Source organism: Uranotaenia lowii, chromosome 3 (assembly GCF_029784155.1).
Source record: "Uranotaenia lowii strain MFRU-FL chromosome 3, ASM2978415v1, whole genome shotgun sequence".
In the NCBI taxonomy this organism is placed as follows: Eukaryota; Metazoa; Arthropoda; class Insecta; order Diptera; family Culicidae; genus Uranotaenia; species Uranotaenia lowii.
In genome coordinates this window covers 329,931,801-330,075,979 of record NC_073693.1, presented here as the reverse complement: position 1 = coordinate 330,075,979, position 144,179 = coordinate 329,931,801, and the positions used below count along the sequence as shown (strand labels likewise).

The following is a 144,179-nucleotide window of genomic DNA, read 5'->3' as shown; positions in this document are numbered from 1 at the left end:
GAAGCTTGAAAAATGAACCGAATAGAGGTCAACAAAACAATCATGAAACTTTTAAAAAAGCAGCTGGTATCCCGTCCGGGCCCGTAGAAAAGGAATTTTTGAGCTTCGCTGCTGCTTTAGAGATGACTGCCTCCTCGATCTCAATACCATTTATTGGAAAGCCCAATGACGAAACGTTCCTGACAGCACTAGCTTAATGTTCTGGGGATGTTGAAGCTGAAGTGAAGATACTGGAAAATTTTTGGGCGAAAAGATCGCAGATTCCACGATTAGAGTTCGCCGTAATGCCGTTCAGAAACATGTTTCAAGGTATACCAGGTTCTTTCCGCTGACTATTTACGTGTTTCCGAAACGATTTAGGGCAAGACTTGAGGTTACGTTGTACGCGACGAAGTTAGTTATGGTAACAACGTTCACTGGCATTTTTTAAACGGAGCTAAGTTCACGATATATATCCTTAGTGTAGGATGATTTTTGCTTCTTGTAGTTTCGAAGAGCACATCTTTTTGCCGTCTTCAGTTATCGCAGTTCAGTCGTGATCCAGGGGATTCGCATATTTCCGCCGCTAGAGCGTTTTGGAACGTGGCAATCGATGACATAATTCAGGATGTGTGAGAAGGTATCATCGGCAGCTTTGGGATTTGATAGATCAAGCTCAGATACCCAGTCGATAGTGGCCAGAATGTGAGAGATGTCTTCGAAGTTAGCGTCCTTAAAGTCGAGGTAGAAGGTCGCTGGTTTTTCAACTGTACACAGATAAAAAAATGTAATCCTACATTACAAGTAATTTTACATTTTTGTATCATCGCGCTGAAAAATTTGAAAAAGAGTATAGCATCTTCGCTTCTGCGGTTCGGCTCCGTTAGGGTAAGTTAAAAATTTTAGTGTTCAGCTACTCTGGAGTTAACCAATAGTTTTGAATAACAGTGGTGATGGTTGATTGAATGATTTGTTCATTTATATTTTACAGGAATTTAGCAGCTGTGATTGGGTGTCATCCTGCAGTATCCTGAGGCAAATCAAACTTACTTGAAATTGGAAGCTAAAAATTCCTACTCACATTAACGAATAGCGTTACTTCAATTGTGCGGCTGCCAATTCTCAGCTGACAACAGACGATTCTACAGGCAGGAAAATGTGATTGTGATTATGCGAATAACGTGTGTGAAATTATGTGTTTGTTATCCCATATTAAGGCTATGATCATTTAGTATCCGGGCAGTTACAAACGTGTGTATTTTAAAAACTATTCATTTGATCGAAAAACTTTCTATGGAGGAAATGAAGGTGTTAATATGACATTTAATGTAAAAATATAAAAAAAATGTTTATCGATGATTTCAAGAAATACTCTAACTTTTTCATAAAATCTCTTTTTGATCTTTGCACACTTTTTTCAGTCATGTATTGATTTATTTTTTTTACCACAGATGCAAAACCTTTGCAAAATAATGATATTTTACACAAACTCACCTAGATAAAGCAATTGGAATCTGGTTGGAACCTTTTCATGAGTAGGCATCTCGAAGAATTTGATATCTTAAATCCGGTTTTAACACAAATTTTTTTGTCCATCAGAACACATCTGTCATATTGCGTAAAAACCGGATGCACAGATCGCGATCTTTGGAACTGATCATTATGAGTTATTTACTTGGTGTCTACTAGTCAGGAAACACGTTTTGCCCGCCGGAAATGGATTTTTTGCATTATTTAAGGAGTCTGCATTCAGTTATCCCCAATAACCATAGACTTCTTACCATATTTAAGATCAAGGGTTGCACTCCGATGGTTGCTTTGAACTTCGTATGGTTTCTAGAGTGGCTCCTTATACTTCTTAACCATTTGGTCCGAAAAAAAATCAGAAAAAATTAACAGTTCATGAGCTTTTAAGTCAACAATGAATTTTCGAGGCGCAAAATGCGTAAAAGGAGCAAATTTGTGCAAAATTATTTGTACCATGTCTTTTTGCATCGTAAATATCTCAAACACAAGTTAATTTAAAAATCTATCAAAAATAGGCAAGATAGTCTTTTTCATAACCAACACAACGCTTCTAAAGTTTTGCATGTCAGAGCTCTATTAACGTAGCTATCACCGAAATAAAGTGCCCGGATACTAAATGATCATAGCCTTATTAAACAGGTTCTCAGATGAAGTGTAGTTAGATAATTGAATTTAATAAAAGATCTTTGTTAAAAAAAATATTTGTGTTTTTATATTGATTTTTGAAAATTTCTTGCATGAGAGTATTATGAAACGAGGCTGAAAATGTAAATCTACAGTAAACAATCTACTCGAATGGGGCCGGATATTTACATGCCAAGACCAGTATTCATACATGTAAATACCCGATTCCCTTCTACCCATGCTCTTGCAAGTAAAATTCCGTGAATATTTTTAAGTGTGTAGCGTTCAGCCTAGTTACTTCAAGTTATGCCAATAGAGCAGGGTTATGTGGGACCACTTTAACATGCGGTGCAGGAGCGAATTCGATGATCGGTAAAAGAGATCCACCATTGGCAGAGGCCCAGCGTACGACCGTATTCGTTCACCAAGCCGTTAATCTGGCGCGAGGTGGCTGCACTCAGGGAGTCCAATATGATGTTTGAAGGCGCCGAAAAAGTAGACCGTGCTGGGTCCGGCTACAGAAAGCTGCCATGATTGGAGTACCACTTCAAACCGGGCATATTGAAATCGCCAATGAAAAGTAAGTCTGGAGCGCAGAAGGAACTAACTTCGAAGATGCAACGAGAAAACGACCCAGCGAGGGTAACATATCTTGAGCGATCGGGTGGCAGGTACAGTACACATACGTACAATTTTCGGTCTACAAGATCAATGCGGATGCTGTGGGTGCGTAGGATGCTCCACCTCCGGGGAGTATCCGAATACTTCCCGGCCTTCTTCGCAGTGGAAATCGTTGGTAAAGGGTTATTCCACGTTCGGGGGATACCCACGGGTAGAGTGGCTCTCGACGCCGGGTGAGCCATTCGAGTCGGAGTAGGATGACTTCTTCGTCGGGAATCATCCGAGTCGTTGCGTTAAGTCCCGCGCGTGTGCCGTGACAGGCGCGAGTCTACGATAAGCTGCTCTCGATCAGGCACACGACGGGCAAGGTGGCAAACCTCGAACCCTGAAGATAAGAGGTCGGGCCTCGAGTCGTTAGAGGAGAGGCCAGGCCTCAAACCTTCAGGCGGAGAGGTTTGTGTGGACAACCCCGAGTCTTTATGATAAGGAGTCGGGTCCCGAGTCGTAAGAGGAGGGATCTGGCCCCTTATCAACAAGAGGAGGGGTACAAGTGGTCACGTCGAGTCATTACGAGGAGAGGTCAGATTTCGAGTCGTTAGAGGAGAGATCGGGCCTTGAATCGTGCAGAGGAGATGTAAACCTCGAGTCGATGCGAGGAGAGATCAGGCCTCAAGTCGCGAAGAGGAGAGGTTTGTGTTGGAATCTCGAGTCATTGCGAGGAGATGTCGGTTCTCAAGTCGTTAGAGGAGAGTTCAGGCGTCGAGTCGTAAGAATGAGAGGTTTTGCTGAAAGTGGTCTCGTTAATGAGTATTGCCTTGGAGCGCTTTAGCGCGAATAGACCTCCCACTATTGAAGCATAGAGTACTAAACAGTTCGAGGTGGGAACCAGGTCTGCGGCCCCAGGTGGACTTTATGGCGTAGGGGTACTTAGTATCATGAGTCGTCCAATTGCACCCATGGACCCAAAGTAGCATATTGGGGGGACTCGGTCGCTCGCCGTGCCTTGGAATGCAATCCATAAAAAGGATTTACCACCTGGATGATCAACTAAAAAAAAAGATCAAAGCGAATCCATAAAAGTTCCAGATCGCACCAGAAATTATTGTCGATGAGCTGCGCTGGGAGATTCGTCTTCACGGTAAGTAGCATACCCCCGACATTCTGGTAGTAAAGGATTATGGAATCTAAAGGCCCCGGAGCGGATCTGAAGAGGCCTGCATTGGAAAGTAGAACATCATCAGACACAGGAATGCAATCAGGGGTACCATACTTGCCTGAATTCACAGGCTGGAGAACCCCTTCGCCGCAGACGAACTCAAGGCCGGGACGGCTGATGACGCAGGCTGGAATCAGCGCGACTGAATAGAAGGGCTCAGGGTCTCCAAAGTGCCTAGCTCGTTGCGTCCCGATGCAGAAACCCCAGAATAGTTGTAGATGTTCTCTTTGGGCGAGTGGTTGCCGAAGTAATACTGGCTGAAGTCAGCGCTATTGGTATGATTGGAAATCGAAAAAGCGTCACGCGGTGGGAAAGTTCTAAAGACAACTTATACTTGTCTGTCGATGCAAGCTGGAGGAACTCGTCGACGCAATCGAACTCAGGGCCGGGACGACCGATGCCGCTGGCTGGAAACAGCGCGACTGAATCGATGTTGAGTTAACTCGAAGATCAAGTAAGGCTCAACTGCCCCAGTCCGTCGAGCACTATCTTAACGCTTCCTTCATCTGGTGCTTCAGAGCACTCGGGCTCTGTTGCTGCTATCTACTCTAAGCTATCTCGTTTAAATTTTCCTCTTCTGGCCCCCGTTCTGTTTTAGTTTTTGTTTCCGGGTCAGCCTTAAAACTCAGCTTAAAAACCCATAAAAATACATATCGTTGAACTACCTGCAGATTGATTTGTAGATATCATTTCTTAGCGAAATATATGAAAAGACCTGTTTAATTCGGCAAACCCTGCAATTCAGCTTCTATTGATTCAAGAGTGTTTTAGTTTTGATTTTACTGTTGCAGAGATCTATTATATATCTATTATATAAAATTCTCTTGTAACGGTGTTTGTAGTACTACTCCTCCGAAAGGACCGAAACGATTCGAATGAAATTATTTTTAGAATATTCTGTAGCCATGCGAATCGGTTTATATCGAATAAAAACAACAAAAAGTCGCATCAATTGTCCGTAATCATTAAATTTGTAATAAAATGAATCAAATTAAAGTCATGGCCTTCAATTTTTTCGAGATTTTCTTTACTTTGGGCGCCGGGCGGGCGGTTTGTTTTTCGTCTCTATGGTCAAGGCGTCGCAAGCAAACGTCGTAGGAGGTTAGTAACTATGGCATAGCATACTGTTTAGTGAGAAATTTTGGGCGCGCATTTCTCAACCAAGCATAATTTCGATGCATGTGGTGACCACATGAAGCCTAGATGTGTTTTTTCTTCTTGATTCCTAGATCATTTGTACAGCACATTATGTAGTAATGAATGACGCCCATATGTGACCCAGATTAATATTTTGCCGATCAAATCAAAACCATTCAAACTATTTGAAAAAATTAAAACTTCAATTCGTGTTATTTCAAGAAAGAATTGTTGTCTAAATAATATGAATTTAGTACTGATACGTATGAAATAATGGTATGACTCTTTGTGGACATTTGAAAAAAGAAAAGTGGAAAGACTTGGTTTATAATCCAAAACGCTAGAAATATTTTTCAAACATGTACAAATGTGCTTCACAGAAGTTGTATCATGCGCCATTAAATTTATAAAACAACCACAAAATCCGTTGCAAATGAACAGACACATGAATTGAACAAGAGCCTGTCCTTTAAAATGGATTATATAAGATTGATGTTCATTTGAAGGCCGAATGCAATGAAGTGAGAACGTTCAACATTTACAAAAAATGTATACATGATTTCTAAGTTTATAAATGGTTGGGCCCAAATAAACAATCTGACTAAATAAACTTAACTTTTTTTTTAAATCGTTTACCAAAAAACTGTTTACAGGTTCCCTATTTGTTTACACAGAATTCAAAAACGTACTTTACATAAATGTGTGTTTAACATATTTTGATTACGTAGGTGAGACTTTAGATCCGATTTTTTGTTGACATTTTTTTTGTGATTGATATTCCAGAAGCATAATTATTTTGATAGCAGAAGCTGAATTTGTTTTTTTATAAGTTTTTGTTATGATCTAAAAGTGTTGAAAATAAAATTAACTCCTGTCATTTCGCACGGTGAAACAAGTGGCAATGCGCCTTTAAGTCATGAAACATATTCCAATTTTTCTCTAAAATAGTCAGATAGGGTATCCCGAGTGTTAAATCTGAACGGATATTTAAAATTTTTAAATGTCGAGGTAAATTTACATGAAAATTTCCAGAAAAAAAGAATGAACTCATGAAATCATCGTGGCCTTGAAAGATTAGTTTTTTTTTATGTATTAAATTTTTTAAAACCTGCGTTCCAATTTAATCTTATTGAATCTTGAAAATATCACATAATCTTAAACAGAATAGCAAATCACCTTTAACACTGTTTAGGAAAATTTTAAATCAGACAACAATGGTTTATATTGGCAGGTATGTATTAAAGGATGAAAAAGAAGATAAAAATGCTTTAATTCGGTTGAATAACAAAAAATTTAATCATATCTTTTCTCCTTTCAAAACCAAATAAAATTTCTTTGAATATTAACCCAATAAATCAAGACTTCTTGATTTAATTAGCATTTTTTGCTAAAAAAAATGGGCGAACCCTTTTTTTGGACATGATTTTGATGAAAATATGGGTATAAATAACCACTGCTTCCAAATGTGAGGAAAGTGAAGCTGCTTGAAAATGGTTTGAAAAAAATCATCTCTAATGTTTTTATTTCTTCAGTTCTAAAAAATATACCATCAAAAGCTACTCGGGAGCTAAAAGTGCTGCGCTAGGCAGAATATTGAGCAAACACTCCAAAAATTGTCCTGATATTCAAAATTCTTCTTCCATAAAGTTTCATATGCAATAAATTCCAATAAATGAGAAATTTTTGATTTCGATTTAAACCTTAAAGTGAACTCGAGCAAAGCGGAGTCAATCAACTAAATTGTATACAATAAATGAAACATAGATAATCAACATATGTTATTTATGGAACAAGTTATAAAGAGTGGATTTTTTTAGCATGAGATTTACCAAGTTTGATGGTAACGTTGAGTGCTGAAAAAATTGAATTTTCAACGGGAAGCTGATACCTGATATCATTCGGCAATATTCAAAGCATCCGAATCAAAGAAATGTAAATTAAAAGGATTCATGTAAGATGTATGTAAAATTGATTGGAGATATTTTTTGAATAATCAGTTAAAAGACCCGTAGAATTGAGTTAAAATTCCTAGATTTGATTCCGATATAATTGAGCAGGCCAATTCTAGCAAACGGAAAAGATTGATACGTTGAAAAACTAGGACATGTTCAAGAAAGCGAGACGATTAACAACTCAAGATTTGATGCTTTTTTTAAGTCAAACAGCGAAAAAAAAATGAAATAGACGCCAAGTTTAAAATGGTAAGACGAAGTTTACCGGGTCTGCTAGTTATATTATATATATATATAAAACAGGGAGAGAGACAGACCATACAGAAATGTGCGAACACGCAAAACTCTTCACTGGATCATCCGATTTGCATGCGATTTTTTTTGTTGTGTTCGTCTTCACGCGAAGAATAACACAACGGAGAGATAATTTCGAAAATGTTTTTGTGGAATTTGAAAATTAATTTTTAGTTTTTATTCGTATCAAATAAAAGTCATGGCACCCAATTTCCATTTTTTTCGTTCGAATCACCCAGAGTAGGAAGGCGCCAAAAGCAATCAAGGCTTACTAATGTTCATCCATCTCTCTATAGGAAGTTTTGGCGCCCATTTTCGTTGCAAGTGTGCTTTTCACGTGGCACCAGTAAAATGGATACTTGGATGTAATTGTTAACCTTCCGTATGGGGTGAAAAAAAAAAGAACGCAATAAGCCGACATGGAGTATACCTATTTTCGAAAATTGTCATTTTTGCTTCAGCATCAAGGCAACTTTAACATTTTTTAAGCTAATTTACCCAAAGCTAACCGGATTGCCCGGTTTTACCCGGACTTGACCGGGTAATTGACTAAACAAAATTTAAAGGGCCCGGTGAAGTCGTCCAGCCCGGTTGTCCGAATTTTGATAAAAAAAACCTGAATTTTCCGGATTTAGTCATTTCATTTTCCAAATAATAAAAAAATCTCTTATTAAGTTTATTTTTTTTTAATTTTGCGTACTAAAACGAAATTTTTTTTAACAATTTTTGACATAATAATCATGCACGGTTCCTGGATGCTTAAAATACGATTCAAATTTTCTGATGTGTTTCGAAGAAAAAAATAATTATTAAAGTGCTTTTCGTTTTAATTTTTGTTTTGAGTAGTTTCTAAATTTAGCCCAAATTTGCTTGGTATTGCCCGGATTTTGGATTGACAATTTTGAAATCAAATGCCCGGATATTGTTAGGTTTTTAGATAGAATAAATTTGCCTGACCAGGATACGCGCGGGAAAAATTCTGATCTCTTTTATTTACTCCGTTATTTTGTTTTGTTTATTTTCCGGTTAAATGAAAGACTGTCATATTATTCAAGAAAAATAATATTCTACGTATGACTGTGGAAGTTTTGAAATATCCAAAACAACTGAACAGATAACAATGAAATATTCCATTACAGAATCTTCTGTTCATATTTATGGTATAACACAAAGAGAACGTCTAATTTTTAATTAATAAAATAAGACGATCATAAATTGATTTACTTGGTTTTTGTGAACGTCAAGAATGTAATGAGTTAGTTTGAGAATAGAATGATATTAACTTTGTAATTCTATGTGAATTTCATCAGAATACCAAGGAAATGTTAGATACTATACACTTCTTCCTTTCATATTAAGGTGACAAAAAAACTAAACAAAATTAAGGATATAAATAGGGTTGACTTTGTAAAAATAAAATTCATAATTTGATCCAAGACTCTGTATCAGAAATCAAGAACAGATAACAGACAATAACATCTTCAAATACAAGAAGCTTGGAAAATAAAAATTTTAGTCTCGACGAAAATATCATTCAAGATCCAAAACAGAGATAATGAAAACTGAATTAGATTTGCAAAGACTTTTTTGAATTTCATTTCTGATTTTGAATTCAAGATCTCAAAGTAAAAAAAAAATATCATAACCGTTTGATTTGAAATTGCTGTGAATAAAAATTCCATGTACAATAGACTGAGTCGATTTGGGGTCATTTTGGAATTTCTCAAACCCTGGGGTCTTAAAAGCTTCGTCTTGGCCCAAAACTCATCCATGATTTTTTGCAGAATTTTTAAGTAACGTTTACATGAGTAAATTTGAACTTTTAGGTTTGTATGGGAAAATTGAATATTTTGTACTGAAAAATCAACATCATTTTGTTTTCGTCTGTGGAACCGAGCCAGCTGATGATTTTTGTGCCAATTTATAAAATTCCTCAACGAAATTTTTCGCTGAGCAACTTTGTCCAAGACCATAACTTCGTATCTTATTAGGAAAAAAAAGTTATTAGCTGATTAACAGGGGTATGTCTTTTCGCATTGATTAACAATAAATTCAATTGACATCCCTGCAGGGTGCCTAGCGAGGTATTGCGTAACTACTTTCCATGCATCACTTCGCGAGGCTCAAGCAGTGATGTGAATTGAATTTATTGTTAATCAATGTTCTAATTTTCTTTGTTCAGTGCTTAAGCATGCATTTCTCAATAAATATGATAAAGTTAAAGTCGATATAAAAAAGATGATTTTAAAAATTAAGAGGAGATTATCTAATACAGAGAACATATCAAATGCATGATAGATAACGAAAAACAGAATGGTATATGAAAATTTGTTGATATTTATATATTTGCAGCATAAAAAAAGCAAAATTTCATACCATGAAAAGTGTTGTGCCATTTCTACAAATTTGGTACCTATACGATAAAGAAAATTTCAAACATGGTTTTGGCTAAAAGGGAAAGACAGTTGATCAAAACTGCTTAAAATGACGACACATTTCAACAAAAAACTTTTTGGCACTTATCTTGGGGTTAATAGAAATTGAACATATCGGTGTCAAGGATCCTCTGTAAATGAAAAAAAAAAATGTAAAACGGAAGAAAATAGATTTTTAACTTTATACCAGAAGATATTCGCTTTCCAGTTTTGTTGGAAGTCAATCTTCTTCGAAAATTTTTGCCCCTGGAGGTAGGCACTACCATAATATGACAGAAATATTACGAAAATAGTAAAAAAAACTGTGTCGATTCACTCCGTTTGAAGGTAACAATCCAGTTTCATGAGCGTAAATAATTATTTACATATTTTTTTGCGTATTTACATGTTCAGTATTTTTGCGAAATTCAAAGGCTGAAAGAAGTTTGCCGGGTCAGCTAGTAGTCTATATTTCTATAGATTACTGCAATAAGCAAGCGAAAACCAGTTGAAAATGTCACCTTAATCTTTAGTTTTATTCTTCTCAATATCATCATATATGTACATACATTGAATTTACAAAAAATTAAAAAAAAATATGTATGTTTATTTCTTAATTCACAGTTGCATCCCCTTATAAATGACAGGCTCCCCGATCAAAATGGAGCAGGATTCGGACCAAGAGCAGCAACTGCTCCGGCAACAGTACCATCAACCTGCCGGCGGAAACATTCCAAACGGAGTCCACGAGCTCACTGCCAGTTCCGACGTGTCGGTATTGAGGGACGAAAATTGTAGGCTCTTGACCACACTGCTCGAATACAAGAAAATGTTGGAAAACACCAAACTTCGCTACGGCACTATGAAGCGAGAGTTCTACGCCGCCAAGAAGCGCATGAAACGAATGGCCAACAAGCTTCAGCTGACGGGAGGAGGATCTGGGACAGTGAACAGTCGAGATGGGAGCGATAGCGGTGATAGTAACTTGAACCCGGCCAATTCGGGCGCGGGTGGTGCACAGGTCGATGACGAAATTAGGAAAAAGTGGAAAGAACCGAATCTCAAGGCTGCCGTCAAACTGAAGGCAGCCGTGGGAATGCAGGCGTATAGGTATCTGATACGGGACGGAGAGCTCCAACTGCCCAGCTTGAGGACCATTTCCCGCTATGTGGATGCGCTGAAGAAGGTCGGGATGAAACCGAACTATGATTTCAATGTACGGGACGATGACTCGGTGGGGGGTACCATTTTCGAAGAACTCAACGAGGATAGTGCCGATGTGGATCATAACCGGAATCAGCACCATCCGAACAGCGGTTCCGGGAAATCGAACTCGCAGCAAACGTCCCGGGATGTTTCGGACTCAGAGGAACCGGTCAATTTTACTGGTGAGTTTGATAGACATTTACTTTTTTTTTTTTTTTATTTGAAGGAAATGAAGTTTAGAGAACTACGGAACTACGCACTATTGAGAATTTCCGGAATATTTGAAAATCTGAATCTGAAATCTGAATCTGAAATCCAAATCTTATTAGGATCATTAAATCGTTAAGATTTTTAGATTTACACTCACCTAACTATTTTAGATGTAAGTGCAGGTCATAAGCTTTCTAATAAGCCCAACCTATCTGCAATAACTTGTAAGGCAAAAAGGTTATGGTCAAAACAAATTTGCATGCTTTTTAACGGTCGGACTATTTGGTGAAAATCTTCAGAGAATGATCAAACTTTAGCTGAAGGTTCAATGAAGTTAGTCTTCAAAATATTTCAACAAAATATCCATAAAGCAAGCTCAATTTATTAGCTTCCAAATCAGCATACGTTGTTTGTATGATAACGGAGAGATACCGCAAAATTAAACAAATTTGTTTTGATAAGTATAAAAAAAAAAAATTCGAATGCAACTCGAATTTGGAAATTTGTTGCACACCACCCTGAGATGATCGGGGTTGAATGTTAAGTGCAATTTTTGGAAAATGTCCCAACTTTTAGCTAAATGTAAGTCATATAAACTCAACATTATCATTTCGTCAAAAACATACGAAGAAGGCTTTACTCACGATCTCTTGAATGAGATCAAAAAAATTTCAATGTGGCATTAGATGGCTGAGATATGGCCGATCAAAATTTTCATATTTTTGAGAGGGTGATCAGCAAAAATTAAACCTTAATGATATCTTGTTTTGTTAGCTTGGAAAAAATAAAACCGAATAATGCTTTCGTTTTGGTATCAATGCCTTATTTAGGTATTGATTTGGCAATATATTTTGTCATATTGATGTTTTAATGAAACCTAATTTTGCCATCGGGAAAAATGCGATACTTAATTATGCTATTAGTTTGGCATTGATTGCTGATTTTGGTTACTGTTTGCTATCGATTCAGGCATCAAAGTCTGCTCGGGTAGTGTTTGGAATAAACGATTCGGGTCACATTGATCCGAACAGCTTTTGAAGATTAAATATAAATCCGAATTTGAAGAAATTGATGTTTTAATTCCATTGAACGCGAGTCAGAGCTAATTGAGTAAGATTTTGATCGAAATCAAAATGGTTTTCAAATAATTTAGCAGTGGTTCGTTTTATGAACGACTTACCTATATCTAATTTATAAACGTTGTGATCACGGCCATAAACGACGGCAACGCTTGGGATCGGTTCGGTCTTGTCGGACCGGATCGATGCGTCATCGCCTCGTTGTTGCCACGCTGCCGTCGTCTGTCCTCTTTGTGAAACCCTGCAGGCCCTGAGCCAAAGCAACCTACGCCGTCCGTCGTTTCTAGAGGCCGCGCTGCTCAAATGGTCGGCGAAACATTGAGGAAACAAGGAGGGGTGTGCCGTAGAGTAGAAAAAATGAAACCGTCCTCCATCTGTCCGCACAGACCTCACTGGTAAAGCAGAAACCGAACCGGACCGGACCGGATGGCCAATGTAATACCCCGTCGTCGTCGTCGTCATCATCATCACCATCATCGGCAATATGGCAAAGTTGAGGCGTCGTCGGTTGCAAGGTACCATACCATGCTTCGGTGGCCGGCCTGAGGATAGAGGAGAAGAGTAAGACTGGTAACAAGAATCTCCGGCCAGTCTCCAGCGAGCGCAGTGGCAAGGGCCTCGAACCGCGAAGTACAACGCCGTTCGGAGACCGTAGAGAAAGGCGTTCAGTTGAAAAAGGCCAAGGCAGCAGCGGCCAATCCGCCGTCGAGTGGAAGAAGGAGATTGGATGATTGCGTCGAGGTGCGGGTGAAGGAAACCAAAAAAAAACGAAAAAAAAATACTAAAGAAGACTGCCGCCGATGGCTGAGAGGTTTCGGTCCCTCGGCGGTGAGTCTCAAGTCTCTGGGTTGCCTTCACGGAGGACCAAACAACGAAAAACGGACGACCGCTGCTGGGGCCGGAGAAGAGAGCAAAAAAAAAGCAAAAAGGGACACATGATGCGCCTTGCCTTTCAAGAGGAGGGTTTCTTAGAATGTCGAAAAAATCTCCTTTCTTTCCTGTTTATCCTGTGTGCGCCTTCCTTGTGTCTGTGTCTGTGTTTGTGGCTGTATTCGGTACCAGTTTGAGCCGTGTCCCGTTGGAATCCGGTAGATCCCAAGTTTGATGGAGCCAAACCAAACCAAGCCTAGCCCTGGCCACACATCGAGGGCAACGGCGTAGAGGAAGGCTGACGGCAACAGGGACGATGGGGGAGAAAACGATGCCGTCAACATCAATTTCATCCTGATAATGATGACGATGATCCTACTGATGACGATGATGATGATTGTGACGCTTGGTCCCGGCCAAAGGCTCTGCTGGGCTGGCATCGCTGGAACCAGGCGGCACCCCATCATGGAAATAAAGGAACACGAATGAAACCAGGTCGACGGGGGCGGCGGCAAAGGGGGAAACTTTTCCCATCCGGAACAGCAGCAAAACCCGTTTCAGCTTCCCTTTCTGGTCCCGGGTCGCCCTGCCCCGGTTTGGGGCGCACCAGGAATGTTATCGATTTTTGTGTGTTTCCGAGCCGCGGCCAGTTTCGGGGATTGCTAGCCCCGAAACGATGTGGGTCGATTTGGTTGGTTCCATCAAGACCAAAAAAAACCTTCGGTGTTGCGGTTCGAATTTCTCGGGTTAAGCAGGCGGCCATTTTCTGTGGTCCGAAATGAAAAGCTTTTTTTCAAGATTATACAATCCATCTGAAATTTAAATTTTTCAAAATCTTGGTATTGAATTTATAAAAATTAGATGAATATCTGGAAAAACACCTCAATTTTACTTATCGAAACATGTCAGTCAGGACGTTCTGTACAGAAAAGGTAAAATATAGAAAAACATCTCATTTTCGTTCCATACAAACGTCTTGCACAATAATAATGTTTATTATTACGTTAACTTTCCTAGTAATGGTTACTACACTAAAATAGCAGCTAATTTCGCCAAAATTGGCTCACAGTGCTATAAGAGAATAAAGAAGCTTTATGATAAACATTTCAGAATTTTACGCAGAATTTTGGGCAGTATCCGGGTTAATACCGGCCCAAGTAACCAAAAGTCGCATAGATACTTAATTTTGTGCATCAAAAGTTCACATTTGGCTGGATAAAAGGTACTCGAGAGAAATGAAAATAAGTGCTGGTTTTGGGATTCTGAACGAACATAAAAAGTCTAAACAAGTAGTATAGAACATTTTTGTGCGTTGCAAGTACCTTAAAAAATCCAGGATTTAATTTGGCTTAGCGTGCTTCGTTACGAACTTTTAACGAATTTTTTGGTTCTATACTGAACTTCTTACGAACTTTTTGGTTCCATGCAGAACTTGATACGAACTTTTTGGTTCCATGAGGAACTTCTATAGAACTTCAATGCAAACGTTAGCGTTAAGGGTTTTCCAAGAGTGAATTACAAAATATCAGAGCTACGAATATACGAACAACGAATTAAACCCTCAAATAAATCCACTGTTGAAATCAAAATGGATAGACGGCATAAATCTAACATATATTTCACTTTTATTTTATTTTCACAATATTCATATCTAACAAACTGAAAAAATCAGCTGAAGCTGGAAAACCTCCAGCACCTAGAGCAAATTCATTACTAGCTAGTATCGACGGTAGCTTTTCGCAGCTGTTAGCAATATATTCTTCAAAAGGATGAACTTGACTCTAACTTTCTCTATTCCTTTTCTATATTTTAAACAGTTCCTCAAATCTTGATTGTCATGATTGGGAAAAACCTTGATGAGAAATCACATGAAAGCGCTCTCCATTTTTAAACTAAAATTGGAAACAGATAGTTAGAAAAAAAATAAAAAAAAATTAAAAAATAAAATTACTTACGTTTAATTTCGATTACTCCTAGTTTGTTTTGGAAAAAATTGATACATCCTTTGGTGAATAGATACGAATGTTTACATTTTTTAATATCGCCTGCTTTGAAAAAGCGATTATTCTAAGTTTCTCTTATATTGATGTTTAAAATAACAGCAATCTAAGTATTGGCCATGGTACAGAGGTAGCGTGTTCAGTTCTCACCTCGTTGGTTCAGGTTCAAATCTTCAAGCAGGCAAATTTTTCAAGTAAGTATAAAACTCATTCACAGTTACAGCAACATTAAATTAGAATAAATAGGTAAAACAATCCAAAGCAAGGAAAAGTATGATTCTTTTTTTATTAGTTTTTATTTTTCGAGGTCTCGTGTGAAGGCTGAATAGCCTTCTACTCAGCTTCAACTATGGACCTTGAAAGTATCGATAAGAACTTAAATTTAAGGCTGAGTAGAATGCTATTCATTCGTTAAACAAAGCTGAGTAAGCTTCTAAGAGCCTGTTTTATGGAACTTTTGGTTACTTGGGGGGTATTATTATAACTTTTCAATTTTCAATAATTTTTATTGAAATATTTGTTGGTTTCTAAACTTTAAAACCTTTTCCCTCCCTTCTTATGAAAATAAAATCTATAAAAAACTGTAGTTGTTTGAATTGGACCAATCGGCAGTACTGAGTTTCTTTATGGAATTTCCATCCAAATTTCTGTCTTACGCTTGAAATTCGTTTTTAAACATGTTCAACTGATTTAACCAAAATTATATCATCTACTGAAGTAAATATCCTGAATTCAGCATGTCATTTTCCAAATGATCATTCTCAATTTTTTTATTCTTGCTTCGACCATATGCTTTCAGATAGTTTTGAAAAAGCTAATAAAGCTTTTATTCAACATACGGTTTTAGTTGCTTTGAAAGAGTTATGAATGCTCTGTTCAAACTATAATAAAACACAAACTTAGAAGTTTGCTGCAAGCTTTCTAATAATAGCCCTCAGTGCTTGATTATTAAACCGCCATAAACTTAGTGGCAGTTCTCGATAAAGATGTCAAAAACGGGACACGCTAGCACATATTTGAATTGGAACTCCCATTTTTACACATTTTTGATAAGTTATGTGTGTTGGTTTTGAGTTTAAATAAAAAATATTTATATATGTGTATTAAAATTTTTGAAAACTTCAAATTTCCGAAAGTGGTATGAATATCTCTATAATATGAGTATTGAGTGAAAGGGCTCAAATAGAAGGAAAATTATTTGTTGCTTGACGCCTCCATGAATCCAAGATAGCGGCTTCCGCGTTTATTTTAAAAGCTGTAAATTACTGAAAATATCATGAAACCTTTACAAAATGGTTATAAGGTGAAAGTAATAAACGAAAGTCGAATTTCACTGTGGCCAAGATGGCGGCAACCACTCAACTTGAAAATACTGTAAATGACTGAAAATCGCATAAAACCCTTGCAATATTGGTATTGTGTGAAAAGGCTAAACGAGTAGAAGTCGAATTTCACTATCTGTCGCCATCTTAAAATCCAAGATGGCGGCTTTCGATTAACTTTAAAAATGCTATAAATCATTGAATATCGCATGAAATCCCTAAAATATGGGTACAAGTTAATAGGGATAAGCTAGAAAAAGTTGATTTTCGCTTTCTGACGCCATCTTGAAATCCAAGATGGCGGCTTTGGCTGAACATTTAAATGATGTAAATGATTGAAAATAGCATGAGACCCCCAAAATATGGGTATTGGGTGAAAGGGCTAAACGAGTAGAAATCGAATTTCTCTTTTCGCTTTACTCTGAAATGCTGTAAGTGACTGAAAATCGCATAAAACAACCACAATACAGTCCCTGTTCCTTTTTGGCAACATTGAATTTTGGCAACATCCGATTTTGGAATATGTGCCTAAATCAAACGCTTAACAGAAACAACATTATCTTATAGTTTTCGCTAGAATAGGACAATTCAGACATATAAGCATGATAGACATAATATAATGATATAAACAGCAAATATGGCAAACAAAAAATTTAAACAAAACTGGAAAACCAAAATGGAAAACCAAAATTGTTTATCAATTTTAAAACATCTTTTCAAGTATATTCTAATGATGATGCAAACTGAAAATCAAGAATCCTAAACTAGATACCTTATGCGAAATATGAAAACAGTAATACAGTTTAGACTTTTATAATAGGGACTCTGAACCCTTAAATGAGTTCAATCTATTAACATTTACTATTCAAAGTGTATCATCAAGTGAGAAAGTTTTTGAAAACTGTAGCAGAATTCTGAACCTGGGATTAGTTTTCGAGGTTTTGGTATCAGTTCTGAGTAAAGATTGTTCAGCTTGAATAACCTTACCCAATCATCAAATTTGATTCAGAAATTAAAAATTTGAGTGTAGAGTAGAACATCTGGTTTGCTTTTCCCGGATCCTCATGGGGGGGGGGGGGGGGTGGTTTAATACCCAAACCCCCCCTTCCCCCCGTTCCTACGGCCATGCCAGGGTGGCCAACGAACCGGGAAAAAACCGGGAATTTAAAATGGGACCGGGAAAAAACCTGGAATTTCAAATCAAAACCGGGAAAATTATGTTTATGGATTTTTTCTCCATATATAAACCTGTCAAATCCTCAAATTCATTGCATCATGACGAAACATTTTCTCAGAACATTTCATAAGAATCGTCGTAGAAAAAAATTTCGATGATTAACTTTTTCTTAGCGCACGCATATTGTGCGCTAAGTGCTGCAGTGAATGTAGAAAAAGTTTTCAAATTAAATAAACTTTTCACAAGTATGAAGTTTCAATACGTTAAGTCGTGATAGTTAACTTTTATAGCGTTAAATAATTAAAGATTTGGTATCGTTGTGCACTTTCTATACGAATATCTGAAAAATAGACCTTGAAACCTGAATTAAGTGAAAGGAATGTTTAAAAAAATCTAAATGCTGCGACTTTTAAGTTCTGATGTGAATTCATACGTAGAAATCAGTCAGTTTTCGATTGAAACCGCATCTCGAAAACTAAGATTTAAGTTTCACATCTATATTTTAACTGGAACTGGATTTTTTTTCCTTCCTACTGGTTTATTTAAGTGAAAATTGTATACAAGAATCACACAATTTACATCAAAATTCTAAAATAATCATAACCATACTCCATGTTTTCATTTGATTGAAAAAATATCTAAAGCAAAAATTTGAAATAAAAAATCATAATCAAAAATGTCTTTGTTTGTGTAATATATACTAACTGATACACTACAAATTGTCAAAAACTACAAAAACATAAGTTCAAAAATCGAATATCAAATTTCTGACAAACGACATAACCTCGAAGAATTTATCTTTATTTGATTATTATAACCTTTTGAGGATCGGCAATTGTCCCATTCCGGGAAATTGCCGGAGCTAAAATAACAAAATAAGATGCCACCATTTTATTTGATTAACTAGCTGACCCGGTGTGCTTTGCTACACCTTTCAAATCATATGGTATTTTCAAAAATTATTAAAATTTTTATTATTTTATTGGCATTATTCAAAATAAAACTATAACATAATTCATAAGCAACCGCTATAAAACGAATTGCAACACAAAGATAACTTGAAGTAGGTAATATTTTGAATCTTGCATTTGTGTTAAAGATCTGATAATTTTAATCAGTCTTGAGGGTCTCAAATTAATCGTACGCAAACCATCTAAATTATAAAAAAGGGTTGTTTTTGCTTGATATGCTCTGGATTTATGCTAAACTGTTAAAAGAGCCCCCCTGTCTTTCCCTTCATCCCTTGCTGAATGGAGGTCGTGATCTTTAATAATCATACCCATTTTTTTCGTTCCCAAAAATCCTCTTATATCAAATATAGTTCCATTGGTCAATAAGTTTTTAAGCTTTATAAAAAAAAAATTATATGGAGCGCCCTCCTTTCTTCTCCTCTCTACACTGTAAAGCGTAAGCGTCTATAACAATCGTAGAAACATATCTCGTAACCAAGTACCTTTCCATGCCATATTTGTTTCCATTTGTTGGCTTCGTTAGCATGAATTGAGAACTTATGCTAACAAAATTGTATTGAGCTCACCTCCCTTCTCCCATGTACCTACTCACTGAAAGGAGGATAGTGTGTCAGATAATCATAGAATCATACCAAAATCTCTTCCCTTCCTATACATCCAATTTTATCACCCTTCTGCAAGAAAGTTATTGATTCACATAGAAAAAGTATTTTCGTACTCAAATACTTTTTGATGCCAAATTTGGTTTCATTTGCTCGATTAATTCTCGGGTAATGCAAAAAAATTGTATGGAAGCCCCCCTTTCCTCCTTTATGTCTTTCCGCTGAAAAAATGTGGGGCTTCAATTTATAATAGAAACATTTTTCGTATCCAAATACCCTCACATGCCAAATATAGTTCCATCAGTTCTCCAGTTATACTGAAAATTGTAAGGGAGACCTCTCCTCCCCCTTTTCATCCACCTCTTTGAAGGAGTGAGGAATACCAAATATTCACAGAAGCATTTCTCGTACCCAAATATCGATCCATGCCAAATTTGCTGTTGTAGTTCTTGAGACATACAGTAAAAATTGAATGAAATTCCCCTCTCTCTTTCCTTTCTCCCCGCTGGAAGAAGGAAGGGGTCTCAAACAATCATTAGAACATGTCACGTTCCCAAATTCCGCCCATGCCAAGTTCGGTTCCATTTGCTTAATTAGTTTTTGAGTTATGTAAAAATATATAAAAGAGCCCCCCCCCCCCCTTTCAAATCTCCCTAGTGGAATGCGGGAGGGGTCACAAATAATCATAGAAATATTTTTCGTATCCAAATACCCTTCTATGAAAAATTTGATTCCATTTGCTTTATTAGTTTTTTAATTGTGTAAAAAAAATTAAAGAGGCCCCCTCCCCCTTTTTAATGGAAAGATGGGGGAGCCTCAAATAATCATCGAAATTTTTTTCGTATTGAAATACCTCCTCATGCCAAATTTGGTTCCAATATTTTGATTAGTTTTCGAGTTATATGAAAAAATGTAAGGGAGCCCCCCTCCCCCTTCCTATCACCCCACTGAGAGGAGGGAGGGGTAACTTATATTCATAGAAATATTCCTCGTTCTCAAATACCACCACATGCCAAATTTGATACCATTTGCTTGATTGGTTCTCGAGTTATGCGAAAAATTGTCTTTTGTTTGGGAGGCCCCTCCCCCCCTTCATGAGAGAGGGAGGGGTCTCAAACCACAATAGGAACCTTACCCTGCCTCCAATACCCCCACCTGCCAAGTTTCACGCAAATCGGTTCAGTAGTTTCCGAGTCTATAGGGAACAGACAGACAGACAGACAGAAATCCATTTATATATATATAGATTGATAAACGCACAGAAGGCAGAATGTGTAACAAGATATCATGTGTTTGTGTGATTCTTGTATACATTTTTAACTTAAACCAGTAGGATTTCAAATTGAAAAAACGAATAAAAACATGCATTTTTGAGATAGGATTGAAAATTTAGACTTAGATTTTAGGTATATTTACCAGAATTTAGGTAAATAGATTCAGGCATCAAGAACTCAGCGTATTCAAAAGTTTTTTAAAGGTATCAAATAAAAAACATCATTCAATATTCAATATGAGAAACGACATAAAGTTTCAGATTGCTTAACATGAATAAGATTCATCAGGAATCTGTTTTAAGAACTTTGGAAGAAATATATTCTAAATATCAGTGCCAAGCATAAAGAACCCAAACTTGAAGTAATGTTGATTTATGGATCGGTTATTCAATACGAAATTCTTCGCGCACTATTATTTTTCAAATTTCAGAATTCAGAAGCAAGATTTCAATAATAAAATTCCATATTTCAACTAGAAATTTTAAACGCATTATGTATATAAATGGAATCATATAAAAACTATAATTTATCTCATGCAAATAATAAAAATAAAGCATTTTCCTTCATAATAAGCGGAGATGATGTGAAAGACTGATAAGAAAGTAACAATTTTCGGTAAAGGTTAGGACAATTAGAATTATTTTCTTATCGTATTCTGAGTAACCTTTGAGATTTCAGTTTACATAAACTAAAAAAAATCAAATCCTCTCACACTTTAACGTTCAACTTGAATAAACATATTTTCATTTTTGGTCAAAAAACCTGATAAACATATTAACTTGCGTATTTTGAAACAGGAAAAACCATAAAATCTCAATCGGGAAAACCGGGAAAAAACCGGGAATTTGAAAATGAAAACTCCTTGATGCCATGCACCTACAGTTCTCCTAAAATCTTAACTGGCAGCAGAAAAGATGCTCATAATATGGTTAAAACATTGGTGTTTTGGATTTTAATTTTACCAGATCATATCTCAATAATGCAATTATCATTCATCAACCATTATGGTTGATGAAAAAAAACTCAGAGAACTAACAGAATCGAAAAATACAAAAATTGCTAACATGTTTAATAATAGCTTTAAAAAAGCTTTCTTGACCAAAGCATAACGATTTTATCGAGGTTCAAAAAATTGATCATGACGACGTTTCGAGATTTATTTGAGTTCTGGTGATGATATAGAATGCGCTTTAGCTTTTTATGAAGATTAATGCTAAAGTCCTAACGAAGTTTTGCTGACCATAATAAAGCTAGTATTGTTACTTGGGATGCGCGCGCGATTCTGAGACTTTTTAAAAAGTTCGCGTTTTTTGAGACGGTGAATGAAAAATTTCTCGTCTTTTTTAATTTTACCCGCGAAGAACGTTAGTTTTACTAAGTGTCAGTGCTTTTCTTTTCAAAATCTCACAAAAAAAAAATGAATAATAGCTTAAATTGTTCATTGGTGCAGGCACAGAATTTGACGAAAATTTCAAAACTTCATGAAAACAGCCGATTTTTTTTTTCCTAAAATATTCATAAAAACTTAACGAAAACATATTTTAACCAATTTTGTACGTTATTTCCTCATGGAGAAATCGACCCGATTCTAAGTGGTACAAGCCTTAAGTAAAATGATGGCGGAAATTTGTCTTGGTTATTAACTTTTGTCACCGATTGTAAACATTGATAAGTCAACGAATTTTAATATTTGGTTCAATCTAATCGTGGGTGCCTCAAGAGACAAAGCTCAATGGATAAACCTTACATTGGGTGGTATGAAAAAAACTTAGTAATTGCTTTTGCTAAACTGAATCGAGCAGTCGAGCAGTCGCTTAAAGCAATTGCTTCGGTTGTTATGAATAAAGTTTTTTTTGACAACTGTTTTCTCAGTCAGGAGCTTTTACTTTTAGAACAAGCTAGTTTGGTATGAATAAAGCTCAAATCTGAAGCAATTGCTCGACAAATCTCATAGCAATTGCTTTATTTTCTAAGCATGCTCGGTAGCAGACTTTTCCAATAAAAAATTCTTTAATAACGTCACGAACTTATCAAATTAGCAATATTTCACTTCAAAACAATTCAAAATGCTATTTTCAACATGGATAAAGAAAAGTCGAAGTGATAACCCAACTTTTTTCATATTCCTGTCGTTGTATAAAATCATTCGTCTAAGATGACAATAAACAAATCAATTAGTAAATATTTCAAATTAAAAAAAATCCGGTTATAGTAGAAGAAGTCCCAATTGGCTCAAAGTAAGAAATAAATTGTAATAATTTAAAACATTATACAGATCTCTCATTTTTATATAATTTTTTATAATCCTAAAAATTAAAAAAAAATCTAAATTAAAATGCGCGCCTATTGCCTATTTTTTTTATACATCGGATTATTCCGGTCCGAATACATGTGGGAGAGCTTATGATAAATATTGAAGTTAGGCCATTTTTTGTTTGGCAATATTCGAATATGTATTCATTTTTCTTTAAACATCAACATACGAGCAAGCATTAACAAAAAATTCCGGTCGTTCTTACACCCACCACCCGCTTCGTTGACTTCAAGGCTCTTTAGCCGTACTTTTCAATTTTCTGATCGTCTTCTTTCATTTTACTTTAGAAAACTTCAGATTCTGCTGGTTGGATAGCTCTATTTTTCGAAGCAAAAGCTATGTTCTAAGACTTTAGTACACATCCGCTAAGCAAATGTTTATTCATACTAAACTAAGCAAATGCTTTGGACTTTTGCTTTGATTGATTTCGAGCTAAGTAAAAGCTACCGAAGCAATTGCTAAACCTTATTCATACCACTAATTCTTGCTATCTTTCCTTAAAAACAGATTTACTAAAATTGTCTTCCAATCCTTGTAATCCTTCTGATTACGTAAATGATGCAACAAGACGTGGCCCGATTCTCGGTAAATCGAAGAAAGAAGACCCCCAGCTATAGGAAAGGGAACGGTGGCAGTTTTCGGAATCAGCAGGGTATGGCGATGTCAAGTCACCTCAGAAGAACGATTACTAGAGATACAGAGAGCGTGCTTCTCAGATAAGGAAAGCGCGACCGCAGCACATATGTACAAACGTATGACATCACCGACATCACACGCGGGACGCTTGTATGGTAAAGGGCTTGCGTGTCCATTCCTTGAAACGGAACTGGTGGCGGACACTATTGGGGACACTTGTTATTTTTGGTTTCATCACCCGAAAATGTACACTGCCTCCTGGTATCATTATCATTGACGAATGTGGCCACCTGCCTGTCACCGGACGACTAATGGATTGACTAGTAGTTAGTAGACGTCTGCCTGGTGGAATAAAACTGGAACTACATCCATGGCCGCCATGTGCAAGTTGGAAAAGCTCCAGGTGTCTCGAACGCCCCTTTCCGGAGTAGAGTTTCGCTGTTTCAACATCAGCAGCAGCGCAAGTGGCCGGCCAACTTTTCGAGGAGACGCAGCTGCTGCCGTCATCATCGTTGCCATCATTGACAGCAGATCGACGACGAGGTTGCCTGCTGCCTGCCTGGCCGTGTGATGATAGTTGTTTGTATTTTTTTTTGCCTCACACAGTTCCAGCCGCCGCGCGCTGCCGACGTCGTCGTCATCGTGTCCGCCACATTCTAGCGTGGCCCTGAGGGAGGAATGGAGCGCACCATACGCTTCACCATCATCGCCCAGTGTGGCTCTGTTGCGGCCTTTACGGAACTTGAACGCCGCCGCCAGCCAGTCACGGCAATTTGCAGCAGCAGAGAATGTTCCGCGCTTCTGGGAAGCACACCGACCACTACTGACTGGACGGGGTGTCTGTGGCTGTATGTATGCATAAGTTTGTGGCTGCCCACGAGGGGTTGCACACTTGCGTATACACAGTGAATCTGACTGATGGGTGCCTGCTGGTGGCCACATCGGGGGCTTGATGGCCAATGATGGCCGCGCTTTCGGGGCCCCAATGACGTTAATGCCCACTGACGATGACGATGTTTACGCTTTTAAATATTATTCACTGATGGAATCAGTGATATCGCTGCTGCCGATGATGATGCTGATGACGGCGATGTTTCTATAGAGCATGATGACGTAAATAGCCTCGCAGCTTAACGGCAGGGCTACGGCTGCTGATGGCATCAAAACGGCGCGGTCATCAAACATCCATGGCCATCGCGGTGCGCTCGTGGGTGCCATGACGTTAATGCCCACTGACGATGACGATGTTTACGCTTTTAAATATTATTCACTGATGGAATCAGTGATATCGCTGCTGCCGATGATGATGCTGATGACGGCGATGTTTCTATAGAGCATGATGACGTAAATAGCCTCGCAGCTTAACGGCAGGGCTACGGCTGCTGATGGCATCAAAACGGCGCGGTCATCAAACATCCATGGCCATCGCGGTGCGCTCGTGGGTGCCATCGAGAGGAAGGAAGTGTCTCAGGTTCAGTTGCCTTTTGTCCCAGTCGCAGGACCGCTAAGGTGATTCATACCTTAAAACAGGCCAGAAAGAACTTAAAAATTGAGCAAAAAAACTTAGGTCAACTATGTTGTTCACCAAAAGGTCAAAGGGATAAACGGTGCGAACCTTGATCTTTCCAATAAATTTAGACACTCAGTGGTTGAAGCACCCTAGAGAATTAAGTTTGGCGTAGAATTCAGCAGAGGTCTAAAGAAGGTGGCGGTAGTATTGGGAAGGGGATGTTAGCTGAATATGAGCTATGGCGGAACCAAATGCTCCTCAAAACGTTGTCCCAGAGCGACCCAAATGTTTTTCGATGTGCATAAGCGAATTGATGGAATTATGTATGTGTTTTTTTTTGGATTGTAAGTGTGCGTAAGGGGGAGGGTGGGGGGGGGGGGGGGGGGGGTAGTGGGTCAGTCACACTTCAAGGTGACGATTGGGGAGCCACACGATTTGCACGTTGCCTTCCAGTGAGGCGGTTGTCTAAAAATGATAACGGGCACTACCTAGTCCATACATATTTTGCGCACAAGATATTTTTATTCTGTTGCAAACTGTTGTCGATTTCATCAACCTATATTGAAACCAGTTCGCTTAGAATTTAGGCGTAGATATTAATGGTTTATTATTGTTGGTGCTCAACACAGCAATGCTGGTTTAAAACAACCAGTTTTTTATCCTGAAAGGTCCATGTTTCTGTTCATAAACCGAATCCAGTAACCAGCAAGAACGTAACGTTCTGTTCCCTTGAAAGATTCAACCATATATACAGTACCGTTCATAATTGTATAGAAATTGGAAGCAAGCGCACTGTCACTTCGGATTTGAACTTCCATAACTTTTTGCTCTGATGATATTTTTTGATCAAATTTTTTGCGTTAGATAGATCAACTATCATACTATTATATCAGAAAGTTTGAGCTTTCTGGAGGTTGTGTGGCCTGAGAAACAGTAATTCTACGAAAATCGGACTTTTTGGACTTTTCTCAATCAAACTGCAATATTTCTGAAACTACGCAACATTTTTTAATGAAAATTTGCACAGTGATTGTTGAGGTATGAAGCTAGCATGTCTGAATTTTTTGAAAGGTTCTATCGATGAGATCAAAAGTTCCGCGAGGTGCAATATTTCAGGCATGAACCTTGAAATTCGATTTCTGTAGAATTTTGGACTTTTTTTTCATATGAAATCACAAATGATAAAATCAAAAATGATAAAGAAAAAAGCAATGAAAAACAAAATACTATAAAAGAGAAAAGAAAAAAGAAGAACCAGCAAAAATATAAAAAAAAACAAAAGTAACTTCAAAAATTTTTTAAATTTGTACCTAAACAATAAAAAATTGAAAAAGTATTTTTTTTTTTAATTTGGAATAAAAACAATCAAACAACGGTTTTTGTTTTTTTTTAATCAGAATCAGAATGAGAATCAGAGAGAGATAGATGCCAAAATCATCTATATAATTTTTTAAAAGAAAACTAAAAATGTTTAAAATTAAAAAAAAAATCAGTAATGAAAAATTTTTGAAAATTAACTTAAGTAAATAGAATGGAATATACAAATGTTATGAGAAAAAGTGAGCCATAGAAAAGAAAATTAAAACCATTGAAAGAAGCAATTTTGCAGCTATTAAAACAGTGAATATTAAAAATCTAATACAAAAAAAAAATAACTAAAAAACTTAAATAAAGTAAAAAACCTGAATTAAAAAAATACCAATACATATGTAGTAAAATTCAATTAAAAATAATTAAAAGGAAATAGAGATGACACTAACAAAATAAAAAAAAAACAATAAAAATATATAGGAACCAAAAAAGGCAAATAAAAAAGAAAAAAATTAGAAAAGACAAAACAAAATTAAAACAACAAAACTCAACTAAAAACAACAAAAATAATTAAAAAATACAAAAAACACAAAAAAATTATTAAAACATAAAAAACAGAAGAGACAAAAAAAAAGAAAGGAATTATTATCGGAACATATACAATAGAAAAGAATAAATTTAAAAACGAAGAATTGAAAACGGAAAAAGGAAACAAAATAAGAGGTAAAATAACACAAACTAGAAACAGAAGAAGAAACAAAAAATATTTAAAAAAGCAAAACAAAAATAAAAAAAAATACAAAGAGCAAAATAAAAAAAACTAGGAAAATAGAACAAAACCAAAAAAATCCAAAAACAAAATAGAAACAATAAACTAATGAAACAATAAAAAAATTTGAAAAAGACAAAAAAATAAAAAAGCAAAAAAAATAATAAAAAGCCAAAAAATTAGAAAAGAAGTCAAAAAACTGAAAAAATAAAACAAAAAAAAAAGAAAGAAATAAAAAAAGAAAAAGAACAAAAAAATAGAAAAGACAAAAAAAAGTTAAGCCAGAAAAGGAGACAAAAAAATTAAAATGACAAAAAAATTAATAAAAAAGACGAGAAAAGTAATAAAAAAAGACGAGAAAAGTAATAAAAAAAACGAGAAAAGCAATAAAAAAAAGACGAGAAAAGTAATATAAAAAGACGAGAAAAGTAATTAAAAAAGACGAGAAAAGTAATACAAAAAGACGAGAAAAGTAATAAAAAAAGGCGAGAAAAGTAATAAAAAAAGACGAGAAAAGTAATAAAAGAGACGAGAAAAGTAATAAAAAAGACAAGAAAAGTAATACAAAATACAAGAAAAGTAATACAAAAGACAAGAAAAGTAATACAAAAGACAAGAAAAGTAATTCAAAAGACAAAAAAAGTAATACAAAAGAAAAAAAATAAAGAGACAAAAAAAATAAAAAAAGACAAAAAAATAAAAAAGACAAAAAAAAATAATTTTTTTTTAAAAGATGAAAAAAGGCCATTTTTTTAAAGAAAATTAAATAAAAATTTAACAAAAAAATAAAAAAAAATAAAAAAAAATAAAAAAAAATAAAAAAAAATAAAAAAAAATAAAAAAAAATAAAAAAAAATAAAAAAAAATAAAAAAAAATAAAAAAAAATAAAAAAAAATAAAAAAAATATAAAAAAAAGAAAATAAAAAAAATAAAATAAAATAAAATAAAATAAAAAAAATTAAAAAAAAATAAACAAAAAAATAGAAAAGACAAAAAAACCAAATGAAATAAAAATGCTAAAAAAATAAAAAAGACGAGAAAAGTAATACAAAAAGACGAGAAAAGTAATAAAAAAAGGCGAGAAAAGTAATAAAAAAAGACGAGAAAAGTAATAAAAGAGACGAGAAAAGTAATAAAAAAGACAAGAAAAGTAATACAAAATACAAGAAAAGTAATACAAAAGACAAGAAAAGTAATTCAAAAGACAAAAAACGTAATACAAAAGAAAAAAAATAAAGAGACAAAAAAAATAAAAAAAGACAAAAAAATAAAAAAGACAAAAAAAAATAATTTTTTTTTAAAAGATGAAAAAAGGCCATTTTTTTAAAGAAAATTAAATAAAAATTTAACAAAAAAATAAAAAAAAATAAAAAAAAATAAAAAAAAATAAAAAAAAATAAAAAAAAATAAAAAAAAATAAAAAAAAATAAAAAAAAATAAAAAAAAATAAAAAAAAATAAAAAAAAATAAAAAAAAATAAAAAAAAATAAAAAAAATATAAAAAAAAAGAAAATAAAAAAAATAAAATAAAATAAAAAAAATTAAAAAAAAATAAACAAAAAAATAGAAAAGACAAAAAAACCAAATGAAATAAAAATGCTAAAAAAATAAAAAAGACAAAAAAAAACTAAAAAATAAAAAAGACAAAAAAAACAAAAAAAATAAAAAAGACAAAAAAAAAACAAAAAAATAAAAAAGACAAAAAAAAAACAAAAAAAAAGACAAAAAAAAACAAAAAATAAAAAAGACAAAAAAAAAGACAAACAAAAAAAAAAGACAAACAAAGTTTAAAAGACAAAAAAATTAAAAAGAAAAAAAAAATGACAAAAAAAAATAAAAAAGGCAAAAAAAAATAAAAAAGGTAAAAAAATCAAAAAAGAAAAAAAATTTTAAATGGCAAAAAGGCAAAAAAAATGAAAAAGTAATTAAATTTAAATTAAAAAAAAAAATTTGAAAAAAATTGAAAAAAAAATAAAAATAAAAAATTAAATTAAAAAAAAAACAAAAATAAAAAAAAAATACAATAAAAAGGCCAAAAATTAAAAAAAAGACAAAAAACATAAAAAATACAAAAAAAATAAAAAAATACAAAAAAAAAAGAAAAATAAATGAAAAAAAAAGACAAAAAACAATTAACATAGGCAGCAGAAAAAATTAAAAACACAAAATTAAAAAAAAAACATAAAATACACTTACAAGATATATAAAAAACAAAAAATATATAAAAGAAAAAAAAGAAAAACACAAAAAAAAATTAAAAATAATAGAAAATACAAAATAAAAAAGACAAACCAAAAAATAACGTAACATAAGAAATAAAAAAAAATTGTTAAAAAATTCTAAACAAAATTACAATTAAAGAAAAAATACAAAAAATAATAAAAAATACAAAAAAGATGATAAAAAAATACAAAAAATAATAAAAAATACAAAATATGTATTTTTAAAAATAATAAAACACAAAAGAAATAAAAATTAAATCAAATTGTTTTAAAAAAACAAGAAAAATAAAAATTTAAAAAACAAAAAAGAAAAAACTTTGAGCATTGTAACAATAATAAAAATAAATTTAAAAAATCAAAACATACAAAAACAAAACATAAGAAAAAAATAACAATAAAAAAATATCGAAACATTGAAAATCCAAACAAGAGAATAAAAAATAACAAAACAAAAGAATTATTATCAGAAGATTTGAAAAAATGCAAAACAAAAGAATTAAAATAAAAACAAAATATCGTAAAAGGAAACAAAAAAAGAGACAAAAAAACAGAAACAAGAAACAAAAAAAAAATACCATAATGCAAAATTAAAAACAAAAAAATACGATATGCAAAACAAAAAAAAAAATACAAAAATGCAAATTTAAAACCAAAAGAAATACAAAAAAGCAAAATAAAAACCGTAAAAATAGGAAAAGGTAAATAAAAAACAATAACAATACAACAGAAATTAAAAAAAAATCAAAACATATCAAAAACATAACAAAACAATAAACGTATCAAAAGATAAAAGATACAATAAAAAATATATCAAAAAAAAAAAAAAAAAAAAACGATACAATGCTTAAGAAAAACATTACGAAATAAGTAAATCAATTCATAGAAATATGAATCATAATAGTTAAAAAAAAGTTCATAAATGAAGAGGAAAAAAATAAAAAAATAAAATAGGCAAAAATAAAAATATATCAAAAGACAAAAAATTAATTTAATACGTTCATTGACACGTGCGGCGAGATGAAACGCTAGGTAGAAGAATTCGTAAAGGCATGAAGAATAGGCGGATAGGCAAGCATCAGATGAGCTTCGTAGGATAAAGTTTGGATAGGTGTTGAAACTGTAAGTCTAGGGCATTTTTATTGGAAAGCATGAAAGTGTGGTGGTACGCCTTTGCCGTACAACAGACTACTCTGTATAGGAAGCGTGATCGACTTTTGATCAACACATTCCTAAACACAGCAGGCGTGTCAATGAACATATTAAATTAATAAATTTATCGGCGATTAAAACTTATCATCAAAAGACAAAAAAACTTTTACGTTTTTTAAATTTGGACCTAAACAATAAAAAATTTAAAAACCAAAAACCAAAAAAAAAAACAAATATTTTGAAAAAAACCCTCAAACAATGGTTTTTGTTTTCAAAAAAAAAAAAAAAAAAAAAAAAAAAAAAAAAAAAAAAAAAAAAAAAAAAAAAAAAAAAAAAACAATTGAGGCAAAAAAAAAAAACAATTGAGGCCCATTAGGTATATGCAAAATCGACTACCTTGACAACTTTGAAGCGCGTTTTCTCGCGAAACTATCATTTGGGCACTTATCTCCTTTGATTTTTCTTTTCGAAATACAGACCCCGTTCGTTTTGGTAACATTCGATTTAGGCAACATCCGATTTTGGCACATGTGCCAAAATCGAACTGTTTTTTGGAACAACATTGCCATATTATTTTCGCTTTACCAGAACCAAAATTTTTTAGGCAAACACCATAAAAACATACGTTTTAACTGATAACATAAAACAACAATAACAAAAAATTATAAAGCACTCAAAAATGACGAATAACAAAAAAAAAATTAAAAAAACTCAAAAACAAATACAAACGAAAGAATAAAATTGACAAAAAACATCTAAAAAACGATGCAAAAATAACAAATATGATAAAAATAACAAACATTCTAAACATAACAAAAAGATTTATAAAGGTATCTAAAACATGATAAAAATAATAAAAAAAATGACTAAAACTTATTAAAAAATGATGAAAAATTGAGTTAATGATAATAACAATGGTTTATTATTGTTCATAGGTAAAAAAAAGTTTATGAAAAATCCGTTCGATTTTGGCTACACAAAATTCTCGAGCGTGTTGCCAAAAACGAAAAGGCCTGTACGGCCCAATTAGAATAAATAAAAATATAAATAAATTTTTTTAATGTACAAGAAGATTTAAAGAACGCAGTTATGAAAATTGGAAAAATAATAATAACAAAGTGTTTAAGAATACCACAAAATCAAAAATTAAAAAAGTAACAAACCTAATGCTCAATATAAAGAAAGGTGCTAACTGTGACTAAAACATTACTAGAAATGATAAAAAATTGCTTAAAATTGACGCAAAATGACAATAACAATAACTTAGACGACCCTGGCACAGGAGAGAATAGTGTTCAAATTTGGTATGCCTTGTAAGATGCTAGCTATCACATCCTCGAAATATGAAAGCTTAGAGTAGGTTAAGGAAACATCAAGTTTCATTTAGATCCTTTGTATTCTCGTGTTCGTTAAATGAAGCGAGTAAAATAAAATTGAGAAAAAATACCATTCGACAGCAATGCATTCAGTTTGCTAATCGATTCGAAACCTTTTTTCTTAAATTGTTGCCGGTGCTTGCATTTTTATTTTGCACCAACCTGAAAATAGAACTAACTAGAATGGGATACGCCTACAATCGACATTTCGAAATCCGTACGGTCTCTTATCAGCGTGAAATGTTCGTGGCAAGTTCTGTTCGGATATTGACCGATGTGTTGCATCACCCTGCATCACGCTGCAAATAGCCATTGGTGAATCGCAGATCGCAGATCGCAACCAAAACGAATCAAAGTTCCTTGAGATGTATGCTGTTTTTCATCACTTCAACAAAAATTTTATTTGTTATTTTCCTTGCTGAGACACCCTTCTTCTGAAATTTTCTGAATCAAATTAGTTAAAAAAGAGGGTCAATTTAATTTTGTATAGGCAGTTTATACAACTAATAGAGTGCAATTAGTGCATCTGACGATCGATCGAAAGTAATGAAAAAATTATGCAATTCTTGGACCCAAATGAACAGTTAATAGTGCATACTTTTACATGGAATCTTAAAACCTTTCATCAAATCAACTAAAAACACAAATTCTAAGACCTGTCTCCTTATCTTTCATTTTAGCCATGCCGGATGCCAGCTTCTACCGCCGGGATAATAAAACCGAATCGGACGACGAAGTGGAAAGTGGCAGCACCCATCACACGGGCACCAATGGTTTCGGCGGAGGCCCTGGCAGTGTCGGTGGTGGTATGGCCGGTATGAACTTTGCCGATCTGTACCGGAGGCCGCATCCGAATCAGCACACCGTACATCAGCAGCAACAAACGCTCACCTCGGCGCACATAGAATTCCTGAAATCGATGACCGGGTTCCGCAAAAAGTGGACACCCTTTGAGCTGCGAACGTGTATGGATATTAGAAGGATCATCGGCAGCAAGGAGTACGATTCGTTGCGGAAGAACGATGGAATGCCGCTGCCTTCGGCCAAGACGCTGAGAAAGTACAAACATGCGGTCCATCTCGATGGGGTTGATGTTATGAGCAGGAAGCGCACCTATCGGGAGATGCTTGATGGTCTGGTGTCGAATGGGGTTGAAATGAACGGTGTCGATGGATTCGGCGAAGATGTCGATGATATTTTGAACGCCGAGGAACCGGAGGGTTTCTTCGATATCAACGGTCTTTCGGAAGAACAGATAGACTTCCTACAATCACTTTCCAATAACACAAAAGGTTTCTCTGACTTCGAGCTTCAAAAAACGCTGGAGCTCAAAAACGAACTCGGCGGCAAAAACTACGAGATCCTTCGCAAACAAGAATGCCTGCACATACCAACGCTGATCTTGTTGAAAAAGTACGAACAAGACAACGGTCTTGAGGATCTATCCGCCATGGTCGTCGCGGAAGACATCGACGAAGACGACGATAACGAACCGGATCAGGAACCCGAAGCCGAAAACAACCATCGTGAGTACGAAAACGGAACGCCAGACCTGAACAACCATAACTTCCATCCAGAGCTTAACGGTGGTCCTCACGGAGAAGATTCGCACATGGGCATTTTCGAAAACCATTCCATTTTCGACAGGGACGATACACCGTCCTTCGATATGTCCAAACTTTCGCAGGGACACGTCGAGTTCCTCAGCACCCTGCCGGAAAACCCGAAACGATGGACACCGCACATGCTCAACTCGGCCCTGGATATTAAGAACGAAATCGGAACCCGCGATTACGAGTTGCTTCGGAGACAGGGCATTCCGCTGCCCGCCGCACGAACACTCCGCAGGCACAAGGACATCAAAAGTCGGGTCGGAGAGGGGGCAGACATTTAAGCAAACGTTGTTTAATAAGCTTAGTTCGAGCTTGTACCTGTATAATATGATAATACCTTATAGTTTTCCCGCCCGAATGTAAATATTAAACCGTTTAAATAAGATAGAGTGTGGAGCATGGAATTTGAAGTGAAATGAAGCCAAAAGAAGAAAAAAAATAGAAGGTATCGATTGCGATGAACGCTTTTGAGAGAAAAAAAAATCGCAGAAAAATAGTACCTCTGAAAGTCGTCACACATTTTGATAGTCGATAACTGTTTTGTTGCCGGAAAGTTTAAATTTGGTTTAGTTTTTCCTATAGAAATAAATACCTACGTTTGTTTTAAAGAAATAGCTGAAACTTTAATGTTTCAATCAGTCAGGGTTTTTTTTTGAGTAGGCAACAGCAAGGAGCGCTCGTATGAATGAATGATGATGGATATCAAATAAAACGTTTTAACAAAACATGATGGACAGTTTTATGTTGGAATCCGAAAACAATCCTGTTTCATTTAAAACCTTTAACCCTCTTAGTATCAAGTGAAATAAAGAGAATACACTAGCGAACCAAATCGGTGAATTTTCAGAGGTTTCCTAAATAGCTTAGAAAATTGAAAGTAGACGTGAGGTTTATTTCGATGTCAGTAGTGATAAATTGGAACGTTTAATTAGAATAATAACTTACTCGCTAAAACATGCACAAAAAGCTTAGTTCACTTAGAAATGGGACACTTTCTTTTGCTAATAGCTTATTTCCTAGACCGGACACACAAACAGTTTCCACCAAAATCCACCATTATCAAATCGATAGTGGACAAAACCGTTGATTATTATTCAATAAAAATCTGTGTTTGGAAAAATATGCAAACACCGTCAAAAATGTCCTCAAAGTTCGAATCAGGATTTCGAGTGAAGCACATGATCGCAACTACGGTTAAGGGTCATCAGGGAAGTCAAGGCTCATACCAAAATTTTTAATATTGAATAAGCGAAAAACCAAGTGTAGATCGCTGATAACCCACAAATTTTTCTCCGATAAGCTAAGAGTGTTGCCTATCTATGATTCATTAAAACACTTCAAACAACTTATTTTTGCTAGTTTCAGAACTCGCAATCTTATGGAAACCCTATTTCAAACAAATTCCAGCGGATGCGTCCTATAACATTTCTGGTCGTGGCAATTTCCCTTGCACAATGAAGTTTTTTTTCCTTTTTTATTATAGTTGTACCCGTTGGGATCATTCTTCCTCGATTCGAGTGTTTGGTAAACTCATTAGGGAGATTGAAGTATGTATTTGCTGGTTGTTTTGAAAAAGATAGTGATTTGCCAAAACTCTGCTCCTGTGAAAAAAAACAAATTTCAGAACAAAAACTTTGGTACCTACTCGCTGTTTTTCAAAGCTTAAAAAAGTACCTTTAACTCTCGTATGTATATTTCGCAACCTACGATCTTGACTAACCGATTACACATGAAGTTCAATGTCATGATAGTTTTGTTTCGCTTTTGTCAGATTTTCCCGGTAGACATTCCAGAAAAAAACGTTTTCAGTGGCACAAAAATGATCAAGTTTTGTTAAATTCGAAACAGCTGAATCCACCAAATTGCCCTCAATTTCTTTCAAAAGAGTTGTATTGCGCCAAAAAGTAGGGGAAATTAAAAAAAGGTAGATGCAGCTACCCAAAATACAGATTTGACGAAGTCTTGGTATTTTTTTTTTTATACGGGATTTTCATCCTCTGTGATGATTCATCCCTACTAAAGTCTTGGTAGTAAAAACTGATCAATATAACATGGCGGGAAAAAGAGAGCGTCGGCCGATGGGAGAGGTACCAAGAAGAAAGTAGAAATATTTCTTACAAAAAAAAATTTCAAATATTTTCATGAATTATCATAAAATTATCTTTATTTCCTTTTATAGAAAGTGTGTCGATCAAACGAATGTTATTTTAAATACACGCATTCGTAACTATCCCATTTTTAATGAACTCAGCTTTAAGTAAGGCAGGGCAGCGTTGCATTTAGAAAATATGAACTATCATTACAAATCTAAATCGCCTACGGGTATGCATAGAAAACGTTATAGCAACAAGGGAAAATGGTTTGTGTCACAACATTTTTATGGCATGCTGCAGACTAGGGCTGTTCAATGCACCGTCATTTTTAAATTTTAAATAACAAAATTTGCACATATTTTTAATGGAGAAATAATCAAGCGTTAATTCAAAAAAATATATATTAAGGAATATTTTAAAGAAAAGAATATTTTCATAATTTTATTACAATAAACTATACCACCTGATAATGACGACAAGAGTGATTCCCCAAGAAGTATACAATATCGTTCTTAACCCACTCTTTTTAGAAGATTGTTATGCCTTAACTGTTTGTTCAAAAAATTTATGAAATTACTTTTACGACTTTTGTTAAAGGGTCTTTAATAAATATTAATAATAATAACTTTTACGACTTAAAAAAAATCTGTTTTTTTTATTCACATAGTCTGGAACTTCGAAAATGGTTTTTCAAATGTTAAGGCTCTTTTCAAATGCATTGAATTTTCTTTTGCCATAATAGAAAATCTAGACACAAACCATTAGCCAAGTACTAACATTTAGTACACATGCTCCGTATAGGGTAAGTAGCCCTATGTCTGACCAATGCTTAATGTTAATGTTTCAGTTTCGTTTCAATTGTGTTGACAAATTCTACACAACATTTTGAAATAAAATTGACTCTTATAGAATTGACTCTAATTAAAGCGAAAATCGTCTCAGGTTATTGAAAAAGCTTCACAATTCAGTTTATTTTAGTCAAAAACACAACACTTCAGCAACTTTGATTGAGCGAGATGAAGCTCAATTCAATGCAGTTGATTCAAATAGGATTTTTTTTCAAATGTTAACTGTCAATTCCTCATTTGATGCAAGTTATTTGATATTCGATAGTTTTCCGGTATCCAGCTATTTTTAATGTCTGTTGGAATGTTTGGCCTGTTAGATTAATTTCATTAATTATTTTTATCGAATTTTAAGTGAACTTTTGTTCTTCAATTCTATAGAGATCTACAGCTTTAAATATTTGAGTTAACTCAATTGATTTTAATGAAGCTTCAAATATATTATTTATAAAATTTTCATCCGATTGTAAAACACATTTTGTCAAAATCTGTATGCATTTTTTTTAATTCTTCCTTAAAAACCTTTTAATACAATTTTACACTTTTTTTCATACATTATCTTTTGTAAATTTGTTACTTTCTAAAACAAAGGGATAAATCAGTTTACCACCTACAAACTACTATTTTAGTCATTTTAAGGAAAGAAGGATGACTAAGTTCTGATTTTCATTCAATAAAGAGTATTTACTAGCTCTAATGGAAAAAAGTCAATCTTAACAGTTAATTGAACTTCTCTATCTTCTTCTTCTTCTTTCTCTACTTGAACTGCATCGCAGTTCGGGTTGTAAGGGCCAGAAACTTCTCTATAACCAGAACAAAAAATTTATTGGTGTAATTTGAGCGACAGAAAATCACCCATACAACTTAATTGAGTATCGCGGCCTACCCATTTTATTTTTTTAAATCAAAAATAAATAATAAAATCTACTTTTTCGAAAGGTTTTGGGTTGATTTTTAATGCTTTTGTTTAAACTTTTTCAATTTTTACTTGCTAATGCTAGAATCAGCTCAAAAGAATAGAATTGATGTTTTCGACAAAAAATCACGATAATTTATTTGCAAGTATTGAAACAAATTTTATGCAAATTGCATAATAATCTTACCGTCTAATGACTTATCTTTCAACTGGATATTGCCTCCTCCAATCCTTTAAAATTTATAAGCGTTTAGTCAGATAACACAAACTAATTAGTATTGAAGTCGTTATACTCAACGTAATCAGTCTATCTTGAAAAATCTATTTCGAAATAGGGTTAGTTGCTCTACTTTGGACCCTTTAAGGCTTAAAAAAAGTTAAAGTTTAAGCGATGGTTTATATAAACCCGTGTTTTTTTCAGACCTCGACGGGTGTTTTGTGGTTTTTGGGATACCCATGCGTAGTTAATGGTCTTATCTGCAAGTTTCAATGAGAATATTTATCCTTAGTTTTGCCATTTTGGATAGATTTTCAAAAATATTGATGTTCAAAATTTCCTACTTTGAACCTACTGTTCCTGTTTTGGAACTGGACTAGTACCCTTAATTGGACATAAAAAGATCTAAAATGCCAGTAAAAAATTAGATATTTATGTAAAAAGAACATCAAAAACGTAAGTAAAAAATTTATTTTAAATATAAAAAATAATATTAAGGATTTTTAAAGATTCAAATAAACACCTTAATTTCTGTTATGAATGTCTCAAACTTTTTCCTCTTCAGCGCATTTCTAAACAGCATAATATTTAGAAGGTTTTTTGTGTTTACTTCTAGCTTGTTTTGTTTACCTAAAGTTGACAATAAAAGTTGGAAATGCTCAATATAGGTTCATAATTATGGCCTCATGAAAATTTGAAGGGATAAATCATCCTAAAGGATAAAAATCCCGTAAAAAAAATTAAAATAACTTGTGAAAATTTTGCACCTTAATTGATTGGTTGTTGGTATTGACAATATGGATGTCAGATCTAAAAATGGAACATCATGGTCAAAAGTATCCTATTTTTGAACTGCTTTCCTTTTGTCTGGGTTTTCCAACGATTTTTTATTATTTTAGGAAAAATGGGTAGAATAGTTCACATTCATTACAGCAATGGTAGTTTACCTATGAATTTAGAGTTGACCTGTTAAATAATATGATGTTTTTTTAATCTCTCTGATCTGAGTATTTATCAATTCTGAAATTCATTTCTCATTGTGAATTATGGTCCAAGAATTTTATTTCCAAATGTAATTCTGACGTAATATATTTTTTTAATGTTTTTTTAACGGCTATCAGTTTCGGATTTTTTAAGTAAAAACGACTGTTTTTTACTCCAACGTTTCGATCCTTATTGGTTCTACATCAGGGGCTAAAATTTATTACTAATTTAGTGGAAATTGACTTCGATTTTGTTTGATGCTTATCGGTAAAGTGTAGTTTTCTTGTTAAGTTTGATTCGGCTTATCTTGAACTGCTGTCATTGGGTTTCTTTCGTTTTTACTTAAAAAATCCGAGACTGATAGCCGTTAAAAAATCTTTAAAAGTCAACAAAAACAGTCGTTCCATTCATAAAGAAGTAATATATTGAAATATCTTTATTTTAAAACTGAAGCGAATTGAATTGGAATTTTTATCATTTTTCGAGAAAAGTAACAAAATCTTTATTGAAATTTTGTTACTATTCTCGGAGGGGCAGGGGGGGGGGGGGGGAGGAGGGTCAATATACATAGAATGAAAAATTGTTTGTTATTCTTGAAGGGTCTAATATTCACAATTTTTTAAAACGATATTCTAGAAATAATTTGAAAATTATTAAATGAAGGATAAATTTCTGATAGCATATGGTGATAAAAATCACATTGATGCAAAAAATTTAAGGGTTGATTTATATTGATTTGGGAGTTTTGAAAAAGATGTGCATAGTTTTGAAAAAAACTATAAAATGTAACTGACATTGAAAATAAAGTGATCAGAAATTGACTGCGAGTAATTTTGACTTCTGAGCAACAGTTACATAAGTTTTCTATGATTTTTTTACAGTTCTACGAAAATACAGGAATTTGACCAAATTTCAAAGAAACTTTGAACCAGAATCTCAGATATTTTCGAAAACAAAACTTTTTGCAGTCTTTTACATAGATGATAAACAAATTAGAATCTTAAATGTCAAACAATTTAAAACGCTCTTTTGTGTTGTCAGAAATGAAAAAGATTCATTAAAATTCTCTAAAAAATGTCGAAATACATTTTTTTTCTGACTAGTTTTTTGTGCTGATGCTTATGATATATGCACAGCCAGATCTTGTCAGCAACCCGGTGAAAAGAAAGATAATATTTATTAAAAAACCTTATAGACAACTTACGATAAAAATTAGCAACAATGATATTTTTACAATCGTTTGATTTTATTGGTTAAAAATATATGTAAGTTGAATGTTCCTCTTTTATCTGATTTATACTCGTTCGACATGAGCTTATCTTTGATTCATTCTAATATATTTTTTGAATGATAGGTAGTTTATTTTTTAATATTCTCTTATTAAATTTATGGCATTTCAGCGAATTATCAAATTCAAAGTAGAATTGTTATTACTAGGGTTCGTCGATCTTGGATCGATCTATAAAAATCGATCTTTCAACTCAGATTTTCAAATTCTTGGATTGATTCTTTGGCATGGTTAGAATGTAATGCTCTAAATTGTGCATCTATTGATATATCTTTCAGTTTTGTAGGCTATTTACATCAACTTTCATACACGATGCACCAAAAAAGTGGGTCTTAGACAGAAATGAAAATGGGAGGTGGAAAGAATTTGAATAGTTAGTAAAAATTGTGAGCTAGAGCGTTTGTATTGCTTTTAAATTTTAAATACATTCTCTCAATTAAAATTATCAAGTTAGTTTAATTGTCTTTCTTATGCTCTCTGTCAAAATCGGGATTTTCAATTAATAGTGTATCAAGAAATTATTTAGAATTGAAATTTATTTAAAGGTAATCACAAGATCAAGCAACTTGATTCACTTAATTTCTCATCTTGTTTGATAGGCATAGGATTAAAAAAATTGCCTTACTATGTTATATTTACATGTCCGCTTTCAATTTTTTACTTTTTGAAAAAATAATCATAAATTTAATTTTATTAACTCTTTAAATTCTGCTTTTAGACGAGGTTTACTACTTTAATTTAATTTTTTTTTTTATTTAATAATGATCCTAGGCTAAGCCTTTCATCTGAGTCTTAACTTAAAATACATCGACCACACTTTAATTTGTAGTAAAACACTTCTTAATACTAGCTTTAATTTGGTTTCTGGACATATTCAAGTTAATTTCTTCTACATATGCGTTGTAAAGCGCCATCATCCTGTACATTGGCTCGTTTCTTGCGTAATTTTGGATCCTGTTTGATAGCTGGAACGGCCTTATGCTGCGCAAACTATTGCGTCCTTCGTTGGGAGATATCTGTGAGAACAAGTACGGCGAATAATACCTTCCACTTGTCAAATCCTTCAAAAACAACGCGTCAATTAACTTCCTGCGATTCTCAAGCGAATCCAGTCCGACCAGCATGCACAGGGCTCGATAAACCGGCATTTCCTCTTGCCATCCAAGGTTTCTTAGCGCGTATTTGAGAAACTTCTTTTGGACTCTCTCCAGTCTATTAATGTGAACGTTGTAGTACGGTTGCCAAACAATGCTGCCGTACTCAATTGAAGTCCGCACTAACCCGACATAAATTGAAACGATAGTATACGGGTCGTTCAATTCATTACAAATTCTGCTGACCATTCCAAACATTGAATTTGCTTTGGCTACCACTTGCTCTATGTGCTTAGAGAAATTCAGTTCTCTATCTATCTCCACTCCAAGATCTTTTACCGACGTCTTCCTAGTAACGATCAAGCTGTTTTCGAGGCTATACTCATAGATTATGTTCGATGTTTTCCGAGAAAATGAAATAACGCTACATTTCGATGCGTTAATTTTCAATCCATAGTTTCTGCAACATTCTGAAAATCGGTACAATGCGTTTTGCAGAATCGAACAATCTTTCTGGTCACGAACAGGAAGAAATATTTTCAAATCATCAGCGTATATAAGCACGAACACGTCGTGCAAAACTTCGGGAAACTCGTTCATAACAGTGATGAAAAGAAGAGGTCCCAAGTGACTCCCTTGTGGTACACCACTGTTAACCGAGAATGCACCAGATCTGACACTTCCCAGCTTCACGTACTGAACTCTTTCAATAAGGTAAGAATGTATCCATTTAAGGCAGTTACCAGCAATTCCATTCTTGCAAAGTACGGAAAGAAGAGCATTGATTTCGACCACATCAAATGCTTTCGACATGTCCGTGTATATAGTATCGACTTGAAGTCCTCGCATCATCCACTGTGAAGTTCGCGATACAAATTCACCAAGATTTGTCACGGTCGACCGCCGTCTCAGAAAACCATGTTGAACGTCCGACATTTTCCTCTCCAGCCAAGGGTACATTTGGTCGTAAACGATGCTCTCAAAAAGCTTTGGTATGGCAGACAGTATTGCCACTCCACGATAATTTTCAACTAAAAGCTTAGAAGAACTTTTATGTATCGGTACGATGTGCGAAATCTTCCAAAACTTCGAAAAAATTCCTTCGTGAAGTGAGTCTGAGAACAGGCGGTGTAAGGGTGCTTCGAGTCCGTTTACACACTTTCTAAGGACCGAGTTCGGTAAGCCATCGGGACCACTACCTTTGGATTCATCGAGCATTAAAATTTTCTCTCTGACCTCTAAAATCGATATTGTTAGCTCAGGAATAACTTCTTCTGGAAATTGATATTCTTGATCACTTGGTACATTATTCGAGCAGTATACACTTCGGAAATAATTGGCAAATAGTTCTGATGCTTCTTTCGAATTATCTGCTTTATCAGTGTGATATGACACATTTTTCGGTATTAAGTTTGATTTGCGCTTGGAATTAACATATTTCCAGAAATTTTTCGGTTCAGTTTGGATATTTCTTTGGAGATTTTCAAGGTACAAACAACGCTGGGCTCTGTGCAAGCTTTTGAATGCATTTACCGCAACTCGATATGCAGTTTTGTCATGCTGAGATTTAGTTCTACGGTAACGATTATTTTTCCTTCGTTTGTCTTTTAAGAGGCGAATTGTTTCAGCGTCAAACCACTCCGGGTATCTAGGGCAGCCTGATTTTAATTTGATTATTCTACAATGGTTCAGCAATATGCCATAAACAACAGTGTAGAACGACAAAACGTTAAAATCTAATGCACATTGAACCGTGCGATAACTTTCGTTAATGTTATCGAAAACTCCAAGACTGTTCAAAAATTCTAGCATAGATCGTGCTCGTGAATTAGCTATATCGTACATGAAATCTTCGGATTGTATAAATATCGTTCTCCATTCCACCTCTAACAATGATTGAGAAACAGCTACCTCATTGAAATGTTTCATATCGATCATTACCTTGTGTTCCTGTGCTGGCGGTGTATCTTCGTACTGAACTTTATCCACATTGACGCGTAACGACATTGCTTTATGATGCGCTTCGTTCAGTATCAGCGGTGTAGTTTCTTCAATTTGACAGCACTCCACGTCGTTCGTGAATAACAAATCAAGAAACCGATTGTTTTGGTTCGGTATTCCACAGACTTGAAATAGATCAGATGCTGCCATATCATCAACAAGAATAGCTTCTTCGGGTAAGCGAACGTTGCTCGGCAAAAGATAAAGATCAGAATCTTCATCTCGATACCATGTAGTATTTCTCAAGTTGAAATCTCCTACAATAATCGTTTTGCTTTCAGGCGAAGTGCTATTAATTAACGAGCCTACGCTAGCTGTATGTGAAGAGTATCTATGACTGCTTGATCCCGGTGGTAAGTAGATGCAGCATATAAAAATTTCGTTTCCGTCGAGATCAATTTTGACAGTAATTTCTTCATTACAGGTCGAGATATTAATCAAAGTGCTGGCTAAACGGTTGTTTACGGCAATCAGAACACCTCCACCAGAAACCTTATCGGAATTGGTAGACGATCGGTCGCAGCGGTAAGTTGTAAAATTTTCGGGGAATATCATTCGATCATTAATCGATGAATCCAAATTCGTTTCACAGAACGCAAACACATCGTAGTCCCACTCGAGCGATGACAAAAAAACGGTCTCGAGTCTTCTTCTGCTACGGATACTATTCATATTCTGGTAGTAAATACTTAAGCAATGCTCTCTGACCGGCAAGTAATTGTGTTTTCTTATTACAGGCAAACGATTTGATGACCGCGACAGAAAGTTGGTACTCGAAAGTGGCAAACTATTGTTGGCGAAACGAAACCTGCATTGTTGGATCCGTACGCTGGGACAAGAAGGGATTAGCAACAGGCTGCTCGTTACTTGTTACAGTTTGGGCAACGAGATCAGCAGTGGTGGCGAGAACAGTAGCTACAGGTTGTGCATTGAACCGAAATATATCGGCTCGGCGCACAGTTGTGAATTCAAATGTACGGAAATATATTCCTTTCTGCCATGTAGAGGCAGTTAGGGCCTTTTCTTTGTGTTCAATTGGAATGCCTATCTTGAATGACACAAATGATAACTCGTTCAAACATCTTCCCCTGGGTATCAGTTTTACCACTTCCACCTCGGAGTTAATACCCAAATTGACTTTAACCAAATTTGCAATTTCATCGACAGTTGTTTGGGGATCAAATTTCGAGAGGTGTAGCCAAAATTTCGGATTCTCATGGACAATTTTGACCAAGCCACCTAAATCTTCTTTTTTACCTTCGGCTTGTGCTCTTGGAGTTAGTTGGGTTGGAGTAGAAGCGAAATTTGTGCGGTTGCGTTTAGCGCTGGGGGGAGGCAAAACAAAGTTCCCCGGGCGCTTTGGTGTACGGGGATTGTTTATTTCGAGAATCGCGTTTATTTTTTCACTATTCTTTCTTACTTCATTTTTCAGCTCTTCCAGGACTCGATTGTGCTGATTTTTCATCTGAAGAACAGCGGCATTTGTTGATGCTAATGCAGTGGTAAATGTTGCGTTTTGCATAATCTTATTACAGGCTAGACACATCCAACGGATTTGATGGTTTTGCTTAAAAGCGTCATGCATTTCACGGGATACTTTGGCGCACTGCAAGTGGAACGCTGAATTACAAAAACCTCTGCATACGATTGCCTCATCATGGGGGACCGATGTTGCGCACGAATTACAAAATTCAGCCATGTTGAATCAGGTGTAGTATCTTATATCGGCAATCAAAATTTCGCGATTACTGATTGGTTTTAAATAATAACCTTCAATTTACTGGACAAAGCCTTCGGCTAAGGAATGCAATGAAACTAAAATTTGTTAACAAAACACAGAACTACTTTACAAAATTACGAAAAAACTAGAACTGATATCAAAGTTGTAAACATAAACAAACGAAGTCTTCTCTTCTTCCTACTGTCTTACTACTGTCGGCATTAAACCCAAATCAATACTTATTTTAACTTACTTTTTACGTAGAATGATTCAAAATATATGAATCAAAAAATCCATACTAAAGCAACTGTTTGACAAGCAGTTGTCAAAAGTTTTATGTGAGAAAACCCTAACATAGGAAAACTGAAAATGGATCTATCTCTTTGAAAAAAATCACAAGGCAAAGAAATTCACATTTTTTCAGAGGGCCGAGAATTTAAGAAATAATTTATAATAATTTGAGAGCATTATATTTTTTCTAGCAGCCCTTGTTTCTGAGCTATCTCCCAAAAATAGGTAAAAATTCATTTTAAAAATTTGTGCACGTTTTTTTTTGTGAAAAATAGAGCACTAAAAATGTTTTAAAAGTTAAGATTTGAATTCAATGATCAACTTTCCCGAAGACCACGAATAATTTTCACTTCTGAGAAAACAGTTACAGATATTTTATTCTTGTTTATTTTTTCCAATCCTACAAAACACGAGAAATGTGACGAAATTTCATACAGATTTTAAGACAAATGGAATCTTGGATATTTTAAAAGCAAAAGTCAAATTGTTTTGAAGTCTTCATCAAATTTGTTAAATAAGGAAATGAAAATAATATAAAATACTTAAAGACTTTCTTAAGTTATGTAAAAAACAGTTGTAATGTTAAAAATATAAATTTCTAAAAATAATAGATTTTTTTTGTAAAGAATTTAAAATATCTAGGCAAAAGCAGTTTTTGTTTTTAATTTAGGTTTGTTTGGTCATCAGCTATGAATGATTGATTTTCATTCAAAATTGTTATTTTTTTTTAAATTTTAACCGATTTTTAAAAACTATAGGTGATAAACAAAATCTGGCAAATGAATGAAATTCAGAACGCCAATTTTTTAAAAAATCAAATGGATATATTAACAGAGGCACAAAAAATGGCCACCATTCAGGTTTTTCTGTGTGAAAAAAAAAATTATCCTATGTTAGATATAAAAGCAGAATTATTAAACACGTCTAAAGGCGGGTTTTGGAAAAACGCCAACAAATCGACAAATAGGTTAAATTATTGTAACCGAAAAAGTACTGAAGTTAATTTTTTTCTATCATGTGGTATGTAATTTTTGGAAAAAAAAATGGTTTTCTAAACGATGAAGTTATTCGTGAAACGAAAGTGGTATTTAATCGTAAGACTAAACTTCTGTGACTTTTTCAGCGAAAAAAATTGCATTAAGATTAAATAATAAGTAGTTATACAATGTTAAAAGAAAGATACGAAAGTATGCCAGTAGAATTCCTTCGCTTCTGAAGCGCTTATTAGAAAATTGATTACCCCAATTAAAAATTTGACCGCAATTTGTTCGGAAAACATTATCACTGATTGGAAAATCTTGAAAATTCAAGGGTATACCGACTGGGAAAATTCCAAAATTTTAATGAATTTCAAGCACTTTCGTATATTTTTTGACGGGTTTTTCCCGCTTAGGGGTGGGGGCGATTAAAAAAAATTTAATCACAAGATCCTACCACAAATGAACTTTTGTGAGATAATTACCAAATTATTAATTATTCCCGTTTACAGATAAAAATATTTACATCTATACATTATTAGATATATATTATGAGAACTGCTAAGAAGTTTGGTTCCTCAAACTTTGAAAGTTAAAAAAAAAAATAAAAAATTGAAAACCATGGTTAAATTCACTTTTTAAATCATTTCCCAAGAAACTGATTCATAGATTTTTCAATCGCGCTGGCAAAAACACCTTCAATTCATCTCGATCTTCAAACGGAAAAACCCAGTTGAGATAAATATTTCTTGAGGCCACATAATGGCCTCACGTTTTTTTTCGGCATAATTGTCTACTTTTTTTTGCTCGAAACATTAGAATTTCCGAAACCTTCGAAAGCTCGCTCACTCATAATTGCATTCAACTTTTACATATTTACGTTTTTAGTACAACGGGTTTTCAAAGAAAAGACTTCAACGGCCATGCTTTTCGAAGAAATTTGCAAGCGACGAACCTTCTCATTCTCGCTGCCTCAGCAAGTAAACAGCATGGGTCAATTCTGCATGATACCTAATGTGTCATCGTTTTGATTGCCACATTTCCCTTAACTCTCAAGATCCGCAAACGACGAATCCTTGAACCAAGCTCAACAACGAGGCGTCCCGACGCCTTACTTAAAAGTGTGACGCATAGCGCCTAGGCGTGGGCAACACGCACCCAAAGTGGGGGCGTCCGAACTAAGCATCGCGATGCTTTCTCCAGTCGTCGATTCGATTCGAATCGCTCGCGCACGTGGTCTGCCTGAAGCCCGATGCAATGCAATTTAACAATTTGGGAGGGCGCCTTTCCTTCGAAACGCGAAGACATCGCGCCCGGAGACGGACGACGTTTGGTTTGGAGTTGCAATTCGGTCAGTTTCAAAGAAACGCTCGACGGTGACGGTGCAGGTTCAATTTGGAAGACTTTAAAAAAAAGTGGACCCGTTTCAAGTGAATTTATTTTTCCTATGGGTAGGGTTCTGTTTTGCCTTAAAAAAACGGGGGTTGAAATTGTGTTGCAAGAGTCTCTGTTGGAATCAGAAGATACTCGACGCGAATGAAAGTGAACTTTTGGTTTGAATTTGGGGCTGAGACAAGAGGAAGACGACGACAAAGTTGCGGTTGACTGTGGGTTGTTGTGTATACAAAAAAGCTTAATTTTGAAGTAAAAGATCTCTGGCGTAGGTTTATTTGTTTGTTTTTTTATTCGCTTTTCGGTTCGGTCTGGTGGTTAAGCGGATGATAGTGATTTCATTGTAAGTCGTCTGGTGGTACAATTTAACACTGGGAAAGGTGAAGTGATTTGTCAACCTGAAAGCAACCCCTTCTTTGCGTCGACTTTTGGGTCTTTTGGTGCGCTATGCGCGACCATCGTTTGTAGTGAAGTGTTGTCTGAAGGAGTTATGCAGTGCGAAATCTGACGAGAGTGGATGGAAATTACGTACAAGTAAAGTGTCTGAGTCTGGCAAAATTCACGCACGCCACCATTCGAGATTGTATAATATAAGATTTGTTGGAGTAGGATTTTTTCCCTGCTCCACGGCAACGGAAATTTGCTTTTGGGTCGTCGTCGTCGAGGCGCAACTTTTGGCGGAAAGTCGGCATCCGAAAGCGCTTTCGAGGGCAATCGACCGGGTTCCATTTATCCTCCGGAAGATAAAAAAACCCAAAAAACAACCCCCCTCAGCTATCAAATAAATCGAAAGGATCGTAACCTTTTCATCAATTTAAACGATCGACATTTTTCAGCAAAAGCGAAAAGTTTGACATATACGTTTTGAAAAGAAAATCAACCAAAACTATAAACCACCAGCAAGCAGCAGCAAAAGGTTTCCACCGAGGGTTGTTTTTTTGCTACTCAACAATCTTTTACCTACTTGTGGTTGACTTTTGCCTGAAACCTAACCGCACCGTGCTCAGATTGCATAATCGCAAGGCATCCGCGGAGGAAAGTGAAAAAAATAAATATAGAAGAAAAAAAAAATCTGCAACCAACCCGGATAAGAAGGAGGAGAGGTCTCCCGATTGCAGCAATCTCTCCGGTAGCAACTTACTAGCAAAGTTACTAAAGTACACCTCCACAAAACCAGTCAGCTAAGTTTTGAATTGACCGACTAAAGGCTGTCTTTCTTGAGGCAGCAGCAAAAGTAAACAACAACACCCACATCCCCGGCAGCTGAATTGGTGCAGTGTGGTACTTTGGTGAAGTAACACAACGCAACCAAAATCGTTGGAATAAAACAGCTGGAATAAAATCAGCCCGGAAATGGGACTAAACTGGATTAAGCTTTCTCTGGTTGGTAAGTACAAAAACGAAAATTTTTATATCTCCTTTCTATAGTTGATTTTTCTGTGTTATCACATTCAAATTCATACATATCTGCGTGTAAGCCAAACTTTGCCATCCAGAATTATTACTTTTGAAAACTCAATGCAATTCCCGATCAGGGAGATGTGTCTTAATTTCAGCCTTTGTTAAAGGAATAAAATGTTGACATATGATATATGTAACTTGAGCTTTTCTACATTTCAGACTTTTCTAAAACTTTGCAATGCTTGTTCGCAAAAGATGCAGTGAGAATTTTGTAAAAAAGCTGTTGATTTTCAACTATGAAAAAAAGAGTTCGAAAGGCGTATTTACTTGAACATTGTAAACTAATAAGCAGAAGCCTTTGGACGAGTTGTGTTGAAAATTTGAGAAACCTACAAAAAAAATTTCTTTTTAATATACAAATAACACACGACGTATTACAGGACACAACACTTAACGTTCTTACTAACGGAAAAAAAAGGAACTAAAATTACCTTTTTGTCGACCGGTTTCGGGCTCGATGTTGCCCATCTACAGGACGATGTAAATTTTGGAAAAACGCAGAGCACCACCAAATTGTATAGAAGCGTACGTGACCATAGCTGAGGTATGTATGAACCAAAACTATTTCATATTCCGGGGGAGATTCTTCAAACAAACCTTTGGCCTCAGTATGGGAAGCAAACTTTCCCCTTTGCTCGCTGAGCTGTTCATGAGCGATTTTGAAGGCGATCTCGAAAAAAGGGAAAAACTTTTCCCCCGAGTTTGGTGGCGCTACGTCGACGATATCTTCGCCACAGTTAAAGAACGATATCTCCCACAAACTCTTGAGCTCCTGAATAGCCAACACAGCTCGATCAAATTCACCGTCGAAAAAGAAGTGGATGGAAAACTCCCTTTTCTCGACCTGCTCATCTCCAGAAAAGATGATAGCACGGTGAAATTTGGAATCTACCGAAAACCGACATCAACCGATCGCTACATAACGGGAGATTCAAATCATTTTGGTGCACAAAAACAAGCTGCGTTTCATTCAATGGCACACCGTTTGTTCAACATACCGATGGAAAACAGTGAGTTTGAAAGCGAAAAAGAAAGGATTTTATTGGCGGCCAATCTGAACGGTTATGACGAAAAATTCGTGTATAAAATCCTACGCAAACACGAAAGAAAAAGGTTCCGAAGTAATGCCACCACTTTCAAACCAGAAAAGGAAGAATCCCAAAGGGTCAGTTTGCCGTTCCACCCACCACTGACCAATGGCATTCGGAAGATCCTCTCCAACCACGGTTTGAAAGTGGCTTACAAAAGTTCCAACACCCTAAAAGATTGTTTGGTTTCACTAAAGGATAAGGTGCCTCCGGAGGAAAGATCTGGTATCTACGAGATACCTTGCGAGGCCTGCCCGGCGGTCTATATTGGCCAAACAAGGCGCAAATTTAAAACACGGATAAAGGAGCATAAAAACGCCGTAGAAAACAACAGATCCAACGAATCCAGTGTAGCCGCCCATGCATCAGAATTCAACCATTCCATAGATTGGGAAAAGGTGAAATTCAAAAAATGTGTTCGAAAAGCGTCACATTTAAATGCCTGGGAATCGATGTACATCACGACTTCAGAGAGGCCTTTAATGAACGAGGATGACGCGCCTATCATTTCGCCGCTTTTCAACTTGGCAAACAAAAATGTATAAAAACCAACCCCTCTTCGACAAATACTACGTGATAGTATGATGCTGTGTTAGTGTTTTTCTTCTGCGGAATCAGTCGGACATCGTCCTGTAGATGGGCAACATCGAGCCCGAAACCGGTCGACAAAAAGGTAATATTAGTTCCTTTTTTTTCCGTTAGTAAGAACGTTAAGTGTTGTGTCCTGTAATACGTCGTGTGTTATTTGTGTAGTTAAAAGTTCTTACGTTGGCACAAACCACTAAAATGAGTGCTTTTTAATATACACTTCAGAGTTTAAAATTGGACTTTTTGACACTGAAAACAGATTCAAAAAGTGCTATTTTTCGATACAATTTTTGCTTGTAAAAGTTGAGTCCACGGCTTGATTGATCAGCGTGGTCGTCCACTGACAGGCGGCGATTTGTTACCACTAATCAATTCTTGAGTGACAATATGACACTATTGGATGTTTGGTGGCTTGTAACTTTATTCGGGTGCATCCAAATAAAATAAAGTTCTTCGGGGACCCTGAATTCTTGAAATCTTTGATTTTGATTCATTACTGAAATCTCAGGAAAAAAAACTGTAAAAATCCCAGATAAAACAAAAAAAAAAAACGAACAGGAAAAAAACTCCAATCATGAAATCAGACTTTGAGTGTCAATTTGACACTCCTCGCTTAAAACCGATATATTTCTCTTCAAAGGTGGCTGTTTTTCGAAGTTTTTGTCAATTTGCAATTTCCCAGATTTTCTATCACCTAAATTCAGCTTTCCACTTAATTTTGAGTACATTAACGCATGATTTCCACAATAAATTTATATTCAGCAGAAAGGCAATTTGGTGTAACATTAGCGATGCAATGCTTTACAAAAATTTTGCATTTTTTTGCAATCCGTAGCTGGTCTTGTTTTCTAAAGCATGTTTTTCAGATTCTTTTTCTTACACTTTGAATAACAGAAAACTAAAATGTTTTAGCTGAATACTGTCTTAGAAACATATTTGAGTTACATTATGAAATATCTGTAAACTTTGTGCAAATTTGTACTCCAGTAACTCTAAAGCGGGCCATAGACTATACAAATGGCATGTACAAATTCGATGATTCCACGACGATTGTTTGATTCTATGCTCGCCCACACACGATACAAACATATTTCACGCGAACACAAACGATTGCTGGCGAAAACAGCAACACATACACCATGCCACAGAGGGTGGTTTGAACAAAATCGATTTTATTCTAACCGTTTGCGCGATCATTCAAGCAGTGCCATGCACCATACAAATCGTATTCAAAGCGCCAGAATTTCATCGAATTTCATCGCATTTGTCCAAATGTGGTGTAGTCTATGGACCGCTTAACGGGTGATAATTTCTGGGACAGGTTAAAAGTGCTCCTTGTAGGTTAAAAAAAGATTTTCAAGGGTTTTTTTTCAGAGTTTGGCATTCGTCGGGTGCGGACGTATTTTCGGTTTGTTCTCTCGCCATGTATTTTTTTACGTATGGTCAGTGCAGTGCTCTACTCCCGCGGTAGCGATTCTAATTCACGTTTTTTGAGCAATTTCCAATAAGGGTGAAAATTATTGGTCATATCACCTCTTATTCACAACTCCTATCTCTACCTCCCCGTGATGCCGGCTGGGATGCGAGTAACCTAAGCGGAGATCGGGTACCCAACCCCGGTGGATGCTTTGGTCGCATGCAGACTGAGAAGGTGGCCGCACGCGTCTGTTCCCCAGGTCAGGGGAGGCGTGCAACAACAACCGAGCGTCTGTTCTCCAGGTCAGGGGCGGCTCAAACAGCGTCTGTCTTGCAGCAAGCGGCTGAATTTATGAAATGCGGCTCCCGCCAGCTAAGTCCAAGATGGCAGCCCCATCGCGGGATAGAGACTTTAGGCTAACAACCTACTGCTCCTGATTTGAAATTGTTACGGAATCCGAAAGAAATGACCGACCTGGAACTTTGGCGACGACTTTTAGCATGAAAACACGGACACGAATTGGAACTTGGAATGTTTTAACCCTTGCCCAACAAGGCAAACTGGAACAACTTGCTAGAGAGGCTAGCCGCCTCAAGCTTGAAATTCTGGGACTGAGCGAAGTCCGTTGGCCTTACACTGGAGAACTCAAGACACAGTCCGGGCAAGTACTGCTTTACTCTGGCATACGAGGAGAACATGCTACTCGGGAACGAGGAGTTGGTTTCCTGTTAAGCCCAAGCCCGCAGGCCTACGCGGCCCTCATTAGATGGGAACCGATAAACGAAAGAATAATCGTAGCCAGATTCAGAACACGGGTTAGAAACCTTACAATGGTCCAGTGTTATGCGCCAACTGACGTTGCCGATTTGCAGGAGAAAGAACAGTTTTACAGTCAACTGAACAGCGTGGCTTAGAGAATTCCGAAGAGTGACATTCAAATCCATTTGGGCGACTTCAACGCAAAAGTTGGCTCCGACAATCAGGACCTTGAGCGCATCTTGGGGCGACATGGCCTTGGACAGATGAGCGAAAACGGAGAGCTGTTTGTAGAATTTTGTGGCAACAACAACATGGTGATCGGTGGATCGCTCTTCCCCCATCCACCAGCACATAAGGTCACTTGGGTATCCCGAGATGGCCGAACAGAAAATCAAATTGACCACATCTGCATCAGCCGAAAATGGAGAAGGAGCCTTCTTGATGTCCGCAACAAGCGAAGCACAGACATTGCATCTGACCATCACCTCGTCCTTGGCGAGATACGACTGAGAGTTGCGCGTGTCCAACGGCGCGAGGAGAAAGTCGGGTGTCGATACGACGTCCGCCGGTTGGAGAATCCAGATGTGAAAAGAGCATACGTTGAACAGCTAGAATCCCGAGCCTCGGAGCTGCCGACAGCCGGAACAGTCGAAGAACAGTGGTGTGGAATCAAGAATGCCTTTATCACGACGAGCCACGGTACTCTCGGTAAAGTTTGTGGAAGAAGAAGTGAATGGATGTCGGATGAAACTTGGAGGATGGTCGATGATCGGAGAAAGGCGAAAGTCGGAATTGAGCAGGCATGTACCGGGTCAGCCAAAGCAGCCGCCCGCTTACGATATGAGGAGCTGGAAAAGGCAGTTAATCGAGCTTGTAGACGAGATAAGAGAGCCTGGACAAACTCCCTAGCCGAAGAGGGAGAAAGAGCCGCCGCCAATGGAGATAGCCGATTACTTTATGACATCTCTCGCCGCCTCAGTGGTGCAAGGACTAATGCAAGAATGCCGCTAAAAGACCGAGCAGGTCAGTTATTGACCGATCGAACAGATCAGCTCAAACGATGGACTGAGCACTTCGAACAACTCTTCCGAGTCACGAATAGCGATGGCCAACAGAACCCGCAGCTCGAAGCGCCAACAGTAAGTCGCATAAATGGCGTCGACTCGGAAGCGCCCTCGCTGGCTGAAATAGAAGCGGCAATCAAAAACATGAAATCCAACAAAGCACCTGGGATCGATTGCATTCCTGCTGAAATGCTGAAAGCCGACCCTGCCCTATCAGCACAAATGTTGCACCGTCTTTTCGCTGACATCTGGGATACTGCAACATTCCCGGCCGACTGGATGCAGGGTATCCTCGTAAAGGTCCCGAAGAAAGGAGACCTGACAGAGTGCGGTAACTGGCGAGGCATAACGTTGATCTGTACAACCCTCAAAGTACTCTGCAAAGTGATCCTAAACAGGATCCAGGAGAAAATCGACGCTACACTCCGACGGCAACAAGCTGGATTCCGATCCGGACGATCATGTGTGGACCACATCACAACGCTACGAATAATACTGGAACAAATCAACGAATTCCAGGACGCTCTTCTGCTGGTGTTCGTTGATTTCGAAAAAGCATTCCACCGACTTAACCATGAAAACATCTGGGCGGCTCTAAGGCGACGAGGGGTCCCAGAGAAACTAGTCCATCTCATCGAAGCACAATACGAGGCATTTTCGTGCAAGGTCTTGCACGACGGTGTCTTGTCCGAACCAATCCCGGTAACTGCTGGAGTGAGACAAGGATGTATTCTATCACCGCTGCTTTTTCTAATCGTAATGGATGAGATTCTGATTGGATCGATTGACTGTGAACCGAACCGAGGATTGTCGTGGAATCCTTCAACAATGGAGCAACTGAACGACCTTGACCTGGCTGACGATATTGTTTTGCTCGCCCAAACACAACCAGATATGCAGAGCAAACTCGACGACCTCACCGAAAGTTCCAAGGCAGCAGGTCTCAAAGTCAATGTCGGAAAGACCAAGTCGATGGAGATCAACACAGGAAATCCCTCCAGTTTCATGGTAGCTGGGCAACAAGTTGAAAAAGTGGAGTGCTTCCAGTATCTTGGTAGCCAGATAACGCCTGATGGTGGTACCAGGAAAGACATCGAAACCCGGATCAGAAAGGCCCGATTTGCGTTTGCGAGTCTCCGAAACATCTGGCGGTCACGCCAGATCTCTCTACGAACAAAAATCCGAATCTTCAACTCAAACGTCAAAACCGTATTGCTGTACGGGTGCGAAACTTGGTGCACATATGCGGTGACGACGCGAAAACTGCAAGTATTTGTAAACCGCTGCCTGCGGAATATCATCCGTGCTTGGTGGCCTGGCAACTGGATCTCGAATGAGGAACTACATCGCCGGTGTCATCAAAAGGCGCTAGAAATCGAGATTCGGGAACGTAAGTGGAGATGGATTGGGCACACGCTGCGCCTCTCTGAAAACGAGATTTGCAGAGAGGCGCTAGATTGGAATCCAGAAGGTCATCGAAGAAGAGGCAGACCCAGAAACTCGTGGCGGCGAAGCCTAGCCTCTGAAATCCGAACTGTCGACGAGAATCTTGACTGGAGGTCTTTTACCACGGCCCTATGCACCGGAGGATCGGCGCGGGATCATTAAGTAAGTAAGTAAAGTGAAAATTATTCAAAACTCAGTTGAATGCATAATGTGAAAGAAAAACATTATCTAATTCAACCAGTTACCAATTTTTTTTCTCCGAATGACAATGAAGTTAATACTTTTCGATTTTCGCTGGTTGATTGTATCAATCAAAACAATAAGTTTTTTTTTGCCCTCGAATTGTTACCCTGCTTCGAATGTACCCTGTAAATAACGGGATATTTTCACATATTTATTCAAATACTTAATTTTCACTTAAAAAAAACTAATAAGTCGGTGAGAAGCAGCAAAGTTCGGGTCGTTAAACTAAACATTCTTCAACGAGTAAAATATAGATTTAAGTTAAATTCGATTTTTTTAATGTACATCAAGTCATTACAAAAACTCTATTGGAAATATTTAAAATAACCGATATCGGAATTACAAGGTTTCAGAAAATGTTCAGAAAATGTTGGAATATTAAAATCATGGAGAATAAAAAAAGGATACGAATTTCGAAGTCTAAAATTTGGAAAACTAGAATTTTAAGTTTTGAAGCTCTATAAATCTACTATCCATATAAAATGAATAAGAATAAAGGAATGAGAACTTTTAAGTTTTTTCTAAATTTAAATGCTTTTAAATGTTGAAACCAATCTTTTTGAAACTCAAAAAATATCAAAATAAGAATGTTTAAAGTCTTGGAAGTCAGAATTGTCTTTTGAAAATCAGAAATTCGAACGATAAAATGGTTTGGGATTTTGCAGATATTCATTTGGAAAAAGTGTGCAGGTTTAAATTCTTCTCTGCATAGTAAATTTTGGTGTGATTTACTTTTATGTAAAAATAAACTTGCGTTTCAAGTGCGAAAGTAATTGACTTGTTTACCAAATCACACAAACATAAAAACTAAAACATTCAGCTTATAACAGTTCACACGAAGCCCTGGTGTATTTAGGGTATGTGGTTATTTGCATTGAAGATTTGCCGAACTAATAATCTTGTGAATGTAATTTAGCGCGAAACTGCGGTGAATTCGTGCACCCATGGTGGATTATCCACATACATACATACAGATTTAAAGGGTTTTTTTTGAATTGGCATAAAATTTTGTATGCAATTACTTTTTTAATTTAAAGTAGCTACAATTTTAGTTCTATAAGAATATTAAAAACAAAACGCTATCTTAATTTGACTTCAAAAATTTTTTTTATTGAACCCTCCAAAGCTGTTCGGGTAAATATGACCCGAAGCGCAGATTTAAAGCATCTTAATCATCATTCCAATATACTGAACAACTGAGATTTTTTAAAGACCAAGTATGTTTTATGAAAATAATAATCAAATTAACAAAAAAAAAAACTAAAATTTAAGTTAAGAAAATCGGATCTTGAGAAATGAGATACAGCGAAACCAAGACAAATTTAGATACCGTAAAACGGGGTAAGATAGATCACTTTTGTCAATATTTCTCGATTATTTTTCTATTAAGGAGAATATGGCATGTTTCATATTTTTACTAAGTACTGGACTACTATGAAAGTGAAAAGACCAATAAATTTCTAATAAAATAAGTTAAAACACCTTCATAATATTTACTAATGCTAGTAATTGATAAACTAAGGCCGTTCGCCTAACAAGCCGAATAACAATTAAAATCGAAAGGATGACCATGATGCTGCCTAAATTTAGGCGCTAAAAAATTTAGCGTTACTTTTAAATTTTTAATTACAAAAAAAAATTAATTTGGCCTTCATTCAATTCTCTAGGCCTTCGCATTATTCCCCTTTAATTTTTTCTTCAAGCTTTACCATTTGATAGGGTTTCTAGCCTTTTGTCCTAAACTAACCTACACTTGGAAAATGTCCCTATTTTTTAAACATCAAAAAATGACCTCAAAATACAACAAAATCTACACCAAAACTATAGATTTTCTAAGAAAAATAGTTAAACTGTCACATAAATCAACCTGCTGCTTCTAAACGCTTCGATTTCATCAGGAAGGGAGTTTGTTTGCGAGCCTTCGAAAAAATAGATTTTTCAAGATTTTGAAATAACATTTTCACTTACATTTGAAATTTTCAAATTCGAACCAATTTTTTCCCAATTTGAAACTCTACGTGTAGGTTTTTTAACGTACAAAAAGTTTAAAGATATTTTAACTTTAGACTTAGTTATTGATGATTATGTGGAAAAATTTCATGTTGATTTCATGTTTCAGCTACAATCAATTATTTTAATGTTATTTAAAGTCCAAGGAATTTCTTATGAAAAAACATGCTTCAGGAAAAAGGCTGTAAATCAGTTACAGTAGTTTTTCGATTTTATCACGCTTAATTCACCGTGATAATGGTAAAACCGTGATTGTGGTAAAACTTGAAACTAAAATCGAAAAACGGCAAATGATTTCTGAATGATTTCCAAAAACAACGTGATAAAGTCAAAACAAAAACCGTGATAAAATCGAGCGTGAGTTTAGCGAGTATTGGAAAATCGAACAGTGATAAATTCGAAAAACTACTGTATTAGGTATATTAGCTGAAGCTATATGTTACACATATAGAACGTTTTTTTTTAAATTTTTTTAAGATCATGGCTACGAAAAATGTAAAAAAGTAAATCCCGTTCTTTTCAATCAATCAACCGCCAAAGCTGTTCCTGTTACAGTAGAAAAAGTTTAAAAACTGAATTGGAAAGTTTATGTAATTTGTCACATTTTTGCATCTTTAGATTTTTAGAATACGAAATACATTATTTATGACGACTTTTCAAAGGTAGCTGTTTTTTCGAACTTTTTATCAATTAGGATTTTCTAAGACAATTCCTACTCCTAAATTCAGCTTTGCACTGGATTTTCAGTATGTTCTAATGATGTAACTGCATTGGCGGTGCAATGCTTGACAAAAATATGTTTTATTCATCGTAAAAATTAAAATGAAAATGATAAATGGTATGGTTTTCTATATTTTCAACGTTTCAGTAGACAATTTGATTTATTTTTAATAAATTTATTTACTTAAGTTCTGACTGTTTAAAAAAAGTTACATGCAAAATTAATGAGTAGACCAACAATGTAATTTGTGAGAAAATGAAAAAGAGAGTTGTGTATAATCGAATAGTTAAAAAAACTGGCTGGCGATCATTTAGAATATAATTGACAAAATATTGTTCTAAATTTTTCATTTGGCATGAGAACATTTTACAGATAGAAAAAAATGCATTTTAAGTTATGAATGTGTATAAAAACACCTAAATATAGAGGGCCCAAGATACCCCTATTATGTGGCTAAAATGCTATGATTTGCTAATTGGTTGCGTTTGGGTGACTTCAATACTGGTAATTCATGAAAAAATCTATTTCCATATGAAAGATCAAGACAAAACTAAGATCTGCACATATGAGCATATTTTTCTAATGAACGTTAGGTTTTTCACCGATGCAATTGGGGGTGCTTGTTTACTTACGTAAGTATATTTATTAAAGCTAGTAAAATAAAGAAGCATATGATGCGTACACAAGTTAACAGCATAAAGAAATGGTCCAGGAAACCCCACCCTCCCCTATTTTGTAATTCGTTGAAATTTTATTGTTAAATCTATAGTTTTTGGCATAAGAGGGTATTTGGGTACGAGAAACGTTTGGGGCGCCTTTACAATTTGTTGACTCGATAAAAACTCAAGTAAATCGAACCAAATTTTGGCATGGCTATGTATTTGGATACGAGAGTCAGATTTTGCCTAGATATTCTAGTTTCACAAGGCTTTAAAATTTAAATTCTATAATTTTCACAACAATCACCACTATTTCCGACATCACTGAATAAAGTCTTGTAATACTAGTCTTCAAATTTTAACTGATTCAACATCTTTGTTGTAGACTGTGAAACGATTCGAAAAATATCTAACATTCAATTTGGATGAAACTATTCTGAAATTTCGTCCTTTATTCTTTATTTCGTTCCTGTATTTTACCGATCGATAAAAAACAAAAAGAAAACTAAAATAGCTTTTATCTCAGAAGTCAAAATTATCTGCGATCTCCGGGAAAGTTGATAATTGGATTAAAACCTTTATTTTCAAAATCGTTGTAATGTTCTACAGTTTGTCAAAAACCCAGCTAATATGAAATCGTAATAGAAATGATAATCCAAATCGAATATTAAGACATTTTCAATAACTATCGTAAACACGTTGGTACTGAGAAATTTTCTATCATTAATTTACGACAAGCTTTGCCCAAAAAAATGGAATCGGATAGCAGTTTAGTCAATTCGTAAATATGTCTCCAAAAAGTTTAGAATATGCTAATTCGACATATACGATTTGAGTCAACTGATTTACGATAAATGGGCGGTCCTTCAATTGACACCCTCTCCGGTCTCTTCCTTTGACTGGTTCGTAAAAAAACAAATCTCACCTATAGAGCTATAGCGTGGACCATATCAACTGATGAGTTGGCATCGTGGTAAGATACCGGACTGCGAACTCGGAGGACTGGAGTTCAAATCTCGGTAGAGGAAATTTTTTTTCGTTTAATTTGCTTTTTGATGGAAAATCGAATCGTTGGAATCTTGTCATTGTAGATATATCGCCTCCACTTTTGTAGCTATATGCTATTTTGGTAAGTTTAATACAATCTTTTTATCTGGTATATTTGTTTGAATAATTCTGTTGTTCCTGCGTTATACCTTCATAAATGTTTGCTGGGAAAGTGCACAGGATTGGTGGACGAAAGCTTCCAAACAAGGAGTAACGAAGGTTTATACCTACAAATGTTGTTGAATAGTGGTTTGCAAATGTGCAGATAATATTTAAGTAATGGTAATAATAAGTAAACTCAAAAAGTAATGTTCAGCAAAATTGACAAAGAAAACGATTATTCTAATTTTTGTCAATTTTTTTTCCAAGAAAGACGTCATGAATGTGGTACAAATATATTTTCTTTGTAAAACGTTTTTGAACAAAACGGAATCTATAATTTTGCAATTTTTTTGTATAAAACATACGTTGTATGGACTTGTAACATAAACGGTGTTCAGTATTTTTTTGATGTTGACGTTATTAAAGAATTCACCTCGTAAAGACTGTGATAATTGTTCAGATAAACTATCCGCCAGGGTAGAAAATTTTATGCTGATGGTTTTTTTAAATTTAACATCTTACGAACATCATAAAATTATCAATTTTAATTAATACGATACTTTTTTTGATTGACCCAATTGAGTAAAGGTTGTTATCGCACCCAGCGAAAGGTTATCCTCAAAAGTTAACCGACATAACTTCCGCTGATCATATTTGCAACATCCGGTGGTGATTGGAATAAAATTTTGCATCGGACGCAAACCCAACCGAAGGCACGTTAAGATCACGTTGGGTCACATAATTTCCTGGTAACCTCAATATGACACAGAAGAAAAGAAATGAATAAACAAAACAGAAAAACAAATTTCCATTACGCCAATCTTCGGCTGTTGGTTTAAATCGCCCAGAATTAGTGCGGCAGTTGAAAGTAAAAATGCCGAGGTAAGTTGCCGGCTTGGAGATTGTTTTCGAGTGGGTTTTTATCTTATGAGGCTCTCGAGGTTTGTGGGTTAATTTTAGTCAATTAAATTCTGGTCGGAGTGAATTTTTCTTGGAGGAATTTAAGAACGGTCATCTCGTCTTTCGGCACGTGACGTTAATGCGAGCGTAATTTGCTTTCATTATTCCGGTGAGAATCGGTGTCAAAATCTGATATCAATGAAGTCCGTTTTGTTTCTTGACAGCCTGAGTTGAGTCTTTAATTTATTTAGGGGAAAGTTCAGAAGTTTGGAATTTCAAATCACATTTTATTTATTGAGATTTTATCAAAAAATATGGAATGAGGATTTTATGTTAAATTTGAAGTTTTATTGGTAAAAATTTTATTCAGTTTTATTGTTGATGTTTTTGATTTGATGTTGAGTTTAGCGCTACTGGGATATTTCATCTCAGCTCAGCCCAGCGATCGATCTACGATATGTTGTAATCGGGGTGCAGCCTTATAATCAATGAAACCGAAAGCTCAACCGAACCGGACCCCATTCCGGAAGTCGGTGGCCGAAGTGGAGTGTAAATGGAGTGCGTACAACGTCAATAATTTACACACTTCTCCGCGAGCAGCTTAAAGCACCTAATGGTTTATTTTTTCAACACCTACCCGACACAAGACAGGATATTGGGGCTTGGCCGATCGATCGAGCTTACTTGCTAAAGACGGATCAGCTGATCGCGGCTAACTAACTGGTGCAAAACCCGGCTTAGATTCATATTTACATACCTACACATGTCTGTCCATAGTCATAAAGAAATGAATGAATCCGAATGGGAAGATATTGTGGCAAAACATCTTACACCTGTTTACAGCAAACGATTCCCTTTGGCGGCCAAGCCAATTGAAGGTGTAGTGTGGTGTGGTGTTGCAGTCTGCCCGTAATTGCACCGTTTGTTAATTGTAACGAATTTAACGATCAACTCCGATGAGCAAAACTACCGGCTCACAGATTGCTTCTGAAAGGTGTTTCCACACACACTGCCATTCAGCGGCAGCAAGTTAGTGATGAAAGAACAGTGCGTTGCGTAGTTTAAGGGTTTGCATTTCCGAAATCATTCATTAACATCAACCAGAGGAAGACAGCTGATCATCACTACATGCATCACAAGTGTGGCGATAAGATTTGTGAAAAATATACTTTTTGGTACTAGTACAGCTTGTAGAGCGCTTGAACTCTTTTTGGCGTAGATTTTCTGTATCCTTTCTACTTATTGCAACTCAGTGTCTGTACTAAGGAGTGTATTCGAATGCAACACTTTGTTCTGCAAATAATTTTTTGATGCATGGATCAAATTTTCAGCCAAGCTACTCACTTAGTGATGTAATGTATACGTGTGCAATATTTGGTGACAGTCTGTCAAATGTTTTTGGCAGTATCGTGAAAAATCCAGGAAAATCCCAGTTGGAGACCCAACAACATCTGGAAATAAACTGTTCGAGCAAAATTCCTATGGTAAATCTTTCATGGAATCCCAAAGGATCCAACAGTGAGCTCAAATTCGAATTAAAGTGAAAATGATTGATTCCATCAAAATAAGGGATGTAAGAGCTTTTATCAAGCGCAATCAGAAGAATTCAATAGAAGAAGTGATAAAAATGATAAATTTTTCTAACTTGTTCGTCCAGCTGACTAGGCCTGACTTCATTTCTACAAGGTAGAAATGCTGCCCACTGGTAAAATAAAAAAATGCGGTGGTCAAATCGTGGGCCAAATATTTAGACCGCTAGTGGGGGGATATTTTGAAAAAAAAAATCGTACTGGACAGAAAAACGAACTCTTTAAGGTTTCCAGCCAGAAACTTTTCGTTGACAAGTCTCGCCTGTATGTGCTGGAGATAACCAGGAGAGAAAATTTAAAAAAAAAAAAATGATATCTCGTAATTGAGGAAGCTGACGATCTGTGGAAGCTGCAAATCGGTCAGTGTTTTAATGACGATTGACACTATGAATGGAAAAATATACAAAGAAGACTGTTGTTCCTGCATAGCACTTTAATCGGTCCTGCAAAGTTTATACTTTGTTCTGGTTGGACCTAGAGTCGTGCCATTACGCAAAAACTGTGATGGAATGATATAAAGTAAAATATGCTGGTTATTTGCCGAAGGAGGACAATCGAATAAATTTGTCGAATTTCGACCCAATTAGAAATTATGAGTAAGTTTGAAGCCATGCTTCAGGAAATAGAAAAAGGCAACAAAAATAGCCTTGATTTGGAAAAACGGTAAAAGAGTCATAATATACATAATGGTGCCTTATAATAAAAGTCGAAAAAATATAAGTTCAGAATATTAGCTTTTGAATGAAATTAAACTTATTCCGAAGGTTCTGGTTCCATATTATCGAAATCAAAATTGAATTTTAGTTTCCAGTTCAGAATTCTTAATTTTGAGTTCGAACCATCTTAAAATATAAAAATTAAAAGGTAATTCGAAATCCTGGTTCAAATTTTGTTTTTCATTTCATGCAAAATTTGTTTCATGTTTCAGGACACGCATATGAGTTTTCAATATTTTTTAAATTATTGTTTTTCGAGTAAGGGAAGCATTCTCAGTGTTTGTTTCATATTCAGATTAGAAGTTCTTGAACTTAGTTCATTGGCAGATTTTAAACATAACAAAGCTTTTCAGATTTACAGCACAGAATCAAAAAAGTAGAAATTATGAATTCAGATTTAAATCCAAACCTTAAAACTAAAATGAGAGCTCTTGACTAAAATTTAGAGTTCGGATTGAGAAATCGTATTGAAATTTGAAACCAAATCACAATTTATAATTTCGAATTCAGGTTCACATGGAATATCAGACCCGTTTTCAGGGTTCATCTTGTGATTGTTGCACAGCACAACTGACCTGATTGCTACCTAGATGCTAGAAAGATCTGTTGTGCTAGCGATTGCTTATCATCGCTTACAAGCTACATGGCTTTCGTACACTTTCTTTCATCGTCGTGAGAGCAGTGGCATATTCTAAGATGTCACAGTTCACAATTCAGATTTAGAATTAATGTTCAAAACTGAGGTACAGTTTTAGCTTGTAAATGAGTCACAACTTTAAAGTAAAACTCCAGTTTATTCTACAAGTTATGTTTTATGAAAAACCCTGATTGTTAGTGTAAAAAATATTCGAGTTGAGTTTTTAAATTGAATTTTGAATTAAAAATATTTCCTGATTAAGAAACATGTATTCCTCACCATAAAAATATGCAGGGAGTTTTACATTTTCTCGGTGTTTTGTTTATCACATTAAAATGCACTTGAAATCCGCAGTTTTAGTGCTAGTGATTGGCAACCTTGCCAAGCAGCGACGTTGAAAAATGTCATTTTAATCAAGCAAAAATCTCGTTAATCGGCAACTAAATTGGATCGAGTTTACGAGAATTTCAAATCGAAAAATTTTGATTTCATTTTTTCACTTTTGAAAATTTGATTTTTTTTCGATATCTTTGAATCTGATCAAGAGTTTGGTCGATTCAACTTATTTGGTTTAAGTATAGAATTTTTTTTTATGGACTACAGCCCTGACTTTAAAATTTATAAATATATCAGAGCTCCTAGCCTGAAACCGGACGACAAAAAAAATGTAATTTTGAATTCTGTTTTCCATATGTAAGAACGTTAAGTGTCGTGTCCTGTAATACGTTGTGTAATTATTATGTCAATATCACGCATCAAATTCGTATGACGATTGCTACATGAAAAATTCTCGAACGAAAAATTAGAGATTCAAAATAAAATTACCGATTGCTTATTCATTATCGAAAGATCATTCTTGACAAAATATACAGCTTCAAAATAAAATTTCAGTTGAAAGAATCAAAGTCAAAACTGCAAATTAAAATTTTTTCTTAATAAATATACTTTTCAATCACAAAAATACAATTCAGAATTTAAATTTTCACATTACTGTGTAAAATAAAGACTTGAAAAAGTAAGTGGCTTCAGCATTTCTAAATCGATGTTAAAATTCCGAAAACATATTTGAAAAAGTTCTGATTCAGAAGTTCTGATAAAGATTCCAAATCTAAAATAATATCATAAATTGATCAGTCTTCTAAAAAAAAAATTGATTATCGGCGACATTGGAATATAGAACATGAACTCACAATAACAACTCAAATCAGAAATCAGTTGAAAGATGGAACATAATAAAACAGAATTCATTAATTCAGACTTTCAAATAGAAATTCAGCGCACAGAACTTGGTTTAGTCTTCTAGATAAAAATTCCTAAATCTACAGACCCCGTTCGTTTTTGGCAACATTCGAATTTGGCAACATTCGATTTTGGCAACATCCGATTTTGGCACATGTGCCAAAATCGAACGGTTTTTAGAAACAACATTACCTTTTAGTTTTCGTTATAACAGGACCAATTTAATTCAGACAAACATCATAAATACGTTTTCATGCTCTGAAATGGTGATAAAATGCAACAATAAAAACCAAATATTTTTGAAAATTTTATAAAGTACTCAAAAATGACAAACAGATGAAAAATTCAAAAAGTTAGAAAACAAATTCAAATAAAAGACTGAATATGACAAAAAACAACTGAAAAATGATGAAGAATGACAAAAATAGCAAATATGACACAAGAAAACAAATATTATAAACAAAACAAAAAAAAGTGCAAAATGCATTAAAAAAATGATGAAAATGTTAAATAAATACTACGAATGGTCGAAAATTTACTGAAAACAACGTTTTTGATAATAATCATAGTTATTTTATAAAAATAACTTAAAAACAAGATGAGAAAAAAAACCGTTCGATTTTGGCAACATTCGATTTTGGCAACACAAAATGTACGGGCATGTTGCCAAAATCGAACGGGGTCTGTATATATATAAAAAGCAATTATCTGTATGTTTGTTTGTTTGTTTGTTTGTTTGTTTGTCCTCTATAGACTCAGCCGTCTTAAGGGCTAGAGATCTGAAATTTGGCATGGATGCTCATTAGGACCAGGAATGATGAAAAATGTTTTTAGATTTTTGGACGACCCCTTCTGAAGGGGGTCGTCCATACAAGACAAATATTGTTTTGACGTTATTGACGATATTTTCCGTCGGATTGTGATGAAAATTTGCACATGGGTGTTTTGAGAGACGAGCAATCGATTACAGTTATCAAATTTAGGGTCAGGGGTTGGCCAAAGGGGTCGTCCATATTTACTGATTAATGTTTTTGCGATATTGGCGTTATTATACATCGGATTGTGATAAAAATTTTCACATGAGTGTTTTGAGAGACGAACAATCGATTTCAAGTTTCGAATTGCGGATCAGAAGTCGGCTGAAGAGTCGTCCATACCCAACTTTAATGTTTTTGCGATTTTGACGTTATTCTACATTGGATTGAGATGAAAATTTCCGCATAGGAGTTTTGAGGTATGCTCTTTTGCTTTCAGGTTTCAAATCATGACTCAGGGGTCGGTAAAAGGGGTTATTATCTGTTCACTGTTTTTACGATATTCTCTTGATTGAGCATAGAATTGTAATGAAAATTGGCACATGGAAGTTCAACAGAAAAGATATTTGATTTCAGGTGTCAAGTTTTGAATCGTGGTCAAAAAAAGGCCGTACATGTCAGTTGCTCACTGTTTTCGCGATATTGTCGTGATCATGCATCGGATTGAGATGAAAATGTTCAGATGAGGGTTATAAACTATGAGCAATTGACTCCAGGTAGCATGTTCCGTGTCAAGGGTCGGCGAAAAGGGCGTCTATATTCACTGTTCACTGTTTTCAAGTTCCTGACGTTATATTACAGATAATTTGAAAAGAAAAAATGGCACAAGGGAGTTTTGAGGAACGTAAAATTGGTTTCAATTATCGAATTTCGGACCATGGGACAGAAAAAGAGGGTTTCATTGAAAGTTCAGTGTTTTGTGCAATAATTTTGTTGGAGGCAGTTAATTGATACCAATTTAAGTGTGAAGGTCAAGCAAAAGAGTCGTGCACATAAACAAATAGTTCATGTTTCTGCCGTAATGTCTAGATTTTGCAACCGATCGAGAAGAAAACACTCTCACATAAATTTTAATAAAAAGCCAATCAACCGTTTAATTCGAATTTCAAGTAATAGTAATAGTAGCGACTTTAAACACTGTTGAATTTTTCCCCAAAATTGTCGAAAGAATGTTTCGAATTCATTTTCTAAACTCATTTTGACGTACCAATGGTTTAAAGCGAAACGAAGTTCGTACGGGATCAGCTAGTAGTCTATAATTTTATAAACAGAAATATAAACTCAGATTCAAAAATGAATGGATAATCTGGCTAATGAGCATCTTTTGGGAATCTCATTATAAGAAACGACTTATACCTATGTTATGTAAAATTACGAATATTGAAATTCTCTAATCACATCAAGAAGAACCATACTACAAAATATTAAAAAAATCTATTGTATCAAGTTATGATGACCTTTAAGAAATAAAATATGAGGCTCTTTGAGCTAAAGGGCTCACAGAAACAGATTTTGAGGAAAAATTTAAAATGATGCGTTTAGCCATTTTCTGCATATTTTTTAAAAATTGTATATTTCTTTTAAGCATAAAAGTATATTAATAAGTGCTAAAAAATGCCAAACGTAGTTTGAAACATGAAAACTCGTTTGGCATTACAGTGAAAACCCGATTTTGTCACACACCGATTTTGTCTGCCCCCGATTTTGTCTCATTTTTTCATCCGATTTTGTCATCATTTTTTATTCAATGCAAAAATACTAGATATCGCCTTTTTTCATTTTCGTTGAACATTTTATGGTTGAAATCATTCTGAAGGGACAAAACTGATGGATGATTACATTGATATTGAAAGTGAAGATGATTGATCAGGGACGTATCAAGATTTTTTTACAAAAAAGTCATGTTTTAAACAGGTTTTTTGTTATTACAATTTTAAATAAATCAAAGTTGTTGAATACAATTATAACTAAATATTATGGTATAACAGAACATATTCAAGTAAACCTAAAGCTGTGTTTTATTTGTTTGGGCTTTCTTCAAAGCAATCTCTCTGATACGTTGCAAGAAGATGACATCATGTATAGAGAGATCTGAAGCATCAGCCCAATCAACTATGTTGTCCAACATACGTACAGCTTCAACATCATTTATGTTTCTTGAAGTTTCCCATGAATCATTTGGGGTAGATCCGCTGATTTTGAGTGTGGTGCTACATCCGAAATTTTTATAGCTCCAATGTTTCGAGGGGCTCGTTTAATGCTGACTGATCATCCAGCGTCATGTCCAGAATTTCTTCATCCTTAAATGCTTTACTTGCATATCTCTCCTCAGGGTCCTGTGGCAAAATAGTTTCATCGCGGTTGTTTACATTAATCGAATGGATTAAGGGAACACCATCTTCGTTAACGAGTTTGTTATTTAAAATAATTCCAATTTTCTTCCATGACAGCAGGATTACTGTACGCTGTATTTCACTCCAAGCATCCGTGCATCCAGAAACATACATCCCTCAACGATATGCTCTCCAAGCTTTGACATATATCGATTTCGCGAGCCATGACATGTAGCAAAAGTTTTTGACGATATTTTAGTTTACAGTTCTGAATTACATTCTGGTCCATGGGTTGAATCACTGCAGTCACATTTGGAGGCATAAAAAACAGTTATCAAACCATCATCGCTTTTAAGCTCATCATTCTTATGATGTGCTGAGCAATTATGCAATAACAACACAGCTTAAGGAGGAATAGACATTTTGGCTGAAAATTTGCGTACTGCTGGTACGAAGTCCTGGAGAAACCAGTTTTTGAAAATCATTCAAGTCATCCAGGCAGTTTTAGAGGCGAAATGTGTGACGGGCACCCTAACTTTTGTTTTTGATTTTGATTTAAACGGAAGCTTTGAATCTAATCTTCAGTAAATTATAATCAAAAGAAATAATTAGATCATTAGGATTCGAATCATTTAAAATTATTTAATTTTCCGATAATACTGGTCGAAACAAGGTGTTTAAAGAAACGTTAAAACATTATTGTATGATGTTTTGATGTAAAAAGGACATATTACTAGTAATATGTCAAAAAAAGAGAATATCTACTACAAAACCCCTACACTGTTTTATTGGGATAACATACGTTTTTGTAGTAATTTATTAGATGATGACGGATGGAAATCATTTTTTCAAAATCTCCCGATTTTATCACTCTAAAATTCATCATGAGGGTGATAAAATCGGGTTTTCACTGTATTAACTAAAGATTGAAATTTTTTGTACTTATAACCATTTAACCCTGGGAGTCTCATATGTTACAGCATCAGGCGGGCCCTTGGAGGAAAAATTATGTAAATAATATGTGATGCAAAACGTTTAATTATAAATTCTTATTAAATATCTATTTTGAGGCCCCCCGTCTTAGTTTCAGATTTTTTCAATACTTCGCTGGTTTTGAAAACTGTCTTCTAAAATAGTTTCAATTTTTCTCGTGGGCCCTCCTTCAGCCGGGGCAATTGACATACGCCCCCTTCGCCCCCCTCCCCCCTTGAGGCCTCCTTATTCTTAATCCGGCCTTGCCTGATGCTCTTAAAAATATGGATTCGAATAATCCTTAAAATTTCCTTGTAATATCAGTTCTTGGCGATAAAATTATTCAAAGACGATCACAAGAAACATGGCACTTTAGGCACTATGATGATGTAGAGCAATGTAATAGTAGTAGTAGTATGGAAACTTCTAAATTACTTGATTCACGGTGACTGGTGACCGGAACTAGATCGATCACCTCAAAAAACTTGAATCGAGGTAACATCTCAACGTAAAAAATTGACGGCTATAGTTGCCATACTTCTCGAAAAGGATCCTAACATTTGAGAGCAAAAAAAGAGATCATAAAAAGACAAACACGATGCTTTGAGTCTGATTACCATTAGTAAAATTGTCAAAAACGCAGGAAATAGTTTGATAACAGGCCATAAAAAAGTTCAGTTCTAAATAATAATAATTATTATTATTATTATTAAGATTAGAGACACTTTACCGTTTTCTCGGCTTTCGTGTCTAGAGAGTTCTAAATAATATTTTCCGGAATTCTCACACGAACGAAGGCGTTTCTTGGTTAGCACTCCCAGCAAATGTTTGGATCTTGAGCAGGGCCGAATGAAGCCTTTAGTTAGGTTCTTAGCAGTTGGAGGTATTTTTTCCCATTTTCTTTTTGATTTTCTTTTCCGAATAATCACTTGATTCTGCTTAAAATTTGTCCAGATTTTATATTAAAAAATTTGAAGTCTAATACCCAGAATTTTGACAGGTTAACAGGTTTTGAAAAAAAAAAAAACTTCTGCCACGCTTACTTAAGAGGCCTCCCTCACTTATATAAGAGGGAAACTATTTGAAGCCCTCAGAGCCAAAGGGGTTTAAGTGACAAAATGGTCGATTTTGAGTTAATAATGCCAAACAATTCCTTATATTTCAAACTGTATTTGATTTTAAATTTGAAAGAAATATACAAATTCTCCAAAAATATATGGAAAAGGCGAAACACAACAATTTAAAAGCGTGTTTTCTCGAAATCAGCTTCTATGCACTTATAACCATTTGGCTCCAAGGACCTCATTTGAAATATTTTTTTTAAAGGGGTCCCTAAGCTAATATATATTAAGTTTTCATTCCTATTTTCTAGTGTTGATTACTTTTCCTTAATTTCTAGAACTGTACGCTTAAAGTAATGTTGAAACTTCTTTCTCCTCGGGGGGCGCCCCTGAGCCGGGTGGCCTGGGCAGTTGCCCTCTATTGCCTCCCTCTTAATACGGCATTGATTTTGAAATTGACCAAGGCATGAGGCGAAGAAACAATTTTAGCCTCCAAAGTTTTGAAGGTACCCTTTTTTAGACGAATCTACTAACCCTACAGTTCTAGATCTAGATGTTTCACTTATGATTCGGAATTTAGCCTTTGACCTTTACCCATCTATGTTAGAGGTTTTATAGCGGTTTTTCATCTCATAGTGAATTTTTTTTTCGATCATAGTCGTTTTAATCTCTTAGTGAAAATTGTGAGATTAGTTCTGAGGGAGTTTATGTTAATTCTTCTTTATCTACTTCAAAATAGATCATAGTTGCATGTTGCATTCTATTTCATAAACCATTATTATTGTTATATCTCGTATCACTAGTCCATATAACATTTTCCCTAGTTCCTTAGATTGACCGGATTCCACTTAACGCTTTGCCTAATTACTGTGCCAAAGCCACTCGCTTGGCATTTCCCTCGCTGGTACAAAATCTGAGCAATCTTTGGCACGCGTCAGGGTGCGTCCGCCCAAATACCATAATTTTCGGCACAAGCTGCACCTTAGTATATGCACCTACAGAATACCCTTCAAGCTCCATAAGACGATCTATTTATCAATCGAAAAAAAAGAACCACCAAAGCACAACCGACAACAAAAGCACACGAATGGCATTCGGCAGAAAACTAAACCATTTCCGCTTACCCACTTCGAGAAAGGGGGAGGAGTGCGCGCGTTTTGTTTATTTCTCTTTTCGAACGAAGTTTACTTCCTCAATGCTTCATACCACAGATCGCCTATCATTTACCGACAATTCGGCTCTTCATACACGATACACGTGTTGCTCCATTGAGCGGCTATTTTTTATAGTTGGTACTCTTTATTATTATTTTATGCTACAACATCGAAACAGAGAGGGATCCGCCTCGATTCAAGTCAATGCACTTTATGTCGCTGGTGGCCGGTCTAGTCCTAAGCACTAGTTAGTACTTTAGTAGTGATGATGACTAATGGTAACTATTGGTGCATTTGTAAAAACTAACCCTGGGTGAGCAGGGGATCGCAAAATGGTACCCACGTTACATATGTTTTTTTAGTTATTTCTTTAAGGCTGATTCGTCCTTCTACAGTCCAGTTGTTGGAGGAAGACCGGACAAACTATGTTCACAACATAGGCCGTCTGAGTTGTAAAATAGTTTTGTTTTTAACTGTCGTCGATCATAACACCTGAAGAATGACTAGAGCCTTTTGCTACTGAGTAAGGAGTTGCAAATGTGCATAAGACACGTGTGGTCGTGAGCTTATTTAACCCTTCGTTTCATAATGTAACAAATTTGCAACAATTAATATATGGAAAAAGTGAAAAATCGTATTTTATTTTAATTCTTTTCTTGATGTACTTGTCATTTCCAACTGTAAAAAATGATTCTTAAGGAAAAATAAAAAATCTTGACATGAAGGGTTAAGAAGTGTGGATTGATTTTGACTCTAAGACGGATTCATCGTTGAATGCATAATGTCGATACAAAACGTTTTCAATTTTTTTCTCAGTGCAACAAAAACAATGTACATATGTATAGGGAAAATTTAGTCTTTTAATTTCAAAAATGGAACATAATGACAAGAATCACTAAACTGATAAAACTGACAAAAATGACAAAAATGATAAAAATGATAAAAATGATAAAAATGATAAATATGACAAAAATGACAAAAATGACAAAAAAGACAAAAATGACAAAAATGACAAAAATGACAAAAACGAAAAAAATGATAAAAATGACAAAAATGACAAAAATGACAAAAATGACAAAAATGACAAAAATGACAAAAATGACAAAAATGACAAAAATGACAAAAATGACAAAAATGACAAAAATGACAAAAATGACAAAAATGACAAAAATGACAAAAATGACAAAAATGACAAAAATGACAAAAATGACAAAAATGACAAAAATGACAAAAATGACAAAAATGACAAAAATGACAAAAATGACAAAAATGACAAAAATGACAAAAATGACAAAAATGACAAAAATGACAAAAATGACAAAAATGACAAAAATAACAAAAATGACAAAAATGACAAAAATGACAAAAATGACAAAAATGACAAAAATGACAAAAATGACAAAAATGACAAAAATGACAAAAATGACAAAAATGACAAAAATGACAAAAATGACAAAAATGACAAAAATGACAAAAATGACAAAAATGACAAAAATGACAAAAATGACAAAAATGACAAAAATGACAAAAATGACAAAAATGACAAAAATGACAAAAATGACAAAAATGACAAAAATGACAAAAATGACAAAAATGACAAAAATGACAAAAATGACAAAAATGACAAAAATGACAAAAATGACAAAAATGACAAAAATGACAAAAATGACAAAAATGACAAAAATGACAAAAAATGACAAAAAAGACAAAAATGACAAAAATGACAAAAATGACAAAAATGACAAAAATGACAAAAATGACAAAAATGACAAAAATGACAAAAATGACAAAAATGACAAAAATGACAAAAATGACAAAAATGACAAAGATGACAAAAATGACAAAAATGACAAAAATGACAAAAATGACAAAAATGACAAAAATGACAAAAATGACAAAAATGACAAAAATGACAAAAATGACAAAAATGACAAAAATGACAAAAATGACAAAAATGACAAAAATGACAAAAATGACAAAAATGACAAAAATGACAAAAATGACAAAAATGACAAAAATGACAAAAATGACAAAAATGACAAAAATGACAAAAATGACAAAAATGACAAAAATGACAAAAATGACAAAAATGACAAAAATGACAAAAATGACAAAAATGACAAAGATGACAAAAATGACAAAAATGACAAAAATGACAAAAATGACAAAAATGACAAAAATGACAAAAATGACAAAAATGACAAAAATGACAAAAATGACAAAAATGACAAAAATGACAAAAATGACAAAAATGACAAAAATGACAAAAATGACAAAAATGACAAAAATGACAAAAATGACAAAAATGACAAAAATGACAAAAATGACAAAAATGACAAAAATGACAAAAATGACAAAAATGACAAAAATGACAAAAATGACAAAAATGACAAAAATGACAAAAATGACAAAAATGACAAAAATGACAAAGATGACAAAAATGACAAAAATGACAAAAATGACAAAAATGACAAAAATGACAAAAATGACAAAAATGACAAAAATGACAAAAATGACAAAAATGACAAAAATGACAAAAATGACAAAAATGACAAAAATGACAAAAATGACAAAAATGACAAAAATGACAAAAATGACAAAAATGACAAAAATGACAAAAATGACAAAAATGACAAAAATGACAAAAATGACAAAAATGACAAAAATGACAAAAATGACAAAAATGACAAAAATGACAAAAAATGACAAAAATGACAAAAATGACAAAAATGACAAAAATGACAAAAATGACAAAAATGACAAAAATGACAAAAATGACAAAAATGACAAAAATGACAAAAATGACAAAAATGACAAAAATGACAAAAATGACAAAAATGACAAAAATGACAAAAATGACAAAAATGACAAAAATGACAAAAATGACAAAAATGACAAAAATGACAAAAATGACAAAAATGACAAAAATGACAAAAATGACAAAAATGACAAAAATGACAAAAATGACAAAAATGACAAAAATGACAAAAATGACAAAAATGACAAAAATGACAAAAATGACAAAAATGACAAAAATGACAAAAATGACAAAAATGACAAAAATGACAAAAATGACAAAAATGACAAAAATGACAAAAATGACAAAAATGACAAAAATGACAAAAATGACAAAAATGACAAAAATGACAAAAATGACAAAAATGACAAAAATGACAAAAATGACAAAAATGACAAAAATGACAAAAATGACAAAAATGACAAAAATGACAAAAATGACAAAAATGACAAAAATGACAAAAATGACAAAAATGACAAAAATGACAAAAATGACAAAAATGACAAAAATGACAAAAATGACAAAAATGACAAAAATGACAAAAATGACAAAAATGACAAAAATGACAAAAATGACAAAAATGACAAAAATGACAAAAATGACAAAAATGACAAAAATGACAAAAATGACAAAAATGACAAAAATGACAAAAATGACAAAAATGACAAAAATGACAAAAATGACAAAAATGACAAAAATGACAAAAATGACAAAAATGACAAAAATGACAAAAATGACAAAAATGACAAAAATGACAAAAATGACAAAAATGACAAAAATGACAAAAATGACAAAAATGACAAAAATGACAAAAATGACAAAAATGACAAAAATGACAAAAATGACAAAAATGACAAAAATGACAAAAATGACAAAAATGACAAAAATGACAAAAATGACAAAAATGACAAAAATGACAAAAATGACAAAAATGACAAAAATGACAAAAATGACAAAAATGACAAAAATGACAAAAATGACAAAAATGACAAAAATGACAAAAATGACAAAAATGACAAAAATGACAAAAATGACAAAAATGACAAAAATGACAAAAATGACAAAAATGACAAAAATGACAAAAATGACAAAAATGACAAAAATGACAAAAATGACAAAAATGACAAAAATGACAAAAATGACAAAAATGACAAAAATGACAAAAATGACAAAAATGACAAAAATGACAAAAATGACAAAAATGACAAAAATGACAAAAATGACAAAAATGACAAAAATGACAAAAATGACAAAAATGACAAAAATGACAAAAATGACAAAAATGACAAAAATGACAAAAATGACAAAAATGACAAAAATGACAAAAATGACAAAAATGACAAAAATGACAAAAATGACAAAAATGACAAAAATGACAAAATGACAAAAATGACAAAAATGACAAAAATGACAAAAATGACAAAAATGACAAAAATGACAAAAATGACAAAAATGACAAAAATGACAAAAATGACAAAAATGACAAAAATGACAAAAATGACAAAAATGACAAAAATGACAAAAATGACAAAAATGACAAAAATGACAAAAATGACAAAAATGACAAAAATGACAAAAATGACAAAAATGACAAAAATGACAAAAATGACAAAAATGACAAAAATGACAAAAATGACAAAAATGACAAAAATGACAAAAATGACAAAAATGACAAAAATGACAAAAATGACAAAAATGACAAAAATGACAAAAATGACAAAAATGACAAAAATGACAAAAATGACAAAAATGACAAAAATGACAAAAATGACAAAAATGACAAAAATGACAAAAATGACAAAAATGACAAAAATGACAAAAATGACAAAAATGACAAAAATGACAAAAATGACAAAAATGACAAAAATGACAAAAATGACAAAAATGACAAAAATGACAAAAATGACAAAAATGACAAAAATGACAAAAATGACAAAAATGACAAAAATGACAAAAATGACAAAAATGACAAAAATGACAAAAATGACAAAAATGACAAAAATGACAAAAATGACAAAAATGACAAAAATGACAAAAATGACAAAAATGACAAAAATGACAAAAATGACAAAAATGACAAAAATGACAAAAATGACAAAAATGACAAAAATGACAAAAATGACAAAAATGACAAAAATGACAAAAATGACAAAAATGACAAAAATGACAAAAATGACAAAAATGACAAAAATGACAAAAATGACAAAAATGACAAAAATGACAAAAATGACAAAAATGACAAAAATGACAAAAATGACAAAAATGACAAAAATGACAAAAATGACAAAAATGACAAAAATGACAAAAATGACAAAAATGACAAAAATGACAAAAATGACAAAAATGACAAAAATGACAAAAATGACAAAAATGACAAAAATGACAAAAATGACAAAAATGACAAAAATGACAAAAATGACAAAAATGACAAAAATGACAAAAATGACAAAAATGACAAAAATGACAAAAATGACAAAAATGACAAAAATGACAAAAATGACAAAAATGACAAAAATGACAAAAATGACAAAAATGACAAAAATGACAAAAATGACAAAAATGACAAAAATGACAAAAATGACAAAAATGACAAAAATGACAAAAATGACAAAAATGACAAAAATGACAAAAATGACAAAAATGACAAAAATGACAAAAATGACAAAAATGACAAAAATGACAAAAATGACAAAAATGACAAAAATGACAAAAATGACAAAAATGACAAAAATGACAAAAATGACAAAAATGACAAAAATGACAAAAATGACAAAAATGACAAAAATGACAAAAATGACAAAAATGACAAAAATGACAAAAATGACAAAAATGACAAAAATGACAAAAATGACAAAAATGACAAAAATGACAAAAATGACAAAAATGACAAAAATGACAAAAATGACAAAAATGACAAAAATGACAAAAATGACAAAAATGACAAAAATGACAAAAATGACAAAAATGACAAAAATGACAAAAATGACAAAAATGACAAAAATGACAAAAATGACAAAAATGACAAAAATGACAAAAATGACAAAAATGACAAAAATGACAAAAATGACAAAAATGACAAAAATGACAAAAATGACAAAAATGACAAAAATGACAAAAATGACAAAAATGACAAAAATGACAAAAATGACAAAAATGACAAAAATGACAAAAATGACAAAAATGACAAAAATGACAAAAATGACAAAAATGACAAAAATGACAAAAATGACAAAAATGACAAAAATGACAAAAATGACAAAAATGACAAAAATGACAAAAATGACAAAAATGACAAAAATGACAAAAATGACAAAAATGACAAAAATGACAAAAATGACAAAAATGACAAAAATGACAAAAATGACAAAAATGACAAAAATGACAAAAATGACAAAAATGACAAAAATGACAAAAATGACAAAAATGACAAAAATGACAAAAATGACAAAAATGACAAAAATGACAAAAATGACAAAAATGACAAAAATGACAAAAATGACAAAAATGACAAAAATGACAAAAATGACAAAAATGACAAAAATGACAAAAATGACAAAAATGACAAAAATGACAAAAATGACAAAAATGACAAAAATGACAAAAATGACAAATATGACAAAAATGATAAAAATGACAAAAATGACAAAAATGACAAAAATGACTAAAATGACAAAAATGACAAAAATGACAAAAATGACAAAAATGACAAAAATGACAAAAATGACAAAAATGACAAAAATGACAAAAATGACAAAAATGACAAAAATGACAAAAATGACAAAAATGACAAAAATGACAAAAATGACAAAAATGACAAAAATGACAAAAATGACAAAAATGACAAAAATGACAAAAAATGACAAAAATGACAAAAATAACAAAAATAACAAAAATGACAAAAATGATAAAAATGACAAAAATGACAAAAAATGACAAAAATGACAAAAATGACAAAAATGACAAAAATGACAAAAATGACAAAAATGACAAAAATGACAAAAATGACAAAAATGACAAAAATGACAAAAATGACAAAAATGACAAAAATGACAAAAATGACAAAAATGACAAAAATGACAAAAATGACAAAAATGACAAAAATGACAAAAATGACAAAAATGACAAAAATGTCAAAAATGACAAAAATGACAAAAATGACAAAAATGACAAAAATGACAAAAATGACAAAAATGACAAAAATGACAAAAATGACAAAAATGACAAAAATGACAAAAATGACAAAAATGACAAAAATGACAAAAAATGACAAAAAAAGACAAAAATTACAAAAATGACAAAAATGACAAAAATGACAAAAATGACAAAAATGACAAAAATGACAAAAATGACAAAAATGAATTTTGTAAACACAATGACACTTTTGGTTTTTAAACAGTCTTTAAAATTAATCTGTATAACGAAAACATAGTGCCATTGTGTTTTCAGAATTCAAAAATTTGGAATTACAAATTACTTTTATTATTAACACTCCCCGAAAACATAACCAAAAAATCGTTTTAACACTTCTCGCTAAAAATCGCTTGATCCCTCTGGTTTCTCAACCGATTTATTTAAAATTTAAAATTTTGGAAACCCCATACCTTAATATCTGGTGGAAATAATTTTATTGCGAACGTTTTGCGTTAAAGGCTCAAAATTTAGTTCAAAATTTAATTTAGTTGTTAAAGAATCTGAAAAATTGCAAATTGACAAAAAGTTTATAAAAAACAGCTTCTATTGAAAATTCTAAATAAAATTTTTAGTTTCGTATTCTAAGAATTTCAAAACACCAAAATATGTTGAATTATGTCAACTTTCCAAGCCTTTTTACAAAATGTTTCTACTGTTATTGAAACAATTTTAACGGTTCATTGATTGAAAAGTACGTAAGTAGAAAAATAAAAAAAAATTCTTGCGTACTGCTTCAGCTTTCTTATGCATTATTATCGAAAAGCTTGATGTACAAAGTGTTTTACTTGTCTACTGATCAACACGGATTTTTGCCCGGAAGATCCATCAACACGAATTTAACTCATTTCACATCGTTTTCTCAGAAATGTATGGAAAAAGGTTACCAAATCGACACAATATACACCGATTTGAAATCAGCCTTCGATCGTGTCAACCATAAAATTTTGCTTACCAAGCTTGCAAGTTGGGTGTCATATGTGATCATATGAATCGAAAGAATCCCGGAATCCTTCTGGCGTCCCTCAGGGCAGCAACCTTGGTCCGCTGCTTTTCTCCATCTTTTTCAACAATATCCGTCTACTGCTTCCTGAGGAGTGCAGATTGGCTTATGCGGACGACTTAAAAATTTACTGCAAGATAAAAACGATTTCTGACTGCCAGATGTTACAACATAACATTCACGAATTGGTGTTGCGTGAACTACCTAGCAATTAGAATTCCAAAATGTGCTATCGTTTCATTCAGCCTCAAGACAACTTTTATTAACTGGTCTTACAATATCTCCGGATCCCCCATTGAACGTTGCACGTCTGTTAAAGACTTTGGAGTGAATTTGGATGAGAAATTTACTTTTCGTGAACACTACTCGGCGATAATGTTAAGGCTAATAGAAATCTTGGCTTCATCACCAGGAATTTTGTGACACCTACTGCCTGCAATCTCTCTACTTTTCGTTAGTCTGATCAATTCTGGAAACCGCTTCGGTTGTATGAAGCCCAAACTCCAAGCTTTGGTCGAACAGAATTAAAGCAGTCCAATCTAGATTTACTACCATGGAACAACAAATGTGAACTTCCCGAATATAGCCAGAGATGCCTATATTGCTTGGAATGGAGACTCTCCAGGAACGACGTATAGCAGCACGAGCTGTGTTTCTTAAGAAAGTACTAAATTGTGAAACCGAATGCCCAACCTTACTTCTTGAAATTAACATCAACGCTGGTCCACGGATGTTAGGAGGCCGAGAATTTATCCTTGTTGGCTTTCATCGAACTAACTATGGTAAATGTGAACCTCTTCGAATGATGTGTAGAATCTTCAATTGGTTCTACGAAAAATATGAATTTAACACATTGTTTTGTTAAAACTGAGTGAATTCACCCCAAGAATTTAAAGAGGCATAACTTTGTTGGTGGTTGTTCAATCGAAATGCTAAAGCATAGTTCGTTTAGAAATGGGACAATGCTGATAGCATTTTTCCTAATTATTGGCTTACAAAATTTGGGCAGCATTTTGTTGTCTGTCAAAAGTACTATCCGACGTATTTTTTTCAAGTTTTTTAATTTACGCGTTTTTGAGATATTTACGATGCGAGAGAAAAAGAAAAAAATATTTTGCACATTTGGCCGACGGCCAGCCGATGGGCCGAAAGATGTTGAGCCGAAAGATGTTAGACCGAAGGTCGCTAGGCCGAATCTGTTAAAAGGCTGACGGACGTTCGTCTGAATAGTACAATAGGCCGAATGGGACATTAGGCCGAAGATAATTTAGCTGGATATTATTTGGCCGAATGGATATTAGGCCAAATGGACAGTAGGCCGAATGGTCATCAGGCCGAATGGACGATAGGCCGAATGGACAATAGGCCGAATGGTCGTAAGGCCGAATGAACGATAGGCCGAATGGTTGTTAGGCTGAATGGTCGTTGGGCCGAATTTATGCTAGGCCTATAAGACATATAACTTTTTTGCATGTTAGGCCGATCGATAGTTGGGCCGAATGGATACAAAGCTAGATTTGACCATTCGGCATATCGTCAATTCGGCTTTACGAACATTCGGCCTATCGTCCATTCGACCTAACGGCCATTCAATCTAACGACCATTCGGCCAAACATGCAGACAAATGTAAAAGATTTCTTATTGACTTAGCAACTATTGATAACGATCATTCAGCCGTATGATCATTCGGCCTAACAGCCATGTGCTCCAACATGCAAATAAGCGTTAATATGTGTTATCGGCATTGCATACCTTCGGCCTAGCGATCATTCGACTTTACGACCATTCGGCCTAGTAACCATTTGGCTGACATCCTTTCGGCTTTGTGTCCTTTCGGCCTAACAACATTCGGCCTAGTGACCTATTCGGCCTGATAACCCATTCGGCCTAACGTCCATAACGTGACCTTCGGCCGAATAACCCAGCCTGATCCTACGGTATAGGGCCATCAGGGAAGTCAAGGCACTTACCAAATTTTTTTATTCATCAACAACAACTTAACGCGAGCAAAATTTACTCATGCTGAGAACTTAAAAAAATATTTACATTATGCGGGGAAATGGTACGATACAATAAACTAAATTTAGACATGAATCTCAGTGGAAAAAGATTTCCTTTTAAGAGATCCATTTTATTTAACAAAAACAACGGAAATTAAACTAGAATATATTAAACTGATGCTTTACAAAAGAAAAATACAAACAAATTTCATACTACTAAATTAAAATTAACAGATTAAAATAAAATAATTGACTAATACGCAAAAAAAACCGGCAAGGTGATTTGGTTATTGACTAAAGTAATCCTTTGAGGTGTCGAATGAGTTGGGTTTTGAAAGAGCTACGGTTGTTAGTGCTTTTAAAGACTTCTGGAAGACTGTTGTGAGATAATGGTCCAATGTAGGAGATTCTGCGTTGACCGAAAGATGTTGAACAGCGACTTTGAAGCAAATGATTTGACTGACAAGTAATTCGAGAGCGAGTACCTGAGCCTAACAATAAATTACGGTTATTATCTGAGGAGTTTAAATTATCGAACACGTAAATTAATGTTTGCAAGCTGCATAGTTTAGATAAAGGCAAGACATTATGAGACGTACTTGAATAAAGTAATGAAGTTGGATACAAGAAAGGTAGTTTAAATATAGTTTTCATACAACGATTCTGTAACGTCTCCAATCGGGCAAGAAGGGACAAAGATGCCCTCCCCCACACTGCGATAAGGTAGTTAAACTGTGAATGAATAAATGCAAAGTACAATTTCATAAGAACATGACGCGGTACAAAATTCCTGACTCTCCAAAGAATGCCACTCAAGGACGATGTTTTTTTTTTGATTATGTTGTTTATATGAAGATTCCAGGAAAGTGTTTCATCCAGTGTCAACCCCAAGTGTTTAAAGTTGTCAACTTTTTTAATTGTAGAATTTGCGAAAAAAGGTGATTACTGCTGTTGATAACTCTTCTGGACGAGCGAAAGATCATGTATTTGGTTTTCGATAAGTTTAGAGTTAGAAGATTACTATTGAAGTATTTGTAAAGAATTTCTAAATCTTTTTCCATTTGTTTAACTATTATCTTTGGGCAAATTTCAGGATAAAACATAGCGGTGTCATTCGCAAACAGTCTGGGAATGCCGTGTAAAGGTAGATTGCTTAAATCTTTGATGTATAACAAGAATAACAATGGCCCAATATTACTGCCTTGTGGTACACCCACAACAAGGGGTTCCAAAGAGCTTTCTGTTTGGTCGATAGAAATGAATTGTTTCCGACCTGTAAGGTAGCTTTTAATGATGGTATTTTCTTATTTAATTTTTGGAATTTCGGCGAGTTGTGAAAATTCAAGGTAGAATATTTAGAAAGAACATGAAAGTATTATAGGTGGAAAGATCAAAGCTAGAGCGCTTTGGGTAGAAGAAATTGAATAGTTGGTGAAAATGTGAGCAGGGCTTTTGTTTTGTGAACAGCTTTTGAACTACTTGCGTGATTCTTTGCCCCATCGCCGTTTCAATGTTGATAGGAAGCGATGAAGAAACCCATCGCATTCCTACCCACATTGAAACACGGACGGGTCGAACACATGTGAGATTGTGTCCGACCGGGCAAAAAATCACCCAAGCAGCGCTCACATGTGCTGTTCTATTGCTAAGCCAATTCTATCGATGCGTGCTACTTTTTTAGGTACATCGGATGGTTGCTACTTTTTGTTTCGCATATTATCCATCCGATGCCTTACTTTTTTGCCAAATGCATCGTGGTGAATTGTGTTGTAATTTTTGTTATCCCCGTCCGTGTTTCAATGTGGGTAGGAATGCGATGGGTTTCTTCATCGCTTCCTATCAACATTGAAACGGCGCGCGGCAAAGAATCACGCAAGTAGTTCAAAAGCTGTTCACAAAACAAAAGCCCTGCTCACATTTTCACCAACTATTCAATTTCTTCTACCCAAAGCGCTCTAGCTTTGATCTTTCCACCTATAATACTTTCATGTTCTTTCTAAATATTCTACCTTGAATTTTCACAACTCGCCGAAATGCCAAAAATTAAATAAGAATATATCCCGGCGGCGATTAAAATAAGATAACAGAATGATGGTATTAGCAACACCTCTTATACCATACCGATCAAGTTTTTTGAGGAGGATTTCGTGATCTAAAGTATCAAAGGCTTTTTTCAGATCTAGAAACAATCCTCCAACGATTTTTTTTGTATCTATGTTTTCTATGACAGATTTTAAATAAACGAAAAACTAAGTTTAAATTGTGGAAATGTCCCGAAATGTTTTCTCTGAAAAGTTAAAAATGTTGCCTAGCTAACAGTCATTAAAATCTAACCTCAAACAACAAATTTCTGCAAGTTCCAGAGCTCGTAAGCTGTATAACCAGTACCGAGGCAATTAGACGGATGATTTCTGATGGTCGACAAAAATTATGGAATGAAACCTATTTCAAACTAATTCCAGCGGTTGAATCCTATAACATTTCTGATCGTGGCAAGGTCCCTTGCAGATCAAAGTATGTATTTGCTGATTGTTTTGTAAAAAATACAACGATTTGCCAAGACTCTGCTCCTGTGTAAAAAGACAACTATTTTTAAAACAAATATTTGGTTTTCGCTGTTGTTTAAGTTTAAAAATGTACTATTGTACGTATATTTTGTAACCTATGAATTTAACTAACCGATTATACTTAAAGTTCAATTTCATGATGGTTTTGTTTCGTTTTTGTTAGATTTTTCCAGCAGACATTCCAGTAAAAACGTTTATTTGTGGCACAAAAACAATCAAGTTTTGATAATTTCGGAACAGCTGAATTCACCAAATTGTCCTCATTTTCTTTCAAAAATAAGTACTATAAGAATTACCTTCATATCCTTCATAGAAACTATTTCGACTAAACGAATGGTTTCTCAGATAAACTGTCCTATCCTATTTCATAATGAACTAAGCTTTACGTACATTGAATTTTGGGTAGGGGAGAGTAGAGGATTATGGGCCACTTTTTTTCTTTGATCTATAACCTCTTTAACTCAACTTAACTTAACTCAACTTAACTCAATACACTGCTGAGATATGTAGCACTCTACGTTTCCCCATGGCCCCTTTTGAACTTGTTATTGATAAAAACATAGTCATCTTGAAGGGAATTCATTTTGCGACAGTTTTGGTTTTATATTTTTAATTTTCAAGTAAATTGGTTTACCTCTAGAATAACAACAGTTCAGAAAAGAAGGACGGAAAAGTGTCACGATGGAATGTTTCTAACTGTCTATATTTTTTTTGAGAACTGGTACCAAATATTACTTTAAAGAACACTTTAAAGATTGGAATGATTAGACATATGGGTAGAAGAAGGTGATATTATGTATTTAAATGTATTGTATTAATATGTATCAGAAATGAAAATTTTTCATATTTTTAGATACATTTTATTGGAATGAAAAGATCGTGGTTTCTTAATGTAAGGTAAACTTATTCTCAACAATGTATCTTGAAAAAAATTAAAATAACTTCAGCAAATTAATTATGTGTAATGCTTACATTTCAAGCCCAATTAGTTATGATTAGAAATAACTTTCAATCAGCGACGCGCTGGAAGGTCTATTCTTTATGTCATGTAATTACGTGTTCATTGATTATGCTCGCGTGAAATTACCCACATGATCAATCGATCGCACCAAACCCAGCATCATCGACATCTATGTATCTTTTGAGTCAGCTGTTCGCTTAATGCTCTGGCGTTAAGTCAAGAAATCAAAACATTGCAGCAAGATGCTGTTGCCATGTAATAACAGGATTACGTAGAGCGGCCCCCCGAGTGAGTGTGGACCTCGATTAATGACAACTACACGCAATGGAGTTGACTTAAATGGCTTGTCCAGGAAATATTGTGCATTGAGCTCCGGCTCCGAAGATCTAGTTTTTCGCGTAAGGTAACGAGAGCGCGATTCACACCGAGATTGGAAGCTTGAATCACATAAGAGCACCTTTGCGCACATGGCCGGGTATACTTAGGCTTCACAGGACTTTGTGAAGCTCGATGTAATGGAACCGATGAATGAATTGCTAAAATGGTTGTATTTATTTAAGTGTAATTCCTAAACATTGTAGTGTTTTTATTTTAATACCTTGAAGGATACAACCCGACATTTAAAATCATTCACATCCTTAATCGTAAACCGAAAAACAGGAAAATTCGAATCAACCGAGTTGTTCATGCGGCTATAAGACAACGTGAACCAGCTCGTCAAAAATTGCATAAGAACTGCCCGATAAGAATCGTTTGTATTCATATGAAAATTTCGGTAGCCGGTTACAAAACGCTTAACAAAAAAAGAATCCAAAAAATAAGATGCATTTGGACTAATTGTGGGCCACTCGACGGTTTCCGATCGCCGAGAAATCCCCTTGGGCCCAAATCTGGGGCCTGGCTGGCGCCGGACCTCCCTAAATAAAACCAACCGAATCGTTTTTCGAATCAGGTTTTATATCACCTGTTAGGAAAATTAACAAACGAATAAAGAGTGTGAGATAATCTGACATCAAAACAGCGCACCCGTTTTGGATTTTAATTTCCATTCAATAGCTCTCAATGGGTTAAAAGGTGGAGTAGAGACGAGAGTGTGGATGGCGTGAATCGTCTCGCTTGACTTTTGCTTTTATGGTCGATTAATCGCTTCGTAGAGACGCAAGGAGGAAACCTCAAAAACTGCATAGAGTCTAGGCAATAGCCGGCCGGCCCACAAAAGTTAGCTGGGTATGCTAAAAGCCGAAACCCGGACCACTACCTAACTCGTTTGGGGTGATCCATTCGTCAGGGAAGTGTTGAATGAAGGAGAACAACTAAACGCTACGTCAGATTCCAGCACTTTCGAGCAGATCGTTTGTACTGATTTTTATGGAAGAAGCAGACAAACGATTGATGGCCATTTTTTCTTTCTATAAGCACTTGTTGATAAAACGCCAAAATTTTTTTTAAATTTTTTTATATTGTTTTATCAAAATCATTCTTCCGTGAAATGCTAGAACTAACGTTATTATTATTTGTTACGTTTAAGATAAGGTTGCCAGAATTTTTTCCACTCCCATCCGGGCCTAGCAATTCCAGCATTTTTAAAAAACAACCTGGCAAAATTCGGGTATGGATTTTAATTTTTCAAATCCAAAAACCGGGCAATAACCGGGCAAAATTTAGGTGTTATTTTATATAAAAGCAAAGAAAAAATGCAAAAAAAAATGAAATATAGCTGAAAATCAACTATTCCACCAAAATTCACATGGTCTTGTCCTAAAGCAGGAGTGAGCAACCATTTGTACCAACGGGCCAATTTGTATTTTTAAAACTTTTCGGCGGGCCGCACTCTAAATAACGCACTCTCCGTAATGAATAGTAAGCAAAGCTTAACTTTATTTGGAGACAAATTTTTGACGAAAACAAAACTTAAAAGGAAAAATAAAACGAGTCCATGTGTTCAAAAAAATAGAATTTCGACACCATATTTTGAAAACAAAGCGAATAATATCAGCCGAAGTTGAGTAAGTAAATCTTGATCATTTTTGAATAATTAAAATTTTTAATCGCTTGGAACTTTTCACGAAAATTTATTCTTACGAACAGAAACATCATTCATATGGCTCGTTCCCAGTTTTAACCGTTTTCTGAGGAAACTCAATTTTTGTTCTAACCGATATGGTATTATTTGTCATCCCTTGAAAGGTCTTCTGGAGTATAGCGCTGATGTGGCCTAGTGGATACGGTGGCGCGAGTCTGGTAACCCAGGCGTACTGGGTTCAATTCCCGGTATAGCCAAGAAAAACTTTTGGGTTCGAATCCCATAAGTTGCCGACAGGTAAGATGTGTTTCATTGTATAAAAATAATTGTATATTTCAGAGGGAATGCACCTGGGGTAAATTTGCGTAGTGGATTGCCAACCATTGTAGGTCTCTGAAGGTTGGATGCCTTCTCTCGACGAACCATCGGCCGTGGAAGCCTGAGAAGCAATTCGAAGGCCAAGCCACACAGACATAGGCTGGAGCTTGCTACCGATGGGGGAACCATCCATACATACATAAATACATACATACATACATTGAAAAGTCTTCTGGAGTTAATCCATAACGATACTAACATTGAATTACATATATTTTAAGGAAATTTCTTTCTTCTAAGCGTTCAACGTTGAATCTTTATTGAAATTTGGGGGAGATAAGGGCATAATGGCCACCTTAAGGAAAACGCTTATTTAACCATAGAGAACAGCTATAATTATTTATTTATTTTTTTTTTTTTATTGTTCACGGTCTACGATAACTCAATATCACACAGACTGATTTTCTCTTAATCTACGCTTAAAACTATCCTTACTTATATTAAAGTCGAATAATGAATACACTTGGATAAAAAGCTTACAAGAAATATCAAAGGTGTTATAAAATTCATTTCGTCCGTAATTCATTATCCTTAATGGTTCGTAATTAGGCAAAGCGCGGGAAAGGACATGGAATGGTATCATTTCGATCAGGTTGGTACTGTCGATGTTTCTAGATACAATATCAAAGATAAATACACGCCGGAGGAGAAATACACGAGATCCGATTGGTTCGATTTTCAGGATTCCGCATCGATCGTCGTAAGGCGGAAGCCGTTGTGGTTCGTTCCAGGGTAAGTTCGGCAGTGCATATCGCAGGAAACGTTTCTGGACAGATTCTAGCAGCTTCATACCGCCTATGGATAAAGGTGCCCAAATTTGGATATTATACTCCAAAGCAGAACGGAGCAGTGAACAGTAAAGTACTTTTAGAGTGGTGGTATCACTGAATCCTTTTGTGTCGCGTACGATGAATCCTAGCACTGTTTTAGCTTTGGCCACAGTAAAAGCTAGGTGATCCTTAAACGTGAGCGATTTGTAAAGAATCACGCCAAGATCCCTCATAGATTCAACCTTCTCAAGTACAAAATCACCCGCTAGGTAACTATGCGTTATCTCTGTTCTGCTCCTCGAGAAAGTCAAGATTTTACATTTTCCTAGATTCATCTCCATTGCTTTCACTCGGCACCAAATCATAAGTTTATCGAGGTCTTGTTGAAGTGAAACACAGTCTTTATAATCTGTGATGGAGCGATACAACTTTAAATCGTCGGCGTAGAATATTGTTTCCGAATTGATCAGTACGCAACGGTCGTTCATGTTGAGATTAAATAGCAATGGGCCCAAGTGGCTTCCTTGAGGAACTCCAGAAGGAACCGCGAAAGTTGTGGATTTGATGTGACCCTGTCTGACGAATGCGGTTCTGTCTTGAAGGTATGACTCTAGCCACATGATTAGCCATTCGGGGAATCCGATAGTGTCAAGCTTATCGATAAGTAGTTTGTGCGGGAGCCGATCGAACGCTTTGGCGAAATCCACATAAATTGCGTCGACTTGTTCCTTATCGGATAGAGATCTACTAATGAACGGAACATACACCATCAAGTTAGTAAGTGTTGATCTCTTTTTACGGCAACCATGTTGGCATTCTGCGATGATATGTGATGAAACTGAACTCATATTATTGAAGATTAACAATTCAAATACCTTTGCTAAGCAATTCAGAATTGATATACCTCGATAGTTTTCAACAAGATGAATGTTACCAGATTTATGAGAATAGGTGAGATAGCTGCAGTTTTCCAGAGTATGGGTACAGTAGAAGTTTCCAATGACTTGTTAAACAGCATGCTCACTGGAAGTGCTAGGGATTCGCAGCATCTTTTGATGAATAGTGGCGGTAAGCCGTGCGGCTCCCTTTTGTTCATTGATATCAAGGAGTGCTTTCTTAACTTCGTTTGGAGAAACCCTGAATTCGGGAATACTTATATCAAACGAGTCAACCGAATTCAAATGCTGGTTGGAATTGTTCAAGGTTCTAATGAATATATGAATGGTAATACATGAATTACATCATTGTTTCGTGTTTAGACACTCAAATAGTTTATTGCCTAATTGGATAAAACTTGAAAATGTAGATAAAAACGTTTAAAAATACATTTTAAAATTTTTGCCGAAAGCTGAAAACCAGTCATGTAGGGGCATAATGAGAACCTTCCTGGGGCAGTAAAAGCACAATTAATCAGGGAGGGATAAGCATTTTCTGCCGTATAATCAAGCAGCGAATTCAACTCGATGAAGTCAACTGAACAATAGAGCTACATCTTGAATCTTCATCTGTCGAATTGGCCTATTGGTAAGGTGTCGGAGAGGTAATCAGTAGACTCGAGTTCGATTCCTAGTGCTCTGTTCGCCCCAGGTCAACAAATTTAAGTAAAAACGCGTTTTAAAATTGATTACAGTGAAAAATCAAAAATTTTATGATGATGAAAATTGAGAAACAATGTGTAAATCATATTCCAGTGCGTGAATTTCAGATCATGATGATTTAAAGGTCATAAAAGCTTATTTGGTGGTGCTCAAAAATTATAATATTCTCGTCACTTGAGAGCCTAGCTGGTTATTATTTAATATGTCTGTAAAGATGATAAGGATATTTCTTTTTTGGTGAAAAATTAATACTATAGGTAGTACGAAACAAATTCTAATGAAAATTTGTTTAAGAAAATACGTACTTTTGTAGAAAAAAGGAGTGCTCGTTATGCCCTTATCTCCCCTAATCGCAAAAAATAGGTAAAAAATATACATTTTCCAATTTGCAATAATTTGCTTGGTAGCAGTTTGGTGCACCTCATAATTCGAAGAGTGACAGTTGTGATTATGATTTAAATGCATTTTAAAATGTCGGTGGGTTCTCGTGGCTTCCTTTCCAAATGATTTAATTAAGATTACAAAAAAATCATTCAAAAACGCTTGAAACGCCTTTTTTTAGGAATTTTAAGCATTTTGATTGATCGCGAAGCCGCTAGACAATGCTCGTAAAATCGTTTCACAGCGGTCGTCAAAGTTTTGGTCAATACCTGTAATTATTAAACAGCACTTTACACGTCTTTGTACACATGGTACCTAATGCTAGCAACAGGGCACAAAATTCTTATTTATGGTTCCTTTGCTATCTATACAACGAAAATCCACACGTAAAAAAGAAGAATATATGAAACCTGGATGTCGCATCTCAGCTTTAGTGCTCTAGTGAGCGAAAATTGTGGATGACAGAATTCTAGTTGAAGTAGATGATTGTCATTGTATGGTAGGAAAAAGAGGCAACAAAAACCATCGCTATTTTGAGAACATGTTGATCAGTACTGCTATCGTTAGTTTTCTAATAGATGAAGTGAATATTCTGGTAATTTACTGCTCACAGTTTAGGCAGATAAAAATAGCTAACAATTGTTTATATTTAGATAGCTTTCTAGCGATAATATTTGAGTAGCGAAGGAATAAACCTGTAAGAACAATCTGTAAAGAAATAGGAATTTACCATTCCTAAATACTTACATTAATTACTTTAAAGACTCCAGCTAGTTAAGGCAAAAGCTGTTAAAAAGTGTTGAGCAATTGAGTGAAGTTGGAATAGCAGTAAAATCAGTTAACATAAGTCCCCATTCGAAAAATACTTTAACATATTAAGTAACATTGAAATCAATTGCTTTTTATTGTAAAAACCATGACAATATTCGATTTTTCACAAACGCTTTTCAAAGCAACCTTTGAAATCATTGGATGTTAAACGCCCCAGTGTAGGCAAATGATGCACCAAAACATTGGCTCAAATCGACTCAAAAACAACACAATATTCATAGTGAAAATAAATTAATTCTGTTATTTGTGAAATAGAAGAATATCTATCTTGTTCATTTTCCGAAACGAGTCAAACAATGTCAACTGGCAGCCCAGTTCACTATTTTTCGAATATCTCCTCACATTGATGAATTTGTCTCTGCCAATCTTCTTCGCTCTCTTGCCCTTATCTCCCCTAACACATCGAGCGCTGGAAAAAATCGAGTTTTGCAACGAGCTGATACACAATTTTATGCACATTCAAAATTTTCTTCTGAATCTATCGATTAACCTACAAAAAGCACATCTTAACAAATAACCGCATGTGGGCGACAATTCGAATGACTGAAAATTTAAGATAAAGTTGACTGTGGAATGTACATTTCAACCCGGGAAAGAGTATGAAAAAGTAGTTTACAGTGTCGAAATGTTAATTTTCTAGCACTGTTCTGCATAAAACATTTTTATGTGAAATGGAGGCAAGGGTAGTATAGTGTAGGTATGTGAATATTCTTTTAGTACTTCTGCACAACTCAGAAGCTTACACAGTAAACGAAAATTATCGAGTTCGGTAATTTTTTTACCGAAATCCTAACATGTGTAAATCGTTAAACTGTTCGGTAATTTATTCAATAAAAAATAAACGAACATCGGTAAATCGATTCTTCATTTACCGATGTTCGTTTATTTTTTACCGAAAAAATTACCGAACAGTTTAACGATTTACATATGTTAGGATTTCGGTAAAAAAATTACCGAACTCGGTAATTTTCGTTTACTGTGTACATTCAAAGAGATGCCCATGTGACGTCACATGCTAATGTTTCATTCAAATGAATTTTCCTAGTTACCTTTTCATTAGAGGGGCTTTTCATTATTCACAATCTTTTCATTTAGTCTGGCATGTATTAGAGAAACCAAACCGTCGGATGTTGTGATAACGATCGTTTCCAAAACCATCTATTAAACTTATAAAGCAAATGGTCCTTCGAAATATTTAATAAAATTCGATAAACATATTTTTAATATATATCTAGATATCTTAATAAAATCATATTTTTTTTAAAAAGAATTTCGACGATTGATTTGACGATGTCTCTGGATTTTCTAATCATCTTTGAAAAGTTATTTGTTTATTTCTTACAAAAATACAATATGTATTATGCACTCTACTCATTTACCGAAATTTATAAAAATGAAATGAACAAATTTCCATGAAAACAATAAATTTTTCATTTGACATGAATTTATCATTTGACATGAACTTTTCTTTTGACATCCCAATTGTTTCTATCATCAGATTATTGACAAAATTTTAAGGGGAGTGGTGGATTATGGAAAGTTTCAGAATAATTGAAGAGTTTTAGAATTCTTTAAATCGTTATTAACTTCCACAAGTGTTGTCTTTGAACTCTTCTGTGTTGAACAAATTGGAAAAAACAAAGATTGGGTAAGCTATTGAGAGTTTCTAAAAATTCGATCTATTCAAGTTCCGGTGAATTAATTTTTGAAATTTAGAAAAAAAACAAACTATCTTATTGCATAGACACGTCTGAGACAAAGCCGAAAACAGCCTTGAAGCGGGGCCTTGATACTTTTGCTTTCTTCCGTTAGCTATACAATTTTCTTCCTCTGTCTGGTTCTAAATTACTTCATCAAATCCAAAGGGAACTCTCGATTTTGATCTTCCCCATAATAGACCGAATCTGGTCTGCCGAAACCGTTTCCCCGTTAAGCACGCATACCAGACCAAATTTTTTATACTAGGTGAAAAAGAGGAGACGACTTCAGAATAGAAAGATGATTAATAGTTCCAGGGTGTAAACAAGACATAATGATCTCTTGAACGGTTTCCTCCTGTTGCTTTTTTATGTGAAGTTTTCTTTTCATACTTTTTAGTCATGATCATCATTTTAATGGGTTTAAGTAAGAATTAGGTTGTTTTGGTAGTGAGGAATTTGGTGAATAACGGTTAATTGTCCAGCTAGTTCTAAATAATTAAAACGGTTTAAGTAGGGTAAGTGAGCCCTATTTTGGCATGGTCCTTTTCTTGGCATGCCAACATGTCTTTTCATGTTTTTCAGGTCCAAATTGAGCTTAAAAAAATTTTGAATATATTTTCATTGCGAAGAGAATAATTTGTTTCAAATCTGTGCATATCGAATGTTTTGATTGTTTGTACTTTAATAAAGAAGTTAATTTTTTTCGATCTGCATCCGAGGAAATTATGTTGGAAATCACCGTATGAAAATCAGATGAACTCACCTTTCTAGTGCAACTGTTAAATTCACATGCGCTTTCAAACGCGGACATTCATTTGAAAAATTTGCAATAAATACTCATGTTACAGTTAAACTCGGCAAAAAATCAAAAAATACTAGAAGGACTAAAGAGTGAATATTTATTTAGGTTTTTAATAAAAATTTAAAACTAATTTTGTTCCTTTTCTTGGCATGCAACTTCAATCGAAATACACCACCAGTGTTGGAAGCTGGAAATAATACATGTTCATTAAAGAGGTATTTTTGGGCTGATGTTTTCTTTAAAACTCCATTTAAAACTACGCACAAATGTTTTCATACTAATTGGGTTGTATGATAAGACCGTTGCTATCAACTTAAGCTTCGAAAAAAGTTGGAGAACATAAGTGATTCGACTAACTAAAAGTCATATCCAAGCATTTTAAATGCAAAAATCGCTATTTGGGAACCATGAATCGAAGGTACATTGGTATGCGTGCGAACAACATTTGCATTGCAGTCTGGCGAGCAAAAGCCACGTGGTCTCCTACAGAACACAGTGGTTCGAAATATTAAAAAAAAATAAGTTAAATTAAGCATCTCACAAGACCTAAGATGTTTTTCTTATCTAAAAATTGTTAGATCGATGGCAATTTTGACTTTAGTATATAAGATACATAATTAATTGAGTTTTGGAATCGTTTTCTATTGCTTGGGAACCATATACCTACACAGATTTAATTGTTTTGAATTTTGTTCTAATTTTTTTCATGGAAACATAAGTTAGAAGTTCAGGAAAATATCGTTTGTTTTCCAATTATTCCTTAAAATATTTGATGTGAGTCGAATTAAAAAAAAACTATTTAAGCAAGGTTTACATTTAACATCTATTTGGCGTGTCAAACCACTGCGCAATACCCCGGGCATTCGAGGTGGCTCTTGCTAGAAGCTCATAATCTCAGCTAACAAATTCAAAAGGGCAAAATTTTTAAATACCATTCAAGGAATTTTTCAATTTCTTACTTTATGAAGCCGAACACCACAATATGAAGACAGTTGTTTGGTAGTGAAAATAACCGTATGTGTCGCAATCGCATTGCGGAATTTCTGGACTTCCGACTTTTTGAAATGAAAGCTTATTTTGTGCTTCCCTTCCAACCAAATTTCATCAATGTTTTCAAAAGCCTTTTTGTTGTATGAGTGAAGCCCGGTGTTCCATCGTCGCATAGAACTTTACGCTCAGCTGACGTCATTCTGTCAGTGGCCTTATATTCAGAATAGCCAACGATTCTGTTAACTGTCAATTGAGCATTCTTGGTAAAGATCTATTGCGCATTGCTGGTGGACAAGAATCGGATCATCGAAACGGCAAACAATTGGTACGGCGGCCAAGTAATTGGAGCACCGCAGTGAGTACTTAGCATGCATTTTACTCAAATTAATGAAAGTTCCATAGAGAAAACATATTTTTGTTGAACTCTAAGCCAGTTAGCAAGTAAATTCTTCAAAGGATGTAATATGGTGCACTCAACAGGAAGGTAGGAATGTCGAAAAAAAGGGTAAACCATGCCTTAGGTGCCAAGGTCGGGTACATTTACCCTATACCGTTTCGAGGGATTATAATCAGAATTGGAGTTGTTATTTTAATTTTTCATGACTATGTTTCATTTTCAAGTACTCTATCTTTAAAACTTGATTGTTTTGATCATATCTGTTGACAAAGTTCCTTTCTTACTTTTTCTTTTAAGTTTATTAGTAGAGTAAGTTGTACGCCAAAATACACTGTTTCCTATCCCAACCCGTACCGATGAAAGCCGACTGAAAGATTAAGATTTAAAATATGCACTGCTCCATGCTCATGAAGTTATGTATATCAGCAGCATCGCGGATTTAGTTTTGTTTCTTCGTGATTTACATAACCGAAAAACCCACGTGCATGTAAGCAGGTCATACCCGGGGAAGCGGAAAAAACATAAATTTAAAAGCACTGTGTTCGTCTGTCTGTCTGACTGCGCCGGAGTGTCTGCTGAAGATTTACCATGCAAACCACGATTTAGAGAGAGGCCTATTCGATGGATGGATGAATAGAGACTTTGAGATACTGGTACTGACTCTTTCTTCATGGCAATGCGCTATGACAAATTTACATCACTCACTGAAAATCGGGCCATTTTTATTGGGGCGACTAACGAAGACATATTTATCGTGCTTTGGCATTGTTTATTGTTTGTTTTAAGTAGATCTTCCGTCTTATTATTGATGTATGCTTTGTGTTTCAACCCTCGTTTGCTTTTCTGAAGAAACAAGTTTTTTTGGCAATAAATAAATTGGTGGTGCTGGTTGTTTATATATCATGTAAATTTAAAAAAAAATTCTTGTAATAAATATGTAGGCGTGAAAATGCTGTAATCACAGTGTACTATTCCATTTTTTTATTTATTATCCTTTGTTTATTGTTCTTTCCATTGCTGCTAATTGGTGTCAATTGTATTTGATTAATTTTTAAGGCCTCTGTGGTAAATAAATAGTGTTTATTTATACCATCTGCATTATTTTTTGTCGTTAGCATCATTTATATATTCCTTTTTAAAAATGATAATTGAGAGTGCCTGGAGAAAGTGGTGGCAAGGAAAATCCTGATGATAGTTTGGTGGTATATATATATTATTTTTTGAAATCCGATTTAAAAAATTGTGACCCTAAAACATCGATCGGGATCGTGAATGTATGAAGTCAATTTTATCCTCATTGAGTTTGAGCACTCCACTTTCAAGTGTAACTAATGCAAGGATAGTCTATGAATAAGTGCTCGAAGTTCTTCTAATTGAGAATGTGAGATCGGATCTAAGATTTCAAATGAATTTTCCTGGTAAATTTTCGATCACTCTGAATGATCATTTGGTGCTTTGCTAAGGCCAAAAGCTGTTTTTCGGTGTACTACTATAGAAAAAGGAGTAACTTGCAATAAACTTTGATTCTAATGAAGAATGTAATGAAACCGCATGTAAATATATAGTTTTTGATAAATTTTTAGTGCCATAGAAGCCATTACGCATGAAAACAACTATTGCAGTAATTTCTGGTTCTGTTGAAATTATTTTTTTTCTTAACATAAAGATATTGCATACATTTAGGAGTAAAAAAAATACTACAAAAATTTGAGGCCGGGTCATTAGGCCGAAAGTCATAAGGCCGAAAGCCATTCGGCCGAAGGTCATTCAGCCGATAGACTTTAGGCCGAATGGGCTTATTCGGCCGACGGTTATCCAGCCGAATGCTGTTAGGCCGAAAGGACGCAAGGCCGAAAGGATGTTCGGCCGAATGGTCACTAGACCGAAAAGTCATTTGGCCGAATGGTCATGAGTTCGAATGGTCACTAGGCCGATTGGACAATAGGCCGAATGGTCATGAGGCCGAATGCTCGTTAGGCCGAATGTTCATTAGGCCGAATGGTATAAGGCCGAATGGTATAAGGCCAAATGGTCGTAAGGCCGAAAGGTCATAAAGCCGAATGTTCGTAAGGCTGAATGGATGCTGCCTAGTAACCATTCAGCCTAATGACTATTCGGTTTAGTGACCATTTGGCCTAACATACATTCGGCCAAATAATATTCGGCCAAACAACCTTCGGCCTAATGTCCCATTCGGCCTATTGTCCTATCCGGCCGAACATTCGTCGGCCTTTTAACCCATTCGGCCTAGCGACCTTCGGCCAAATATGTTTCGGCCTATCGGCCTTCGGCCGAATGTCCGGCCCCCCAAAAATTCTACTAGTTGAAATAATAAAAATAAATGTTTGGACGAATGAATTTTCAATGTTGATGGGTGATGCCAAAACATCATATTCGAGCATATGGAAACGAGATTTACTAGGTGTCTCTTTGATTTGCATTTTGTTGCATTTTGCCCCAGACAGGTAATTGAATCATAAAAATATTTATTTAAAAAAAAGATGATTGTTTGAAAAATATTTCTACATCAAAAGTATTGGAAAAGGATGATTAAACCAGTGAAAAGTTTGAAGGTGATATCATTAAGCCAATCCGTCATACTTGTGTTTTTAAATGTTAAAATTTGTACATTTATTGATGAATTTTTTAAAATTTTGAATGAAAATGTAAAATTTTAAAATACTAGCTTAAGATGAGAAAAATTATGCCATCATAATTTTCTATTCATTTAAAGATAACTAGATAACATGATATAAAATTAAAAATTATATCAGTGCTGTGGTATACAAATGTTGCATCTAACCCAACTGTTGCATGATACCCTGTTTGACGGTAATGATTCTTCTTCTTCTTCTTCTTACATCAACATGGCCAAAACATGTAGGCATCCTGGAAAATGGGAGACTTGCGTCTATCATTTTTCTTTTCAGCGTATAACCTGTTACATATTCCTATGCATTGCAGATATTACTACGGCCAGGCCAACCATGTGATGAAAACCGCGAAAGATACAGGATACAGGGGAGGAATGAAGCGTGGAGATCCCTACCAAACGCTTCATATAATATTTTGAATATGGAAATACCTAAATATGAATTTATGTCATTTAGGAAAGTACATATGGAATATTGATACATTAAATGCTGTTAAAGAATTAGGAAATTACGATACCTACCAACATTATACTCACCGCAATAATAATTAGAATATAGAAAATTACATTTGGGTTTCTGTAGATCAGCTATTTTGCCTTCGTATCTTTCCGTCTACTCTGTGGATAGTATGAGGGGTTAATGATCAGAAAAATTTTAGTAAACGGTTGAAACACAAAGCATTTTTTTATGTATTTCCATTGGCTTTGTAACCTGCAATGCAGCCTTTTGAGTTATGTAGCTTGATACAACCTTAGACTTCGTTTGTTTAAATCTGTGAACACCCCTACATTTAAAATTAGATTAATCTATTCAAACGAAATAAAAAGCGTATTGAATACTTTTGAATAATTGTAAATTTCTACTTAGCTGTGGTTTTCCGTCTTCAAGCGTTTGGTACTCAAACGCATCCATCGTGTACCGCCTACCGCAAAACCTAGGAAGGAACACGTTGCTTGTGTTGCTCGGTCAATCGAAGTAGGTTGATCGAATTTTCACCGCACCATTCCAGAAGCTGCTCGACTTTTGAACCATCTTTTTACAACCTTTTCTCCAATAAAAACTGCACCAAGTGAAGTTTCAACAAAACCTGCAGCACTATGTACCCTCTTAACTGACCCAATTAATGAAAGCCAGTGTCCTTTAATACACAAATATCCGATATCAAACCCTCCCCCATTGCGTATAGCCTCAGCAAAAAAAAAAAATCAAAACACACAAACATTTTCTCGTGTCAGCCCGCTTATAAAACGTACGCCATTTTTTGTTTTAACTATTTCCTTCTAATTCAATTTTCATTCCGCACCTGCACACATATTAAGCACTTCACTCAAGTAATGAACCCCGAATTTTTCTGCTCTCCCAGATTCTCACTAATCAATCACAGCTCTTGAAAAAAAAACAAGGCGGAGCCCGATTTCATTTGAAAACAGTTTGATTTTAACACAAATCACAAATCGACCATCATTAGCAACCAAGACTCCAAGCTACCAACTCTTCGATTTCTTGCAAATTCCACTTTAATTAATTTCTTAAACCGAAAAACCGAAAATAAATGCAGCGCAGCGAGAAAACAGAAAACGCGTCCGCATCCAATCAAGGCCTACTCGGAACTCCCTGTTTGACGGTAATGATTGAGGCTCTTAAAAAAATTGAATTCTTCGCTCATATTTGAAACTCTAATCTAGAATCTAAATTCAGAACACGTGTTTATACATTCCTGAAAACGTTTTGAAATTCCGAAACTTATTCAAAATTCAAATTTTAAATATAGGTTCGAAATTTTGGATTCAGAATTATAATTATTAAGTTCATATTCAGATTTGAATTGAAATCAGTTGCACAATCAAAATAACCAAGTTATCAAGATGACTATTTTTTTTAGGAATTCGAATTGCAAGAGACCGAAGACCTTTAATTCTGATTGTTAGTTGGATTTCAAAATTTTAAATTTTTAACCAAAGTTTGTTCGTTTGCATTTTCAATCAATCAATTATAAAGTAGAATTTAGCTTATTTTACAATTTTCGTCTTTTGAAAAACTCTGGTTTCTATTTAAAAACTAAATCTAGTAATTAATTTTTAATGAAACATATATGATTATAAAAACATGTACATGTCTTCTCTCAAACAATTTGCAGGGAATTAATTCCATATGTTTGAGGCGTATTGTTCAACAATTAAAATATTTCAGTTTTTTTAAGAGACAAATTTCGAACTTTAATCTGAAACATGAACCGTAAAATTTAAACTTTTACTTTCATTTTTGAAATTTGGAATCATTTGAAATCATTTTCATTGTTGATGGAAATTTTTAATTTGATAAACTCTTAATCATCTTAATCAATCATCAATCAATCTTAATCATCTTAATGTACTAAATTTATTTGATTAGAAATTACAGGCTTTCTTAAATAAAACTTATTGTATGTTCAAATCAAATAAGCAAAACTAAGCTTGCTAAATTGACCGGTTTTACCCGGACTAGCCCTGATATTCAATACAAAAAATTGGGAAAGGTCCGACCCTACCCGGTTGCCCGAATTTCGTTGAAGAAAATCCGTTTATGGACGGGATTTATTCACATATTTTACAAAATGTAACGAGAAATTAAATGTGCATTGTTATAATGTTAATTTTTTTTTTCAAAAATGAAATTATTCGAGCTAATTTTAAAAATGATGGCGAACATAATGATTAAAATGTTTTTTCTTGATTTTTTTCTGAATAGTTCCTGGATTTTTGTTCAGGAATATTTTTTCCTCCTGCCAAAAATAATTTTCGAACATTTCTCAACACTGGAGATACCTTTAGCCGTCTTTAGAGGTTACCGAAGTTTCGAATTAGGTCCGCTACACATAAAAAAAATCTTCCTGGAATGCTGTTCCTTGTTCCGGAAACTGGATTCATCGGCTCGTAAACTCAAGATAGAAGCTCAAATCGCGGAGTTTACGGTACATCTAGAATCTAGAATTGGCATTCTGGTTGGCATTTCCGGTCAGTTCGTTCCTTTATGTTACTTTTTTGTAAAACTTTTCAATTATACCGTGGAAGACCAAACCAAATAGCCGCGCATTTAAGTTGTAATGGATGTTATTTGTTCAGTAAAAAAATCATTTTTCGTGCGATTTCTAAAAGCAAAGCACTAACATGTAGTAAAACTTACGAACTTTAAGGAAAAATTTCAAATCGAGAAATTTCTTATTGCATATTCACAAAAACACGAATTTGAAGAAAGTATCTTTGTACCAATGGCCGCGCACGAAGAAGTTCTTATGGCTCATGTGTACTTATGGCCGTTCACTTTTTATTTTGGTTTTTACAGTAAACAAATTATCCAAACAGAAATGTTGTAAAAATGGTTCTCAGTCTATATACGAATATCTTCAAGCAAAGATTCATGCCATTCACACCTCATACGAATATTTTCTTAAGTTTGTGTACGGCACGTCTGGTACGAAATTTTGGTGGAAGGCCATTTTTACAAATCATTATTTTGCCGGTTCATCTTCCGAAACAATATTGTCAGTTGCCATCAGCTCATATCCGAAAATCAGCAACTTGATCCTATTTTGCTGTTTTACCACAAATTTTCAGCATTTCTAAACCATTTCTGTACCAGCGATGAATTCTTCCGAATGAATTTTGAACAAAAAAGATTTTACAAACAATCTCACAATACACTGAGGAAAATATTGATTGGGAAAGTAAGTCTGATAAATTGACGCTGCCTTCCGATTCCGGTTTGCACCGCGAAATTTTCATTATGGCAGGGGAATCGGAACGAAAACAATTCTAGGAGATTTTGAACATCAAGACCAGTTTGATTTTCATCTTTAAGCCATTCCCCATCAATTCAACCATCTAGTTTAGTCGCGTTGCTGCGTTGTTGCCTAGCCAACAGTCAAGTCATTTGTGTGGAGTTTGGATTTGGATCTCAATCCTGGGACTCCACAGTGAATTTACGTCATATCATTAAAGTATTTCATGTGGTTTTTGTAGTAGTAGATATGATAGTAATAGAAACAAATTCACAACACGGTGTATTACTATATTGCTTCAATCAAATTTTAAATGGCCCCATTTATGTAGATAATCTTTACTAGCTCCGCTGACCAAAGTGCTAAGACTTGAGACCTGATACCGGAGTCCTATTAGACCTATACATGAGACCTGAGACCTAAGACCTGGGACCTTAGACCTGACCCTTGAGAACTAAAACCTGAGATTGATTCATGAGAACTGAATAATGAGACCAAAGACCGGACACATGAGTTTTAAATCACGAAACATGAGTCTGAGACCTTAAATATGAGACAAGAAAACTGAGCTACGGGGCCTGAGGCTAGAGATCTTTAGAGACATCTAGACTCTAGACATGAGAGACATGACACCTGAGATTTGAGAGAAGAGACCTGAGAACTTATTCACACCTGAAACCTGGGAGATTTGAGATATGTGAAATAAGACATGAGACCTGAAGCTTGAGACATGAGACATAAAGCATGAATCAATATTTTCGCTTAGATACCGGGTTAAATAGCGGAAAATTTGCTTTAAGTCTGTTGGGGGAACTTACAGAGATCTTATCCTGATTATCATCTTCGGCAGCCATTAAAGGATAAGTTGAATCAACATTTTACCTAAATACATTGCAAAGTCCCAATACAAAAACATGAAACCTGAAGAGCGAACGATGATAATTTACCTAGTTGTTTATTTTGTTAATTTTTTTTTAATGAATTATCACGTAATGTATTAGGCTTAATAGATATTCAAAGTCATTTTGTATGCGAAATAATTAAGATTTTTTATTTTAAGAGGCGAATGAATTCTAAATTTAAATTCTCTATAAAAATAAACAAAACAAACAAAAAGATTTTTATAGAAAACGCTTTTAAACACTTTTTAACAACTATTCCTGAGTTTCTGAATACGTCTCTCCTAATGATTTTTGAAATACATTTTATCTAGATTTTTTAGCTGTTTGTTAGTACTATGTATGGCTTTTACGAGATTCTTCAATGATGAGATTGCTTAATTATTAAATGTTCTATAGAGATTGTTTTCCGTACTTTTTTTCTAAATTTGAATAGAGAATTCTCTAAGTCTTTAGCAACTGATTTGTTATGTTGTTTTACAAGCAAATTTTTTCTTCTTTGCAACTTTTCATTAAGTAATTTTCTTTCTTACTTTCAATTTTCAAATCTTCATAAGCGACAGTTGATCGCAAAAACCAATTATCACATTCTCCGAACGCATCTTCCATCGCCGAAACTGTCGGTTCCGAATGAATCGACCACCAATCAACCACTCAGCTCGCTCAACCGGTGGGATATTCCTAGAGTCCATTCAAAAAGTCGAAACATGCTTTCCTTGCATAATAACCGGGCAAGCCGACATCGACGGACCAAGCGCGTAATTTTTTGAAGGCCACGCACGTTTGCCGATGCAGTAATCTTATTCCATCGGACAGACAACGGCAGAAAGAGCAATATGCGATCTGAGTCATTCGGTCAGTAGATTGTGTGAAATGTCCAATCGTCGGAGTTTTTTTTTGTTTTCCTTTCTTTCGTGTCGTTTCCAGCACACTTTCCTTCACAGGCAGCGCTTGGCAAAGCAGGCGATGACCCGCATCTAGGTCACACATTCGCCATGGCTACTATTTACGAATGGTAGTAGGATTGTGTAGCTGGTTTCGCAGTCTCTGTTTACACTTATTCAGTTGCAATTCAGCCTGTCAGCTTCAGTAATTCACACTTATTAAAGCTATTCCGCGATCCTTTGGACTAAGCCAAACAGATTGAACGGCCACAGAAATGTCCGCCGAGTAGAAGAGGCGCGGGTGTCATCAGTGAATTATGCAATAAGCTTTTGACAGGTTAACTACACCTTTATTGAAGTTGTGATTATTCACTGAAGACTGTCACGTAAAGGTTGAATGTTTTTTCACGTATTCCAACAGTTCAGCAGCAGCAGCAGCGAGTGCTATTGAATAACTTGGTTACCTCGAGAGAAAGACCTTGGAGGGACTGAATACTGACTGATCGTGGTCACCCCGGTTCAAGATGATCTAACCAGGATTTCCCCGAGGTACAAGGACATAAACAAGTTGGCGAAAATAACCTTTCTTGATGGCAGCCGTTCTCTGGTTTGTTGAATGTTCTTGGAAATTCTATTCCGATTGAACAATATTGATGAAGCTCTTGGCAAAGTATTTCATAAAAACCGCTATCACATTTTAGTCATCTTCATCGAATGATAAGTGATTTATTCGTGACTTGAGGCTGCAAAAATTCTTCCACTCAATGGAACCATATGATTATTTTTTTTGTTAGCTATAGATTTTTATAGGATTTTATATTTTACCAAAACAGGCTCGTGCGAAGGATTCGTCCATGGAAGGGGAAAGGGGGGGGGGGGGGGGGGGTGAAGGGTACAATGAATGGATTCTTAATTTTCAAAATGATGTTCCTTTTTCTGATCTAGAAATCAACTTCAAAAGAATTTCTAAGTCTAGTTTTGGAATTTAAAAATATTTTTAAAATACAGACTTTATGAAAAATTTGAATTTCAAAATAGTCATCCGATCAGGATAAAAAATTGATCAAGATTAATTGTTAGGAAAATTATAATAATTGTTATTTATTATTCATCTAAATTAACAATTCTTTTCTTTATTTTCAAAAGAAGAGACTAATGAAAAATTCCCTTGTAGTATTATGCATTTTTCAAAACAAAATTTAATCGCGATTTGAAATGTAAATTTTAGATTAGGGAAAAAATATATTTTGAACTTGGAAGAATTCTTACCGTAATCCGGGGTAATATTGATCAATTTTTTCAATATTTTTCGATTATTTTTTCTGTTAAGGGGAATGTGGCATGCTTCATGTTTTTAAAACCAGTACTGGACTCCTATAAACGTAAAACATGTTTGCAAAAATTTATTAGACTACTTTAAATTTCATTTAAAAATCGATTTCGTCACTGTTTTGAATCTAATGCTTTGGGGTAACATTGGTCAGTCTCTATTTTCGACGGTTTTTACGAGTTTTCTTGATCATAAAGGATACAAAACACCTTCATAATATTTAAAAATACTAATTTTAAAATTTTACCTGGCTTTTTAACATTTTCTTTTAAAAACATTTTTAATCGGAAAAATAACTATTATAGTGCATACATTTAGGGGCAAAAATTAAAATAATTGCTAAAAAGTTTGAGCTACAAAATACAAATGAAATTTCACCTTCACACATTCCTCTTGACCCTCCCACTATTTCCATTTAATTTTTTTCATCAAAGTTTACCATTTGATAGGGTTCCTATCCATTTGTCCAATACGGGGCTTACTTTTGGAAAATGTCCTAGTCTTTTAAATATAAAAAAATAATCACTAAAAGACTGTAAAAATAGCACTATAAATACACATCTACAAAGAAAAATCGTTGTTCTTTCGCTTTCAACATCCCGTTTGCATCTAAATGCTTTTTGGTATCATCAGGAGAGCTGTTTGTTTTCGAGCCTTAGAAAACATAGATATTTTAGGATTTTGAAATTGAATTTTTACTAAGTGCAAAAAACTTTAAATACAAACCAAATTTTGCCTATTTGATACTTAATAAATGGGTTTTCAAATGCAGAAAACAGTTTTCAAAAATTCCAACTATAGACTGAGTTATTGATTATAATGTGCTAAAATTTATTGTTGGTCTAAATTACCCCCGTGATCAAAATTATCCCGTTTTACGGTATTTAATATTATTTCAAGAATGGCAATGATGAAAGTCAAAATTACAACCTTTTTATAATTAAAAAAATTAAAAAAAAATAGTCAAAATAAAAGGCTGCAAAAGTTCATTTTTAAAGATCAAAATATTAACTTTATGTTCTATTATACTGACAAAGAAATGGTGGAAAATGGGTGATTTCGAGAATGATCAATAAGAAAATGATAAAAAATTAAAGATTAGGAATTCCGAGTTTTGTTGTAAATAAGCAATTACGAATTTAGTTAAAATTGCTCATTAAAATTTAGTTTAAAGTTGCCACTTCGAATCATTTTTCGAACTTTTTAAAGAAAAAATTAAAAAATCATGATAGATTCATTTACGAAATCAAAAAAAAAATATAAATGAAAAGTTTAAAAAATTTCAATCGCAGGTTTTAATGTTTAAAATTATAAGCTCTGAAGATTTTATCATAAGGTTGCCAGAATTTTTTCAGCACGTATCCGGGCCGGACAAACAGGGGAATTTTAAATAAAAACCTGGCAAAATCCGGGCATTTGATTTTAAAATTATGATCATAAATCCGGGAAAATTTTCTCAAAACCCAAAAATTACTCAACAAAAATCAAGAAAAAAAAATTTATCATTAAAACTCATCGAGAGATTTTGAATCGTATTTAAGACTTCCAAAAAACCTTCCATGATTGTTTTTATAAAATTTGCTCAAACAAATCATTTTGGAGGCATTCGTTGTTTTTGTTTGTTTGGTTTGCCAAATCAACTGAATAAAGCCGGGCAAAATCCGGGCATTTTTCAACAAAATCTGGGCAACCAGGCCAGGCCGGACTGTTACCTAATTTTGTATTAAATATCTTGATTATATTACTTAATTTCGAGCTGAATCCGAATTTTTTATTTTGATTCCGTATTTGAGCCCTGCTTTTTGAACCTGTTCCGAATTTGAAAACGATTTTGAATTCTTAATCAAAAATCTCTTATTTGAATACTGAATTGCTGGGTTTCAATGGATTCCTTCTTCAGTTTTTTTTTTCTAAATTCAACTTGTGAATCTGCAGGAAAATTGCGAATGATGAAATTGTTTCAGATTGTTTAATTCTGGTTCACCAAATATTATGAAACTTTCTTTAGATCCAATTCTGTAAACGAATCAAAAGTAAAAATCTCAAATCTAAAAAATGGTTTGTAAGTTTAAATGCAAAAAATACAAAACCAAGTACAGGATTTTTTTCCAATGATGTTCTTAACTAAAGTTAAGTATCAACAAACTAGATACAGAATCCGAATTCTAATCAACAGAAGTCAAATTTTAATGATTATTTGGAACAATAAAAACCGGAATTGTTCTAGCCTGATTTTACCGGATTTTTTTCCCTAGTGTCAGGTCCGTGCAAATCCGGGATATTTTCTCCAATATCCGTCAATTTACAAATTATTAGATAAAAATCATGAAGGAAAATACTATGCTTTTGTTTACATATATAATTTTAATGACTCAATTTAAATTTTTGTTCGATTTTGCAAATAAAGAGCAAAAATTCGCGCAAAATCTGAGTCTAATCTTATTGGAAATCAATATTCGGGACGATTGAATTTCTATCAACAAACAGAAATTTTTTCGAGGTTCTGAATCGAGATCGTTACCTTGAATCATTTTAGTTGTTCATTAATATTTAATTTGGAATGGAATTTTAAGATCAGAAAAGAACATTTTGCTTGGCATTTTTGGACACTCTTGGGTAAGGTTGCCAGATTGCCCGGTTTTATCCGGGTTTGCCCGGATGATTGATACAAAATTTGAGAACAGTTCGGCCCGGCTCGGTTGCCCAGATTTTGCCCAGATTTATTCACTTAATTTGGCAAATCATACAAAAAAAAGCCAACGCCTCCAAAACGAACCCCCAAAAATCTAAAAAAGTAAAATCCAACAGTTTTAAAATTTTTTGGAGAGATATCATTACAAGTAATTCTGACATCACTGCAGAAATTAAAAAAAAAAACGGTGCTTTTCGAAATACCCGACGTTTCGACCAGTTTTGTTGGGCTTTTTCAAGGGAACTAGAAGAACTGTAATAAAAAATTATTGTTGTGAGCGTTTTTAATAATTTATAAAATGTAGTGTTGTAACTCACTTTGCTGTCTACTGTTTTTGTCAATTTCGTTTTAGTCCAACGACTAGGAAACGTCCGGTATTTCAATTCTTTGTTTCCAAGACCGAAAAAGCCAAAATAAAATTACAATCAGATTTATGCTCGTGAAAAAAATTTAAATTCAATTTGGTTGGAAAGTTCTTTAAAAATTCGTTAAATGTGGCAAAGTAAACAAATATAAAACTTCTTTAACTTTTTTCACAGAACTCAAAATAACTTGAATTCTTGAGGCAAGTTGAGAATTGCTTTAAATCTTTTATTTTGAATTTTATTTTAAAATTTTATGTTTTTGTTTCAATGTTTTGTTATAAAGTGCAGAAATTTCATAAATATTTTTGACCTTTTTCAAAAAGCTATTTCAATGACAATACACAACAATCTGACATTTTATTCCTTTTCAATTTCATTGAGGAAATTTAAAAAAAATATCTCAATTAAATTTTACATAATCAACAACCATAAGTCTCAATCTATTTTTACATAAAAGACAAGAAGAAGTCGCAATCTGTTTTTTTTTCATTTTCAAACGACAGAAGTCATACACCTAATCACATTAAAAAAAACTGGAGTTTCAATCCGCTTTTACATTTCAAAGGTACAGAAGTCTCAATCCATTTGTTTATCATCTATATTAAGAAGTCTCTATTTGTTTTTTTTTTTTTTCATATTTTCAACAGACAGAATGAGACATCTAATATTCAACAAACAACAAATATAATTTTGAACAAACAGAATACTAGAACCACTTAAAGATTTTCAACTATCACAAGCCTCAATACACTTTTACATAAACTCATAATGCTTTACTATTTTTAAAATCCAAAGTCTAAATCCACTTTCACATAATCAACAACAGAAGAAGTCCCAATCCACTTTAAAACAATCAACAAGCAGAAGCTCACTCCGTTTTAACATGATCAACAAGCAGAAATCCCAACCCGCTTTATCATTTTCAACAGGCATAAGCTCAATCCACTTTTCCATAATCAACAAGCAGAAGTATCAATCTATTTTTCCATAATCAACAAGCAGAAGTCTCAATCTACTACAGGTCGGACTCGATTATCCGGAGACTCGATTATCCGGAGACTCGATTATCCGGGGTTCGATTATCCGGAATTTTAGACTCGATTATCCGGAGTTTTGAAAAAAAAATTTTTTTTTAAATTTTTATTTTGATTTTTTAACTAATTTAGTACTATTATTCACAAAATAATATTTTTATCAGCTTTGGACGGAGTTAGGGCTAGTATAGTAGTTGTACTTTATATTAAAACTCGGTTATCCACAGTGTATTGTTCAAGATCAAACTCATTTACTCTATAATACATAATATAATTATGTGATCAAGCAAGAACGTAGCTAGGAACAGAAGGGTAAGAATAAGAGTTGTCAATGAGTTTAACCCTCTACATCCCATGGTAGCACAAGGGATCCACAACATTTGCGTCTTTATCAAGTTTGTAAATCTACTATGATGCAGTCAATAATTGAATAAACTTCCTTGGGTACTTATTGTGCTTGTCTATAAGCCTTCTTGAAATTTAGATATAGTAACTATTGAAAAACAATCTAGCAACTATTGAAACAATCAAAAACTTTTTTCAACGAATTACAACTTTTGAGACCATGGGGAACAATTTTTGTTCAAGCTCATTCGTTACTAAAGCATTTTATTGTTCAAATATTTAAAAATCATGGGAAAAAACAGGTTAATTATTTATTATCTAGTTTTATTAATTTATCGATTTTCTTCGGTTGAAAATGAGTGGATCTTGAAATGTATTTTAGTTTATTTACAAAGTATTATCAAATGTACAAACGTGAACGTAGTTAGAAAAAGAGGGACTTAAGCTAGGGTGTCATTTCAGTGTTCCCCTTTTGATATTGGTTTTTGTTACATTCTCATTTTGGTTAAATAAAATTCATATTTCTTGTCAGGAAACTTCTCGTTTATTTAAGCTAAAAAACAAATTCATTCATTGAATAACGAAGCATGATAATAAAAATCACTTCCGAGATGTGTCAGGTTAAGGTAAAGTGAAACCAGTAATTGTTTAATATTATATATTTGTTTTTTGTCTTATCACGATTTTACGCCTTTTTTCCTATAAAAATGATTTCTGGCTACGCCACTGCATTTCAACCAAAATAATGCACAAAAAAAAATACAACTTAACGTCCTCAGACTGAAAAAAAAAAAAATTTTTTACGATTCGATTATCCGGAAGATTCGATTACCCGGAGTGAAATAAAAATCGATACTCCGGATAATCGAGTCCGACCTGTATTACATTTTTTCGATTTTCGTTTTTTTTTCGTTTTTCGTTTTTCGTTTTTCGTTTTTCGTTTTTCGTTTTTCGTTTTTCGTTTTTCGTTTTTCGTTTTTCGTTTTTCGTTTTTCGTTTTTCGTTTTTCGTTTTTCGTTTTTCGTTTTTCGTTTTTCGTTTTTCGTTTTTCGTTTTTCGTTTTTCGTTTTTCGTTTTTCGTTTTTCGTTTTTCGTTTTTCGTTTTTCGTTTTTCGTTTTTCGTTTTTCGTTTTTCGTTTTTCGTTTTTCGTTTTTCGTTTTTCGTTTTTCGTTTTTCGTTTTTCGTTTTTCGTTTTTCGTTTTTCGTTTTTCGTTTTTCGTTTTTCGTTTTTCGTTTTTCGTTTTTCGTTTTTCGTTTTTCGTTTTTCGTTTTTCGTTTTTCGTTTTTCGTTTTTCGTTTTTCGTTTTTCGTTTTTCGTTTTTCGTTTTTCGTTTTTCGTTTTTCGTTTTTCGTTTTTCGTTTTTCGTTTTTCGTTTTTCGTTTTTCGTTTTTCGTTTTTCGTTTTTCGTTTTTCGTTTTTCGTTTTTCGTTTTTCGTTTTTCGTTTTTCGTTTTTCGTTTTTCGTTTTTCGTTTTTCGTTTTTCGTTTTTCGTTTTTCGTTTTTCGTTTTTCGTTTTTCGTTTTTCGTTTTTCGTTTTTCGTTTTTCGTTTTTCGTTTTTCGTTTTTCGTTTTTCGTTTTTCGTTTTTCGTTTTTCGTTTTTCGTTTTTCGTTTTTCGTTTTTCGTTTTTCGTTTTTCGTTTTTCGTTTTTCGTTTTTCGTTTTTCGTTTTTCGTTTTTCGTTTTTCGTTTTTCGTTTTTCGTTTTTCGTTTTTCGTTTTTCGTTTTTCGTTTTTCGTTTTTCGTTTTTCGTTTTTCGTTTTTCGTTTTTCGTTTTTCGTTTTTCGTTTTTCGTTTTTCGTTTTTCGTTTTTCGTTTTTCGTTTTTCGTTTTTCGTTTTTCGTTTTTCGTTTTTCGTTTTTCGTTTTTCGTTTTTCGTTTTTCGTTTTTCGTTTTTCGTTTTTCGTTTTTCGTTTTTCGTTTTTCGTTTTTCGTTTTTCGTTTTTCGTTTTTCGTTTTTCGTTTTTCGTTTTTCGTTTTTCGTTTTTCGTTTTTCGTTTTTCGTTTTTCGTTTTTCGTTTTTCGTTTTTCGTTTTTCGTTTTTCGTTTTTCGTTTTTCGTTTTTCGTTTTTCGTTTTTCGTTTTTCGTTTTTCGTTTTTCGTTTTTCGTTTTTCGTTTTTCGTTTTTCGTTTTTCGTTTTTCGTTTTTCGTTTTTCGTTTTTCGTTTTTCGTTTTTCGTTTTTCGTTTTTCGTTTTTCGTTTTTCGTTTTTCGTTTTTCGTTTTTCGTTTTTCGATTTTCGATTTTCGATTTTCGATTTTCGATTTTCGATTTTCGATTTTCGATTTTCGATTTTCGATTTTCGATTTTCGATTTTCGATTTTCGATTTTCGATTTTCGATTTTCGATTTTCGATTTTCGATTTTCGATTTTCGATTTTCGATTTTCGATTTTCGATTTTCGATTTTCGATTTTCGATTTTCGATTTTCGATTTTCGATTTTCGATTTTCGATTTTCGATTTTCGATTTTCGATTTTCGATTTTCGATTTTCGATTTTCGATTTTCGATTTTCGATTTTCGATTTTCGATTTTCGATTTTCGATTTTCGATTTTCGATTTTCGATTTTCGATTTTCGATTTTCGATTTTCGATTTTCGATTTTCGATTTTCGATTTTCGATTTTCGATTTTCGATTTTCGATTTTCGATTTTCGATTTTCGATTTTCGATTTTCGATTTTCGATTTTCGATTTTCGATTTTCGATTTTCGATTTTCGATTTTCGATTTTCGATTTTCGATTTTCGATTTTCGATTTTCGATTTTCGATTTTCGATTTTCGATTTTCGATTTTCGATTTTCGATTTTCGATTTTCGATTTTCGATTTTCGATTTTCGATTTTCGATTTTCGATTTTCGATTTTCGATTTTCGATTTTCGATTTTCGATTTTCGATTTTCGATTTTCGATTTTCGATTTTCGATTTTCGATTTTCGATTTTCGATTTTCGATTTTCGATTTTCGATTTTCGATTTTTGATTTTCGATTTTCGATTTTCGATTTTCGATTTTCGATTTTCGATTTTCGATTTTCGATTTTCGATTTTCGATTTTCGATTTTCGATTTTCGATTTTCGATTTTCGATTTTCGATTTTCGATTTTCGATTTTCGATTTTCGATTTTCGATTTTCGATTTTCGATTTTCGATTTTCGATTTTCGATTTTTTGATTTTTGATTTTTGATTTTCGATTTTCGATATTCGATATTCGATATTCGATATTCGATATTCGATTTTCGATTTTCGATTTTCGATTTTCGATTTTCGATTTTCGACATTCGACATTCGACATTCGACATTCGATATTCGATATTCGATATTCGATATTCGATATTCGATATTCGATATTCGATATTCGATATTCGATATTCGATATTCGATATTCGATATTCGATATTCGATATTCGATATTCGATATTCGATATTCGATATTCGATATTCGATATTCGATATTCGATATTCGATATTCGATATTCGATATTCGATATTCGATATTCGATATTCGATATTCGATATTCGATATTCGATATTCGATATTCGATATTCGATATTCGATATTCGATATTCGATATTCGATATTCGATATTCGATATTCGATATTCGATATTCGATATTCGATATTCGACATTCGATATTCGATATTCGATATTCAATATTCGATATTCGATATTCGATATTCGATATTCGATATTCGATATTCGATATTCGATATACGATATTCGATATTCGATATTCGATATTCGATATTCGATATTCGATATTCGATATTCGATATTCGATATTCGATATTCGATATTCGATATTCGATATTCGATATTCGATATTCGATATTCGATATTCGATATTCGATATTCGACATTCGATATTCGATATTTGATATTCAATATTCGATATTCGATATTCGATATTCTTAATTAAATTTTCGATTATCGATATCCGATATTCGATATTCGATATTCGATATTCAATATTCGATATTCGATATTCGATATTCGATATTTGATAGTCGATAATCGATATTCGATATTCGATATTCGGTATTCGATATTCATTGTTTGATATTCGATATTCTTTCGATGCGACGTTCATATATTCTATCTATCGTCTCATGTTGCTTAAGGTTTGAAATTTGAAATAAAATGATTACCTTTCATTATGTTTGCTTTCCTGCAGTTAATTTATTGAAATATTCAATTTTGATGAGTCGCAGGGCTTCCGATAATCGGCGCCGCCGATTGCATCACTCATAATTCGCATACCTACTACCTTCCTGGAGGCGCCGCGCTGCCGTCATCTGAGATCAGTAAGCAATCTGTTAACGAGGGGTCAGCTATAGCCTGGCTAGCTGTTCGGGATGCTGACAAGTCTTCGACAAATTACTTTTACTTTCAGCGACCATTTATGCGTCATAAATTCAATATAGCAGTCGCGAGTTTTTTTTATCGCGATAAAATCATGCCGTTATGATGATCGCCTTCCATAATTTCTTCTGCCTCCTCCCTCAGTAGACGATCGGCAAGAAAATACTAATCGGCAGCGAACGATTGTGATCAACATCATGTTAAGCTCTGAATCCTGTTTGAGCGCAAAAAGCCCGCCTTGATGTAATAGGAATTTATGTTTGAATTTACCTGTCAACAGTGCATGTTTTATGGAATTCTTTCATTGAACCATCTCTCCAGGCGTAAGGTTCCGTCAGTTGATTGAGTGCGTCTGCGTAAATGTGCCTCCCCGATGACACTAATAGCTTAGCGAGTCGCTCAACAACGGTCCTGCCTGAGGGGTTTTTATGTTTGTGACAGTAGACGTTTAACGACGAGTCGTATGCAGTTTGAGGAGATGTTGATGGTTTTTGATGGAAATTATACGGTATAGATTGGAAGAATTGTTAGCCAGTAAAACTTAGTGTCAGCCCTAGAGATATGATGATCTTAAATACATTGAAATAAAATGCAGTCAAATTTTAGATTGTAAAGGGTGATACGGTCAAAATTTGGTCAAAATCAGCTACTCGCACGCAAAGCTGGCAAAATCGCTAATAGTTGCCAAATCAACCGCTACAAATGTATCTAAATAAAGTGTTTGGGGAACATTTGTCGACAGCCAGGAAGTCAGGATCGTGGGGAAATCGAAAACCGGAAGCCGCTGAGACGACAAAGAGAGTTGCCGGTAGTTTCAAGCGAAACCCTAACCTCTCTCTCCGAGATGCCGCAAATAAGCTGGGTGTATCGTCTACCATGGCCGTAGGAACGGGGGGGGGTTTTGGGGGTTAAACCCCCCCCATGAGGGTCCAAAAAAGCAAGCGAGGTATTATACTCTACACTCCAAATTTTAAATTCATAATCAAATTATAATCAAGTGCTAAGTTATTCAAGAGTAACAATCTAGACTAAAACCTAATGCCAAAACCTCAAAAACCCATCGCAAGTTCAAAATTCAGCTACAGTTTCTCAAAATTTTCTCAATTGTTCATAGGATAAGGTTGCTAGAATTTTTCCATCACGTATCCGGGCCAGACAAATCCGTGCTGTTTTACATAAAAACCTTGCAAAATCCGGGTATTGGATTTCAAAATTGTCGACCAAAATTCGTGCAATATCCAATTTTTGTCAAAACCCAGAAATTATTCATCGACAATCAAGAAAAAAAAAACATGAAAAAACCTTCTATAATTTTTTTTTACCTTGCTCCAAAAATTTTGGACGCATAAATAAAAAAAATTAAAAAACAATTCAAGAATGAGAATGAGAATAAATCCAGGCAAAACCTTGGCTTTTCCAATGGAATCCGGCAACCGAGTCGAACCGATTTTTTTCCTAATTTTATATTCATTATCCAGGTCAATACCGTTAAAATCGGTCAATCTGGCAATCTTAGCATAGAAATTCAGGTCTGAATATAAATTTTTTAACTAAACCCATTTTGGAGGTTCATATTCCCATAAACAAAATGGAATTTCCATATAATTTCGTATTTCTGATTCTGTATCAAGTTTAGGATTCTTGATTTTTAGACCGAATAATCAGAAGAAATTAGGAATAAAAAGCTGTTTTGAAATCCTGGTTCAAATTCGGTTTTGCATTTCATATCAAATTTAAATCATGTGTTTTGAAAATCGTATGCATTTTCAACGTTTTGATATAAGAATATGAGGAAAAGAAAATTTTTGTTTTTTATTCAAATTCGTAGTTTTTAAACTTTATTCTAACACCAAATTTAAACATTTAAAGCTCCTTAAGTGGCGATCCAAAATTGAAAACTTAGATTCAGATTCATAATTTGAAATTCACATTCTAATTCAGATTTACAAAACAGATTAAAAATAAATCATAAAAATGATGAATTAGGATTAAACCAGAACTCAGATTTGAAATAATAGATTCATGATTGCGGGCTCTAAAACTTGGCTCATAAAATTCTTATCTGGAATTAAGATTCGGAAAAAGTACTTTTTGCACATTTCAGAAATCGTATAGAAATTCGGAAACAGATTCAAAGTTCAGTTTTTGAAATCAGGTTCAGAATTCAGGATTAGAATTCAGAAAAAGATTAAGCTTGTAAATGCGTTTTTCATCATAAAATCACAAATATAACGTTTTTTTTTTATCTTGATCACAGCACTTACTAATGATCCTTATTTTCCTTTTTTTTACGAATGATCGCCGAGAATCATCAATCGGAAAAGATCATAAATATAAAGTAGAATTTGAGTTAATTTGCTAAGCTTTGTTTTATGCAAAATATCCCAAATTATATTTAAAAAAAAATCATCCTTACGATTTTCAATATGGAATTGATTCTTTATGAAAAATATTCGCTGTATAAGAAATATGTACCCAATCTTTACCTAAAATATCTGCACCAAATCCTATTTTTTCTCGGTGAATTGTATAACATCATTGATATTGCAGTTTTTTAAGCCAATTTTCAAAATAAAATCATAAATTTAGTTCAAGTTTACATCAAGCAAATTTAATCCCGATATTTTTTATCTCTTACTGTCTGTTGGGAAAATTTGATTTATTTTCATCGAAGGTTAGAATCTTGGAACTTGCAAAAGAATTTGGAAGATTGAGCATGTTTGTTTTGAGTATAGAATATTTTTTAAAAAGAAATTGAAAGCTTCCCTAAAAAGAACTTATTTAATGCTCAAATCAAATAACTATGATCTACCAGACTCTTAAACAAATTCAAAAATATTAACCATCGTTGAAAACAAATTCCATATTTTGTTGCTAAAAGTTTCATTATAAAAATTTAGCTCACCTCTTAGGCTAAGAACCACTTTTCTGAAGTTACGATTTAATATGAAAACTATTAATGAGTACTTAAAAATTCATAATCATATAGATACAAACATAATTTGTTTTGATTTTTTTTGTATTCGTGAATTGTTGGGAAAAAAATCATAGGTAAAAATCAGTCATAAAACCCCCCCCATGAGTCGTTTCTTCCTACGGCCCTGTCGTCTACAACCGTGCATCGAGCCAAAAAACGAGCTGGACTATCGACTTTCAAGAAGGTAGTGACTCCAAATCGCGATAATTAACAAAATACGACGGCCAAAGCGCGATCCCGGAGGCTGTACATGACGATGCTGACGAAGTTTGACTGCGTGAACATTTTATTTGTTTTTTTAATAAACGATTTCACCGATTTACACGCGTTTTCCCTTGACCAAATTTTGACCGTATCACCCTTTAGGGATCAGTTTTCCAGTAGGCACTTGAAGCATTTGATTTCCACTGGCAATCTCACATTCTTTTCTCTTTTTCAACAATGTAGGCATTTATGAAATTCGACTTCTCATTTTGTTCCGTTAAGTAAGAAATTCGCAACAGATATGTTTAACATAGAAAATGGGCCAAACTTTTTCTCAATTTTTTTTGATATTTCACAACTAAGTTTCGATCGTTATACATAACAAATATTGGTGTAACATTGATGTTATAAAGAAAAAAAGGTTCCCTATAAGGATTTTTCTTGATTTTTTTTTGAAAATAAGAAATGAGACTTGAACCAAAGTAAAGATTCTTATGTCTGAATGTATTTCACCCTCATTTGACATCATTCGGAAATGAGTTATGAAACTGTAATAGAAATACGTTATTAATACATTGTGGACCAAATACGTGATATCCCGTTTTTCGCTTGCCGCAAGCGAACTGCTTCAAGAAGCATAACTCAAATATTTTAAATGAATTATTTAATTAATAATAAAAACACTATAAACACATGACTTTCAGTATCTCAACATTTTTAAGTTTGAAGAATTTGAGCCAGTGGTTTCTGAGATATGCAGTGCCGAATATCGGAGTTTCTCGGCTTAGAGTTCTACGCGCTCTTTAATGAATTAAAATCTAAAGATCGTTATGTAAATGTTGGACTCAATTTATATCAAATATTTATTTATGGATGACCGTATAAAATACAGGTTCTGCAAACCAGAAATCGAATTTAAAATATTACGAAATAAAGTTTGAAGAATTCGTCAACAGAGTTCTTAGTTTAAATCAGAGAGGAATAAGAGATTGCATCAAAAATAAATCAGAAGTAAGGATTGTGTGATATAACTATTGCCTTCATTAAGAATATTCAAAACCAAATAGAGATAATTATAATTTGTATTTTTTATCAGCTCTAGTTTATGATACCTTAAAAATCATAAAAAAAACAATTTAAAACATTTTAGACAAAAATGTAAGTATTTATAGGATTTAAAAAATATCAATTTTCCCATAGACTTTGAGTGAATTTTACTTCTGGGAAAAATTTATAGAAGTTTTCATCTTTAAAATCATTTCGAACCAAAATTAATCTTGGATGCTTTTTTGAAGCTTTTGTGAAAATGCTTTGCAGTCTTCAACGAAGTAGTTTGATAGATAGATTGAAATCTTTAGTACGTATAAACTACTAAACTGAAGACAACGCCCTTTTTCGGTATTAAATATGTAAGTTATGAAATGTATTTAATTTTCTAGAGATTGTAAAATTGCTATTTCAAAGCGTTGTTGTATATCTGAAACAAGATTATCGAGCCAAAATCTGTATCGTTTTTTTGCGGGAATTTACTGATTTGTGGCATTCTTCCTAATCATCTGTGTTATTGAACAAATGAAGGATAATAAATAGATTCAATCTTATATTCTGCTTTTCATGTATATTATTAACTCAATCTCAATCAGTTATCAATGATTGGTTAAGCCGCCGGTCGTGGCCTAGAGGATAGCGTTCCAGTCTTCTAAGCTAGAGTCCATGAGATCGAATCCCGATCACGGCACATATAGTACTCTTTCTGTGGTCTGGTGGTTTTAGCATTTGTTAGATGCTAGCCATAATATCCTTGAAAGATGTACGCCTTAGAGTTAAGTAAATTAGATCTCTTCAAAGAAACATGAAGTTTCACTGAGATCCTATATGTGTGTGTTCGTTAAAATTAAAAATTTAGTATGAGAGCTTAAAATTTTTCAAGAAAACCCACAAAAATAAAGTTCAAAAAGCTTCATACCTCAGAATCTGATTTCATGATCATATTTAAGATTTTCTTTTTAGAAATTGAAAAATCGAAACTGAAATTGATAATGAGAAAACGAATTTTTCGAATATTTCAGAAAAGTAGTATCAGTGTTTCATAATCAGTTTTAAATTCATAGCAATTATTAACAAACACTTTTGTCAAATGTTTGTTTTTTTTTTCGAATGTATAGTTGCAAAATAAGATTCATCAAAATTTTATTATGAGCCTAGCCTATGAAGAAGTTTAGGAAACAGTTTTGAACAATATTGAAGATTTTTTTTCTATTTTTTCTTCTCCAAAAATGTGTTTGTTATTTCATTCGAAAGATTCTTCAATGAGTCAATAATGGGTTATTTTCTAAACTACCAAATATACAAATTACGAAAATTGAGTTCATATAAATCTATGAGTTGAATAAAAGGACATTTAAATAGTTATATTGAGTAATATTGTTAAAAGTTTTCTCTATTCTTCGCTTATTTCATATGTTTACAAAATATCGCCAAACGGGGTATCATGCAAAAGCATGGTTAGATACAACATTTGCATACCACAACAGTCATTTAATTTTTATTTCAATATATTGTAAAAAAGTTATCATTGAATGATAGCAAATCGATGATGACATAGTTTTTAACATCGTGAAAGAGTTTTAAAAAGTGCTTTCATTATCCTATACCAGCACAGTTGGTGTAAAAATATTTTTCGGACAATCACCATTTTTTATTAAATATAGATTTTAATAATTCACCTACCTGTCTGGGGCAAAATGCAACAAATTGAAAATCAAAACTAAACCCATAAATCTCGTTTCCATATGCTGGGATATGATTGTTTTGCATTATGCTTTTGTTCACATTCAAATTTCATCCATCCTAAGATTCATTTTGATGATTTAAGCTAATAAAATATGTGAAGTATTTTTCACCCCTAAATATATGCAGCAAATTTACACTGTTTTCTTAAAAACATTTTTGATAGAAAAATGCAAAATTTAATTCGAAGCAAACCAAAAATTACTGCAATTGGTGCTTTATGCGTTATGACATCACAAATGTATCAAAAACTATAAATTTTCAAACTTGATTTTTATTAATAACAAAGTTTGTTGCAACTAACCCCTTTTTCTTAGTAGGGTGAAAATCGCATGTTTTTGAAAATTTAAAAATAACTGGTGAAATTAATAATTTTTCTGAATACGTCAATTTGGTGTCCTATCAACCTTAAAACTTTTGATGTACAACAGGTATGATTTTCTTTAGGCATTAAAATTTTAGAAACCGTTGAAGTTGAAAAGTGTTGCATTTTGCCCCAATTGATGGTACTTCTAATATTGTTCAATGAAATTCAAGAGGAGGATGAAATATTAAATATTAAAAAAAGAACACGAAAACACACAGGATTTCAATGAAACTCGATATTTTCTCGAAGAGATTTTTTTTTAACTTATCTCTAAGCGTACAACTTTCGAGGATATGATGGCTAGCATCTTACAAATGATAAAATCACCAACCCACAGAACGTGTACTACATTCAGAAAAATACCATTAGGTATGTCATAAGATTCTCTTATAAACTGGCATTATAAGAAAAATCATTGAATTTTATTAGATTGTCTTATGACGTGAATGATTTCTTTAGATGAACACCTACTTCAATGAGAGGTTGTTGCTTTTCATAAGAGCGTCTAATGGAAACAGAAAATGTTATGTTTGATGAAAATAACTCAAGATGATTGATGTTAAAAACATTTTATTTAGTTTCTAGCTAATTTGTTACATCATCATCACTATCAGCACCACACAAACACCCAATTCCAACAAAATTAATCTGCCACATCGGGTCCATTGACTTTTTACCTTTTCCGGTCAACATGCTGTAAAGTAAACAAAATATGTGTTTGAGTTTACAAATAATGTCAACGTTTACAAATAATAAACATACCATTTAGAATAAGAAAACCACTTTTATCTTTTAGGAAAACTATATTGGCTCAACTACTTTGATGCCTCGTATGACGATGAAAATTAATGACTGATAGAATTAATGTGTTCATTTTTTTTTACAATGCCACTTCTTCTATTTTTCATAAGAACTGGCTTTGAAAATTGGAAGAATTTCATAAGACTCTTATGAAAATCAATTTTACACTCTAAGAAGCGATTCAAAAGAGGCATCTTATAAAAATTATAATAAGAATTTGCATGAGTGTATGTATGCCGTGACCGAGATTCGATCTCATGACTGTTGGTTTAGAAGACTTGAATGCTATCATCTACGCCACGGGCTGCGGTAATATTGAAGACTCATTTTCAATTGTACCTTTGCCCTCTCTCCGCCCGGCCCCTCCATTTGCTCTATCAAAATAGACGAGTTTTCACCAGGAATTCACATTTCTTTTAATAGACTGATTTAAAAAAAAATTGTAAAGCACCCCTCCACCCCAAGGGCGAGGTCTAGGACCGCGCCTGATTCCCAGAGAAAAAAATGAGAAATGAGAAATCTGATATAGAAATGGTCACAGCTCATATATTTTCTCTGATATGCTGATTCTTTCATACTTTATCAAAGTCTTAGAACACTATTTGAAAAAGTATATTGTAAAACCGACCAATTTCTAGACCCGTTCAAGAGACATCTAAACATCAGTTTTAAGAATTGCCATTGGTACTCACTAACGAGCCTATAGTAAACAAAGAGACGAAATGTCACGATTGGAATCTTTGATTTTCTGTCAGTGTCATTCCAATCGAGCAAAACCAAGCAGTCTTAAAGGCATCTCTACAGTAGGGATGCAAGCTCATTATTTTGAAAGGGATCACTGGCGCCTCTTTGTTTACTATAGTCTCTTTAGTACTCACCATTAGAAATAGGTCTTTATTCTTCTTAAATAAAATGGGTATTTACTGCATAGCTTATTGTCTTGGAATTTTTTTTTGGGTATAATTCTTCTACATAAGTACATGGAATATAAGCTTTTCGACATAATCGGACAAAAGTAGTCAAAGTATGGAACAGAAACCTATAGATTTTCATTGTCATTAATAAAGATTTTTTGCTACTTCTATCGATTCAGACAGAAATTACAAGAAAATTGTACATTTCTTCTTACTATTCCCCGTTTTTTATTTCAATTTTTCTGCTTTTTTAACTTGCAGAATGAAGAAGTTCTGAGCTCAGAAAAAATGCATCCTATGTAGGTCGTAACAGTCATATCATTTCCTCGTTTAATAACTGACCCTATTAACTTTTCTACGGTCGAGCCAAATTCGACGCGGCCAAATCAACACCATCATATTATAATCTCGGCATGTGCCCAAACTAAGCACTAACCGAAAGGCCTAACGTTGTACCTATTTTTAGACCCAGACTATTTTTCTGCTTCGTTGATTCAGCCTTTGTTGTTTGTTTGTTTTTTTTTCTACTCTGTTGAATGTTTGATAGCTATTTTACACACTTTATTTTCGTTTCCGCTTTTCCTACTGTCCTCTACATAGTAAAACATCGATTTGCTACATATGTATGGCTATGTTTGTTCGGTTTTTGTTTTGATTATCGTCGTTCACATGCGTGACGACATACACCCTCGTTGGTTAGCTCTTTATGAAGATGTTTTGGATCATGTGCTTTACATTTACTTATGTATCTTTCCGTTTTCCATCGAAGGTTGTAAGTAAATCAAAAACCCGAACTCGATGAGTCTTTTACTGTTCTGATGGAAGAATTGTGAGCAGTTTGATTGGCGTTGAATTACAATGGCGTTTAAGCTCTCTACGATAAGAATACAAAAATAAGATATTTTTATAAGTGTCGCCCTACGCAAAGCATGCTCCGATTATTTTTTATTGTAAACAAGATTCATGACAAAATGTTGACCAACGTTTATTTGCTTCCCTATGTTTACAGTTTTGATAGCAGCCACGCTGATCATCGCAGTGTGCCATGCCGAAGACGATGGTGGTGGAGGAGGCATTCAAGCGCGGAAGATTTCGTCGCACAGCTCGATAAACTCCGCTTTGAGTAGTTCGGGTACTAAAGGTAACCGGGGTGGGTTCCGACGGTAATTTGATGGGGTTTTGATTTTCTAGGCGTTAGGATTGGAAATATTCAGTGATCTCTCGAAAGGTTCTCGTTTACAGGAAACTCCAGCAACAGGGTTGACAGTTAACAAGAAGAAAATCAAGAAGCAATCGGCTTCTGGAGACGACGACGATGATGATGATGACTTCCTCGACTTCTTCGGAGATGACGATGATGGGAGCGATGATGATGACGATGATGAGGAAGATGAAGAAGATGATGAAGAGGAGGAAGATGATGAAGAGGAAACGAGTACGGATAATGGCCGGCTATGGACACCGGATTTCAGTAAGATATCACAAACTCTTGGAGCGCTCAATACAGTGGGTAGATACATCGTGAACATGACCAAAGGACAGGAAGCTAGTCCATCGGTGAACTCGCTCAACAATGGTCCGAAAGAGAACATTCCGGATGCGATCCTCACACTTACTAAAACGGTTTTAGGGGCGAATGTTACGAAAACAATAGAACCCCTTATCAAGCGAGTAGGTGGTTCAGAAGTTGTGACTTCACCTGAAGTAACAACGACTTCAACAACTACGACTACTGCAGCTGCTAGTACTACAACAACTAGCACAACTCCAGCAAGTACAACGGCTCTTATTTCTCTGGATGTTGAGGCACCCCTGCTCGAAGTTCAGAAGAAGGAAGACGTCGAAGCAGCTGCACCATCGAGTTCGATGCAGAAGAAAAAGAAAAAGAAGAAGAACAAGGTTAAGCGAAAGGACCCGGCCCATGTAGAAACGACCAAGAAACCTGCACCAGTTAGTGAGTGTCTTTTCCATCAGTCTTTATAATCTTCTAACCATCCCAGTAACAAATATTTTTGAAATTTTTCAGCAAAAATCATCGAAACCAAGGCTGACGAAAATCGATGTGTCACTCCCGATGGCAGACCAGGACGTTGTGAAGATCTCAGTACCTGTCCAGGACTGTTGTTGGACTTGACCCATCTTCGAGAATCGCTATGTTTCAAGAGTCTTTTCGTCCCCGGAGTCTGCTGTCCTCTTCCAGCTAGTACTGTACTCACAACTCAGAAACCAACCAAGCGGCCTGTCCCTCACACGACTGCTCCAAGTTTAGTCCTAAGCCCGGTAGCGAAGCCCACAACCACAAAGCGACCACTTGTGCCGGTATTCACTGTAACAACTACCACGGAGCAGATCTTGTCAGCCACCTTGAAACCTCTGGCCGAGAACTTTGTCGACCCTGAAGACTGTGGACAGCAGGAATACTCTGCAGGACGTATCGTCGGGGGTATTGAAGCACCCGTCGGGCAGTGGCCTTGGATGGCAGCCATCTTCCTTCATGGACCGAAAAGAACAGAGTTCTGGTGTGGAGGATCCCTAGTGGGTACAAAGTACATTCTGACGGCTGCCCATTGTACCCGGGACTCCCGGCAGAGGCCTTTTGCTGCAAGGCAATTCACCGTCCGACTGGGTGACATTGATCTATCGACCGATGGTGAACCATCGGCACCGGTCACCTTCAAGGTTACCGAGGTACGAGCTCACCCGAAGTTCTCCCGTGTTGGATTCTACAACGACATCGCCATTCTGGTGTTGGATCGACCGGTTCGGAAGTCTAAGTACGTGATTCCGGTGTGTCTACCCAAGAGTAATCTACCTTCCAAGGAACGAATGGCCGGTAAGTTAAACATCTTAACTGGTTTGAAATAGGTCTTTAACCTTCAATTCAATTTTTCAGGTCGCCGCGCAACCGTTGTTGGTTGGGGTACGACCTATTACGGGGGTAAGGAGTCAACGAAGCAGCAGCAGGCAACACTACCGGTGTGGCGTAACGAGGACTGTAACCATGCGTACTTCCAGCCGATTACGGATAACTTCCTGTGTGCTGGATTTTCGGAGGGCGGCGTCGATGCCTGTCAGGGGGATTCGGGTGGGCCGTTGATGATGCTGGTGGAGGCTCGCTGGACCCAGGTCGGGGTGGTTTCGTTCGGGAATAAGTGTGGAGAACCGGGTTATCCGGGGGTGTATACCCGGGTTAGCGAGTATATGGAGTGGATACGGGAGAACACCAAGAAGTGAGGGGGGGTTCAGTTGACAAGAGGTGAACAAATATGGGCATGAATGTAGCGTACGTTAGGTCATAGAATTTTGAATCATGGTGGGCGCTATCTGTTTAAGGAGAAATGGTTAAAGAACGAAACCTCAAGTGTCTTTAACAGTTGAAGAAAAGACAATTAATGTTGGTTGAGTTACCGAAGAAAGTTATGTGAAATTTTTTTAGAATGTATTAATTCCAATCCAATACAGGTACTGATAAATCAGTGCAAGTATGTAAGAGTAAAAGGTTCGAGGTAATGTTTTCTACATCCACCTCCAATGTTTGACATACCTTTAAAAAAAAAAAAATAGGCATAACTTCATGACTTACAAACTTCTTTAAAATTAATCTTAGATTTTTTTAAGCGAAGAATGAGCTCCGTCAATTGTAGAATGTAGCGTAAAGGTTTAAAAGGGTTTTGTTTGAGAATTTTCGTTTTTTCATTCGTTTTACAATTTTGCTGCATAAAGCAAAATTGAACAACCTTTATAATGTGAGTTTTTGAAAACCAACTGTATTTGTTCCGTAACAGGAAGGATTATTTGATAGTTTCTTAGTTGCATTGTAAAGCAAAATATGTTACTTATTTTTCAATTGATTTCAAATTATGGAAAGGTAGAAACAACTAGCTTTTTTCAATATTTCAAAGAACTCCAATTCGACCTGAATTTTGATGGCAACTTGAAATCATAGCTCTATTATCCAAGGGCGAAGTTTTTGCAGAACCATTTGTTTTACAATTTTACTTTACTTTTCAAGTTGTTTTTTTTTATCGAGCAAAATCATCCCCAGCAAACATTTTTGTATGTATGTTTTTCAACAAAATTTATTATACGTTCCGTATACATTATAGAATCATCACATAAAATTCGAAAAAACAGCATTTATCTACCAAAGTGGAGGCGATATACATACAGATTTATTAACTTCTGGCTTAAACGATAAGAACTATTCAAATTGGACGAAATTCAAAACCTTATTCGTACACCCTGAAAGTATGCGAGAGAGCGCAAGTTTTGCTCTCAATGCATTGCCAGCAACAATATTTGCTGCTTCTCTCATTGGACAATTTTTCTAAACGGACCATCTATTTTTTAGCTATGATAAGTGTTGAAAAATAGAACATAAAGATTCTTTTCGTAGCGTTTCTTTATTATTTTTTTTAAATCTTTGTCGTTTTTCAGTTTTACACTATTAACCCGTTTTTAGAAAAAAAAATTAAGTCTAATCCATATATCAAAGTAGAATTTGCCTTGCACAATCTGATCCATTTTTCCAATTTAGATCGTGTAAATTTATAGTAAATTAGCACTTTTAATTGGCTTCGGAAATTCTCGGGATATTTTGCGTTTCCCGGGACTCAGGAATTCCCGATTTTTTTATTCCCGGGAATTACCAGGTAGACACTCTACTCAAGAATCGAGTGTTTCTCAGCTCGCACCCAATTCTCTGTTGGAAAGAAATGATTCAAATCTGTAAGTAAAAATCTGATCTATGAATTTGCGTTGAAAAATTAGGAACGTTATGTGCATTTGAATTATGGCTTTGTTGTTTTCTCACGAAAAAACATGAAGACACCCGGTGCAAATTGTATTTGGCATCTTACTTGGAATAATGCTTTTAAATCAATATCAAAGCATTGAAATAAGGCCAATCTTTCAACTATTTCAACTTAGCGTTTAAGTCTTCTAAGCCAACGGCCACGAGATCGATTCCCGGTTACGGCATCCACACAGTGAGCGAAACAAGAATGGAACCACTAAGTGTTTTGCTTGTAAAAATATGAATGATTGAAATTCGTCAAAATTTTCTTCGACAATTCATTCTTATTTGTTCAACGGATACATTAAGGCATAAGTTTACTTTAAATTGAATGAAGCAATTGGCAGGGGATTTAAAATATGAAAAAAATGTGCAAACTAAGAGTAATCATTATAAATTTCTACAAAAATCAATATCTATACATATAAAAATGAATGTTTATCTGTCTGTCTGTTCCCTATAGACTATAGACTCGAAAACCACTGAACCAATCAATGTGAAATTTGGTATGCAAAAGTTTTTGGGGTCGGAGTTGGTTTCTAAAATACTTTCAGAGGTCTCCGACTTTAATATATATACTTTAATATTATACAATTTGAACAATTTTCAGAAACTACTAAACCAAAGCCGGGAATGGTTTTTATACTACTTTTTGACTCCTTAGAAACCAAAAAGAGAGGGCTCCCATACAAAATTAACAGAAATTAGACAAAATTTGGTCAATTTTTGAAAACTACTGAACTGATCAAAGTGAAATTTGGTGTGTAGCCGTTTTCAAGACCGAGAATGTTTTTTTTATACAATTTTCAAACCTCTCCAAATCCGAAAAGAGGCGGCTCTCATACAAAATTAACAGAAATATGACAAATTTCAAACATTTTTTGGAAACTACTGAACCGATTAATGTTTAATTTGGTGTGTAGCCGTTTTCAAGTGCAAGGTTTAGAAAATACTTTCAAACTCTTTAAAAGTTCAAGAAAGAGGGGGGCTCCCATATAAAATCAACAAATTTTGACAAAATTAAACAAACTTCGAAGGATTTTTGTTAAAAATTGATAAACGTAAGCTTTTTGACGTAATGATATGATCTAACGAATTGACAAATAAGTTTTAACAAAATTTGGTGATATTTTGAAAAGATAGACGTTTCCTATTTTCATTAATGAAAGCTCTTATTTTAAATAAATGTAACATATATATCATCAGAAAAACCAATGTTTTAGTGTTTTCATAAAATTTGGCATACTTTTGATTTTGTACAAATTTCCCTATATTTAGATACTCCTCCTACGTCAAATGCGACGTTTTTTTTATTTCAAGGGTTTATTCATTGTATTGAAGATCCCTCTTATTTATTTTCTTAATTTACGTTGAAGTTACTTTGATACTCAAAACAATCTAGAAGCTCGTATGACATGAAAAATAGTTCGCTTTTGAATAATGTTTAAATTAAATTTAACAAAAAAGTTTATTTTAATTATAATAATTTTACCGATCTTAATTTTTCCATGAAAGGGGTAGCAAATCACACCGGGTCTGCTTGTCATTTATTAAAGTTTTCTGTGGAAATGTTAATATCAACCCTTTAATGCATAGTGTTGTTTTAAAACAACACTCATCAAAATCCAAATATCTCGGAAAACCCAGGATATTTTTAAGTGATGTACTGACAAACAGTATTCTAGAAATTTAATGACATCAGGTCATGGTATTTTTATCACGATATTTTAATGCATGTGTGAGATATCCAACAAACTATTCCGCAAAATTGCAAAAATCAAGTTTATTTAATTTTTGAAAAAAGCAGTTTATACAAAATTGCTGTTTTTTCTTAAGAACTCTAACAAATTTTCTATTTCAATCAACCACAAACACCTTACTGCATCCAGCAGGGTTTGGATGAAATTTGCAAAATAGAATTAAAATGAATACCTAAAGAATTTTTAAAATTATTTTTCAACTTTGATTAGCCATAACTTTTATAATACTCAAAATAACGACTTCAAACCTGTTCAGTTGTGTTAATATGTTGTTATTTCAACGAATCATAACTGCTATTCTCATTTTGAAAAAGAAATGCATTAAAGGGTTAATGCTTCTACGACCTTTTTTAAAAAAACTGCGTTTCAGGCGTTTTAAAGTATTCCAACAGTTTCGAAGGGGATTTTAAGAGATTTTTCTATAGCACTAAGGAATTCAACACTTGAGCTTAGATATGTTATTAATCTGCTTATTTATAGGGTTGCCAGAATTTTTTCAGCACGTATCCGGGCCGGAAAAACCGGACAATTTTTTTTTATAAAATCCGGGCACTTCATTTCTAAATTGACGACCTAAAATCCAGGGAAATTTTGGTCAAAACCTAGAAATTACTCAAGAAAAATCAAGATGAAAAAAATAATTTTTCATCCAAATCCATTGACAGATTTTAAATCCTATATAGGGCTTCCAAAAAAAACATTTGTCAATGAACATACTTAAATTGAAAAAAAAAACATTTCATGATTATTTTTGCAATACCAAAAAAAAGTGGAGGTGAGCAGAAACTTCGGTGATGGTAAATTCTTGAGCTGGTGAGTTTTTGAAAATCCAGAAAAGCTTCCTTCTGGTTGGAAATTACCTTGAAATGATGAAAAGGGACTGCCGCAAAAAATGACATTGTTCCCATATGTTTTTCCGATGCCTTTTGGGTCATCAAGCATCAGTGTAAAATTTTAGAAGGTTTGGTTGATTCCTGAGTTAGCGCAACGCGTTTGAATTTTGCATGGTAATTTGTATGGTAGATGAAATTTTTACACTTTAAATCATCCAGAAAATTCAAATAAGCCTGAAATGAAGTTGGTCTTTGATTTTTGGTTTTGACTGTTCTTAGGCTTCAATTTTGCTACGCTAAGCATTTCATGAAAATGGTTAACCATTTTAAAATAAAACATCTGAATCCATTGAAAAGTATTTAAAAATGGCAGACTTCGCTCACTAGAACACTAAGTAAATTCGTGAAAGGTTTTTGCAAAGGATATATAAATCAATAATTTATCTGGCTGTGAAAAGTGGTTTTTTGAGATTTTTATTCTCATCCTACAGTTACACAGCTTTCGAAAATACAGTCATAAACGCTAAAATTAAAAAAAAAAATCAATTTTGAAAACAAAACTTTTGTATAGCATCGAATATCTTTTCTGGGGTACAAGTTAGGTTCATGCTTCGTACACTTGAATTGTACTGCAAGAATCGAGGAATTTTTTTTTTAAGTGATATATATTTTTTAACTTCCAGTTCAACTCTGGCGATTTCTGAATGAAAAACTTTGTTTTCTCATACAACTTTCCATTCAAAATTAAAACTTGTTGCGCTGATTCAAGACTGGATGGATCGCTTTCACTTTTTTTTTCCTATTTCTGGCATCAAAAACAACCAAAAAATGTTATGGGAAATGTAAATTTTTTTTTTTAAATGTGCCTACATCTACCCGGAAAATCAATATTGAGACATATTTGGTTTGAATTACGAGATGGTGATTTTTTTATTACTAATGATCCTAGGCTAAGCCTTTCATCTGAGTCTGATCTTAAAAAACATCTACCACATTTTAATTTGTAGTAAAAATTTCTTAACACTAGCTTTAATTTGGTTTCTAGACATATTAAAGTTGATTTCTTCTACATATGCGTTGTAAAGTGCCATCATCCTGTACATTGGTGCTGCCTACGACTTGAAAATGAAACAATCAAAGTTTTTGAATTTCAGTTTGTATTAACTGATTTGAAATTAACCGAGAACGTTTGTAACTTCATTTCAAGTTATAGTCATGATGAAATTATCTGATTGATAAAGTACTAAATATAGCTCAATTGTTAAATTCCTTTGTGCTAGAGGAAAATCTTTCGAAAAACCCCTCCAAAACCTTTGAAATACTAGAAAAGCCTAAAATGCCGTTATCTATTCAAAAAGGTCTCAGAAGCATTATTTTGAACTTTTCCATAGAAAATTTGGGGAAATAATATTGATTTTTTGTAAAAAATCATAAGTTCTACTTTTCTTGTTTTGCACTTTTTATTTTTTCATATTTTTGGTCCTCAACGCCAATTGCTTCATAAAAAAAGTAATCTTATGCTTCATTTTTTTGCTTCAATTTGAAACGAATTGTACAAGAAAATTTTGACGAATTTCAATCATTCATATTTTAACCAGCTAAACGCATAGTAGTGACTGTTCTTATTTCGTTCACTGTAGAACACATTCTGTGGGTTGGTGGTTTTAGCATTTGTAAGATGCTAGCCATCAAATCTTCGAAAGATGTGGGCTTAGTGTAAAGTAAAAGGAATCTCTTCGAGGAAACGTCAAGTTCTATTAAGATCCTAAAGGTATGTGTTTTTGTTCGTTTAAAAAAAAACACTGGCACATTTGATCTGCCTTTATTGGTTACCTTCGAGAACTGTTTGTCTCATTTAATTTCAACTTCAAAAAATCAACCAGATCCGGATTCGAATTTGATATCTTGGATCGCTTTGTTGAACAGTTTGCTGCATATGAGTCGCTTTGAAGAAAATTGTTACAAAAATCAAATTATAATACCCTCTTAGCTCGAATAAATTTCAGGTTAATTTTTGATTGAAAAAAAAATTTCGTGACAATGTTGAAAAACTATGATATTAGACATTGAATTGCTATTATTTTCAATTTTCTGTGAATTTCTAAATAAATTTTGACCAAGTTTGTTTTGGATTAAGCGATCACTGTGCATCAACGGGAGGGGATGTTGTTTTTGTTCCGTAAAAATATTCGAAACAACTGCTGCCGAATTCGAGAGAAATGCAGAATAAATTTTCAAAATTTCAAAACTTTTGATTTTGTTTTTCGCTTCCATTGACTATGGTTTCCAAATGAGCGAGTAAGATTCATTCATAAAAAAATAAAATTTGAAACAAACAAAAACCGAAGTAAACAAGTGAAAGCATATCAATCCGGTTGTGAATTTGGAAAAGGACGAATGCGCCAAATGTAAAAAAATTGAGTTATTAGCTGGGTCAAAACGTACGTTTGGAGATCTACATTTTGATAGTACAAAGTTATCTGAAGGATATTTGGTTTTCTAGAAAATGAGAAAACAAAACAACATTTTTGCTGGAAGCTTATGGAGCTGACAAACTTCGAACGCGTTTCTCTCGAAACAGTGATGTATTCAAAATTTTTTTTTTGACATTTCGGACTTTTGACTCCTTGAAAACAATGCAATACCATGTTGTGCTTCCCTACACCATATTATTAACGGAGTCTGTGTTTTACAATATCAACGAGTTTATTTGGCCCGATGTTGTGTTAGCTCAACGCGTGTTTTTAGACACGGCCAATCTAAGGAACTCTGAAAATGCCACATTTTGGAGCGAAGGCCACAATATGGAGCATTTCAATCAATAGTTTGAAAGGATTTTTCTCAAATACTCCACAGTTTTAAATCCAAAAAATAATTTTACTGTATTCCAGGCTAGTAAGCAAACATATTTGTCGAAGGACATTCATAAGTGCCCTCTGTTATGACCACTGAGCTTGAAGGCTTAATACATCAATAGTTCTCTTCATACCAGAGCGTTTCGAATGTTTATAAACCATTTCAAAGTGACTAAAGAACTCTTCTTGCTTTTTTAAGTCTTCACCATAATGAACATTCCACATTTTTAGATTTAAAGTTTGTTTTTACTTAATGCATGCATAAGAAACCGATCGAAAACTGCTTGTTCCCGAAAACTTTCAAACAAAACCCCAACACACTAGCTCTACGCTTAGAATTAAGTAGCTTTTTACTCAAAAAAGTACCATATATAACAATGAGAATATTACCGTGAAAAACTGAGATAACAATTGTAAAACGAGAGGGTTACCAAAACATCCGCCCTACCAGGATATCGCCATAGCAGGAGTTAACCGTTAATAAGATACAAACAGATGTGATAGAAATTAGAAAAAAAACAACAACAAGCCGAAACATTATTATTTAAACGAGTATTTTGTATATAATTTATTTTTCTCTTCCTTCTTACATATCGTTCGGTTGAAACAATAATATCAGCGCTTACCTAATTTATGTAACTTATAGACAACGGTTTGCTTCTTTTGCCTTACATCTTCTTTTACATGATACAGGAAGTGTTCGAAAGGAAAGTCTTAGCGAGTAAAAAATTTACAACTGCAAATTTTGTTTCTACTACTGTGTTCTATCTGTGTTTTAATTTTTTTTCTTCCTTTCCTCGTTTATCGTTTCATTCGTGAATTTTGTTCCCCGATCTTCTAGTTTTATATGTATAACACGTGTAATAAAATGTATTTTCCTTCTGTTCATCTGCTGTTTCTGTGTATGCGCGCTAGTGTTTTTCCTTCTTCCTTTAGTTGGTATCTAATAAAATATTGTACAGAAAAACAACGGATTTTTATTTACGTACATGTACCACTGATTGTTTGTTGTATTCATATCTTGTTTCTTTTTTTCTCTCTGGTGAACTTTATAGACAGTTACATATTCCAGTAGGCTATGTTTTTCTTTGTGGTTGTTGTTGTGGGTGTTGTGCTACTATTTGGTATTTAACGTCTTTTTTCTGTATATCAAAATTTTTATTTTTTGAATTCGACTGAAAGTAATAAGAATCAATAGAAAAATATCTTCGAAAAGTTTTGAAAGCATAAAAATAGTTACATTTATTCAAAGACATAAAAATTTAGGAAAACAACAACAAAGTAGGCACGTTTTTTTTTCGAAAAAACGAACTTAAAAATTGAGCTTTCTGTCTCTAGGGAGACGCACTTTTTGTTTTGGTGAAGTGTTTTTTTAACCATTTCACAGCCTACTTAGTTTGGATCCATATAAGATCAATCTCTGTCAAAGTGACCAAGAAGATTTAATCGCTTTAAAACTGATGACATTTTAAAAACTGCAAAATCTAACGAAACATGAAGACATTTTCTTTCCATTTGAATTATGTACACACTAAAAAAACAATTCATTCTTCACTACTTACAAACTACGCGCGTTATCACGTGAAATGTTAGGATTACTATAATTTTGTCTGTTTGACTTAAATTTTTAACTGCTTCGTGACAAAAGTGTGATTGAACGAAATGTGCGCCCTAAGGACTGACTTTATGGTTTTGGCATTGCGTTTGTCAACGATTTTAATTTTTGTTCTGCTCTAACTCTTCATTTTCAAGGATTAAACTTTTGATATTTTCTTCCTCCATTCGGGTTTAAACGTGTATAAAAATTCCACTTGTGGTTATCTTTTATTTTTTTAATTTATTCGTTTAAATCGATAGTAGCTGATAGGAAATTTACAGTACAACAGAAAGAGGTAACAAAAATATACGTAACGAGTTCATATACCATCTAGTCGATTCTCAACTTTCACGCCTATTTGCCGGACATTTTGGTGATCCCATCTTTTTTTTTTTTCAAACTTTCTGAATTCCAACCTTTTATGCGATTAAAGCATATTTAAAAAAAAGGCATAACAAAATTTTTATAAGAAATACAATAAAGTAACTATAAAGTGTAACGTAATTCTACAGTCGATACGTTTCAACGTTTTTCGGTATTGTTCAAAATGTTTTCCGATTGTTTTACAAATAACTAATCCGTAGTAGTACTTCGAGAGATTCCGATACGTTTAAATTTTTCTTTTTATTCCATCTCATCTATTACCCCTGTATTTTTTTGTTTACAGTATCTTCGAGTGCACCCACAGTAAGATGAATTGTCACAATTCGATATTCCCTGACAAAAAAAAATTCTAAGTAATTTTGAATTTTCATTCCGTTCAGTGGTGTTTTTTTTTCTTTTTTCAATCTGGTTACAAAATGTCGAAATCAATCTTTAGAAAAATATGATAGTTTGCTACTCACAGATCTTAGGACAGAGTTTTTTTTTAAATGCAGTTTTAATTCTGAATCATCCGATGATAAATTTTCCTCCGTGTACTATCTTTTGATGCCTGAAATTGAAGTCTGAATCTGAGATGAAATTCAGATGAATTTTATTTGATTGAATATTGAAATTCTTGCCAATATGAAAATTTGGACATTTTTGACAATTTTGACAATTTTGACAATTTTGACAATTTTGACAATTTTGACAATTTTGACAATTTTGACAATTTTGACAATTTTGACAATTTTGACAATTTTGACAATTTTGACAATTTTGACAATGTTGAAAATTTTGATAATTTTGACAATTTTGACAATTTTGACAATTTTGACAATTTTGACAATTTTGACAATTTTGACAATTTTGACAATTTTGACAATTTTGACAATTTTGACAATTTTGACAATTTTGACAATTTTGACAATTTTGACAATTTTGACAATTTTGACAATTTTGACAATTTTGACAATTTTGACAATTTTGACAATTTTGACAATTTTGACAATTTTGACAATTTTGACAATTTTGACAATTTTGACAATTTTGACAATTTTGACAATTTTGACAATTTTGACAATTTTGACAATTTTGACAATTTTGACAATTTTGACAATTTTGACAATTTTGACAATTTTGACAATTTTGACAATTTTGACAATTTTGACAATTTTGACAATTTTGACAATTTTGACAATTTTGACAATTTTGACAATTTTGACAATTTTGACAATTTTGACAATTTTGACAATTTTGACAATTTTGACAATTTTGACAATTTTGACAATTTTGACAATTTTGACAATTTTGACAATTTTGACAATTTTGACAATTTTGACAATTTTGACAATTTTGACAATTTTGACAATTTTGACAATTTTGACAATTTTGACAATTTTGACAATTTTGACAATTTTGACAATTTTGACAATTTTGACAATTTTGACAATTTTGACAATTTTGACAATTTTGACAATTTTGACAATTTTGACAATTTCGACAATTTTGACAATTTTGACAATTTTGACAATTTTTACAATTTTGACAATTTTGACAATTTTGACAATTTTGACAATTTTGACAATTTTGACAATTTTGACAATTTTGACAATTTTGACAATTTTGACAATTTTGACAATTTTGACAATTTTGACAATTTTGACAATTTTGACAATTTTGACAATTTTGACAATTTGGACAATTTTGACAATTTTGACAATTTTGACAATTTTGACAATTTTGACAATTTTGACAATTTTGACAATTTTGACAATTTTGACAATTTTGACAATTTTGACAATTTTGACAATTTTGACAATTTTAACAATTTTGACAATTTTGACAATTTTGACAATTTTAACAATTTTGACAATTTTGACAATTTTGACAATTTTGACAATTTTGACAATTTTGACAATTTTGACAATTTTGACAATTTTGACAATTTTGACAATTTTGACAATTTTGACAATTTTGACAATTTTGACAATTTTGACAATTTTGACAATTTTGACATTTTTGACAATTTTGACAATTTTGACAATTTTGACATTTTTGACAATTTTGACAATTTTGACAATTTTGACAATTTTGACAATTTTGACAATTTTGACAATTTCGACAATTTTGACAATTTTGACAATTTTGACAATTTTGACAATTTTGACAATTTTGACAATTTTGACAATTTTGACAATTTTGACAATTTTGGCAATTTTGACAATTTTGGCAATTTTGACAATTTCGACAATTTTAATTTTTCTTACAATTTTGAAATTTTTCGGCAGATTAGAAAATATGAACAGTGTTTTCATTTTTTGTCAAATCGAATGGTTTCTATCGAGAAGGTTTTGTTTTTTTTAATCTTCGCATCTTTTGTTCATATTTGTGGATCAAATTTTTCTCAGTGTGGGAGAATTTTTCATCGGACGTTTCGAATCACATCAGTAGTAGTGGTTACGAGTTAAATCTTTTCATGTTTCATTGTTGGTAGTAGTTGTAGCAGCAATGTTTTTCTTCTTCTAGTTCTTAACGTTTGGTTGTTCTGTTTAAAATTCAGTTTCTTTTATGTTAGGTGACGATCTTTGTCACCAATTTGTTTTTTTGATTGTTTTTCAATTTAAGGTTACTTTTTTTATAACAACGAGTTTGTTTTTTTACGTTTCTTACGTAGGATGTCTTTTAAAACATTCAGTAGTATTCTACCGCGTAAGGTTCTTGTTTTAGGCAAGGGCACACTGCGCATTTTTTTTAATGCAAATTTGCTGTTTGGAAGAATGTTTTTAATTCAATCGGAACCACATAAAATGATTTTCTAAGTTGGTTACTTATGTTTTTGTTTACAGTTAAGATACTTTGCTGTAGACATCCATTGTTTTGTTTGGTTTTCTGTTTGGTTGTTTTTGCATATTGTTGTTTTTTTGATTAACTGTCTGGATGTGGGGTTGTTCTGTGAGATATTTGATGCCTTATTTTCACGCTTCTTTCTGGTTAAGCGCTTGGAGGTTGAACCTTACAGTTGATATAAAAAACATCTATAGTGGATCTCTCACTTGGTGAGAGAAAGAGAGTAGGGAAAGGACAACATTTCTGTTGCGGACAGCTAAGAGGATCGTGCAACGAAAATCACTTTCTCTCTCGCTTTGGAGAGAGAAAACATTCAACAGTCAAGAATATAGATACACGCTGAGAGAAGTGAGTTTTTGCAGGCTCGAATCTGAGAGAAGGGAAAATGTTGCAGAAATTTTGATATTCGAGTGTTGTTGCGTTAAAGGGTTTTGAGCAGTTCTTTTCTTGTGTGGATTCAGCTTTCCGTTAATTATATTTGTGTGTTGCTAATATTATATGACTAGATTTTTTTTTGTTATCATTTTTGAAACGTTTTCGTATAAACTACTCTCCAAATTCATATTTTTTCTTCTTCTGTGTATCTCTTATGTCTTAATAATTCTCGTAAATCTGTCCTAGCATTACTAACATTACATTCCTAAAATGTAGTACCTTCGTAACCTTATAATGTTCAAAATAACGATAATAAACGGTACAGCCTCCCCTAAATCTTCAAGAGGGGGTGATCGCTGATGACATTCGGGATGACATTCCAACAGGTTTCTCGAAAGGCCAGTAGGATAGTAGTATGTAGTGGGAAAAAATAACGATGCTGACTGAAGAAGATGCTGGTGCTGATTCGAGGAAGCTCGGAGGAAACCCCGCGACGTGAATGATCTAGTCTTCTTCCTCTTCCCGGAAGAGATAGGTGCTCCAGTAGACCAGATTGAACAGGGCAAAGACCAGCGGGAACGTTATCCGGGAGATGACGTCGATGCGCTTGGACCGGGAGCATTGTCTGCGATGCGTGGTAAATGTTTTTCGGACGAGAAGAAAAAGAAATGAGAAAAGTCGGTTAATTTCAAGGTAGTAACAATATCAAGCATGCATGTATACTACGAAAAAGAAAAAAATATCAAATTTATACTGAAATGTTGATTCTGGATATAAGGATTTGGAAATTTATAAAAGAAAATTTTGAACTCTACGGAACTGAAGGCATGCAGCAGAAAGTAGTTGTAAATAAAGAATTCTACCAAACGTTTAACACAAGAGTTTAGATAATTTTATACATTCCGCCCAATGAAAGTTTGGAAATCTGGCATGGCAATGGCTTCCAAGCAATTCCAAATTATGTAGAAGTCCTATTCTCATGTACTTATAGAAAGATGAGCAAGATAACACGAGGAAAAAGACGACAGTTGTTTCAGTTTTTCAGCTAGTTATACCAACCATCAAAGTGAGTTGATGTTTTTTTCGCCTCCAAATATAAATATAATAGACTCAACTACAATCTGTAGATTGACGTTACTCAATTGACTATAAATATAATGGAATCAACTGTAATGGTATGATTGATTCAACTTTAAACAAGTGATAGATTCAACTATAATTGTTGTATAATTGATTCACCTACAACTGTCTGATTAATTTAAGTCATTCAACTATAAATATGGTAGATTCAACAATACATTCCTGGTTGACCTCTCACATTTAACTTTAGCTGTAATGGTATAATTCATTCAACTGTAAAAATTGCTGATTAATTTACAAATGTATGGTTGATTCTAGGCATTGAACTATAAATATAATCAATTCAGGTTTATTCTTATGATTGAAATAGTTAAATCTATCATATTTAAAGTAAAAACAAATATACCTGTTTTGATGAATTTACTCTACTTATTGTTGAATGCACAACATCAATCATACGATTGTCATACCACTATTTGAATCTTCATTTGTATTGTTGAACACAAAAAATCAAGAAGATAATCTATCACATACACAGTTTAAATCTTTAGATTTATCGAGAATCAAGCAGAAAAATAGAAGAATATAGGTGGAATATTGCTGGAAAAACTATACTTTTTCCTCGGAAAAGTTTTTCCCAGTTTTTTTTAAAAGAACATAATCGGTCATTTCAGCATAAGTCGAGTAATACCAAACTCGAGAAAAAAATCATGGAAAACAACATTCATACATTTAGAACATTTCAACGTACTTTTGTTTTTTTTTGCTAACTTTACCAAGTATGAAAAATAATAACGTGATTATTTGGTTGATTCCTGATTTCAAATTGTGTGTACTGATTGTTTTTGCAAAGCGATTAAGAAAGCAATGTCTGAATATCAATTGAGAAATTACCTGAACTTGTTAATTTTACATGACTTTCCCAAATCAATCAAACCAGCATTTGTCTTACTTTTAGACAAGATTTTGTCTTTGATGGTGGCTCCAGAGAGTTGTTATATAGAGCAGGGATTGGAGAACCACTGCAAATTTTTACGTGGTCCTCCCATACATTCTTATTTGATTGTTTAATATGTAGGGGAGAATGGGGATACTTGATCCCCTTTTTTAATTTTTAATCATAGCTTTTAGGAAAAATTTTGCAACTCGTCGTCTTTTGCATTTTCTGACAGCGTGTAATTTCAACTTTATATGCTCCAAAAGTTGGAACGATACATGAACCCGTAAATGAACTAAAGCATTTTTGTGGAAGTAAACAAATTGAAATAACTTTTAACTTAAGGGAGACTTGATCCTTTTTTGAAGGTGACTTGATCCTTCATTCCGGGGGCCCTAGTCCTTGGAAAAAATCAAACAAAATTTCAAAACAGGATTTCCAGAAAAAAAGAAAAAAGAGAAAATTTCAAAACTAGGTCTCAACCCTTGTGTCATTGCATACTTTAAGGCGCTATTTTCTGTATTTAAGAGAAAATCAACTTTCTAAGCCCTTTTTGCCAGAAAATTATTGTATAAATATCAGGTATTGGATATCTTATCGTAATATTTGTGAAATTACGTTTAGTTTTGCCAAATTTTTAGAACAATCGGTACCTGTACATAAATGTTAAACCTTTAAAAATGGATTTTGCAGTTTTCTAGAACAAATGGTATCAAGCAATCCCTTTAGAGTTAACCGAATGAGCTGAAATTTGACATGAGGCTTTCTGACAAGCCAAGGAACGATTTTCGCCCCAAGATTTTAATTCCGGAATAAACTCTATTTTTGGACCACCGTATTGTCCAGCTTATCTGGATTTCCCCCAAAAAGCTTGAAAATATAGCGTAAGAGCTGAAAAATTATTCTTTTCAACGGTCTATCTGCTTTTATTTCTAATCGTTGCATATTCTTTTGAAAAAACTTTCAATGTGCATAATATAAAAAAATGGGGAAGGTCTCTTCCTCTGATCATGGAATTACCACATAAAAAAATTACCTCATAATATAACAAAACAATATATTTTCGATTTCTCGATGAGTTTAAAAAATTTTAATTTCTAAGACCAGCATGATGTTTGGATTGCAAAAATTTCAAAACATTTAATGTTAATGTTATTAAATGTTTATTTGATTTACTTTTTTTAAATACTTGCCGCATTGAATAACAAGATATAAAATTCATAGACAACCCGTTTCTTGACTGTTTTGGAAATATTTGGAAAATTCTTGGAAGCTTAAAAGTAAATTTTCTGCTTTTAAGATATACATTTTTCATACTATTTTTTTTTACAAAACTTATGCTTGGCATTTCTTTTGTATGAAACTGAAATATATTGAACAGCAAATAGAAAAAAAATATTTTGAACTTCGAAGAATCCATTTCTAAATGTCCCTTTTTTGCAACACCTGAAAAATGCTTTCTGTGATAAGGGGTATGAAACCTGATCGTTAGAGGCAAAATTTTAGAACATTCTGTCTAGCTTCAATTGACCGTTTTAAAAAAAAACACGTTTTCATGTTTCAGGGTAACTTTGATCACCCAACTGGTTTTAAGAATAAAATTGATTGAGACAAATTCATGATTGCATTCAACTTTAAAAGCCTGAAATAAAATAATTCATATTTTGAGCCACAAACGCACATATTCGAAAAAGCATTGTGGTGCTGCATATATTAAGGGGTAAAAAATATGAAAATTTTTCAAGAAAATTTGAACAACAAAAAAAAACAAAAAAAAATATATGGAACATTCTAAATCAGGGTTGAGCAACCTTTTGAACCACCACGGGTCAATTCGAATTTAAAATTCTTTCGACGGGCTACTCTCTAAATATCACTTACCAACAATTTATAATGCTTCAAGTATAGTTATAGTATTAAAATCGAACGTTATTCTTTTATGATAACAATTTTTTTCACGAATAAAAACTGAAAACGGAAAGAATAAAAAAAATTCGTGTAGTTTGAAAGAAAATTTAACACTATTTTTCAAATGCAAAGCAGACAATATTGACCGGAGTTGATAAGGTACATCACTAAATCTTAGGTAGTTTCTATGAAAATTTGTTAATTGATTTTAACTTTTTTGCAAACATTTGTTCTTCCATACAGAGACATCTTTTTATTCGCTTTTTTTTAATCGAAAAACGAAAACTAATGTTTGTAACAAATTTGAACCGTTTTCTAAAAACAATCATTCCGAGTATACTACTTCTCCTCACTTCAAAGTCCTCTGGAAAGATATTTATATTTTGGAATCACTCTCTTTTAAGCGTTGGACGTTGAATCTTTATCGAAATTTATTGAAAAAAAAGGAATTTTACTTTTTTTATAGTATAAATTTTCCCGAAGACCAAATTTTTCGCTATAAACGGTGGAAAACAATTTTTTTAAATTCAAAATTCCGTTTAAATTTAGGAATTGATCAAAGTTGAGTAAATTCACAAATTGTTAAGGGAATTTCGTCCAAGTTCCAGTTCTCAAACTTGAATTCTTGAATCCAAAGTCAACTTCCTTGCAATTTTTTTAATTTGAAAAACCTTCATCAGTAACCTTAGTGTTTCTTTATCGCCTTTTGAAGGATTTTCCATTGTACCAGAAGCATTACCATATATTCCCTCTCTGGATAGCCCTTATTTGCGAAAATTGGCGACTAGTTTTTTTTTGATCCAAAAGATGGTTCTTTTCTTCATAATTTATTTTCAAAAGTTAGAAGCTATACCACAGCGATGACAAAAAGCGTGAAAATGTATTTTTAGTTTTAAGAGAAATCACTGTCTCCTAAACGGAAGTTGTTGAAAAAAAAAATTAAATTCAATTTCAGGGCGTATCTTCTAGAAATTTTTCCACAAAGTGCCGATTTTTTTCTAACAAATGGTGTAAAACTGTTTTTTCATTCGAAACTCCATGTAAGATAATTGAATTGACATTTTTAATAAGGTTTTTTTTTAGAAAAATTCAAACTTTAGAAATTTTTAAACAAATTTCGCCAAAAATTACAGTTGACATTATTGATTCTAGATGAATTTATCAGATTTCATAATTTTTTTTAACAAATTCAGATACCACTGGGATCGGATTTTCAAAGCTAATCTAACTAAGATAATGTTGATTGCTTTTTTGAAAGATGTCACTGTGAAATTTCTGAAAGTAGTCGTTCCAAACTTCTTCAGTCAAACCACATTTTGCTTTTGATTATGAGTCATGTTGATAAGAATCCTACGTCGACCATGTCAATAAGAGCTCTTAATATTCAAGAACAAAAAGTGTACTCTTGTTAATGTATTATTTTTTTGCCAGAATTTGAGCAACGGACTTATAAAGTCTGTGATAATCTGTATTCTTCCCATTTTTTGTTTGTTCTAGAGGTCCACTTTATTTTTTTTTTTAATTTTGAAGTGATAGTTTAATAACAGGGAAAAAATGCCATCTGAATAAAAAAAAACTAAAATATCGCGTTTTGCCTATCAATCACATTGCACTTTTGCCTTTAAAAAAAACACAAGAAATGACAGAAAAAAGTTAACCGTCTGAATGACTGTGAGGCAAGTTACTGAGATGTAATTCTTTTTTGTTTAGTATCGACTAGTGTTTTATTAAAATATATCAAGGAAAAAGTCAGAAAAAAAAGAAATTTCAATAAAAGCTTAGCTCTTCCCTGTTCTAGATTTATCCAATATATCTGTTTTCTTTTTTTTCCTTCGAAATTCACCTCTGAGATGAGTTTTTGATAGCTCTAAGCGAATTTGCGCTTTCTTAAAACATTCAAATACTATCGCAAACCAAGTATCAATTTTAGCTTTTTTATGCTAAGCACATCTTCGTTAGAGCTATAGCATTAATCTTCATAAAAAATAATCTCCATCCTATACATCACCCGAACTCTTAAGCTCTTATGGCTAAGTTTAAAATGCTATAAAAAACTATAAACCCTTTGAAACCCCTACAATATTGGTAGTTGATGAAAGGGCTAAACTAGAGAATTCGAATTTTGCTATCTAACGCCATCTTTGAAATCCAAAATGGCGACCTTGCTGAACATTAAATGGCCGTAAACGATTAAAAATCGTATGAAACCCCCACAATATGGCTATTGGGTAAAAGTGCTAAACGAATAGAAATCAAATTTTGCTATCTGCGCCACCTAAAATGGTGACTTTAGCTGATCTTTAAAATGATGTAAATGGTCGAAAATCTCACTAAAATTTCATGCGTTTTTCAGTGATTTACAGCATTTTCAAGTAAAGCGAAAGCCGCCATATTGGATTTCAAGATGGCATCAGAAAGCGAAAATCGACTTCTACTCGATAATACCAAATTCGACTTCCTCTTGTATAGCCCTTCCACTCAGTACCCGTATTGATGATGTTTCATGAGATTTTCAGGAATTTAAAGCTTTGAAAAGAAAAGCGGAAGCCACCATGTTGGATTAATGAAGGCGTCAAGCAATTCTCCAGTTTTTTCTTCTACTAGTTCCCTTTCACTCAATACTCATATTGTAGAGATATTCATACCACTTTCGGTAATTTGAAGTATTTCAAAGATTTTTATATGTTTCTTTTTTGCCTAACTTAGAAACAACACACATGGCTTATCAAAAATGTGTGAAAATGGGAACTCCAACTCAAATATGTGCAATTTAGCCTTAGCGGGTCCTGTTTTGACATCTTGATCGAGCACTGTCACCTAATTTATTACGGGTTTAAGATCAAGCACTTCGTGCCTTTGTATAACATGCAAAAAAAGCTTGAAACAAACTTCTAAGTTTATGTTTTATTGGAGTTTTTAAAGAGCATTCAGAACTCTTTCTAGACAATTTAAACAGTATATTTAGTACAAGCTTTATTAGCGTTTTCAGAACTACCTTAAAACAAATGGGTGAATCAAAGCATTTTTCATGACCACAATAAAACAGTTAAAAAACTGGCCGCATATAAAATGCCATAATTTTTATTTATGCCTCCAAAAAAAATTGTTTGAACAAGTTTTATAACAATAATTATGGAAGGTTGGTTGTAAGCTTAAAATGTGACCTAAAATTTGTCGATTATTTTAGATTAAAAAAATTTCAATTTTTTTCATGATTTTTATTGAGTAATTTCTAGGTTATGAAAAAATTTGCCCGGATATTACCCGGATTTTTGGTCGTCAGTTTTTAAATCAAATGCCCGTATTTTACCAGGTTTTTATATAAAATTGTCCGCATTTGTGCAGCCCGGATACGTACTGAAAAAATTCTGTCAACCTTAACATAGACTATAGTCACACAAAACTGGAAAGTCAAATTTTCATGAACTTCAAGTTGATCAGCAAGTGTTTATAATTTCACTTATTTGAAGCTTGATGTACTTGCATTAAAACGTAGAAAACATTTTCAGGATACATTTCTTGATGATCATGATTTTCGTTACCTTATCAAAATTAAGTAGATAAGTAAAATTCTCCTGTTTTACAATAGTCTTAGAGTATTTTGATATTTTTATAAAATTTCTCAATATACAAATTTTAAACACTTGTGAAATTAAACATGTAGATCATGATTCAAGCCCAACCATAGGTTGTTAAATGTTATACAGACTCATGTCTGTAAGTATGTATGTATTTAACAGTGGCTCCAGAGAGTTTTTTTTTTCAAAACAGAACCTAATTAACATTTCTTTTCAAACAGAGTTAGCAGTTACAAAGTGAGCATCTCTAAATTATTGAAATCAACAGTTGTAC

At 33.8% G+C, this 144,179-nt stretch overlaps 3 protein-coding genes and 1 long non-coding RNA gene across 7 annotated transcripts in view; 3 read left to right on the top strand and 1 right to left on the bottom strand.

Annotated features, from left to right (window-relative positions):
• Positions 1 to 34,106, top strand: part of LOC129754569 (uncharacterized) — a 43,387-nt gene extending 9,281 nt beyond the window's left edge. Inside the window, exons 2-3 of the mRNA XM_055750709.1 lie at positions 10,389 to 11,152; positions 32,444 to 34,106. Coding sequence (XP_055606684.1) covers positions 10,405 to 11,152; positions 32,444 to 33,657 — 1,962 coding nt within the window. The 5' untranslated portion in view covers positions 10,389 to 10,404 and the 3' untranslated portion in view covers positions 33,658 to 34,106. The remainder of the gene's footprint in view (positions 1 to 10,388; positions 11,153 to 32,443) is intronic.
• Positions 34,107 to 42,872: 8,766 nt separating this feature from the next.
• LOC129750582 (uncharacterized) lies at positions 42,873 to 43,883 on the top strand. Its single transcript, XR_008738423.1, has 5 exons — positions 42,873 to 42,990; positions 43,096 to 43,167; positions 43,239 to 43,339; positions 43,407 to 43,492; positions 43,552 to 43,883. It is a non-coding gene; the product is annotated as an uncharacterized LOC129750582 (long non-coding RNA).
• Positions 43,884 to 47,164: 3,281 nt separating this feature from the next.
• On the top strand, positions 47,165 to 132,372 carry LOC129755313 (uncharacterized). Its single transcript, XM_055751745.1, has 6 exons — positions 47,165 to 47,253; positions 48,031 to 48,581; positions 121,984 to 122,115; positions 122,203 to 122,928; positions 123,001 to 123,807; positions 123,868 to 132,372. The coding sequence occupies exons 2-6, from the start codon at positions 48,548 to 48,550 to the stop codon at positions 124,206 to 124,208; spliced, it is 2,040 nt and encodes a 679-aa protein (XP_055607720.1). The 5' UTR covers positions 47,165 to 47,253; positions 48,031 to 48,547; the 3' UTR covers positions 124,209 to 132,372.
• A 3,024-nt stretch (positions 132,373 to 135,396) lies between these two features.
• Positions 135,397 to 144,179, bottom strand: part of LOC129755577 (glutamate-gated chloride channel) — a 339,466-nt gene continuing 330,683 nt past the window's right edge. For all 4 annotated transcript variants that reach the window (XM_055752139.1, XM_055752141.1, XM_055752138.1 and 1 more), the window contains one exon: positions 135,397 to 137,027. In XM_055752139.1, the coding sequence (XP_055608114.1) occupies positions 136,907 to 137,027 (121 nt within the window). In that variant the 3' untranslated portion in view covers positions 135,397 to 136,906. The remainder of the gene's footprint in view (positions 137,028 to 144,179) is intronic.

Excerpts from the sequence above, each read along its gene's own strand:
- LOC129755313 (XM_055751745.1), top strand. The coding sequence starts at position 48,548 with ATGGGACTAAACTGGATTAAGCTTTCTCTGGTTG. Across the intron at positions 48,582-121,983 it reads GATTAAGCTTTCTCTGGTTG|TTTTGATAGCAGCCACGCTG; the intron begins GTAAGTACAAAA and ends CTATGTTTACAG. Across the intron at positions 122,929-123,000 it reads CAAGAAACCTGCACCAGTTA|CAAAAATCATCGAAACCAAG; the intron begins GTGAGTGTCTTT and ends GAAATTTTTCAG.